This window comes from Bacillus rossius, chromosome 15 (genome assembly GCF_032445375.1).
Source record: "Bacillus rossius redtenbacheri isolate Brsri chromosome 15, Brsri_v3, whole genome shotgun sequence".
Taxonomy (NCBI): Eukaryota; Metazoa; Arthropoda; class Insecta; order Phasmatodea; family Bacillidae; genus Bacillus; species Bacillus rossius.
In genome coordinates this window covers 41,961,049-42,072,537 of record NC_086342.1, presented here as the reverse complement: position 1 = coordinate 42,072,537, position 111,489 = coordinate 41,961,049, and the positions used below count along the sequence as shown (strand labels likewise).

The window sequence follows — 111,489 nt, the reverse complement described above, 5'->3', positions numbered from 1 at the left end:
TACACAAAAGGTCCTTTCTTCACGACATACCTTCTCAGTGTGTCCATATCGCCAGCATTTCCTGCATTGGGGTGTCGAGATGAATTCCCTTACTTTGAAGCTTTCATATTCAATATATAAGCGTTCTTTATTCATCATTAATTTATACAGTCTCGGTGCTGTCTCGAAGATGATGTTTTTCCTGTTGTTTTTTGGTTTTGTCTCAAACACCTTTTTGCAGCTAACAGCAAATTCCTCTTCTGTAAAAAGATCTTCAAAGTTTTGTGTATATATTTTATGATATGTATCTTCTATTGACGTTGCTTCGGGTATGTCATACACAATTATTTTCGGATTTTTTTTATATATCAGTTTACATGTCATGTGTGGTTCTTTTTCTTTAATGATATCCTGTATTTTCTCTGCTTGGGTTATTGTAGGCACTTCCATTATAATTGCTTGTGTACTTGTTTTGAAAATTTTCTTAATTTGTATTTTATGTTCTGATGGTTTTATGTTTCCGAGGATTTTTGACTTGGTATATTCACTACTTCCATCTCTGATTTTTTCTTTCGGTTCTATAATTAGTTTAATAGATTCTTCTTTCTTTGGATAATTTGTAGTTACTTTGGTTGCTTCAGCATAACTGAGTTGAACAGGTTGGAGTGGTTTCCTAGATGTTATTATTTCAAGTTGGCCTCTCAACTTTACAATTTCCATTTCTTGCTCGATTATTATATCTCTCATATTATCGAACGTCTCAATTATTTTATTCCTGGTTGGATCTGTTAATTTTGTATCTTTTTTAATGTTCCCGAGAATTGTATATAATTGATCGATATGCTTTGTTAATCTCTCTTTAGTTTTTCCTATATTTTGTAATTTAACCTTTAGTTTCTTCTCCTCTTGAGTAATTTCTTCAGGACTGCTTGAGTATCTTGAAGTTCTTTTTCTCTTGTTTTCTTCAATATTTGTATCCATTTGTTCTTGTAATGGATTAGAAGAGTTGGATGCACTCCTGTCTCTTGTTCTTGGAGGTGTTCTGGGTGTTAGCTTACTCTTCTGAAAATGTTGATTCATCGTGGATTATATATAAATAAAGATCACGACAACAATAAAAAAAAAGAAAAGAAAAACTCCCTATCACACACCGGGCAAGACGCCAAAACTCTAATTCTCTATGGAATAACTCAAAGAATGTGCAAAAGCCAGGCTCCCTAATTTGGCACAATTAGCTCCCAATATTATAGATTTTTACATTTGATGTTAGTTTATTATTGTTCAATAGTTCTTAAATACTGAGATGATATTTATACTAATATTTGTACTAACCCCAGGCTTCAAATTTTTACCACTATCAATAATATATTATAATTAATAAATTAAACTTATATATGATTTGAAAATGGTATTAAATGATTTCCCTATATATAAATTATAATAATATTATACAGTTTCTAGTTTCTTGTATCTCGAAAAAAAAAAGTTTTTTATATGAAGTTATTATTTCTTAAAAACGTCCATAACAGCCAAAATATTGGTTTTAGAGCAAAATTAACGAAATTTTTCGTTTTATAAAGCAATGTTTATGTATATAAAGAATGTAATAGGATCATAAAATTATTAAATTATTATAAAAAAATTTCTTACCTTAGTAGGTGGATCGATCAATTTAGGTTCTTTGGAGGTGTTCTTCTTCTATTTACGTATTATCTTAGTTTAGTTATGTTGTAGTCCTGGGCTTATTTTAATGACAATACAACTAAAACCATTATTATTTTTAAAATTATTTTTATGCTAGGTGTATTCTTATATCCAAACAGGAAGCTTTATAAAAATCTTAATATATTTATTTCCTTATTGTTGTATTCTATATATCTTCATTGCTCATATCTCATTCCTATCTTGAGGTGGCCATATCTCCCAAGATATTGATTTTACAGCAAAAATAAATAAATTTACCGTCTAATAAACCCCTGTTTATACATATTTAGAACATGATAAAACCATAATAAAACGAAAAACATTATAAGGAAAAAAAAAAATTTCTTTTTTTCTCTTACCTTGAAAGTAGATTATTTGATATAATATTCTTCGTTATATTTTTCTTCTGAACTTGAATTATCTTGATTTAGTTATATGGCATTCCTAGGATTATTGTACTAGTATTATAATTTATATAGCTCGAAGTTTCTATATCACTCAGAATATTCAGTGCGAAACAAAATTTAGTTCTGATAAATGACAATATATTTTAATAATATGTATTACATCCACCAATGAGAAATTAGACGCTTATAATTATGGTACAAGTTATAGTACCAAAATATATTACATTAGTAATGTTACAATCTTCACAAACTGTATTTTTTTTTTTATTCTTGCAAAATATTTATTCACAGATACATTCAAGTTTAGTATAGATCATAAATAAATAAAATCATTAAGGATGTTATACTGCATTATTTGTTTATAAAGTATACAATCTTTTTTCAGAATTATCCTGGTTTAGTTGTATGGTATTTCTGGGATATACTGTAGTGATATTATAACTAATATTATCACTTCAGTGTTATTTCAAAATATATTTATATAAATAAATCTGTATTTAGGTTATTCTTATATTCAATAGAAAACTTTAAATTATCTTGATGTATTTATTAATTATATTATTCTAAATATAGTATATTGTCTGTTTACTTTAGACTATACATATTAATTTGCTTTATATAAGTTTTGGACCACTTTTAAATAGGTTCCCATATATTCAAAAGTTAGATCTCCAATATAATATGTATTTCAAGTCTATTCAGCAACTGTTTTAAATTCATTAAAGATATTACAATCTTCACAAACTGTAAATTTTCACTCTTTCTAAATTTTTTTCACAGATACATTACAGTTTAATATAAATCATAAATAAATAAAATCATTAAGAATGTTATACTGCATTATTTGTTTATAAAGTATGTTTCTTCAGAATTGTCCTGGTTTAGTTGTGTAGTATTCTGGGATATAGTGTAATGATATCATAACTGTAATAATTATCACATCAGTGTTATTTCAAAATATTTTAGTACTTAATGAACTGTAGATTTTCACTCTTGCAGAAAATTCATTTACAGATATATCAAAACTTCACATGCACCATAAAATAAATAAAAACCTTAAGAATATTATACTGCTTTATTTGTTTGTAAAGAATGCACGTCTTTCTTCAGAATTACCTTAATTTAGTTGTGTGGTATTTCTGGGATATGTTATATTGATATTATAACTATAAAATTATCACCTGAGTGTTATCTCAATATGAATTAATATCAATAATTCTATATTTAATTATTCTTATGATCAAATAAAAAACTTTGAATTATCTTGATGTATTTATTAGTTATATTGTTCTATAAATCCCAGCTATAGATAACAATATATGTTAATAATATATATTATAGGCAGCAACTCCATCAACCAATACGAGATTGAACGCTTATATTAATTTTGTAGTGAAAAGAAATAATTTCATATTTGCACCAATCCAGTATCTAACACTTCATAATTTATGGAACACGTTATGGTACCAATTATAGTAGTCTGTTTATTTTAGAATAAGTATATTAATTAACTTATATAAGTTTTGGACCACTTTTAAATAGGTTCCTATATATTTTAAAATTAGCACTTCAATATTAAATGTATTTCAAGTCTATTCAACAACTGTTTTAATTTCATTAAAGATATTACAATCTTCACAAACTGTAGATTTTCACTCTTTCAAAAATTTATTCACAGATGCATTACAGTTTAATATAAATCATAAATAGTTGTGTAGTATTTCTGGGATATAGTGTAATGATATCATAACTGTAATAATTATCACATCGGTGTTATTTCAAAATATTTTAGTACTTAATGAACTGTAGATTTTCACTCTTGCAGAGAATTCATTTACAGATATATCAAAACTTCACATGCACCATAAAATACGTAAAATCCTGCTAGGAGTCCCAGGCTGTCTCTTGTTGTGAAGTAGAGGTTATGTGTGGGTGTCTGTGATAAGGATGAAGCCGGGCTACTTCTGAGCTGTTGTTGAAACTTGTTTCTCGGCGGTATCGCGGGAGGGACTCGAACCCACGTGCTGCTGAGGACAATGCGAGGAATAAAGATAGGAGTTACTTATTTTCCTAGAGCCATCGTGGAGATGAGTGAGATGACACACTGCTCAGGAACACGGCCCCTGGGAGCCCTCCGCTCTCTCCAGGAGCCTGCACAGCCACGAGGTCGCGTCTCCGGGTACGAGAGAGAGCCGGCACCACTGTCGCGGTCAATGCCAGGGTCGTGCGACCTCGCCTGGAACTACAGGCTCGAGCCTGCCTGCCCCGCGCGCACTGCGTCCTCTGAGGGTTGCCTTTGTGGACCTCCTGTGGCCGCAGCGCGCACCGTCTTCACAGGCGTCTCCGCAGCTACTGCCACCGTCTTCACAGGCGTCTCCGCAGCTACTGCCACCGTCTTCACAGGCGTCTCCGCAGCTACTGCCACCGTCTTCACAGGCGTCTCCGCAGCTACTGCCACCGTCTTCACAGGCGTCTCCGCAGCTACTGCCACCGTCTTCACAGGCGTCTCCGCAGCTACTGCCACCGTCTTCACAGGCGTCTCCGCAGCTACTGCCACCGTCTTCACAGGCGTCTCCGCAGCTACTGCCACCGTCTTCACAGGCGTCTCCGCAGCTACTGCCACCGTCTTCACAGGCGTCTCCGCAGCTACTGCCACCGTCTTCACAGGCGTCTCCGCAGCTACTGCCACCGTCTTCACAGGCGTCTCCGCAGCTACTGCCACCGTCTTCACAGGCGTCTCCGCAGCTACTGCCACCGTCTTCACAGGCGTCTCCGCAGCTACTGCCACCGTCTTCACAGGCGTCTCCGCAGCTACTGCCACCGTCTTCACAGGCGTCTCCGCAGCTACTGCCACCGTCTTCACAGGCGTCTCCGCAGCTACTGCCACCGTCTTCACAGGCGTCTCCGCAGCTACTGCCACCGTCTTCACAGGCGTCTCCGCAGCTACTGCCACCGTCTTCACAGGCGTCTCCGCAGCTACTGCCACCGTCTTCACAGGCGTCTCCGCAGCTACTGCCACCGTCTTCACAGGCGTCTCCGCAGCTACTGCCACCGTCTTCACAGGCGTCTCCGGAGCTACTGCCGAACACTTTGTACCGGCACAGTGCAGTCGGGTTAATCTAAGCACTACCTTGCTTAAACTTGAAAGATTTTATTCTACCTAACATTTATTACAACCTGAAAATTAAGTGTTTATTATGGAATAAATACACGCAGTATACTTGTGTTTATCAACACTGTGTGAATTTTGTAAAAATTTTATGTTTGAATTTTTACTGACCATTGGATTGGTTTCCTCCTGAATTCTTTGAGAGAGGCGAGACAAAATCCAACATTTTACTAATATGCATAAGTTAAAAAAAAAAAAAAAAAAAAAAAAACGGAATATTCCCATTTCAGTGTAAAAACATTTATGATCAATATGTTACCCTGCTACATTGCAGTGCATGTAACCAGTTTCTCTGATTAACAAAGAGTAGCATAGAACATTTACCTCAGCCATTGCCATCTCTATAGACACACTTTTACTTACTTTTGAAAAGTGAGAAGCATTCAGATTAAATAAAAGAAGGGGGGAAATAAATTTAAATTCTTTTTAATTAAAAACACTCAATCAAATTTTTACACAAAAAAATAAAAAATAGAATATATCGTTCGTAATTATATAAATATAAATAAATTTATATAGCTACTAATCATCACATGGAATTAGAGCTTTTGGTAAATACTCATATCCGTTAAAAATAACTTTTGATATGCACTAGGTATTGTCATAGTTGCCAGTAATTACATAAATAACTTGTATTAATCCGTTGTAGTACTTTTTATTTGTTGGTAAATAATTATATCCAGTTTCAGCTTGTGGGTCAGACTGCATTGTTTCGACACTTGCTCGCTGTTTAAGATTGTGGTCACACTGCATTGTTTATACACTTGCTCGCTGTTTCAGCTTGTAGGTCACACTGCAAGGTTTGGACACTTGCTCGCTGTTTCAGATTGTGGGTCACACTGCATTGTTAGGACACTTGCTCGCTGTTTCAGCTTGTGGGACACACTGCATTGTTTGGACACTTTACGCTGTTTCAGCTTGTGGGTCACCACTGCATTGTTTGGACACTTTACGCTGTTTCAGCTTGTGGGTCACATTGCATTGTTTGGACACTTGCTCGCTGTTTCAGCTTGTGGGACACACTGCATTGTTTGGACACTTTACGCTGTTTCAGCTTGTGGGTCACCACAGCATTGTTAGGACACTTGCTCGCTGTTTCAGCTTGTGGGTCACACTGCATTGTTTGGACACTTTACGCTCTTTCAGCTGTGGGTCACACTGCAAGGTTTGGACACTTGCGCGCTGTTTCAGCTTGTGGGTAACACTGCATTGTTTGGGCACTTGCTCGCTGTTTCAGCTTGTGGGTCACACTGCATTGTTTGGAAACTTAACGCTGTTTCGGCTTGTGTGTCACACTACATGGTTTGGACACTTGCTCGCTGTTTAAGCTTGTGGGTCAACACTGCATTGTTTGGACACTATCTCGCTGTTTCAGCTCGTGGGTCACACTGCATTGTTTGACAACTTTACGCTCTTTCAGCTTGTGGGTCACACTGCAAGGTTTGGACACTTTCTCACTGTTTCAACTTGTGGGTCACACTGCATTGTTTGGACACTTGCTCGCTGTTTCAGCTTGTGGGTCACACTGCATTGTTTGGTCACTGGTCGCTGTTTCAGCTTGTGGGTCACACTGCATTGTTTGGTCACTGGTCGCTGTTTCAGCTTGTGGGTCACACTGCATTGTTTGGACACTGTCTCGCTGTTTAAGCTTGTGGGTCACCACTGCATTGTTTGGACACTGTCTCGCTGTTTCAGCTCGTGGGTCACACTGCATTGTTTGACAACTTTACGCTCTTTCAGCTTGTGGGTCACACTGCATTGTTTGGACAATTGCTCGCTGTTTCAGCTTGTGGGTCACACTGCATTGTTTGGTCACTGGTCGCTGTTTCAGCTTGTGGGTCACACTGTATTGTTTGGACACTTGCTCGCAGTTTCAGCTTGTGGGTCACACTTGCTCGCAGTTTCAGCTTGTGGGTCACACTGCATTGTTTGGACACTGTCTCGCTGTTTAAGCTTGTGGGTCACCACAGCATTGTTTGGACACTTGCTCGCTGTTTCTGCTTGTGGGTCACCACTGCATTGTTTGGACTCTGTCTCGCTGTTTCAGCTTGTGGGTCACACTGTATTGTTTGGACACTTGCTCGCTGTTTCAGCTTGTGGGTCACCACATCATTGTTTGGACACTTGCTCGCTGTTTCAGCTTGTGGGTCACACTGCATTGTTTGGACACTTAACGCTGTTTCAGCTTGTGGGTCACACTGCATTGTTTGGACACTTGCTCGCTGTTTCAGCTTGTGGGTCACCACAGCATTGTTTGGACACTTGCTCGCTGTTTCAGCTTTTGGGTCACACTGCATTGTTTGGACACTTAACGCTGTTTCAGCTTGTGGGTCACCACAGAATTGTTTGTACACTTACTCGCTGTTTCAGTTTGTGGGTCACCACAGCATTGTTTGGACACTTAACGCTGTTTCAGCTTGTGGGTCACACTGCATTGTTTGGACACTTAACGCTGTTTCAGCTTGTGGGTCACACTGCATTGTTTGGACACTTGCTCGCTGTTTCAGCTTGTGGGTCACCACAGCATTGTTTGGACACTTGCTCGCTTTTTCAGCTTTTGGGTCACACTGCATTGTTTGGACACTTAACGCTGTTTCAGCTTGTGGGTCACCACTGCATTGTTTGGACACTTGCTCACTGTTTCAGTTTGTGGGTCACACTGCATTGTTTGGACACTTTACGCTGTTTCAGCTTGTGGGTCACCACAACATTGTTTGTACACTTGCTCGCTGTTTCAGCTTGTGGGCCACACTGCATTGTTTCGACACTATACGCTGTTTCAGCTTGTGGGTCACATTTGCATTGTTTGGACACTTGCTCGCTGTTTCAGCTTGTGGGTCACACTGCATTGTTTGAACACTTTACGCTGTTTCAGCTTGTGGGTCACACTGCATTGTTTGGACACTTTATGCTCTTTCAGCTTGTGGGTCACACTGCAAGGTTTGGTCACTTGCTCGCTGTTTCAGAATGTAGGTCACCACTGCATTGTTTGGACACTTGCTCGTTGTTTCAGCTTGTGGGTCACCACTGCATTGTTTGGACACTGTCTCGCTGTTTCAGCTTGTGGGTCACACTGTTTTGTTTGGTCACTTGCTCGCTGTTTCAGCTTGTGGGTCACACTGCTTTGTTTGGACACTTGCTCTCTGTTTCAGCTTGTGGGTCACCACAGCATTGTTTGGACATTTGCTCGCTGTTTCAGCTTTTGGGTCACTATTACGTTGTTTTAGTTAGGTTTATGTTCTTGCTTTCAAGACCAGTAACGCTGATGTTATTGTTAAGTTCTTTTTGTGAAAATATATTTCATATGGTACACAAATATCTGATACATATATTTTTTCTTTAAAATTTACTTCCTACTGTAGTATTTTTGTTGGCATTAATTTATTCTGTATAACCGGAGAAAAAAACTTTTTTTACAATACTTTATCTTTATTTCCGCTGGTTTAGTTTGGAGAAATATTTAAAATGAAACCATATCAAAAACCTTTTACCCTCTTAAAGAAAAATTAGGGTATTAAGTATAGCCTTGTGTCAGTTTCCCAGCGATGTTATTTCCAAGAGTGTTTCATATTCATATAGTCACATATAGTTGGCAAATAACATTTAAAAAATTTGATCCATAATTAGAGATTTCGAAAATAAAATCTTAATTTTTTTAAAAATCATACTTTATAATTATTTAGAAATTAGAATTCTAACCTCAAAATATTTAAATTTTCTGAATTAAATAACATTTATGAAAAATGTATTGTGATTACATACACTAAATTTTAATATAAAGTATAAAAAAAAATGGCCACAAAAATGTTTGCGTTAGTAAGTATTTTTTACTTCTGCCAGCCAGTGAAATATCTTCTTGTTAATATATATATTTTTTTGGTCCATTAAATGCTGAAGGTTTTGGCAGCAATTGATCAATTGGTAATAGACTTACCTTCTCTATTGAACACAAACGTTCAAATTTATTTTTATGTTTATAAATGAATGTGTTTAACTGCCAGAGATTTTACTCATACATCTCAGTACGTATGCCCAATAAAGGATTAAAACGATACTTTATTTTGTTGCAAAATTCCAAACTTATTTAATTTTTTTTGTTCCCGAAAATAAATCATGTTCGCCAATTACTTGGAGGAAATTCCCAAAATAATATTTATGTTCTTAATAGCTTAATTCATCTTGTAACATTAAAAGATCTATCACCTTAAAACCCTATAAATTCATATTATAAAGGTTTGAGTGTGTTCACATAGATTGAAATATTAACTAACCATTATAACAAAAATAATTATTGTGTACATCCATACTTTACTTTCACTCTTGTATAGAAAATTAATAAAAATCACAAAATATTTCATAAAAATATTTTATTCATTAAAATCACATTATTGGCAATTACAATTTGGCTCAAATTTATCTCCATTGAATTTTTCCCTCTAATATTTTGCATGGCACAATGCAAATACGTAACTATAATATACATTGAGTGTGATATTTGGACGGAGTGAAAAATCACTTGCAATGTATATACAATAAATCTTTATAAAAATGATACATAAATTCAGTAAAGCATAATAACCTGTTTCGTGTAATTAATTCTAATTATTCAAAGCCAAAAAGAAAAACATTCAAAAATAACAATGGAGTTTGAAAAATTCATTTACCTTCATACTCTAACCTAGATATTTGTCTTTAGTGATGTCATAATTGGGCCTTTCTATTACTGCGGGTTTATTATTGATTCAAAGAAAACCAACTATTCGTAGCCAAGCAAAAAAAAAAAAAAAATACAAAATCCCACTGTCAACAAAAACTTTTTTCCCAATAAAATATTACATTAATTATGTTTACAAACCTGAAGCAAAAACCTTGCTCAGATTGATGTCATTTAACTGACAATTTTTTTTTAAAACGTTAAATTTATGTTACTTTTACTAATAAGATACCTAAAAATATCCTAAAACGTAACTCGCAAAGTTATGAAAACACTGCCAATAAAAGTTTTTTATTCTAAATAACTAATCAACTAAATAACAACAAAGAGGAACATACAACACAAAACTGATATAATATTAAGATCTCCAATAACACAATTAATTTATGTATAGACGTGAAATACATGTTAAAACTGCTATTACGCATACGGCATTCCCCGAAGGACAAACAAAAAATTGAATTATCGATTCAAAAAAATATATATCTGTTTCCCAGTTTATTAGATTAAACGATTTGACTATATTTACGAATGAGATAACAAGTTACAAATTTATATTTAAATGTATCATGTTGAAATTAGTTTTAAGAGTAGATAATTTATAATGCACATATAATTATGACGTCATTTAAATGGCTCACAAAGAATTCAAACACTTAGTGTGCATGGATAATTTTATTTTGGTAATGTGATTAATAAAAATCTTCTTAGCTCTATATTCTCACAAAAGTTTCTTAACAAATCACTGGTTCATCCCCGAGTCAGAATTGCACGAAATAAACGCCGACTAAAAACATTAAGATGCATATGCTCCCCTATAAAATGAGGAGACGAAACCGCAAAAGTAGTCTAGCCCCAAGTGCTTGGCGCAGCTGTCCACCCCATCAGCAGAGTGCCGGCAGAACAGCTAGGCCTGGTAGCGTACGAGGTAGCTGTGGGTCATGCGTCACTCGTCAGCAGACTGCTAGCACACGCCTGAGACTGCAGCAGTAAAAGGTGACTGTGCGTGATGCTCACTCGTCAACAGACTGTTGGCAATAACTCTGAGTCTGATAGTAAGAGGTAGCAGTGAGTGGTGCGTCACTCGTCAGCAGACTACTTGCACGATGTTTGGGACTGTAGCAGTAAGATGTGTCTTGAGTGATGTGTCACTCTTTAGCAGACTTTTGGTTCGAAGAATGGGACTGATTAGCAGTAAGAGGTTGCTGTGAGTGATGCATAATATCCAGCAGTATTCTGGCACGACGGCTACGACTGGTAGCAGTAAGTGGTGGCAGTGAGTCATACAATGTTTTCAATGAACCTGTTTATATATGTATTAATTTTAAAATAACAATTCATTAGTTTGTTTAGTTCCTTAAAATGACCATCAATCCTTAAAATCCATAAACATGTAACACCTACATATAGTATGAATAGACCACTTATACGGTTCTAAAGAGCCTCAAAAAATCTGCACAATACATGCCATTGGCTACAGGGCCTAATTATGTTTGTATTATCCGTAATTACTACATTTATTAATATATTTTAATATTTTAGAAGTAAAAATTTATTTTTCCGTACGAAATATTTTCTAAATACTATAATAAAAATAAGATAAACTACAATAATTATTGACATAGTAAGCCCATGTTCACAAATAACATTGTCTTTAGAGCATATAATATAATTGTAAATTATTATAAAACACATAGCATAAAATGATTGTAATTTTATATGTATGAACTAATATGACAAAATGTTCATCGCTCACTTCACCATAGTTCAGCCTTATTTTTACATCACATTTGTGTATAAAAATGTTTTTACTTACATTTATCTTCAAGTTAAACCTACAACACATAACAAACATACAATTCTGGTATTAGATTAGACTAAAAATATTTTTAAAATAAATAGTTTAAATACAAAATAATATCACGTGTATAAGTCATAACTGTCTGTAACGGCACTTTCAAGCCATTGGACGGGACCAACATTGTTTTTAACTAAGCTGTTTCAGACAGCACACAGTGTGTGGCATGCTCATGTTCTTTGTTTAAAAGTCACTTTTCGGCGTCACATGGCAACACATTTTCGTTGTATCTGTGGGAATCCGGCCACTTTTCGTTGAACACCGAAGCTCTCAGTTGGTAGTGATCCGGCACACATCAACCTAACAGGTACATACATGAACGAGATGACACAACCTCGGGGTGGACAAATGAAACCATGGCACAGTTTGTCTTTCAGAAGTTTCTAAAGGAATAAAACCACTTTGTCAAGTGCGTACTTTGGCATATTCTCTCCTAACATCTACAACATACATGCCTTACATAAAATGTGTGATTTTTGTGTTCAAGTCAAGTGTTTAAATGCAGTCTCGTTTTAACATACATGAAAATATTGACTCTATGTATGTGAAAGTTTCTTAACTTTTTTTCATATCAATTATAATCTGGAGAAAAATATGTTAGCCTACGACTTTTAACAGAAGTTTAGAATAAATATTTGGATTAAGTCACATAAGTTTCCTTATGTCTCAAATTCTTTTAAGAAAACCTGCATACATTTCCAGTTCTGTTATAAGTTTACACATCACTGTTTGTACTTAATGGTTATAATTTACTACCAAGAAAAATAAATTTTTAATTTACTTTTACAAATAGACGATTTAAACAATTCGTTGCAAATTTTTTTGTAATGTTTTCACTAAAATTTAGTACATATTTGTTGCATTGATACGAAAAAAACAATAAATTCTGTATTTTAGTAATAATAATTTTTTAGGATTACAATTGTTATTTCTTGTCACGACACAGCATTAATCAATTATAATATTAACAAAACAAGTAATTTGAACTTCAAAATATCATAATTTAATTCTAAAAAGAAATCTGCACCATAATGCCAAATGTGGTTTAAGTAAATTTCGCGGAAACTGATATAAAACTGAAAATACCTTCACTTCCATTGCGTAAAAGTATAAGAAAATCTTGCACTTTATTTTAAATATGTAGTATATTTTGTGACACAAAGGTAAAAAAAAACCATTGTAATACTGACTGTAAAATAAAAAAAAATCGGTAATGGCGAATGACTGAGCACAAGTCTCTCTCCTCGGGTGGAGTGACGGCCTGCAGTGGGCGGGGCTAGGCCTGCAGTGGGCGGGGCTAGAACTGCAGTGGGCGGGGCTAGGCCTGCAGTGGGCGGGGCTAGAACTGCAGTGGGCGGGGCTAGGCCTGCAGTGGGCGGGGAAAGGCCTGCAGTGGGCGCGGCTAGAACTGCAGGATCTGGTTGTCCTCCGCACAGCCGATGTTGCGAGTGACTGAGCACAAGTCTCTCTCCTCGGGTGGAGTGACGGCCTGCAGTGGGCGGGGCTAGGCCTGCAGTGGGCGGGGCTAGAACTGCAGTGGGCGGGGCTAGGCCTGCAGTGGGCGGGGAAAGGCCTGCAGTGGGCGCGGCTAGAACTGCAGGATCTGGTTGTCCTCCGCACAGCCGATGTTGCGAGTGACTGAGCACAAGTCTCTCTCCTCGGGTGGAGTGACGGCCTGCAGTGGGCGGGGCTAGGCCTGCAGTGGGCGGGGCTAGAACTGCAGGATCTGGTTGATCCAGTCGCGGAACTCGGAGATGCGCGTGTACACTCCAGGCTGGTTGTCCTCCGCACAGCCGATGTTGCGAGTGACTGAGCACAAGTCTCTCTCCTCGGGTGGAGTGATGGCCTGCAGTGGGCGGGGCTAGGCCTGCAGTGGGCGCGGCTAGGCCTGCAGTGGGCGCGGCTAGAACTGCAGGATCTGGTTGATCCAGTCGCGGAACTCGGAGATGCGCGTGTACACTCCAGGCTGATTGGCCTCCGCACAGCCGATGCCCCAGGAGATGACTCCAGCGAGCAACCAGCGCTTGTCCGCTTTCCGCTGGATCACCATAGGGCCTCCCGAGTCTCCCTGAAACAGCAGCCGCAGCAAACCACTCCAGTTGGTTTTAGATGTCTCGTACTTTACCAATTGTTAAAATTAATTCAAATTTAGCGCCATCCATTGTATCGATTTCCCGTTTATTTTTGTTTATATAAATTGACGGTTTTTATTTTGTGTTGATAGAAAGAAACTGTTATCGTTTTGTCTATGGAAATAACAAAAACATGTATGTGTATAAGCATAAAATAAAATTGTGATTAATTACGAAACGTTATCAGGTTATGGGCCCAGAGTGCTTTAAGATATAAATTTTTGATCCACTGAATGTAAAAGTTGTGCTTCGTGACAATTTATCAGACTTAATAAGTTTTTTAAGATGTCTTTGTCGTCGAGTCCGATTAAACCTCTCACAAAGGAAAACTACGATACTTGGGCGATTCAAATTGATGCTGTGATGGTTAAAAATGGAACATGGGTATACGTAAATGGAAGAAAGCCAAGACCAGAACCAGTTGAAGGTAAGGACGCTTCATTACGATACCTTGAAAAGTGGGAGGATTATGATGGTAAAGCAAAATCAGATATAATAATTGCAATAGATCCCAGTTTATTACGTATGGTGAAAGGTTTAAAAACTTCAAAACAAGTTTGGGATAAGTTAAAGTCAGAATATGCTTCCACAGGACCAGTAAAAAGAGCAAGTTTATTAAAACGCGTATCTTCGTACAAAATAAGGGAAAATGATGATTTCCACACACAACTGATGGAGTTTTTCGATATAATTGCAAAACTGTTAGCTATGGGCGTTGAGATGCACAATGATTTACAATCAACGTTACTTATAAACGCACTACCACCAAGTTTTGAAATGTTTAGACGTGCAATGGAGTCTAAAAACGAATTGCCAAAACCGGATATTCTTCGAGAAAAAAATATCGAAAGATATGAAGCTAAAAATCAACGAGATACAGACGATTCTGAGGTTATTTGGGTAAGGAAAAATCAGAAAAGTTTCAAGCAATATCGAGGAAGTCCACGTAGATACAATAGTGATTTTAATAGGCCTTTCAAATAAAACTGTTTTAAATGTAATAAAATAGGACATAAGGCAATTGATTGTCCCAGAAAATTAAGTGATGATGGTCAAGAATACTCGTCAAAAGTTTAATCTCAAGTTGAAGATGTGTTCAAAATCAAATAGAAAATTACCGAGGAATCTTTACATACGAAGATTACATCAAGCGATGATCGATGGTGTCTGGATAGTGGTTGCACGTCTCACATGTGTTGTAATGAAGCAGCGTTTCTAAATATGACATCAACAAATGGAAATGTTTTGTTAGCTAGCAGTGCGGAGACTGAAATTGTTGCAAAAGGAACTGCGAAAGTTACTACTACGGATGGGAAAGTAAACAGGTCAGTAAAACTAAATGATACACTGTTAGTAAAAGAATTTAGAACAAATCTGTTATCTGTTGCGAGAATCACGGATCACGAAGATACAGTCACTTTTCACAAAACTTGTGCAACAGTTTTCGGGAAAGATGGTAAGATAAAACTGTTAGCACAAAGAGTTGGAAATCTATACTATGTTTGCAGTAGTAGAGAACAAACAAATGTTGCAAATGATAATTCTGCTAGTTTGAAGTTATGGAATCATCGTCTTGGTCATTCGAATGAAGAAGACTTGTTAAAGATTCCGCGAAAAGGATTAGCTGTTGGAATAAAGCTAAATGGAGAAAAGCAGTTGGGAACATGCGAGGTATGTTAACGAGGAAAAATGGCCGCCTTGCCATTTCCCAAGAAATCTGAAAAATGTACAAACATATTGGAATTAATACATACCGACGTCTGGGGACCATCAAGAACAGAGTCATTAGGACACGCTAGGTATTTCGTCACATTCATTGACGACAGCACTCGTTGGTGTGAAGTTCGATTCATTAGAAATAAAACTGATGTTTTTCGAGTTTTTAAGGAATACAAAGTTCGTGTTGAAAAACAAACTGGTCGTAAAATAAAATGTTTGATGTCAGACAACGGTAAAGAATATTGCAATAAGGAATTTGATGATTTCTTAAAAAAAAATGGTATTCGTCGACGTCTTGACAGTTCCTTATACACCACAACAAAATGGAATGGCAGAACGAAAAAATAGAACATTAGTTGAAATGGCACGATGTCTTTTCATAAGTTCTGGATTAGGTCATGGATTTTGGGCTGAAGCAGTATCTACTTCAAATTATTTGAGAAACAGGTGCCCAACATCTAGTCTAGGCAGTCATTCTCCATTTGAAGCTTGGAACAAAGAAGTGCCGGACTTCAGTAACTTGAAAGTGTTTGGCGCAAAAACATTTGTTTTGGAAAAAGGATTAGGAAAATCAAAATTTGATTCACGATCACAAGACGGTGTGCTGGTAGGTTATTCTGAAGAATCGAAAGGCTACCGAGTATGGATTCCAGTCGAAAGGAAAGTTGTTGTAGCAAGAGATGTACGAATACTGGAAAACCAATTTTTGAATGAAGAAAAGCGAAGTAAAACCATTGAGAGAAATAAAGATGATTTTGAATGTGTACATATGCAAAATAAAATTCAGGAAGAAAATGAAGAAATAGGAAATGAGCAAATAAATAAAAAATAACAGGCACAAGATAAAATTTTGCAGCCAATTTTGCATAAAATGCCCGGAAGACCACGATTGGAGAGATTAGGTAAGCGAGGAAGACCGCGTAAAATTTATAACACTGGACCAACAGCAAAAGTAAATGAAGATCAAGAAGAATATGAAAATTATAACCATACTGGAACGCAAAGAGTTCTGAGTGATGATGAAATATTTGTTGATGGTGCAGAAAATGAAATTGACATAATCGAAGAAGCAAACTTGGTTAACATAACACTGAAAGAAGCTATGACTGAAACGAAGCAGCTGAATGGATGAAAGCTATCTCTGAAGAAATTCGAGGTTTGATAAAATACAATACTTGGGAAATAGTTGAACGTCCTAAACACAGAGCAGTTATCACAAGTAAAATTGTTCTTAAAAATAAGTTAAAGCCCGATGGAACACTTGAGCGAAGAAAAGCAACAGTTGTTGCTCTTGGTTTTACGCAGCGACAAGGGATTGATTTTACTGATACATTTGCTCTTGTAGAAAGATTAGATTCTGTTAGAGTTTTGATGGCACTGGCTGCTCGTGAAAAACTGCCAGTTTTTCAATTGGACATTGTCGCAGCTTATTTAAATGGAAGTTTAGAAGAAGAAATATTTATGGAACCCCCAGAGTACATTCAAGAAGCTTTACAAGAAATAATTAAAAATGATGGTATAAACAGCAAAATAGGAAAATAAGCTCAAAAAATGCTCCTGACACTAGCACAAGGACATAAAGTTTGTAAGTTAAGGAAAGCGTTATATGGTCTACGACAAGCTGGTCGTCAGTGGCATAAAAGATTAAGTGAATTGTTGCAAGGTATTGGACTTATTTCAGCCGCAAGCGAAACTTGCTTATATTACAACATGAGTGAAGGTTAGTATACGATTTTAGTTGTGTACGTTGACGAATTTTTTTACATATCAAAGAATGAAAAGAAGCTAAATGAAATTAAAACTGGTCTGGCAAAAGAATTCGAAGTAAAAGATTTAGGATTAGCACGACACTGTTTAGGAGTTGAAATTAATCAAGAAAATGGTGAAATTATATTGAATCAACAAAAATATATAAACGATCTTTTGAAAAAATTTAACATGGAAGCATGTAATCCTTTAAACACTCCCTGTGAACATCAAGCAAAGTTACCAGATGGAAATTCAAATCGAAAAGGGAGTGAAGAAAAACCATTCAGACAATTAATTGTATCATTGATGTATTTGGCAATCGCTACTCGTCCGGACATTACATTCATTGTAAACAGATTATCGCAGTTCAATGAAAAGTACCAAGATATTCATTGGTCAGCAGCTAAACGTGTATTACGTTATTTACGAGGTGCCCAAAATTATGGCCTAGCATTTAAGGAGAACTCGTATGGGATTCAAAGATATTCTGACGCAGATCACGCAAATGATATCTCCGATAGAATTTCATACACAGGATATGTATTTACATTAAGTGGAGCTGCAATATCATGGCGTTCGAATAAACAGAAATCAGTTGCGATTTCGTCCACTGAAGCTGAATATGTAGCCTTGTCAGAAACATCTCGCGAAGCTTTGTATTTACGAAATTTAATGTTGGAATTGAACTTGACTGATTTATCAAAAATAGATCTCGGAACAGACAACAGAGGTGCGAAATACATTGCATAAAATGCTATTTGTCACTCACGCACTAAACACATTGCTACAAGATACCATTTTGTGCGTCAATTGTTGAAAAATGATAAACTAAGTTTAAGATATATACCAACAGAACTAATGCCTGCTGATGCTCTCACAAAGCCGCTTCCAGGACTTGCGAATCAACGTCATGCAGAAGCAATGGGATTAAAAGTCTGTAGAGACGCAAAAATTTGAGAGGGGCGTGTTAAAATGAATTCAAATTTAGCGCCATCCATTGTATCGATTTCCCGTTTATGTTTGTTTATATAAATTGACGGTTTTTATTTTGTGTTGATAGAAAGAAACTGTTATCGTTTTGTCTATGGAAATAACAAGAACATGTATGTGTATAAGTATAAAATAAAATTGTGATTAATTACGAAAAGTTATCACCAATTCAATTGTATTGGTAATTTGTTAATATATATACTTCTGACAGGAAATATTAACTAGCTAGCAAAAGACGAAAAGGCGTTTTAAAAAACTTGCTAATATATGAACATTAGGTAACATTATTGTTTAAATTACTTGTTAAGGTATTTGATTGCTAGTCACACAGACAAAAGCTACAAACACAAACCGATTTCAGATTTTTTTTTAAAAGGGGCCCTGTGAAACATGTATGAAAAAATGAATGAGTGTTTGAGTAAATAAAGTACAGTGAGACAAGAACTACCTAGTGACCTTGAGGCAGTGTGCAAGTCAGTTGATTGCAGGTGTATCTTGAGGCATACAGCATACAGGTCAGTTGAGTGCAGGCGAGCGGTGAGGAAAGTTGTTAGTGAGGTTTGGTGGGCCAGCCGGTGTTAACGGTACAGCAGTGTATCCTTGTTGTCAAGACGTATGCACACCTCGGTTCTTGGCCACAATGTGCATATTGTTTACGAAAAATCTCCCGGTGAATGCAGTGGCAGGAAAGACCTCAACAAATTCAGTAATGAATAAAAAACTAGATGTAAAATTGACACACAGCATGAGTCGGCAGACAGAACTGGACGAGAAGACCACCGCTCACTGCAAGAGGCTGCCTTCACACCGTACCGGCCGCCACCCGACTGGGCACAGAGAGGCCTGAAGACTCCACTGGACTTGGCCGGCGTCGCCTGGTGACTACAAGGACTCGGCCCATCTCCGCGAGCACGAGTGCAGCAGGGGCGAGTGACTGTTAGTGCGAGTGACGTGTACAAGACGACAGTGCAGGACAACTTGGACTTTGAGAATCTTGACAACCAAGAAGCCAAGGAAACTGAAATAAGTTAGTAAGCGAACGAAGGTGATATATAACAAATGGGTTGCTACAGGACTCTGTTGGCAACAAGTCAAGTCTGGTTTATGTGAGCTTCAACTTGAATATCCACGTAGTTAACCATAAGATTTCAAAAAAAAAAAAAAAAAAAAAAAAAAATTTAAAAAAAACTTTAATTTATTAAATGACTTTCATCGAAGGCATGGTTTGGAGAGGCTCAAAGAAGTTTCAAAGTTCGCTAGGTTCTCAACACTGGCAAATCTGGCATTGATGAAAGTTCACCTTAATGCTGCAACACGTTTTTTTAAAAAGTATATTTACAATTATAATTTCTGAATAATTTAATTACCAATAACAATATGGAAGCATATAATTTTGTTATTCAAGTTCAAGCATATCACTATATAAAGTGAATAATTTTTATATAAGAAATATATTAAAATATTAAAATTTACTGCCACTAATGCATTTTTAATTTTTGCAAGTACTGAGAAGCCTTGGCCTAATGGTGATTGTAAACTAAAACAATACAAAATAATATATGCTGTTTAGTAAGAATTCATAAAACATATTAGAAGCAACTCCACTGTCCCCATGTAACAAGTAAGAAGGCTATCTACAAACAGGGACTTACTCAAAACAAAGCTTTAACTATTATTAAAAAATGTACACAAAGAGAGTATAAAGAGTACGATGTAACGGCTAAAGCTCACCTCGCAAGAGTCAAAACCACCCTTCTTCCAGCCGGCGCAAATGAATATCTCAGGAATGTGTTCGATGTAGCCGGCGCTACGGTACATGGTCTCGCACAGGGTGTTGTTGATTACAGGCACAGGAACCTCCTGTAGCACGCTTGGTAGCGGACCATCTGCAATAAGAGAGACATCTCGTGCACCACGCTTGGTAGGGATTACAGAGCACCAACAAACCTCCACAGCATGCTAGGTAGCGGACAATCATGACAGGATATAGAGCACCGGATCCTCATGCTTAAAACTGGGCAGAGTCTATGGACCATGAAACGAAAAATGTTATAAACATTTTTCGGAAGTCACTCCATGGTAACGGTTACAAAAAAAACAGTACCTATTCTTCGAAATATACTTAGTAAAAGGATTAATGAGTTAAGTGCATAGATAAAATATTTGTCAAACTAATATAATTATACAAGAAAGGATCAACGGGGGTGTCGTGAATCGCTCGGCGGATGACGGATGGGTGACGGGTGGATGCGACAGGCTACGATAAATCCGTCTACACACAAGCTGGTGGTTGGGTGTTTCAGACAAGTAGTATGTTTTGGCCGGTACTGGCACAGGCTTCAGGCTGAGGTGCCTGAGGTGCCGACCACCATATTGGATTGTGACGTCACGGCGGCCATATTAGATGAGTGTGACCTTGACCTTGACCCTGGAGGCCATTTTGGATCCACCATCTTGGATCCGCCATTTTGAATTATGATGTCACTGTTGCAATTATCGTTACGCCCGCCATATTTAAAATATTTATTTAATATCCGATTTTAATGAAAAAAATAAATAAAATTTATAAAAAATTCAATTAATAAAATATCAATAAAAATATTAAAACATACATTTACGACACTGAGTTCGGAGTCCTCAGTTGGAACCTGGTGAGGGCAGAAAAAAATTAAAATGGCGACAGGTCCTTTCCTCACAGTGGCTGCTGGCAGACTGACCCCCACCACTTTGTTAATAGCATATATATCGACAGGTAACATGACGTCATGTCCGCCATCTTGTCTTCGTTGCTGGAAGCCATCATCATTGTATCGTCGGCTAGAGTGCGCTGACGCCATGTTAGTCTAATTCTTACCCGCTAGAGTGCAGTAATCATTTATTATTACTGTGACACCCGCCATCTTGTCATTTCGACAACATATTGAAAATCCGTAATTTTAATGCTAGAGATGCGGGAAAAAGTTCAAAATTCATTAAATAAATTGGCAATAAATATACTGATTGATTCGACCGATTCCTGTCCTTCGTTCGATCCCTGAATGATGCAAAACATTTAATTTTATATAAAAAAATAATAATTTCAATAAATCATGATAAAAATCCTAAAAGAGGCATAAAATCAACTACTAACATCATTCTATAAGCCATTACGACTGCCATATTGGATATTTGTATATATAGACCCATAAATTTATAAAAAAATCAATCATTAATCTACCTATAGAATCGATACTTGTTTCAATCCCTGTGTGATACAAAACAATTTTAATTAAAAAAAATACCACAAAAGTGTTAGGTTTGAGAAAATAAACACACAAGTTCTTTTAAAAAAACAAATAATTGTATTACATAAATTCTACACTACTACAAGTACAAAATACACAAATTACTAAAGTCTTTTGGATTTCTCGATATCTGCATCAGCCACCCACGAATTAAAGCGAAGTGGAAAGCCCCACCACTTGATGCAGGACCGTCCTTTTCTTCGTTTTATAATCTTCTCCACCAAGTACGTATAGGGATACAACGTAGGCTGAATCTCTTCGGCATAGAAGCCGCCATGGATAGGTTTGTGGTCCAAATCTTCGAGGTAGTAGGTCCTAGGCTCTGATTCACGAACATGTGTCACACGGAAAAGTTCAGGACTCCAGTTCGCAGTGAAACCTTTCTCGAAGATACCTTTCTGCTTGGAGATTCGCACAATGTCACCGACGTTAGCTTTAAGCTTTCGTGGATCTTTCTTCTTTATGTTGTAAAACACTGTTCGAAGCAGGTGATTGTCCTTTACATACTTTGGCTTCATTTTCGTGGTAGAATGCACCGTGAATTATACTCGCTTATTAGTTTCGGCAAGATGTCAAGCCACTTGTAATTTACGTTAGCCGTGAACTGCCGCCACATCTTGGAATGCAAAGTTCTGTTAAACCTTTCGACAACGGAGGCTTTGACGTTACTAAATGTAGAGTAGTGTTTGATGCCATACTTCTTCATCAAAGCCTTGAATGTTGCATTGTAGAATTCTTTCCCGAGGTCCGTTTGCAGGTGCGACGGTATACGTCCATCCCGCAAAATATTGTTCATGGCCTTGGCTACTTCAGTTGCAGTATTTGATTTTACAGGTCTAGCCCAAGCGAACTTGCTATAAACATCGATGACTGTCAACATGTACTTGAAACCTTTATTCAATCGGGAATACGGTATCATCTCAACAAGGTCCGCCTGCAATAAATCATCAATTCCGCAAACTATGACTTTGCGACGAAGGTATTTCCGTCTAGCAGGAGCATGAAGTTCGCGAGCGATTCTGGTTCGACTCATTGTATGTAGCCGGCTTTCCTCAGTTCTTCAAGTATGGAGACTATTTCGTTGATGTGCGAAAAGTTTCCTACACTAAGCGAAGCATGTAGAATTCTAAGATGATCAACTAATTCATTGGGGTCGTCCCAATATACATAGTCAAATATCTGATCACTTTCTAGCTTTTTTAAAATTTCACCATGTATTGTTAGTTCACTGAAGAGATTAGCGAGAATGTAGATTTTTTCATGATCTTGGTCTTTATATACACCACTATCTGGATCGTTATCGTGAAAATGTGCATTGGTTAGCTCTAGAAGTTTTTTGTACTCTTGTAAGTCTTTGTGAGAATATCCTGTAAGCTCCCTGCGAAATAGCAATTCGTCCAGACCCGGAGTCCCGCGCGTTTTGAACTCTTCTACGCGCACGATATTTCCTGGTAGAAAGTATATTTCTTTAGCACCGAGGAACCACTTATTATGTTTTCTGTACACTCCGTAGGTCGTATCATTATTCCGGCTCGTAAACGATATCAGGTATGCCGGACCATTGCATTAACTTGATGTCCCTTTTTCGGTATTTTTTTCTTGTACATGGACTCTGTACTCTTTAAGTCCTCTTCTTCTCGATCTGGTTCATACTTTCTCTTTTTTACAGTCGGCATTTCATCTTCAAATTCTGTCTTCACATTGATGGCTGGTTCTTCCTTAAATATCTCCTCATTTTCCATCTCACGTGCAAGTCTGGTTTGTCTAGCTAGTATATATTTTTCACGAACAGACTGTATAGCTCGATGAAGGTTACTGGCCAGGTCCGACATTGTACTGGCTGAAAACATATTACAAGACCTCCTTTTATACTTTTTTATTCGTTCGCAGAAACTTCTTTCTTGTGTTTGGTTAGATCTGAATTTGTTGACAAGTGAGATAGTGATGCTTTCAGAATACTTTGAAAAGTCCTCAAATCGTCACGTCTTTGCGCATTTGAAACTTCGATCATGTCGCGAATTCGAGAATCCGAAGCTTCCACACGCTGGTCAATGGCAACGAGATACTCTAGTAATAACTCTTTCACACTTTCTAACTTTTGTGCCAGTAGTATAATGTATTTGCGGATATCGGAGTCGTGAGACTTGAGAGCAGTATGTAAGTCTCGACTGCTACGACCGAATTTCGAAATGCTATGACTCATGTTTGACGATAAACTGATCGAAACCTCGTCTGTACCTGCCCTTATATAGAGGCCAGTCTTTGACAATAACTAGGAATCCGTGTTCTTCTTTCCAACACAAGGAGCACATGTCTTTGAATTCTTGGAATGTCATGTCGGTGTTTACGTGATCGTCATAAGCGTGACGTAAATTAAGTTCGTCCATGTGAAAAAGCACTATGACATTCGCGTTGTCTCGTAGGAGATGTTTTGGAATACGACTGTACGTCTGACACAGGTAAACGCAGTCTACCTTGGCGTGTCTGCCCATGGAAAAGTACTCTTGTATTATGCCTTGCTTCTCGCACATTACATCGTCAAAAACAAACACGGAAATGGCTTTTGTTTCGTTTGGAGGTACCACATCCGCATTATCATTAAATGGAAAATACTCCAGACCATCCACCGAATGTAGAACCGTAGCTAGGCGCTGGTATTTTGGCTGTTGCAATGATTTGGAATAGAGGTAAACATTTTTGAACCTAAGACCGTTTGGCTCCTCTAATAAACTCAGTAGAACGCACGTTTTGCCGCAGTTGGACGGACCCGCCATTATGCATCATACGGCAGAAGGCAACAGTAAGCCATGCCGTGATTCACGTGCACTAAATACATCTTCTTGCGTAATGCGCGAGGTAAACACACTTCTTGCCTGACGACTTGCATTGTACTGACAAAAATATGTATAAAAGAAGCGTATTTATACTTTCTGGTCAGTTGTGCGCAATGACTCGAAGAGGTAAGAACAAAAAACACATCGGTGCAGGACTCGTGAACTCGCTGATAAACAATCTACCATTCGAGCTACACATTCCCGGATACAGATTCTGCGGCCCCGGCACTAAACTAGCGAAAAGGTTAGCTCGCGGTGACGTGGGCATTAATACTCTCGATGAAAAGTGCAAGCAGCACGATATCGCATATTCATTAAGCAAGGATCTGGAATCCAGGCACAGAGCAGATCAGATATTGGCACAGGAAGCCGAAGAAATAAGCAAATCTCCGGACGCAGGACTGGGAGAGAAAATCACGGCCTGGGGCGTTTCCAAAATCATTAAGGCAAAGACCAAATTATGGCTGGGTGCTCGTCGAGCCAGCTCCATCAAGCCAAAGACTAACTCACGCAAGACCAAACGCAAGACTGGTGCAGGCGTGCAAAAATCCAAGCAAAAATTACAGACACTCGACAAGAAGATTATAGGAGGATTTCTTCCTTTGCTTTTGCCTGCATTGGGTGATCTCGGCGGCCTCATCGGTGCAACGAGCGGTATAGCGCGGGCAGTCAAGACTTCGAAGAATGAGCGCAAGCAGTTAAAAGAAGCACAGCGACATAATTCATGCATGGAAGCCATTGCCATTGGTAAAAAAAAACGGCGCAGGACTGTACTTACGACATCACAAGGCTGGTCGAGGCATGAGAAAAAAACTAATGAAAAAATCCAAAGTTCTTTGCCGAAACGTCCGCTCACCAATATAGATTTGATCAAGTACGCTCGAAAACTGAAAATACCAAATTTCCGCGGCGTGTTTGTGCGAGACACTTTACCCAGCAAGCCAAAGACACGTGAGCGCGCCATAATTAATTTAGATACATCAGCTGGTCGTGGCACACACTGGGTGGCTTATGTAAAGACTGGAAAAATGGCCGAGTACTACGATAGTTTTGGAAATATACGTCTTCCGCCAGAACTTAGGCGGTACCTGGGCCGGACCACTACATTGTTCTACAATTACGAAACGGAACAGAAGCCTAATCAAACAAACTGCGGACACTTGTGTATTCGCTTTTTAACAAACAAAAATTAGCTGACTAAAATAATTTCTACTTAAAGGTTGTTCCGTGATGATAATTTATTAGTAATGTCGATAACAATTACCTTGAAAGGTCATGCATCTGAGCTGCGGGCGGTTCATTTCCCGCCTCTGGATTTAGATGGAGAATGGTGTATCGGGCTCGTAGATTTTCAAATGTATAATGCCATACCGAATATCGACGAAGAAAATTTCAAGATCTGCTTCCTGAAAGGCGATGGGACCGCTCATGAAATACAGTTACCGGTACCTGTTGGCTCTTACGAAATTGACGACATTGCAAATTACATCAGGGATATGTTACCACAGGATGTAGACTTTCAACTTAGTGGAAATCCAAACACTCAAAAAAGCATTCTAACATGCAGTGAAATTGTCGACTTTACAAAAGCTGTGACCATAGGTACGATGCTCGGATTCGAATCAAAGGTGTATGATACAGGAAGAACGTACCATCTACGCGCGCAGTAAACATTTTGCCTGTGAATGTCATAAGAATAAACTGTAATTTGGCAAGTGGAACGTATCTCAACGGAAGACTAAGCAACATGCTGCACGAGTTTTCGCCGATGGTCCCGCCACGTTATAAACTGGTCGAAATACCACAAAGTATCATTTACGTTCCAGTCGTCGTGAAGTGCGCACACGAAGTCGTCGTCAGAATCGTTGACCAGCGAGAACGATTGGTGAATTTCCAAGACGAAGAAATTACATTACGTCTGCACTTGAAGCGATGGGCATAAAGTTCGTAACACCGGACAGTTATAAAAGAAATCGTATTGGCGTGAATAAGAACAGTTCTCTACCAGACATCGGTGCATTAACACCTGACAGCATAAAGTATCTTCTCAGTATTGGACAAGTGTCGAATAAATATGGAAAACGAAATCCTCAACGTGGAAGATCTGGTCATTTTTGATGACAGCATTACGAAAATGGAATTGCACGAGTACCAGCCTTTCCTGCTCGGACCATACGCACTACCATCGGAAGTACGCATTGCTGTACAGCACCAAGATATTTGTACTTTACCTTCGCTGTCATTTCTACGTATAAGAGGCACGCTGAAAAAAACAGATGGTACGCACCCGACAACGACATAAATATCCTGCAATGGTATTCTTCACCTAATCGAGCGCATTAAATATGTCCTCAATGGTGTCGAGGTAGACCAGACAAGAGATGTAGGCATAACATCTGCTATGAAAAATTACCTTTCGCTCACGCCAAATGAACTGTCTGCTGCAAAGATGGCCGGTTGGGCTCTCGAGGATGAATATATGCTTCCGGTTTATGTCGAAGGGAAGTTCAAAGTTTGTGTTCCTCTGCCCATGCTTCTTGGATTCGCTGAGGACTACAAGCATAAAATCATTAATTCGTAACAAGAGCTCGTACTGCTTCTAGCCAACACGCACATTAATGCAATTATCGCCGCTACAGAAAACCCTCAAGATGTCTCGCTAACACTACAGTAAATCGAGTGGATGCTGCCCCACATCCAAGTGAGCACCATTGAACGAGTCAAGATGTTGAAGAACATAGAAAATGGCAAGAAATTCGATGTGCCATTTCGATCCTGGAGCCTGGAAACTTATCCTGGCTTGCCTCATAGTCAGCGTATCAATTGGATTGTAAAGTCCAGCTTCGCTACGGAAAAACCAAGATACATAATCGTCGGGCTTCAGACCAGAAGACAGCTCAATGCAGGAGTAAGTCGCTCCGTATTCGATAAATGTCAAATAAGTAATGTAAAAATATTTTTAAACAGCGAAAGTTACCCGTACGTTGACATGAACATGGACTTTAAAAGTGGAAGATTTCTTCTCGCATATCAAATGATTGCCAAGTTTCAGCAAGCTTACTATGGGCGGAGACAGTCACTGATACTGAGTCCCGACAGTTTCAAGAACAAGGCTCCGTTAATGGTGTTTGACGTTTCCAAACAGGATGATCGAATAAATTCTAACATCATCGACTGTAGGATCGAGATAACGACTAGCAGAAATATTCCACCAAACACCTATGCTTTTTGTCTGATACTTCACGATCGGCTTGCATCGCACAATTGTCGAGACAAACTTGTGAAAATTCTGACATAAATACTGTTTCGTTTTCGATGATAATTTAGTTACGACCGAGCATTGCTAGCGACAAGATGTACTGCAACCTGCAAGGTTTCCAGAGCCAAAATGGATTCGTGCTCAAGGAAATTAGCGTTACCTCCGGAGACAAGACTCGAACTCGCACTTTCCGACCTCCGTATCCTTGGAAACTACTAGACGTAAAAAGTAAACAGTCGAATGAATGGCTATGTAAATATTATCACGGACTAGAGTGGGACGAAGGAAAAACGTACCACCAAGTGAAAAACACTATTGAAGATTTACTAGTTCAAAACGAAATAATCTACATTGCTGGACCTAAACAGAAGAAATGGCTGAGCAAGTTGTGTGATGCACTTGTTGAAATTGTAGACCTACAGACCGACTACGGCTGTCCTTCCCTGCACAAGCTTAGTGCAATATACGACGTGCAGCCATGTGACAAGTTTGAACGTGTCTGTGCCTGTACAAACTCGCAGTTAATGCAGAAATGGCACAAACAGTGTTCGTAGGAGCCTGGATATATAAATGGTGTACATCCGTACGTGCCTTTAGTTGTCGTTCGACCTGCAAGAAAATGTTTACGTTTCATCCTGCTAATGTGTACGTGAGCATAAGACCTAGCTTCAGCAGTGTCGAGTACAGCTACTGGGATTCCGAGTATCTACGTACATATACAGAAACCTGTGATGGAGACGCTCAGCATTGGCGGTTTGCGCACTTTCCTATGTCCTACAAACCGATTCAGCAGCTGGTAGATTGTTGGGAACCTGGAAACTATGCCGTCTATCACATGACACCACACACAATCCTTCCTGCTAGCATCGCTGAGGTAGTCGCCTCGCCTGCATGTGCAACACCAAACATGGGCGAGTTGCAACCTGTTGCGACCTGTGATGCTTCTACGCAGACGTCCAAACGACGTGCGTCTCGTCGTCGAAGTTCAGGCAGTGAATCTGTCCCAACTAGCACTGAGCCAAAGCCCAGGCGTAGACGTGGTCACAGACGTCATCGACCATGTCTTTCCGGAGTTGACGACGTCGCAGAAGATGACCAGCTGGAAACCTGTGTTCCTGATCCCGTGACCTGCGAACCAGTTGGAACCAGATTCGCCGAAGAGGCAGTTGGAACCGGAGTCGCCGACGAGGCAGTTGGAACCGGAGTCGACGAGGCAGTGCATGCGGCATCAAAGACTTTGCTTGCGAAAATGCTTGATTCCTTAACCTAGTGTGTATTTGTGTAGTTTTTATAATTTGTAATTTTATCAAGTTTTTGTAAAACTTGAACTCGTGTGTTTTTTATTTCTACAATTTTTAGGTACCTAATAAAAATTATTTTTAATTACAGACAATATTTTGACTCATGTAGTATACCAGTAGACCGTGGGTATATAAGCGAGGTTCAGATGACCGGACCCTCAGTTCACCACTGGCCACGGTGCAGTACGGACCGGCTCTCTTCAGTAAGTTTCGTGAGATTTCGTTACTGTTCCAATGTAGACCGGAATAGACCGTTTACCGTCAGCAGCGGGGACCTCGATGACAGCATCGATGATAGAGTCGGAGATCCCGATACCGGCTGCAGAGGAGACCACGACAGCGAAGAGCTCAATGGCTGCGGTGTCTACAGCTGTGGAGATCCCGATACCGACTGCAGAGGAGACAACGATACGTGCTATTCCACCATCAGCTGAAGTTTCATCATCGCATCAATGCAGATACTGTGGCGCATCATTTACTATCACTTCAAGCGCGCGCAGACATGAAAGAAGCAGGTGTCCGAATAATTTACTGAAAAGAACAGAGTTTCAATGTAACAAGTGCAGTAAAATAATTTCACGTCTCGATAGCTTACATTGTCATTATAAAAAAATGCTCCTAGAAAGTCAAGTGCAAGTATATTGTACTTGGTTATTTTTTTGACTCATGCGGTGTACCAGTTAATGAGAATATATAAGTGAGACCCTGGTGATATGAACTTCAGTCCGTCTTTGGTTGCGGTGATGAACGGATCGGATAGTTAGACTTGTATAACATAATAGATCAGTATCTAGCTATTCTTGAGACCTCGATGACATCATTACCACTATTAATGCCAACCTGGATCGAAGGTCTTCCATCGACTACAGGTACCATGATGTCAGCGACGACGGTCGTGAAGCAGAGCCCGATGTCAACGTCGTCTACAGCTACACCTACTCTCTCAGCACAGCAGGAGATTTCGACGCGTGCAACATCTTAAGCAGAGCAGACCTCAAAGGCTTCAGAAGTTTACATTTCAGCAGTGTTACAATGGTTGTCAACAGTTCCAGTGACATTGATGAAGGAAGGAGCTTCCAACGGTGTTCCATCATCCAACTGTACGTACTGTGAGAAGATAAAAAACTTGAAATTACGGGATTATGTAATACAAAATTGTAATAATAACTCTGAACACATTAAATATCAGTGCAACAGGTGTTTAAGCAAGTTTATACACGATGGAAAATTAAAAAAAAAACACCTCAGGAATTGTGATAGACTGGCTGTACATTCATCAGAATCAAGCTGTATATTTTGTAACAAAACATTAGCAAATATTCGGAGTGAAAAACAACATGAAATATATCACCTTCCTTTTAATGAAGTCAATAATTCGTCTTCGTGTGAAAATTGTGGTGTACCAATATGTCGACCTGATAAACTTAATAGACATTTACGGACATGTAAAGGACTTACTTCGTCCATTAAGAAGACTGTTTGAATCGAGTAATCCAAAAGACTTTAGAAATTTGTCTGTGTTTTATTGTACTTGTAGTAGTGTAGAATTTATGTAATACAATTATTTGTTTTTTAAAAGAACTTGTGGTGTTTTTATTTTCTCAAACCTAACACTTTCGTGGTATTTTTTTTAATTAAAGTTGTTTTGTATCGCCCAGGGATCGAACCAAGTATCGATTCTATATGTAGATTAATGATTGATTTTTTATAAATTTATGGGTCAATAAATACTAATATCCAAGATGGCAGTCGTAATGGCTTATAGAATGATGGTAGTAGTTGATTTTAGGCCTCTTTTAGGATTTTGATCATGATTTATTGAAATTATTATTTTTTATATAAAATAAATGTTTTGCATCATCCAGGGATCGAACTAAGGACAGGAATCGATCGAATCAATCAGTATATTTATTGCCAATTTATTTAATGAATTTTGAACTTTTTCCCGCATCTCTAGCATTAAAATTACGGATTTTCAATATGGCGTCGAAATGACAAGATGGCGGGTGTCACAGTAATAATAAATGATTACTGCACTCTAGTGGGTAAGAATTAGACTAACATGGCGTCAGCGCACTCTAGCCGACGATACAATGATGATGGCTTCCAGCAACGAAGACAAGATGGCGCACATGACGTCATGTTACCTGACGATATATATGCTATTAACAAAGTGGTGGGGGTTAGTCTGCCAGCAGCCACTGTGAGGAAAGGACCTGTCGCCATTTATATTTTTTTTCTGCCCTCACCGGGTTCGAACCGAGAACTCCGAACTCTGTGTCGTAAATGTATGTTTTTTTATATTTTTATTGATATTTTATTAATTGATTTTTTTATAAATTTTAATTTTTTTCATTAAAATTGGATATTAAATAAGTATTTTAAAGATGGCGGGCGTAACGATAATTGCAATGGTGACTTAATAATTCAAAATGGCGGAAAACACAACGCTGGAATGTTCGAGAAACAAAATGACGTCATCCAAGATGGAGGATCCAAAATGCCCTCCAGGGTCAAGGTCAAAGGTCAAGGTCACACTCATCCAAGATGGCCGCCGTGACGTCACAATCCAATATGACGGTCAGCACTTCAGGCACCTCAGCCTTAAGCCTGTGCCAGGACCTACCAAAACATACTACTCAGACACAGTCCTCTGTGTTTGAGAGCTACGTCAGTGCGATTTGTGAGAATGTTGTGCAACTACTGGAAGATGACTCCCACAGCCCTTCAGCCTGCTGCCGTGCTTACTGTGGAGCTACGAGAAGCACAGTAAGCGCTGGGCCTCACCCTCGTAGAGCCGGCCCCAGCCCGTCACCCAGGCGCTGCGCCCCACGAAGCTGGTGTCGTCCTGCGGCACGCAGATGGGCACGATGTTGGGCTGGAACACCACCGGCTCGTAGAAGCGCAGCAGCGCCAGGTCGTACTCGAAGGTCCTGGGGTCGAACTGTGGGTGCGACGCCACGATCTGCACTCGGCGCTCCTGGAAGCCGTACGGCTCGTCGTCCGAGCTGAGGTCGTGCTCGCCGAGCCGCAGCAGCAGGTCACTCGGGGGCACGCTGCGAACAACCGCGCGGACACAGCCGTCACTGCCGTGTCACTGCTGTGTCACTGCCGTGTCACTGCTGCGTCACTGCTGCGGGCTTCGACCTACCGTGCGAGAGAGCGACGAGATGTTATATCACATCACACTTAAAAGATACGTGAATTTATAATTTAAGAATTAATATTACCTATTTTATTAAAGAAATGTTATGTATATGCCTTTATTAAGAACTTTATTTCTTAGAACCTTATTAACATCAATTTTTTCCAATAAATCATATTAACACTTAAAATTTTTTTTGATAACTTTTTTGAATCTTTTCTTCAACAACACCATTTCCTGTTTCTAATTAGATTAATAAAATATTATAAAATTTGTATTTTTTGAATTTATATTTTTAATTTAACTTAACATTTTTTTACATTTAATTAAATAGCCATTTTTAAGTGAAATATATTTGCATAAATAACTACATTAAAAAAAAATATTTTCAACGTTAATACTAAGTATTCCTTAAAACGGCATTATTTTAATTTGTTACTGGAATTTGATTTTAAAGTTATATATAATTCAGCCTAGCATTATTAGTACAATAAAAACAGACTTCAATCCGACATTTAATTTTATATTAAATACGTTTTTGAATTTTTAAAGTGTAAACAACTTTACATATATTAAAGTGTTGCGACAGGAAGGTTTGTAATAAAAAACACATAAAGATAGTGTTTTTATTTACAACTGAGTTTAAACAATTCACCCACTCGTACCAGATATTTTACAAAAGTGAAATTTTTTATTACAATTTTTTTTTCAAAAAGGTTCTACACATATTTATTCTTTAGTTAATGTATAAAGTATTATCATACTGGCATTATTTTAATAATTTACTTAACACATAGGTTACGGTGAAAATCTTTGTAGAATCAACCGCACTTGTCAATGATATTTTTGTAAATCTTGAAGGTGGGACGGTTACCTTGTTTTCGAAGCTCCATTACTTTTGCACTGTACAAGTGTGCTGCACAATAAATTTACATTTTACCTGAACTCCTCTTTAATTGTGCCTTCAGTAGCATAGCATACTGGGGGCTTACACCCTGGGGTATACCACCTTGCAGCCACGTGGCATCACACCACACGACTTGCTGCCCTAGGCCTAACCCACCACCTCGCCCCCTCACCCCCTCACCACCTCACCACCTCCCCACCTCACCACCTCACCACCTCGGCAAGGCGGCTAGATGCCCATGTTACCACCACACACCTCCATGTCCTCAGCATGAAGGTCAAACTGCTTTAAGAAACTAGCCACGGTTCACTTCAAATAGTATTTTGAGAACTGGAAATATTTCAAATACCTGATTATTAACGAAATTGTTTTCTAAGCATTTTTGACACATCATATCCTTATTCGTTGACCGAAATAAAACGTAAAAAAATAGCAAATAAGTTAAGAATAAATTAACTGGATTTAATTTAAATGATAGTAAATTGGTCTTGAAATTCCATGTTTCGAATTTGAAACTTATGCTTACAAATACCTATATTGCAGGAAAGAAATTTCCATAGTAAATTGATCGTATACATGAATAATTGTGTTATTTATTTATTTGATATTCAAGTATTGTTATTAAATGTTGTTATGGATATGTTTTATTCATTTTGAGCGCTACTTGCTTACCTCAAGAGCAATATAAACAGAGATATACAGAATATTTAAAGACTGGCGGTTCGTGTCCGGGATGTGGATGTGGCTGGGTGGCCAGTGAGGAACTCACTTCTCGACGCAGTGCGCCGCCGTCACCGCCCAGTTCTCGTTCAGAAGCGCGGCTCCGCACTTGTGCAGGTACGTGGAGGTGCGCCACTGCCGCAGCGACGCCTGGAACCAGTCACACCCTTGAGGCCCCGCCCACCCGGCACACGCGGTAACTACTCGAGATATCCGAGTGGGGGCTGCTTACGAAAAGCATTTAAGAGTTCGCCGAGGGTCGAAAAGTACTTCTCATTTCGGATTAAGTTTTTAAATTGTATTTATAGAGGAGTTAAAATGGCTAAAACTCATGTTTTCAGAGTAATTTTAAGGTGTAAAAAAACTGGTACAGATTCATGAAAGCACTTAAGGGACTTGCATTACACCTTTAGCTTCATTTCTTGGCCATATAATGTTACGGTCACCGCTCGTATGCACTGGGAGAAGACTGCGCGCCAGTCCAGAGGCGACACCGCGCTAGAAGCACCATCATCCCGCCTCACTAACACACATACACCCCTGACGAGGCGGGCCCCTTAACCGCTCTGCACCGACCTGCATGATCCTGCACCCCCTGTGCACTGTGCGAAACTTATGTGCATCTCATACGCTGTTTACACCGACCTGCATCACTAAGCACCGACCTGCATCACTAAGCACCGACCTGCATCACCCTGCATCACTGTGCATCACTTGCAACACCTTGCACTACTCTGCATTGGCCTGGTTCCCCTGCGCAGTCACCACTCAGCACTGCGTAGCACTGCAACACTCTGCCCGCCCCTGAATCATACACCACTCTTGAGTCACCATGAAACACTTAACTCCAAAAAACTGGCCATTTGCACCGCCCTTCATCACAACGAACTGCTCAGCACTGTCCTGCATTACCCTGCTATGCTCTGCGCATCCCTGCATAAACCCTGCACCGCCCTGGCTAGTATTCATAGTCGCGTCTTGAGAAACATATTGAAACCATCTTGTAAAAGATGGTCTTGCTCTTCAAGACAATGATTCTTAGCTCCATGTTTCATAATTCACACACAAGAGGAGCTTCATGAAGACTGTGTACTCAAACATGAGATTGTTTGACTTACTTCTGACTTAACGAAGCAGTTGCTTAAGATGACCGAAAAGACACGAACATGCACGAATCTAGCCGACTGGATTCCTTCATTGAAAATTCTACCACTTTTCACAATGAGCATCGAACAAACTCTCTTAATATAAATATGCTGAGTAATTACCTAGTCACTCACTTTGCAACAGCAAATAAATTTAATGGTTGGAATATTTTAATTGCAGCCTGCTTTCTATTGTTAAGTTTGCATTGGTCATCGCAATCCCAGTAAAAAGATAGGGTTGACATTTTTAAACAAAAAAGGAATATTTGGTCTACATGTTTTAATTGGTCACTGATTTATCAGTGCCACTTCAGTGGCTGGAATGCACATCACTTCAATGCCATGGTGGCAGGCACACGAGTGACAGATTACAGGTCACTCACCTGCCATGGCCACTGAGTGGCAGACATGCAGGTTACTCACATGCCACGGCTACATGGGTGGCATATTGCAGGTCACTCACATGACATGGCCATGTGAGTGGCAGACATGCAGGTTACTCACATGCCACGGCTACATGGGTGGCATATTGCAGGTCACTCACATGACATGGCCATGTGAGTGGCAGCCATGCAGGTTACTCACATGCCACGGCTACATGGGTGGCATATTGCAGGTCACTCACATGACATGGCCATGTGAGTGGCAGACATGCAGGTTACTCACATGCCACGGCTACATGGGTGGCATATTGCAGGTCACTCACATGACATGGCCATGTGAGTGGCAGACATGCAGGTTACTCACATGCCACGGCTACATGGGTGGCATATTGCAGGTCACTCACATGACATGGCCATGTGAGTGGCAGACATGCAGGTTACTCACATACCACGGCTACATTGGTGGCATATTGCAGGTCACTCACCTGCCATGGCCATGTGAGTGGCAGACATGCAGGTTACTCACATGCCACGGCTACATGGGTGGCATATTGCAGGTCACTCACCTGCCATGGCCATGTGAGTGGCAGACATGCAGGTTACTCACATGCCACGGCTACATGGGTGGCATATTGCAGGTCACTCACCTGCCATGGCCATGTGAGTGGCAGACATGCAGGTTACTCACATGCTACGGCTACATGGGTAGCATATTGCAGGTCACTCACCTGCCATGGCCATGTGACTGGCAGACATGCAGGTTACTCACATGCCACGGCTACATTGGTGGCATATTGCAGGTCACTCACATGACATGGCCATGTGAGTGGCCGACATGCAGGTTACTCACATGCCACGGCTACATTGGTGGCATATTGCAGGTCACTCACATGACATGGCCATGTGAGTGGCAGACATGCAGGTTACTCACATGCCACGGCTACATTGGTGGCATATTGCAGGTCACTCATATGCCATGGCCATGTGAGTGGCAGACATGCAGGTTACTCACATACCACGGCTACATGGGTGGCATATTGCAGGTCACTCACATGACATGGCCATGTGAGTGGCAGACATGCAGGTTACTCACATGCCACGGCTACATGGGTGGCATATTGCAGGTCACTCACCTGCCATGGCCATGTGAGTGGCAGACATGCAGGTTACTCACATACCACGGCTACATGGGTGGCATATTGCAGGTCACTCACATGACATGGCCATGTGAGTGGCAGACATGCAGGTTACTCACATGCCACGGCTACATGGGTGGCATATTGCAGGTCACTCACATGACATGGCCATGTGAGTGGCAGACATGCAGGTTACTCACATGCCACGGCTACATGGGTGGCATATTGCAGGTCACTCACCTGCCTTGGCCATGTGAGTGGCAGACATGCAGGTTACTCACATGCCACGGCTACATGGGTGGCATATTGCAGGTCACTCACCTGCCATGGCCATGTGAGTGGCAGACATGCAGGTTACTCACATGCCACGGCTACATGGGTGGCATATTGCAGGTCACTCACCTGCCATGGCCATGTGAGTGGCAGACATGCAGGTTACTCACATGCCACGGCTACATTGGTGGCATATTGCAGGTCACTCATATGCCATGGCCATGTGAGTGGCAGACATGCAGGTTACTCACATGCCACGGCTACATGGGTGGCATATTGCAGGTCACTCACCTGCCATGGCCATGTGAGTGGCAGTCATGCAGGTTACTCACATGCCACGGCTACATTGGTGGCATATTGCAGGTCACTCATATGCCATGGCCATGTGAGTGGCAGACATGCAGGTTACTCACATGCCACGGCTACATGGGTGGCATATTGCAGGTCACTCACATGACATGGCCATGTGAGTGGCAGACATGCAGGTTACTCACATACCACGGCTACATGGGTGGCATATTGCAGGTCACTCACATGACATGGCCATGTGAGTGGCAGACATGCAGGTTACTCACATGCCACGGCTACATGGGTGGCATATTGCAGGTCACTCACATGACATGGCCATGTGAGTGGCAGACATGCAGGTTACTCACATGCCACGGCTACATGGGTGGCATATTGCAGGTCACTCACATGACATGGCCATGTGATTGGCAGACATGCAGGTTACTCACATTCCACGGCTACATGGGTGGCATATTGCAGGTCACTCACCTGCCATGGCCATGTGAGTGGCAGACATGCAGGTTACTCACATGCCACGGCTACATGGGTGGCATATTGCAGGTCACTCACCTGCCATGGCCATGTGAGTGGCAGACATGCAGGTTACTCACATGCCACGGCTACATGGGTGGCATATTGCAGGTCACTCATATGCCATGGCCATGTGAGTGGCAGACATGCAGGTTACTCACATGCCACGGCTACATGGGTGGCATATTGCAGGTCACTCACATGACATGGCCATGTGAGTGGCAGACATGCAGGTTACTCACATGCCACGGCTACATGGGTGGCATATTGCAGGTCACTCATATGCCATGGCCATGTGAGTGGCAGACATGCAGGTTACTCACATGCCACGGCTACATGGGTGGCATATTGCAGGTCACTCACCTGCCATGGCCATGTGAGTGGCAGACATGCAGGTTACTCACATGCCACGGCTACATGGGTGGCATATTGCAGGTCACTCACATGACATGGCCATGTGAGTGGCAGACATGCAGGTTACTCACATGCCACGGCTACATGGGTGGCATATTGCAGGTCACTCACATGACATGGCCATGTGAGTGGCAGACATGCAGGTTACTCACATGCCACGGCTACATGGGTGGCATATTGCAGGTCACTCATATGCCATGGCCATGTGAGTGGCAGACATGCAGGTTACTCACATGCCACGGCTACATGGGTGGCATATTGCAGGTCACTCACCTGCCATGGCCATGTGAGTGGCAGACATGCAGGTTACTCACATGCCACGGCTACATGGGTGGCATATTGCAGGTCACTCATATGCCATGGCCATGTGAGTGGCAGACATGCAGGTTACTCACATGCCACGGCTACATGGGTGGCATATTGCAGGTCACTCACATGACATGGCCATGTGAGTGGCAGACATGCAGGTTACTCACATGCCACGGCTACATGGGTGGCATATTGCAGGTCACTCACCTGCCATGGCCATGTGAGTGGCAGACATGCAGGTTACTCACATGCCACGGCTACATGGGTGGCATATTGCAGGTCACTCACCTGCCATGGCCATGTGAGTGGCAGACATGCAGGTTACTCACATGCCACGGCTACATGGGTGGCATATTGCAGGTCACTCACCTGCCATGGCCACTTGCCGAAGGAGGCCGGCTCGCCCCCCACTATCCTGGACTCGGGGAACATGCGCCGCCCGCAGACTGCAAGCACAACAGGAGTCAACTCGGCCTGCTGCAGTGGCACAGTCTCGCGGCTCCGCGGTACATTCCAGAGTAGTCGCGATCCAGTGGTGGTCAAAAACCATCTCTTCACACTCACACATTTTGCGAACTAAAATCCTGTCGAGGTACGAAGTGAGCATCTATGTTTTTGACCTTCTTTAAGTTAAATTGGTACGATAAAGCAGTCTCCGGTATGGAATCATGCTAAATTTTTGGCATTTTTGTTTTGTTTTTGGTGTCAAAATCGCAGTGCGAATTTCGGTGTCTTCATTCAAAATACGAGATATTGTTAGGGTCGAACTCAGTGGTGACACCATTGTGTGTTTTTCGTATTCGTGCTTAAAGCTCAGTTTCGATTATTTTTTTTTTTTTACTTGCGGACTGCTTCATCCGTGATTCTCTCCATGGCTTCCAGAGATAACGCATATTTGATTGCTCGCAGTTTCCAGCGCTCTGCACTGATATGTTTTCAAAGACTGGCGCGCAGCAACTAAGTGTGGAACAACTGACGCGTGGCCGCCTCAGTTACTATATTTAATTTGACTTAGTTTTAGTTTCTCTTGAATTGTAACTAGTTTAGCTAAGAACTTATAACAAGTGGTGACTAAGTGGGCAAGGCAGAACACTACGCTCAGACCTGGTGGTGTGTTTCGTGCGACCGCCGAACCAGTCCGAAATTCTAGGTAAATAATTCCAGATCATTATTATGACGGCTAAAATGGTCGGCAATATGGTCGACAAAATGGCGTATCCTACGAGAGTCTAGTGTTTGACATTACTACACTCTAGAGAGTTAAAAATGCTAATATGGTGAAAGCTATCACTCGTAACAGACGAAAACAATATGGCGGATCTAAGATTAATGCCAAGACATCATAATGGTTGACGTAATATATATTTATTGATATAAGTGATCGGAGGTATTTCTGCCCGGTACATATGCTCTGGAGGTATGGAAAATATATTACAAGGTTATTTTTTTAAGTTCATTTGTAAAAATTCAAACCAAGAAACTCCGAAAATATTAAATTATTATTTCTATTAAGTAACTATTTTTAAAACAATATTTTAAGATTTAAAAAAATTGTACTTGCCATATTCAAACTGTGGACTTGTGAGGTCAATGATGTGTATTTTATCATTTTGAAATCGATTTTTTAAATCTTAATTAATTTCTTATTACTATTTTTAAAATACCATATGGTTGCAAGGGTCAGCAACAGAGCCATTTAATATGGTTGTCATGTATTCGGTATTTAAAAGTCGTTATACAATATCATGCGGCAGTGACCTATATGCGACGTGATGTGATTTAATGTTTTGGTCGATAATCCCAATCCAGAGCTATATATGTCGCGTGTGTGGTGTGTGTGTGGTGTGTGTGTGGTGTGTGTGTGGTGTGTGTGTGGTGTGAGTGTGGTTTGTGTGTGGTGTGTGTGAGTGACAAAAAGAGGGTGGGGAGCAACCTGCCACAGGCGTATGGCTATAGGGGAGCAGGATGTGCCGAAAAATTTTGTAGACTTCAAAAATTATGAAATAAAAAAGGCTAATAAAAAACGTTACAATAATATCGTATATTACCAATAATAATGTCCCAAGGAAGTTTTTTTTTTTACTTAGTGTCTAGTTATTTTTAATGTTTATGTCTTAGTTATGTAATTCTGCATTAATGTATTTTTGTCATAATTCTTTTATTGAAATTTGAATATGTTTAGGTAAAAAAAATACAGTACAAGCAAGTATAGTTCTTTAAATTCGTCAAACAAAATTTCAATTTTATGATTAAAAATTTAACGCTAATAAACTATGAATTATTTAATTTTTTGTATTTTTATTGAACCCTTAAAAATATATTATTGCTATGAATATAATATACAAATTAAAACTTACACTTAAAAATGGTAGGCACAGAGGGTCTAGTAAAATTTAACTAAAATTCTTCAAAATTTGTATTTGGATGCAAAACAAGTTTTGTTCGGTACGTTTCATGTCGTTGGGTTGCATACTTACCTTTCCCCCCTTGCCATGGGTTCTCCGGACGAAGGAAAGCCTAGCTCCGTCGCTGCCAATCCACGAACATTGCCTGTTCCAGCAATTTTATACTACTTTTTCGAAATATGTCCAAACAAAAAAGTTGCAGTTAGGAAAAAACCCAAAAGTTATGTCGGCTGAAGCCGAGCCTCAAGTTGCGAACCACGACAATTACCATCTCTGTAGTCCGATGTGTTGAGCGCAGGAACATCAACACCCGTGGTTGATGTTGTCGTCATCTCTGCGGAGTTGGTAGAACTCGGTGTGATTGACTCGGGTTTCTCTGTAGTGCCTGCTTCCCCCGCTAGAGTGGTCGAATCCTCGCTCGCATCTGGAGTGAACAATAATGGCTGATGTTGGTGGTTTTATGATAACAGAGTTGGAGTTAGTGGTAACTGTTCCCTTTACCACTTCTGCTTCCTTTATGTTATAATTAATATTTTTTTTTGTAATTTTTCATATATAATAATAAAGAAAGTAAACTTTAAATTATTTTTTTTCACAGCATTAAAGTATGTGTCAGTATTTATAAATCTATACTAATATTATAAAGATCAAGAGTTTGTTTGTTTGAACGCGCTAATCTCAGGAACCACTGGTCCGATTTGAAAAATTCTTTCAGTGTTGGATAGTACATTTATCGAGGAAGGCTATAGGCTATATTATATTATCAATAACATAAGGGATCCTTACTAAAAGTCCAATTTAGGATCAAATGCGTCGGAGGGGGTTAGATACAACATGCAGTACACGTACGAAGTGTGTGTTGACAATGCCGCAGGCGCTAGAAGTTTATTTCCTATTGCCTGTTGCTTTGTTGATGCTTCATTCGTCTCTATGGCAACGACTATTTCATTATTAGTGCAGTCCTCATCACCGTTGAAATTTTGCGTGTACTTTAAATATCAAAAATTGCCCTTTTTTTCAAGTATATATATTTTACAGACTTGAAACTTCACAGTAATGTTCCTTATGTTACGCAGGATGACTTTTTTGCGAAAATTAGATCCCATGGGTGGTTAAAACCAGGCAACAGTGGGTACTTTGTCTGCATGAGAACAGGATTTTGCATTGTTCATGCCTTCTGCGTCTCCATGGCAAAGGGCATCGCGCGGCAGTGGCGTACCCACAAGGAGGGGCATGTATAATGAGCGGCGCAAGAGTGATCTGCCTGTAGACTGCCGTAGCGAAGTACGGGTACATCAGTTGTACATTGCGTGCATGAGTCGGGAAACCATCGGTGCTATTCATATTCTCTCCGGTACATTATACAGCATTGTAATAAATTTTCACTGAATTTTTTTTATTTACCATTACTGTAAATGGGAGATGTGGCTTAATTTTTTTCCATTAGTATAGCCGTGCGAAGCCGGGTCGGGCAGCTAGTAAAGAGTGATAATAAAGTCCTCGAATCCTTCTGGAACTAGATACCGTGAGTTGTTTTATCTGAGGAATATTCAAGTTTATAAATTAATATTGTTAGTTTAATTTAGCGTACATATTCTCTAAGTAGACTTTATGATACTTGGTGTGTGCTAGTGTAAGAAGTCCAGCTGAGCTCAGTGCTACCTCTGAGCGCAGCGCGAGATTGGTAAACACTGCCTGCGGAAGAAGACAAACACTAACACAATGAGCGAATAAACCAAGCATGGTGTTGAATTAGACAGTGGGTGGTAGCAGACGGTGGTAACATACCTGGGCTTGAAATAAGAAAATAAATATAATTTACGTACTATGTACTCTATCGATATAATATTTATTTTTGTTTAACTTTTTAAATTTTTTTAAACGTTTATCTGAAAAAAAATATAACAAATTAATACTGCAAGGGGTGGAATAACAAGGGTAGAGTTACAAAAAAATTCCATTTTCTTTAAATAGATGTACTGTCAAATCCATTATAATATATTGTAAAACTCCTAATTTTTTTCTGAGTCTTTTGGCTCAAACAATTTTTGATTAAACAAACTATTACCGTAAAAAAGGGTTGAAAAAAAAAACATTAACTTTCTTAGTATCGAATTCGTAAGAATATATCAATAACCATCTTAATATTACCTTTAACCTTTGTCCCAGAAAAATGTATACGACAATGTATTGGTCCAAGGATTGAAAAATAGTGGTTGGGTGACAAAAATAATTGCATAACTATGTAGGTACCTTAGTAGGCATAATATTAAATTCGCTAAGACATTCAATGCTGGATTTAATAAATTAAAAAACATTTAAAATATTTTCGCTGCATGGAATATGAGAAAATGTTAACTCGATCTTTTTATTATTATTGGTGAACATGTAGGTTGCTATGTACATTAGGTTCTTAAAATGATCCAAGAGCTTATAGATGTTTTCAAAACATTTCCAGAAGAAAATTAGTTACTTTGAAATCCACCTACGCCTGTAGGCTGTGCGGAAAGGAATTTTTTTACTATTTTTTAAAAACATTGCTATTATTTAATCATTAAATACATATTTATTGAATTCTAATCATGTGCATCTTAATAATTTAAGAAATATTTCTTGAGAAAATTGCCGTTGAACAGATTTTTTTATTTTTAATAAAAAATAAACACTATCAGCTCCAAATATGCTAATCACAAACTTAGACATTCCAAACAAAAAGTAGAAACTTGTGCAAGAGTGGCCGAATGTTAGACCTAACTATGGACTGCCCAACTCCTTAATATTACTGAAAGTGGTGAACTGACCATTAGTTATAACATAAATAAAATAGGGCAGCACATAATAATAAAGTTATGATCCCAATTTGGCAATTATAATAAGTTTAAAGAAAGAAGCTGCCACGATGAATCTCCAAGCAGCAGCGGGGCGAAGATACTCACCTGAGACTTGGGTGACTGCGGGCTCCTGCGAAGGCGAAGGTACCTTCACCCAGTCCACGCCCTCTGAAACATGCCAACATCACTGTTACAACACATTCCTCTCATGAACCACGTACACAGCACTATTTACAAAGTCCACAGTCCTGCCTTCTGAAACATGCCAACATCACTGTTACAACACATTCCTCTCATGAACCACGTACACAGCACTATTTACAAAGTCCACAGTCCTGCCTTCTGAAACATGCCAACATCACTGTTACAACACATTCCTCTCATGAACCACGTACACAGCACTATTTACAAAGTCCACAGTCCTGCCTTCTGAAACATGCCAACATCACTGTTACAACACAGTCCTCTCATGAACCACGTACACAGCACTATTTACAAAGTCCACAGTCCACGCCCTCTGAAACATGCCAACATCACTGTTACAACACAGTCCTCTCATGAACCACGTACACAGCACTATTTACAAAGTCCACAGTCCTGCCTTCTGAAACATGCCAACATCACTGTTACAACACATTCCTCTCATGAACCACGTACACAGCACTATTTACAAAGTCCACAGTCCACGCCCTCTGAAACATGCCAACATCACTGTTACAACACAGTCCTCTCATGAACCACGTACACAGCACTATTTACAAAGTCCACAGTCCTGCCTTCTGAAACATGCCAACATCACTGTTACAACGCAGTCCTCTCATGAACCACGTACACAGCACTATTTACAAAGTCCACAGTCCACGCCCTCTGAAACATGCCAACATCACTGTTACAACACAGTCCTCTCATGAACCACGTACACAGCACTATTTACAAAGTCCACAGTCCTGCCTTCTGAAACATGCCAACATCACTGTTACAACACAGTCCTCTCATGATCCACGTACACAGCACTATTTACAAAGTCCACAGTCCACGCCCTCTGAAACATGCCAACATCACTGTTACAACACAGTCCTCTCATGAACCACGTACACAGCACTATTTACAAAGTCCACAGTCCTGCCTTCTGAAACATGCCAACATCACTGTTACAACACATTCCTCTCATGAACCACGTACACAGCACTATTTACAAAGTCCACAGTCAACGCCCTCTGAAACATGCCAACATCACTGTTACAACACAGTCCTCTCATGAACCACGTACACAGCACTATTTACAAAGTCCACAGTCCTGCCTTCTGAAACATGCCAACATCACTGTTACAACACAGTCCTCTCATGATCCACGTACACAGCACTATTTACAAAGTCCACAGTCCACGCCCTCTGAAACATGCCAACATCACTGTTACAACACAGTCCTCTCATGAACCACGTACACAGCACTATTTACAAAGTCCACAGTCCACGCCCTCTGAAACATGCCAACATCACTGTTACAACACAGTCCTCTCATGAACCACGTACACAGCACTATTTACAAAGTCCACAGTCCACGCCCTCTGAAACATGCCAACATCACTGTTACAACACATTCCTCTCATGAACCACGTACACAGCACTATTTACAAAGTCCACAGTCCTGCCTTCTGAAACATGCCAACATCACTGTTACAACACATTCCTCTCATGAACCACGTACACAGCACTATTTACAAAGTCCACAGTCCTGCCTTCTGAAACATGCCAACATCACTGTTACAACACAGTCCTCTCATGAACCACGTACACAGCACTATTTACAAAGTCCACAGTCCACGCCCTCTGAAACATGCCAACATCACTGTTACAACACAGTCCTCTCATGAACCACGTACACAGCACTATTTACAAAGTCCACAGTCCTGCCTTCTGAAACATGCCAACATCACTGTTACAACACATTCCTCTCATGAACCACGTACACAGCACTATTTACAAAGTCCACAGTCCTGCCTTCTGAAACATGCCAACATCACTGTTACAACACAGTCCTCTCATGATCCACGTACACAGCACTATATCGCTAGAACTATTTACAAAGTTCTACATAAACAGCACGCAGCCCTCTAATGACTTATTTATAAATCATAAAGTTGTTGCTAGGCCTTTTTATACAGCACTTATTACACATTGCAATCACTTACAGAGGCCACCGCTATCATTACCACTACTTATACAACACTCAAATCTCACAAGCCCTACTTTCACAGCACACATACCTCAATACATCAAATTCAAAAGGAAGACAAAACCGCTAAAACAACTAATACAAAATCTAAACATGGCTTGCCCTACTTATACATCACAAAGCTTTAGCTTACTCTAATTATTTATAAATATAGTATACAATTGTTCCTTCAATACAACGGGTATTTTCCCTCAAAACGGAAAATTTTCCTTAAAATAAGGATTTTTTTTTTCAAATTTTTTGGCTTAATTTTTTTCCCTAAAAACTTGAAATTTTGGCGGATTTTGGTGAATTCGGGGAAATTTTGATGGTCAAGGTCAAGTGTGAAGTTAAATTTCATTAATCAAAGGTCAAGTTAAAATTCAAAGGTCAAGGTTAATGTAATCCAATATGGCCGCCGTGACGGCACAATCCAATATGGCGGACTGAGTCTCCATCATCAGCCTGAAGGCGGACCACCCGGACCGCCATTTACACAGTACTATCTGTGTATGCAATGTTATGATTTGTATACAATCATCTCCTTGCACCAAGCCATACTGGCTCCCAGTTCTCCTGGGACTCTGCCCTCAGACGTCGTGTGCCACACGCCTTTAAGGCGCCCACGTTTAGAAAGTCGCATGAACATCATTAACACCTTACATATTTCGTCACATTGTACTTTATGTAGTTTACTTGTTTTTTGTTCTTGCCTCAATAAAATTCACTCGGTAACAAACGCCTGAATGGACAGCCTTCTTTTCTTGAGGTGAATAACATTTTAAAACCCACTCAAACAACCTTAAAAACAGAACCACAAGCATTAAAACCACTAAAGTAAACTGATAACATAATACGAGCCATGTCGTTTGGGAGATGAATATTTTCCAACGACTTTTGTAATAGATTGTTATGTGGAGCGGTGTTGCTAATGACTTAGGAACAACTGCCTCGTTAAGGGGATTGGTGCAGGTTAAAAAACAGCCATAAGTCATAAGCTAAAATAAGGTTTATCTGTTACATAACTGGTTGCTTATTAACAATATGTAGCCAGTCGGATCGTTTATCTAGCGGGTCTGAGTGGCGAGAGAGAGGTCCCTTGATGGGAGGGAGTTGTCTAGGGCAGTAGCTCTGAAGCGGGCATCGCACAGTTCCTTGGGAGCCTGCCCCCCCCTAGAGCGATGTCCTCGCAGTCCGCAGCCGGTAGCAGCCCGCGCAGGAAACGGAACAACTAAAAATGAACAACTTGTAAAAAAATTGTTTACACATTAATTTTTGCACTGCGGTAGAGTCTATTATACTTAATACACACCGAAATTTAACCGATGTAGACCTTGGGCTTTTCACCAAACACCCGCTGTTAAGTCCTAGGTGACAGCGACATACAGCAGTCCAATCAAATGCTTCCCATTTACGCAGTTTTTAACGTAGATTATTCATAAATTTATCAAAATAATCTAAAAATGTTATTTTACACATTTATGTAGAAAAATGTTCCAAGTATTAATATTAAAGGTAAAACTTAAATCGATTAAGTTATGAAATAATTTTTCTATCTCGGTCAAGGACATAAAAACCCGATTCACATAAATATATAGGGTTCGACCTAATAATCACCACAACAAAAATTGCTGCACATTTATTGATATTTAAAGAGACATATTTTTCAAGATGCTAGCGTAATTGATTGAATCGCTAGAGCTTTCCGAGCGTAGCAGTGTTGTGTTCGTACTGCGACAATACTAAAGCCGCACTGAAATTTAGTACAGTGGTAATATCAACATTTTCTAGTAACACGTGAAAATTTTACATTCTCAAACCTTGTATGTTACACTGAAAACAGATTCTTACAGTGCTCCACAATAATGCATTAAAAAAACTTAATTACTAAAGTAGAACTTCGGTACACCAAACAAGAATTAAAAAATAATTATTCTACAAAAAAAATTGAAAAATAATTCAATATGTTTTACTAAATATGCAAAATATTAAATTATATTAGGAAAAAAAAGATTTATTGGAATTAATTCACAGCGAATAAAAGCACAGATTACATAAACATGAAAGTCACGTGAAAATCACTTCTGCAAACTTTCTTACATATTTCTTAAGCTTTAAAATGGTGCATGTGTTAAGAGTGTACAATAGTCGCAGGAGCGGTCGTATCGTCGCAGTGTGTGCTGTACTGAGGACTATGCTACAGTCGTTTAAGTTGGGGCTTTTTAATCCCAGGGAACAAAGTATGACTAAATATATAAAAAACCGCTAATAAATTGTTTCAATTAGTAATTTAAGTAGACGTTAATATGTGTTGGGAAAGTTTTAAATGAAACATAACATGCAAGAGAGCTTTCGTAACAAATTTACATGAAAGGCCTTTAAATAACAACAATAACAAGAAAATAAAGTAACCAACATGGCGCAGAAACCAAGCCTTGGCGCTTCTGTTATCTGAGTTTATACTTTATTTAATTTCATAGCTTTCGAGAAGCCATGTCATATCTACCTATCTACCTATCATCCAGCCTAAAGACTTATAAAGAGGCTCATTTGCATAATAATATTAGCTTTGAGGTCAAATCTGTAAACATTTGAAGCTATCTTAGTCTCAAACCTTGACTTGAGTCACGCATGACAGGGACATTATTTTTAAATGAAGTTTTGTGATTTTCATAAGTATTAATTATGCTAACAATGTATGCACAGTCGGTTTATCTAGCGGTTCTTTACAGCGTTGTTTTCGACTATGCGACTGAGAGGTCTACGATCCCTGTTATGAAGGGACAAGGTGAGATTCACAAGAACAATTATGTGCTGCAGCATCTGTGATATCATTGTTCACAGATCACACACCTGTGAAAAATGTTTATTTCAAGCAAATGCTCGACTAAAAAAACTGTTAGCAATTACCTCTTAGAAATGCCCTGGTGAGAATGCGGTCATGGAGGCAACAGTTAAATGATTATAAATTTCTCAGGTTTTCTTTAAGATAATTTCGCACGGTTATTTTTTGATATAGGCTATCCAGAAATTTTCATATATAAAAATAATTTTAAAATCGAAGGAATATAGTTTATCAAATAAAATTTTCCATTGCATATATTGAGATTAGAATTATCTTGTATTTGATAGTGTTAACTTATTCGTGTTGTATTTTACTTTAGTTTTTTTTACACTAAGGGCAAGTTAAAATTTTAAGTTAAACTTTAAAAGTATATGTATTTTTTCTTTGCTGCCGTATTAGACTGACTTTTTGGTATGCACTGAAGTAACGTCATACCATATTGTTTTTATAATCATAATAAATACTATGAGTGTGTCATCATATAAATAAAGGTGGAATTCAGAAAGAAAAAAAATTAGAAACTTTATATACTTGTTCATTCTTAGTTTCTTACATTTTGATCAAGTAGATTTGCGATTTATGCATTATTTTTATTGAAACAAAACTTATCATTTTTTATTGCAGGGATGAAATCTCGCCCATTGATAATAAAAATTGTGATTTATTATTTGTATTATTGTTTCCTAATTTTTATGTCTTACTGAATAGTTTCATAATTACAATTTTTTTAAATAAATAAAATCTTACAAAATTTCTACCCCAATAAAGAACGAATTTCAATAAGTTGTAAATTTGGAAGTATGCTTTTTCCTTCCTTAAACTGTAACTACCCATTTTACTTCTCTTAGGGGATGAAATTCGCAAAATTAAAAAAAAAAATAATTTTTATATCTTGTATGTTTAGGTATTATTCCAACCCATGTTTTCAGCTCTTCTTTATTAGTTTCGGAGATACTTTTTCTTTAATTAAACAAATCCTAAGCCATTTTTTACTCTCTTTAGTAGTTAATTTACGACCTGTAGTTTTTGTAAATTGGGAATTACGCATTTTTCTTGTTAAAACCGAACCTACCCCCTTTTCATCCTTTAGGGTTTTAATTTCCAAAAATGTTACAAATTTCGTTGATCGGTTTAGTATGTATATTATTGGTATCAAACATTTTTTAGTGCTAGATTAGCATCTGAGATATGACAAAATATTTAAAAAGGGGGTTGTCCCTAAAGTCGGTTTACGGACGATAATATTACGTGATAACGTCATAAGAAAAATTGATGAAAAATTGCATACGTTTATGAATTGAATTGAATTGTTATCGCTAAATTATCATTATTTTGTATAATAAAAAGAATGAGTTAATTGAAAATTACAATTTTTTTCATTGAATACTAAATAAAAGCAGTTGACCTTTTATACGATCGTTTATATGAGATACTATTTTTTTAGTTTAAATTGTAACATAACCTATTATTACTGCACTCGCCGATCGATGCTCCTTTTTTTTAATAATCAAAGAACAAATATATGAGATTATATCGCTAATAAAATTCTTAAAATTCAAGAATTAATTACCTTTTTTGCAGCCATTGTTGTTGTAATGAACAATGGAAACCACATTAACTTTTCACTTCACTTTATAAACAGTTGACAAAACAGTTCACGTGCAGGTTGTGTGCTGCCGCTGTCTCTCTTCTACTCGGACGCATCGGCCGACGGAGTGGAAGAGAGATAGATGCGTCACAAGCCGATCGTGCCTCTCTATCGCTTGTTCCGCGCTCTCGCTTGCACGCTCGGCTCAGGCAGAACGTGACAATGAGTCTTGCTCTTTCGTGCGTCCAACCGGCGTTCATCGATTTATAAGACGTTATCACGTCAAAGCCACATTTACCACAGTTTTACCACCTTAAGAGTGATATCTTGAAATTAATTATAACCTTCTATTTACGTAAGCCATAAACCTTACCAACAAAACATTTCATGGAAATCCATTTAGTATTTTTTGAGCGATGCTGGGGAAAAAACACAGACAAACAGAAATCCACAAACATTTTAAATACCATATTTTTGGGATCTAAATTAGCAAATAGCAGTTTGCAATGTTTTTTTGTACATCTATGTTACGTACATACTTTTATTATAAGTATAGATAAAAGAGACTCGCCTGTGGAAGTGTGTGGGGAGCTGGTGCCCTGCTGCAGCAGGGTCCATGTCACAAGCGATGCGGAAGTGGAGGTGCTCATTGTGGTAGCACTGGTGGTGCCGGTGGCACTGGTGGTGCCGGGACTGCTGGTCGCCTGCTCCCCCGACGAAACTGTGCTGATTGCCACTGGCACAAAGTTCACTTCCTCAGTCGTAGTTTGCGGCTCCAATACAATCTTCTCCGTGGAAGTTTGTTGTGTTCCTGGCTTAGAGGTATTGTTAGGGAGATTCGCTGTAGGTTTTGGAGATGATGTCGTAAGTGTTGCTACTGGTTTTGGTATATGAGATGTGGGTTTTGTTTCTGGCTTCATTGTGGAAGATATTTGATTTGTTCCTGGTTTTGCAGAAGAAGTTACTGGTTTCGCAATAGAGACTGGTTTTGCAGTGGAATGTGGCTTTGTTGAGGGTTTCTTTGTAGACTGTGTGGGCTTTGAAACTGGTCTGAGTGTAGAGGTAAATGGTTTTGTTACTGGCTTGCTTGAATTGTAGGATGGTTTTATCAGTGGCTTGCTAGTGGATATTTGTGGTTTAACAAGTGGTTTGTTACTAGAACTGGGCTTGACTACTGGTTTAGTTACAGAAGGAGGTGGTTTAGTTGTAGGAGAAAGTGGTTTAGTTGTAGGAGGAAGTGGTTTATTTGTAGGAGCAAGTGGTTTATTTGTAGGAGCAAGTGGTTTATTTGTAGGAGCAAGTGGTTTATTTGTAGGAGCAAGTGGTTTATTTGTAGGAGCAAGTGGTTTATTTGTAGGAGCAAGTGGTTTATTTGTAGGAGCAAGTGGTTTATTTGTAGGAGCAAGTGGTTTATTTGTAGGAGCAAGTGGTTTATTTGTAGGAGCAAGTGGTTTATTTGTAGGAGCAAGTGGTTTATTTGTAGGAGCAAGTGGTTTATTCGTAGGAGCAAGTGGTTTATTTGTAGGAGCAAGTGGTTTATTTGTAGGAGCAAGTGGTTTATTTGTAGGAGCAAGTGGTTTATTTGTAGGAGCAAGTGGTTTATTTGTAGGTGCAAGAGGTTTATTTGTAGGAGCAAGTGGTTTAGTCGGAGTTGGCCTACTAGTGTAAGGATAATTCGATATTACTGGTTTAGTTGTTACGGCTGGTTTTGAGTTGGTTGGTTTGTGTGTGTTTGGCCTGGTGGTAGGTTTCTGCGGCATTCCAGAACTGGGTCTAGGTGGGGATGTGGGCGCCGAAGGGGGTCGGACAGAAATGTTAGGTCTTTTTGTGGAGGGTTTAGTGGGAGGCCTGACTGAGGTAAGTGGCTTTGTCGGTGGCCTGGCGGGCTTACTGGCCGGTCTCTCGGCAGTGGAGCCTGAAGGTCCTGGCCTGGGAGAAGTGGGCACGGGACTGACTCGCGTGTGAGGTGGTGTGGCGGCCAGCAGAGCAGTGGAGAGTGACGGCTCGCCCTCGATGGTGTTCTCGTGGACGGTCTGGAAGGTGGTGAGCAGGTACTGCGGCTGTGTGGGCGGCGGCCCGGGCGGGCCCGCAGAGGCCCCGGGACTCGAGGCAGGGGGCCGCGCGGAGGGCGGAGGGAACATGGGCAGGATGTGGTTGTCCTGCTGGTTGTGGTCCAGCAGCTGCAGCGGGTCCTCGCCCTCCAGGCGGCAGCAGCTGCCGAAGTAGAAGCGGTCTATGCAGGTGCCGAGGTGCGTGCCGTTGGCCTTCATGCACGCGTATGCGAACATGCAGGTGCCCGCCTCGCCCGTGCGCCGACTCAGGCACGGCAAGTGGCGGATGTTGCGCCCGTAGCCTGCGGAGCAAACACACACCACTGTGCAGTGATGTAGCTCTGGCATTTTTAACTTTTAATATTATAGCATATTCGATATCATGTGTATAGGATGTTCACCTGTTGCCGGGAATAAATAAATGCGTGAGGGAAAGCCAATAATATATTTAAATTAACGAACATATGTTTGGAAACGAAACCCTGCGAAGTAACGGGCTCGAACACCAGTGCAAATTTGAATTCGGTGAACTTCAGGGACTACACTGGCTGAAAGAACACAATCGCAGCGCAGTGACGTTAAAATGCAAGGCGCAGAGCCGGGCACAGATGCTCAGAGTTCGTCAAATGCACCAGCAACCATCAGTCTGGTTTGCAGCCAAGTCGATGGTTGAATGCGGTAGTTAAAACATTTGGCTTTGGGCAGTTAGTGTATTCATGACTGTTAGTGATTATGGTGCTGAGAATAAAGATTTTACCAAAATAAATAGTATGGCAGACTTTCAATATGCAAATATGGCCGATATTTTGCTGGTGTAAGCACAAGCGAAAAAAAAAATTCAGGAGGCGCAGTGCAAATTTACAAAGGATGTTTCATAACAGGCATGTTCTGAATAGGAAACCCTTCTAGGGCTCCACCAGGGACTTCCAGAAGCGGGGAGTCTCGTACCACGAAGGGAGATGTTCACCGCCGCACGTATGTGCCCGCCTGCTTCTTGCCGAGTGATGCGCCCGCGTGTCTCAGGCAGTGGAGTTCCTGCAGCCCGCTACTGTTAGTGACTGTACCTTCTAATTGCCGCTTTTACAGGCAGATATTTCTTTAAAAATATATATATTTATTTTTGTGGAATTCCCAGAAACATGTAAAATTTATGCCCTTAACTTTGCAAACAACCTGTTTATGTAGGAAGTCATTTAAATTTTGAGTAGTTGTTATGTTAAGTGCTTTCAATTTATTAAAAGTTGATTTTTATTACTGATTTTATTGCACGTGAGCACAATCCACTTATCGCAAAGCTTTTTCTCATGTTTCCGAGAAGTTATTAAATAATATATCCATAAAATTACAGTAGCAATTACATTTTTATATATTTTATGAGATTATTAAATATTTGTTTTGCTTTCTTTATTTAATTTATATCGTGTACCATATTTAAGAGGGTTTATGTGTAAGCATTAACATTAGGCAGCAATGTTTTTTTTTATTTATCGTACTTTCTCTATCTTAGTTTATTGGAAATTTCTTCCTTCTATCTTTGTTCACTCCTAAAGCCACATCAGTTTACAGATATTTCAGCATATTTTTAATGAGAAGTTTTTATATAGCCGGATGCAAAACACTAATTGTATGGTCAAATATAATATTAGCAAGATATGCAAGAACTTTGAATCTGACCAAAGCAAGCTGAGCGAAATAATTATCTGACAAGTTCTGAGGTAAATGAAAGCCTAAATTTGCTATATTCAAGACAGCCATATATTTTCAGATCTGTGTATCTTACATTTTACCAAATATTATTTTAAACAACTGACTTTACATGCAAGTTTGTGCGTATTTGAAACTTTGTTAATTATAGAGTGGTAACGGCTGTTGCTTTCGTCTTGGGTACAAATACGATGACTCTTAACTTTATTGTAGTGCGAAAACAATGAAATATTATGAAATGTGAGCCATTACTATAATATTTCTCATGCTTAATTACAGTACAGAGATAATGGCGCCCCTTTTGGTAGAGTTATAATACCCGGGTTATTAAAATTATTATTTTCTAACCATTGATGATTATAATACTTTTAATATTTTTATTTAATTTTATTATTTGCTGAAATGTCGTGGGAGTCCAGTGCAGTAGTTTTGCTAATTCTGGTCCAGTTAGTTTAAGTAACCTTACTGCTTCGACTTTCAACCTTCAGCTATTCTTCTCCACTCCGATGTTAGAGGGAAATGTTCGTAAGTATTTGTTGGCTTTCCTAAGTGAGGCCACTCGTGCTGTTAATCTACACTTGTTTGGTGACGCTGATTTCCTGAAGGCTATGTTAAGTAAGGGTGAAAGTGCTTACGTTCTGCTACTAATTGAGGCTGTAAAATGTAACTAGTCTTTCGTTCAATTCAAAAATAAATTCTTGAATATTGTTACGAACGCAGACAGGACTGCGACACTCGCCAGATTCGGAACTTGCTGGCGGGCCCGCACGGCCTCTGACGTCACGCACTGTCCACTGACGCAATGCGCGCCTGGCCGGATTAAAAGGGTCCTCGCCTCCCCCTTCCCCCTCCGTTCACCGTGCATCGTCCCGCCTCGTGCTATTATCACCTTTAGCGGCCTGGGAATTTCGGGCTTAGAGGCCGCCGCGTGGAGTGGCGTGAATATGTGTTTCCATTCGCGATGTTTCGGGTGTCGGGTCGGCCCGGGATGACGCGACTTGTCACAGCCGCTCTCGTCGGTTCTGGAGGACGACCCAACAGGTCTTGAGCAGCGAGCCGGCCTCCACGACGAGATCCACGAGAGTTCCGAGAGTTCCGCGAGTTCCGCGAGTGAAGGGAGGCGCGACATCGGCGAAGAGGGTGAGAGACTGTGTGTGGACAGGCGCGAGGTACAGTCGAGCCTAGCTCCAGTGAGGAGGGCGGACTGTGGTATTCCCAAGACCGCTCAGCGATAGATCACAGCGCCGAGGACTTGTGATCCGGCCAGGCGCGCGTGGCATGCCTCACGCCAGTGGCCGCCAGCCAGCTCCGAACCTGGCGTCGCGGTCTGGTCTCTCGCGGTCGTAACAATATATATATTTTAAAATGTATTTTCATGTTATAAACTTGTGTAATAAAACACTAATATAGTATTCTGACTTGAAGTATGTAACCAGGTAAAACATTAGCTACCATGCTGATGTGCGTACACCAGGTATATTTCCGACCACAGCGCTGATGTGAATGCATAATTTTGTTTATCACCATTTTTGGTACAATTATATTGCTTGTTGTTGGCGAAAATTGCATTTCGAATTTAATTCCCATTTGCTTAATACGTAATCAGTGGCTGATTTACCAGCAGGCTGAATAGGCTTGAGTCTAGGGCGGCAGATTTGGGGACCGATTTTTTTTTGCTTTTTGCTACCTCATAGAAATCAAAAAGATTTCTGCATGACGGTTTTCTGTTTTCTGATGTTTTACAGATAGACATCTGCAACAAATTTTGCCGATGACTTTCCCCTCTCCCTTGTCATTGTACGTTCCGTGAATTCGTGTAGCAACCTTCCATATTCTAGAGTAAAACAGCCGTGCAATTTCAACTAAATTGTTTATTTTAAAAATAATCTAGGACATGAAAATTGTAGAGGCAAAGGCGGCAAAAACTTTACAGCCTATACCTTGAAAATTTGTAAATCCGCCACTGTACGTTATATATTACAAATACATGTGTTAATTTTGGTACTTCCTGATCTCGCCAGCAATTGACAGTGATGAGTTAAGGAGCGTAAAAGTTCATTGTTGCATCAGATGCTGTTCATCCCTTATTAGTCCATTGAAATGTTACATTTTTTAGGCCTTACCTTGCGTTTTTTAGAGGACGCAATTTTATTTTTTTGATGTGTAGGGGGGGTCAGTGTAAAGATAAAACCAAGTTTGTGGGGTCGCCACCCTTGTCCCACGGCCGCCATCTTTAAAATAGGGGTTGAAATGGTTTTTACGATATATCTCTTACACTATTTATTTGATAAAAACATTTGTTAACATTTTTTGTTGCAAATTAAATTCTCTACAACTTTGGTCCAGTAACGTTTTGTCGTAGAACTATAAATAAAAAAGTTATAAGCGAAAATCTTCAGAAATTCGAGAAAAACATTTATATTTTTCGATATAACTTTTTTTTTATAATTTTACGAAAAAATGATATCTGACCATTTTTGTAGATCGTTTTTTGAGGAACAACGTTTATTCGCATCATTTTTTCATTAAGTCAATAGCTAAGGTTTTACAGCGCTCCGAAGTGAGTACTATTTTTCAGTACTCTTAAATATACCTATATTATACGTGTGTACTAATAATATGTCATCAGTTATTGTATTATTTTTTATTTTTTTAATTTTGTTATTATAACTTTTTTAATTACAAATTTTGAAATATTATTAATCATTAATTATTGACTCTTTTTCACTCCATAACAGGATTTAACAATTATTGATTTTTAAAATAATTTTAAATCTGATGGCCGTTACCGAGAATACTGTCCAGGTAGAAAATACCCAAGTGACCAAGGATATAACTACAAAATACGTCAAATATGTACGAGAACACTTCGGGCTCTCTGCAAGCATTGTGTTTGACGGTTACTCAGACGACCCTGATGTCGCAGGAACAAAGTCTTGGGAACGTTTGCACCGCACGAAAATACACCAGTCGACAGAAGTAAAATTTGACAAGAACACCATACCGACATTATCACAAGAGAAATTTCTTGGTAATGAGAAGAACAAATCTAACTTTATTATACTTCTTAAAACTGTATTCTCGGAAATGGGTTTCACTGTTGACCAAGCAGAATCAGACGCAGACGCTCTTATCGTTCGCACTGCTCTTGCTGCATCTCCATTATTTAATACCGTTACTATTGTAGCTGAAGATATTGACATACTGATATTGCTCACAGCACTTGGCAGAGAACAAGCAAATGTATTTTTTTTAAAACCATCAAAAGGACGAACAGCAGAATAATTATATTGTGCGTCAGGTTTTATGTACGGAAATGTCATTGCGGATAACTTGCTGTTTCTTCATGCTTTTTCCGGATGTGACACAACTTCAGCTCCTTACAATATCGGTAAAATAAAATTTGTGAAAAACCTGGAAAAACATTTAGAGTTTGCAAGTGGAACGGCTTTGTTTCTCAACAAGAGAGTTGACCCTGCTTTGCTCACTGTAATTGGTGAACGTTTTTTTATCTCTTTATACGGTGGTAATAAAGATGATAATTCTCTTGACAGGCTAAGATACAAACAATTCGCCAAGGCAGTGACAAAAAGTACATTTAACTTATCTTCACTTCCTCCAACACAAGACACAGCTCGCTTTCATACTTTCCGAGTCCACCATCAGGTCCAGTCGTGGCTTGGTAATTATAATGATCCTGAAGACTGGGGCTGGAAAAAATGTGGAAAATTATTGATGCCAGTGCAGAACTCTAAACCTCCAGCACCCCCTGAGCTTCTAAAATTGATCTTTTGCAAATGCAAAGGAAACTGTGGAGCGATGTGTGGATGTCGAAAAGCAGGGCTGAAATGTTCTGCAGTGTGCTTCCATTGTTCTGGAGAGACTTGCAGCAACTTAATGGAACTCTCAGAATTAATAAATGAAAATGACTTTGATGATGAACCGCCGACATTAACACCCCTTCCTTCTCCAGTTCTCCCACTGGTATTTAATTCAGAAAGCCGATCAGATGCTGAGCCGCAGCCTGGTCCATCGAAACGACTGAGGACGGAGTAGTTCTAATTTAGAAAATCACCGTGGATTATGCCTATTGGGGATACCACGTAAAAAAAAAACGCGCCTCTAGACTCTACCTCGTGGGTGGTGGGGAAAAGAGTCAATAATTAATGAATAATAATATAGCAAAATTTGTAATTTAAAAAAGTTATAATAACAAAATAAAAAATAAATAAAAAATAATACAATAACTGATGACATATTATTAGTACACACGTATAATATAGGTATATTTAAGAGTACTGAAAAATAGTACTCACTTCGGAGCGCTGTAAAACCTTAGCTATTGACTTAATGAAAAAATGATGCGAATAAACGTTGTTCCTCAAAAAACGATCTACAAAAATGGTCAGATATCATTTTTTCGTAAAATGATAAAAAAAAAGTTATATCGAAAAATATAAATTTTTTTCTCGAATTTCTGAAGATTTTCGCTTATAACTTTTTTATTTATAGCTCTACGACAAAACGTTACTGGACCAAAGTTGTAGAGAATTTAATTTGCAACAAAAAATGTTAACAAATGTTTTTATCAAATAAATAGTGTAAGAGATATATCGTAAAAACCATTTCAACCCCTATTTTAAAGATGGCGGCCGTGGGACAAGGGTGGCGACCCCACAAACTTGGTTTTAGCTTTACACTGACCCCCCCTACACATCAAAAAAATTAAATTGCGTCCTCTAAAAAACGCAACCCCAAATGTAACTTTTCAATGGACTATATTTAAACGTTTAACAAATAGGGCCTCAAAATCATAATGGTTATATTTTCTTTCAATTAAGTTGCAACGAAAATTGTAATAAACATTGTTACAGGGATTTATATATAAATAACACGGTGATATTAAATAGGCAACGATTTGAACTAAGCAACACCTCAAGGTAACACGCGGAAATAAGAGATACCCCAGGGTTCTTATTGGCAGCCTTACAAAGCTACAATTAAAACCAAACCAGGGCCCGCATGCGACATGTTCGCTTCGAAAACGAGTAGTAAACTCGTCTGCGGAAAATTATCTTTTCAGCCAAATAACGCTGCAGTGAATGTGTGTCGACTGCAAGTGCACCTCATGTCGAGTGTTTCAAACATAAAGCCCACCTGAGCATGCGCTAGTAGTGGTTGCGGTGGACTAGGACAGTGCTGCGGTGGCGTGTGGACTAGGACAGTGCTGCGGCGGCGTGTGGACTAGGACAGTGCTGTGGCGGCGTGTGGACTAGGACAGTGCTGCGGCGGCGTGTGGACTAGGACAGTGCTGTGGCAGCGTGTGGACTAGGACAGTGTTGCGGCGGCGTGTGGACTAGGACAGTGCTGCGGTGGCGTGTGGACTAGGACAGTGCTGCGGCGGCGTGTGGACTAGGACAGTGCTGCGGCGGCGTGTGGACTAGGACAGTGCTGTGGCGGCGTGTGGACTAGGACAGTGTTGCGGCGGCGTGTGGACTAGGACAGTGCTGCGGTGGCGTGTGGACTAGGACAGTGCTGCGGCGGCGTGTGGACTAGGACAGTGCTGTGGCGGCGTGTGGACTAGGACAGTGCTGCGGCGGCGTGTGGACTAGGACAGTGCTGTGGCGGCGTGTGGACTAGGACAGTGTTGCGGCGGCGTGTGGACTAGGACAGTGCTGCGGCGGCGTGTGGACTAGGACAGTGCTGCGGCGGCGTGTGGACTAGGACAGTGCTGCGGCGGCGTGTGGACTAGGACAGTGGACTGCGGACTGCGCGTGGCCGGCGAATAACGGGCAGTCGCGCAAGTAGGCCGCTAACGGACGGTTGACTGAGTCACAGCGAGGACTGCCTGCCTCGCCTCGCCTCGCCTCGCCTCGCCTCGCAGTAGACTGAGGTTCGGGGTGTCGGCGCGGGCACGAGGGTATAAGGCTTATCTTATATCTGGGCTGTAGGGGCACACTCCCCTTCCCAATCCCTACAACATCTGGATGAATTAATTAATTAATAATTTATTTACTCTCATTTTACACTTTGTTAACAATATTCACTTAATTAGTCAGGAAATTTAGCACTCACGAAAGCAAGCTTGTACGTGAGTGCATCTAGTCACTTCAAATTACATGCGGTTTTTTGACAAATTCAAACATTTATAACTGAGAAATAAATATATAAAATATAACCTAAGAATTCTTACATCAGTTTTATAAAGATGAAAGTTAAAAAAGCGATCTATTAAAATTCAATATAATATATATACAAAAACCGTATGAATTATAACATTATTACATGAATAAATGAAAATATAATTCAATAAAAATTAGTATTTAAAGAAAGTTCAAGTACAAAGTTATAGATAACAATATAAAAAACTTACTTAAATACTAAAGCCATTTCTTCATCAGTTAAATTATCTAGCCAAATATTAACATATTTTTTATTTGAAAATAATTTTTTTGTTTTTAGTTTTCCAGGAAGAATAACAATTTTTGGAAGTAAAAATTCTAAAGATCTCTGAGAAATTGTTTCCCACCTACAAAAGGAAATAAATTGAAAGCAAAACCGCATGGAAAATAGACCCCCCCCCCCCCCCAGCCTGTAACCTCCCTCGTTACCCTCTCTAACTGGACACTTGGTTTATACTTATTCGAAAATGTGCGGTAAGAGCTAAAACCAGGAAATACCATTATTTAACAAGAATAAAAAATGTAAACGATAATTTGTAAAAGTTGCTATTTTTATGAATCTTAAACTAATACATTGGTTGTAGGTGCTTTTTTACAGTACTTCTTTCAAAATTGCGTGTTAAATTTTTATTAATCATATAATAAATGTTTTTAATTTTCACTTTGTCATTTTTATGTTCCATAGTTTTTTCTATTATATATTAAAATTATCGCTCTAATTCTTAATTATTTATTGTGTAGCCTTAAAATTCACTTTAGTTTAATTGAATATGTCTAAGTAAAGTAAGATCGTCAAAAGTAAAAAACTTTACATTATGAGCCACTTCATGCTCTCTTATCCTTCACAAAAACTACTTTTAAAATCTTTATTTTCTTCCTTTTTTAAGTATTATTTTTTGTTCTTAAATCCCTCTTTTTCGTTCACAAAATCTAGCTTTTAAGTTTGCTTTCTGTGCGTCTAATACAAATTATCTTTTTTTTAATATCCTTATCATATATATTACTCAATTTCAGAATGAGAGTAATTACACCAAAAGTACTTTAGTCAGCAGGTTTATAAGCAATGAAAACATATTTTGCAATGTGTAGTTTCTTGGTTTTCAGAACCTGATCGGCCATTGTCTGAATTTAAAAAGAAAATTCGTAAGAATGTGTGGGAAAATAATTAAATGATTTTCTTACTAAAGCATCTGTAATTATTTTGTTAAAGTCACTAGGAACAAAGCCTTTTTGACATTCTTCCATTTGTCTGTCCAAGCAAGATAATAATATTGCTTGAGAGAAAGCCGTGGAGCCGCTGTAGAAGATGTTTGAAAAGCCCTATTGCCGGCATGACAGGGTAAGAAACACTAGCACGTATTTATTTCAGCATACGCAACTATCACTCCCTACGATTAATCTTTATTTATTGGGAACACTCTATTCAATACCGTTAAGATAAATGAAACAACTTCATTAACTCCACTTCCCGCAACATTTTTCCCAAACACACATATGTACGAATGGTTATTACAGCATACAGAGATGTAAAAGTTGTGCAAGAAAGCTGACGGCAATAACAAGTTTCGGAATGAGTATTGTTTCGACCGCGAGAGACCGGACCGCGATGCCAGGCTCGGAGCTGGCTGGCGGCCCCGCACGGCCACTGGCATCACGTGCCGTCCACTAAGTCGTGCCACGCGCGCCTGGCCGGATTACAAGGGTCGTCGCTAACCCTCTCCCCCTTCCCTTTCCGCGCATCGTCTTGCCGAACGGCCTTGGGACACTGCCCTTCTGGACTGTTCGGGCGTCGGGTTGGTCCGGGATGACGCGATTCGTCACAGCTGCCCTCGTCGGTTCTGGAAGGATGACCCACCAGCGACGCCAGTCTCCGCGGGGAGTGCCGCGAGAATTCCGAGAGTTCCAAGAGTTCTGAGAGTTCCGCGAGTGAAGGGAGGCGCGACATCGGCGAAGAGGGTGAGAGACCCCCTCGAGAGTGGCGCGACGCGGAGTGACGGGATCGAGAGAGTGCGACTGAGTGGCGCGAGACTGTGTGTGTGGACAGGTGCGAGGTACTGTCGAGCCTAGCTCCAGTGAGGAGTGCGGACTGCGGAACTTAGACATTGAGTGACTGGAGAGTAAACATTTATGTGCCAGTGATTTGTGATCGGTCATTTTTAAGTACAATTATTTATTATTAGTGTAAATATTTGTAAATAATAAAACTGTAATAGAAAAACCTGATTGCGCTATCCCTTACGATATCAGTTCTCCCTACATAGGTCGTAACAGTGTTTATCGGCTTGAATATAACTTATTGGTTAATCTCTTAAAATGTAGGTACCCTTTTTTTTTTTTTAATCTGGTAGCTGAGCAGCACACATATTCAGTTTGAAGTTAGTTTGTGCTTTTCTGTAATGTAGCGCTTTTTTTTGCACACTTGGATTTAAGTGGCCTATTTCCCAAGGAATGAATTTATGAATTTTTGGAGACAATGAATTCTATAAAAATGTATCATTCCCATTAAAAACAAAGAAATAAATTGAAAGCAAAAATGTTTACTAAAGGTTGAAGAGTCTCCAAACCTTTCAGTTTTCAGCTTTATGTTTACTATTGAATCTATGAACAACCTAAGAAACGGCCATTGGTACTACTAAGGATTGCAGGCAAAAGTCTAAGCATATAGCCACATATCATTGAGCCTATCAAACTAGCAAGTGAGTTCTTATCAGCTCAATAAAGCTGTGTACCCTACTGATCTCAATGAAGCAGTGTATCCTAATGAGCCAAAACAGCAAGTAAATCCCACCGAGCCAAAACAAGTGTATCATACTGTTTCCGACCAAGCAGTGAATCTAACTTATACCCACCAAGCAAGTGTATCATATTGGTCCCAACCAAATATGCTATCCTACTAAGCCCAACCAAGCAAGTGAATGTTACTGGTAACAGCTAAGCAATAATATTCTACTCAACACATCCAAGTGATATTATGTTTTAGAAGTATACCCGTACTGTTAGGAAAACTAGGATACATTGCTTTATAAATGATGAAAAATAAAATTGAGCATGAATTTTAACATAAAGAGTTACATAGTGTCTTTTTCGTATTTTCCGCCCCAATTTTTATGGCCAATGTAAAGAAATTGCGTACTCTGGTTTATAATAAAACAAATTATATCTGAAGCTAATCGAGTGATGATTACGAATAATTGACTATGTACTAAATTATTAGAAGGTATGGATGTTTGGATGTTGGTTCGTTAATTACATTTTTAATATTAAACCAAGTTTGATAAACTAATGGAATCAATGTTTACCAAATAATTAATCAAAACATTTATTATAATAATTCCATTAAACCTCGGTTCCTTAGGCAAAAGCAATTACATTCTATTAAAAATATAATCTAGGGTGGTATGGGTCCAAATAGCGAGCATGTAGGAAATTAGCATTAATTAAATTGTATAACTAGCCTACTGACTATGATTATGTTTAAATAAAAATGTCTAGCATTATTGTTTTGGTTAAATTTTGTATTAAAAAAGAACGTTCTGGATATATTTATCTCTGCCTGTCACTACACGGTGATGATAAAGTGTGATTGAGTTATTTTCACAGTGATATAGATATGTGCAGAGCTAAGTGCGTAAAAATGATTTGCGATAAAAAATAATCTTCTCCGACAGCGATGGGTGAAACGGCCAGTTCTGGGTTATTTGATTTGTTGATTCAATTCTTGTTGATGTCAAACCACAACCTTGTAAAAATGTTCCTCCGGACTGCAACAAGGGGGGGGAGACCCTTCTAGACGCACTATCCGTCACAGGACGAGCTGCGAACCACAGTGGCCTGGCGTCGATCCGAACAGACGCGCCCACCTGGCGGGCTGACCGCCTGCTTCGTAGCAGAAGGCATTTCCTTTCTGTGTTTATAATAAATGCAATAAAATATGTATGTTCTGAAAAGAGTAAAATCTGAAGGCAATGGCAGCGCACTCACCGCCCGAGAGGAACTGCGGCATCCACACCGGCGAGCTGGTACACAGCTCCGCCGCCACGAGCGCTGCCAGCAGCAAGCCGTGACTCGTCCACGCCATCTTGCTCTCTGCAATCAAACACCGTCTTGGCAAGTATTGCATCACGAAGGCTTACTAAATAAAACGATTTTGTCTAATTGTAGTCAGAAACACTCAGGAACGTAACTAAACTTTTTTTCCATCCGGGGTAAGAACTCATCTTAGCAGCCGCCCCCCCCCCACCCTTAATTTTTCCCCAAACCAACCAAAACAAAACCTCTTCCGGCAACACGTCATATCGGGGACGCACCACAACGCCGAAAAATTTCATTGCAGGACTGCCACAGAGGTTAGGTTAGGTTAGACTAGGTTAGGTTAGGCTAGGCTAGGATAGGCTAGGTTAAGTTAGGTTAGGTTATATTACGCTAGATTAGGTTAGGTAAGGTTAGGTTTGATTGTGGTATTTCAGCGTAAAGGTACATTTAAAAAACACACACAAATTCATTCAGTTGTTATTTCGGCGTTGTGGTACACAGCAGTTTTCTAGCTGTCGGCGTTGTGGTACTGGTACACAGCAGTTTTCTAGCTGTCGGCGTTGTGGTCAATTTTGACATTCGGCGTTATGGTATTTCGGCGTTGTGGTATTTCGGCGTTGTGGTAACAACCCGTCATATCACCACCACATACAAAAAAAATTAATATCTCTGTTCATAGGCACACCATCCAATTAGTTCAAAGTGTTTGTATATCTTATAATTTATCTAAAACTTGTCTGAAACAATTTTTGATATGACGAACTATTGCTGAAAAAGGTTGGAAAAAAGAGCTATAGAAATTTTTAAAAAATTATTAATTCCGTACCTTGAGCACTATTAAATCCATTCCTTTTTATTGTAATACCTTGAAGTATTATCTACCATTTCCGTCTGAAATAATTTTTTATATGACCAATTATTACTGCAAGAGGTGGAAAATAACAACTAGACAAAGACAAAAAAACCATAACTCCCTTAATATGCAAACATTTAAAATTCATTTTAATTAATTGTAAAACCTTGAATTATTATCTACAAATACCATGACTTCTAGGGGTGGAATAAACAGGGGTCGAAACAAAATATTCTTAATTCCCTTAGTAGGCACACTATCAATCCGTTCAAATTGTTAGTAAATCTTATAATTATTATCTAAAACATGTTTATGAAACAATTTTTGATAATACAAACCGTTATTGCAAGGGGTTTAACAAACGTGGGGTACTTTAGCTTTTCTTTTGAATTCTGCACCATACTTTTTTTGGCATGTTTTGTGATTAAAAAGGATTATCCAACACAACTGAAACAGTTGACGAGATTGTATAATCGCAAACATCCAAAGTGACTTAACTGACAGAACAGAAATGCTACAAACACGAAGAAACATTCCCGGGCAAATGACCCTCCTGGGTTGTTGAGACAGCGGAAGATAGTTCACTCTCACGGCGTCCGGCCTTACCCAAGAGGGGGGGGGGGGGGAGTTCCCTCCACGGTTCCCACAGGTCTCGGCAGTGTTGCCAGACTTACAACCTAGGAGGATGTCCCATAATTCAGTGGTAAGAACCACCGTATCATCGCAAGTTTGATGGTACGCAAAAATAGCATTTTTAAATAGCTGACACATTTATGTATCTTCCAATACAAATAATTCAGTTCAACTGCTCTCCGACATTGTTTTTTTTTTTTTTTTTGGTGTTCTAACACTAAGGTACATATTCAAGTAAATAAAGTGAACATCTATAGTAAAAATTACTCTGCCAGTTTGCCCCCCCCCCCCCTCCCCCCAGTTTCATCCCAGAAAACACATTAGATATGATGGTAATCTATGATCGTTATAAACACTTGCAGGCGAACATGTAAAATATTTTTTTCTGCCAGATTTTTTACAATAGGCGTAACATTTTAACGTGTTTTCAAATAAATTTGCAAGTTTCTTTAATTGTTGACGTTAAACTAGCATTATTTATTTTAGGTCCTATTTTTTAATTTATAATGAGATTTTATACCCTAACTGTTACAGTTCCCCCCCTCCCCCCCTGAGAACTGAGATCTTTAAAAATCTATAACAAGGATAATTTATTCTGTACAATATGAATTTTTCACAGAAACATGGCAATTTTGGTGATGTTAACATTGAGAAGGGCTTTGCTATTATGAAAATTACCCTTAGAATGAACTTCAAGCACCCTTTGACTGTGATGTGAGCCCTAGTCGTTGAAGGTACCTCAAGATAAAACAATGTCCTAGTAATAAGGAGCGGAAAAAGTGTTACTTATTAAACACACTAACGAAAAGTCGTCCACAGGATTGTATCATATTGAGTTGGGTCACAAAAATTAACTTTTATTTAGTTTCCAAAATTATTTCAACATTCCTTTAAACAATAAATAGAACGTAAAAATTTTCTCTGCTGTCTTCTGGTATTCTTAATTTTCTATTCACGTTTTTATTTTACATTAAAAATCTAAAGTGTTCTTCTCATTGAAATTTTGTATGTGATTAGAATGTTAGGTAAACTTACATTTTTTACAGCAAATTGTATTATCGTGCACAATTATATTTTAATTGCATAGGAAAGCAAAGACTCTGCCACAGAAGTCAGTTGTGTCCCTACGATGGTCCTGGCCAAAGACGTTGCTGGAGAGGGGGGGGGGGGCAGAGCGGGGTTCCTGCCGGCACCAGGTCGGCGCGCCCCAACAGAACACACCGAAATTATGGAATGAGTAAGTCTGGATGGCACACTCACGTGCGCACGATAGTGAAAATTACTGTACGCTAGTCCCTAAATGGTGGCACACCAACTACATAAAGTACTATAAATGTATTATTATTTTAAACAGAGAATTAATTCATTTTAAATTACAACATACTAAAGGTATAGGCCAGCGTGAAAATTACTAGGGGAAATATAAATATTTTAGAACACAAGCCTAGAGGCGTGCCAGGCGCCTCAAGAGTCACTTCCAGGTCAAATAAAGGAAATTTACAATTTTTAAATAATTTAATATGGTGACTATAACATTGCAAGTCCAAGACTGTGGCAGTTTCTCTTACCTTGATCATGAAAATCAGTTTCTGGACCCTCTATTTGCTATCTTTGTCTAATAACACTCGGTTAAGATTAATTGATACACAACCACCAGAAGATATAGACCAGCATGAAATGGGATACCAAAATATGATTGGTGTACATCATCGTATGTATTGACATAATCATTTTAAGGAACATATATTAAACTGTGTACTTCACTTGCGGGAACTAGGTATTGATCGAGGTAAAGATTACCAGTGTTTCAACAGCAAGCAGCTGGGTATGCTGGTCCCACCTCGCTTCGCCCGCATAGAGTTCTGCCCTGCTTTCTCCTGTGCAAGAGCTTAGCCCTTAGCCTCTCGATGTGGTGGGCGGGGTCAGGATGTTGTGATGGCATACAGAGGGAAATGGTAAGGTGTGTTGGGATACTGTGGGATACGGTGGTATATTATCAGAGGGATATAGTTGGATAAGATCGGATATGATTGCAGGGATATGGTGTAATACCATAAGATTAGGTGCGATATGGTGTAATACATTAGGATATGATTGGAGGGATATGGTGGGATACTGCGGCATTCGTTTGAATATGGTGTGAAACGAGTAGATATGGTGTGTTATGGTGAGATACAATATGATAATTTGAGAGGATAAGTAAAGATACGATGGGATGTGATGGAAAGTCATCTTTGTATAGTACTTGTAGTTGGAAATGTTTGTTACATGACTGTAATCTCGAGTTTGGTTTTTGGAATGTTTTTTTTTTGTATACAGTAAATGAATGCCGTGTGTCAGTTTTGCATTTATATTTCATGGTTGGTTGTGGACTAGTACAGAGTTGATGTCTGGAAGAAAATTATATATATATATATATATATATATATATGGTATTATTGAAGGGATCTAACTATGGCAATAACCAGCTAAATTGATGATTTATTATGAAGAATAGTTTTTGAGAAATATATCTAGCATTAAGTTCAGGGGACTTAGGTTATCTAAACCTCAATTTCCGACTTCAGCAAGGGTTCAGTTATTTAGCGTGCTCCCAGTATATGTTTTCTCTCAACTGTATCAGAGTGTTTAAACGTATGGTGGTTACTAGATTACTACGATTTTTAATATTATTTTTGTAGTATTTGAGCTAATGCATTGCAGTTTTCTTTTTCTGTAGGCATCTAACGAAATCGTTATTGGATGAGTGGACCTTACACTTGTTATATTATCTATGGTTGTACAGCAGAAAAATCATCTAAAACATCATTGACTAGTGACTTTTAAATATGTAAAATGCTCTGGTTACTGGGATGTACATATTGGCAGCTACGGGTGATAGGCAGCATGCGTCACTATGTAATCTCCAAATACATACGCAACATGAACACAAAACCACAATCACATTATGTGTCATGCATGTATTTGGAGTGAAGGGGGATGGAGTACATAATTTTTACATGCATGTATGTGTATATTTTAGAATCAAAGGCTTATTTCATAGTTACTACTTTTATGTTTGAAAGGAAACAGATTTTTTCATGTAATTTATGTTTTTAACTGTGAGAGCAGTGTTTAAATAAATGTGTCAATATGCCTACTTCCGAAAACCACAAAAAAAAAATATTTATTTATATTAATGTAAGTCATTGATGTTTTGACTCCCATATTATTATACCTACGACTTAGAATATATTTATGAGGACTCCCAGTTGCTTTGGTACAGTGTGGATCAACTCTCATTGCTTTTAGTTTCTGTTTGTAACTGTTCAATGTCGACCTCGATGGAAGCGGTGCAGTCATCAGCAGAGCCCCGTGTGACAGAAATACGAATGTGAATAAGGAACTTGATTCCAAGTGTAGCATCACTACCGGAGACCCGGGTGTCTGCGACAGCAATGACACAGAACTCGGTGGAAGGTGTACCATCGTTGGCGAAGACTCCGGGGGCAGCAATGTTAAATTACCATGGCCGGGCATTAGATAGTAAATAAAATTAAAAGTACTGGTGAAATTCTTTGGCTTATTGTTCCTTGGGCCGTGAAAACGATAATTCAGCTAATCCATTCACCCGTCTATTGCTACTATTGTACCAAGGCTATTTGCTACTGAAACTAACACGCGTCAGTAAACATCAGCTTGGCGAGTGTATAGCTTGCAGCGAGGGATGGCTGGGGGTCTGGAGTGTTGGTAGACCACGTGACCTTGAGGATGGGATATGGTAAGGGGTGGGGCGAGAACCAAACAACGCCAAACCACACAACTAAGAAACGTCGTGACTTAGAAAACCATAATTTAGAACTATTAAAACATAGAACTAAAATAACTTCGAAACATAACTTAGAAACACACAACTTACAATTATCACAAGTTAGAAACACTGAACTGAGAACTGTCATATCTTATAAACATGTAAATTAGAACCACAATGCCGAACGAAGATAGTTTGTAAGCTACGAGGCAACCCAGGCGGCGGCCCTGTGTCGCAGCCCTTGTGCGCCGGCTGAGCGACTCCGGCAGGTAGCCGCCAGGTAGACCGCCTGTTCGCAGGAAGGTAACGGTACCCGGGCCGCGGCTCGCCGCTACATTCCAGCTGCGACCTGCTCCACTCCCTCCGCCCACCGCAGCCCGTGCCATAGCGAGCCTGCAGGCCGGGTGTATTCCTGGCACTGTGACACTCAAACTGTGTTTCAGTGTTGCAGCGTGCTAATTAACTATATTTTAAAACATTTTATCCTTCTGGAAATACAGCTGCCTTAATTTATTTAAAACATGTGGTCCCTTAAAATGGCCTATAGCTTATACTTGAATTCGGCCAGAAAGTTTACACGCGGGAATGTTTATTGCTCTCCTGCATCTGTGACACAAATGGGGGAAGTTATCAACATGTATAAATAGCCTCCAATATCGCTGTCATAAATGCGTGCAGACTGCAGCCTATGAAAAGTTAGAATGCGATTGTAGCCTGTAAACACAAGATAATCTTTCTTCTCTCTTTTTTATTAATCTTTTTTCTTCCTTGATTTGAAAACGATCTGCGGGATTTCTACCCGATATCCGTGAGAAAACTCATCCAACCTGTCACGATTATTGTTGTTTCGTTTAAAACAGTGACTTCTCCGACTTCGCCAGATCAGGTCAAGCACAGTAGAAAAAGCTTGTGTGGTGTGCCTTTAAAATGTTAATATGAATGAGTGCTTCATTTGCAGTGGTCCGTTATTTTAGCGATGGATAGGTATGTATGTTTGATTTTTCTAGTTTAGATTAAACAAATATGTGTTTCTTAGTATTCAACTACTTAACAAAAATATGCACCCAAGAAAATCAATCATTAAAAAGTTCAATTAGTTTCATTCTTGTGTCGTGTGAGGATCATTTTAAAAAAGTACGAAATAATGCTAGAAAAGTATGTAATTTTCTACCAACCAGGTACATATCACAAACTTTTTTTGTAAGTGGTAAGAGAATAAGACTTCCACCAAGATGCTCCGAGTTCGATTTCTGGCGGAATCACTCCCAGCTTTTCGCACGTGATAGTAATCGCGCTAGGGTGATGTCACAAGTAGGCGTGTTTTCTCGGGGTTCTCCTGTCCCTCTCAAAAATTATTTATTTTAGTAGCAAAAACTGAATAGTTGTCAAAACTTAAAACTAAGATGAATCAGACTTCGTTGAAAATGGAAACAGTTTGATTTTTGTGCGTCGTTTTGTTATTACATAGTACATAACAATAGGTACAATATGACTTAAATCCCCCCCCCCCAATTATTTTGTAATGACGTAAGGGACATTCCTAATAATATATTTCTGTAAATCAGTGTTCGCCTGTAGCCTATACCTGTTTATCTGTAACCGGCCCCCATAGTGTAATCGTTTAGGCGCTGGTCTGCGGTGTGAGGGGTCCGGGCTTCAAATCCTAGCTTGGACATAGTGTCCTTCACTTAATATCACACTTATCGGCTCTTAAGATGTTCCTGTTAAAGGTAAAACACTCTCAACTAAACCCTCGATACATAATACACAATTAATTTAAAGGAGAAATGTACATCCTGGAATCTGTGATTCTTTATTTTGGCTTTCGTTACGTCTACTAAAACCCCACAGTCACATAATTATCTGATTTTCGATTTCCAAGATATTAGGCCTTTGAATATATATACTGTATAGAAGTCGCGAGTGGATAGGATTTACTCTACGTTTTTCAGAAGCGTATGATGAGCAGCTTGGGAACTTCACCGCTGCAATGCGCTGCCGTAACGCCCTGTATCGTCTTAGTTGTTATTTACACGTTAGAGCGCAGCACTGTCGCCCGCTGTCATTCCCCGCACCCCCCACCTATCATTCACTGCAGCTTGAGTTCGTTCAACGGGAGGGGGAAGGGGTGTTTGAAGAGTTGGACACTTGTCCGCTAGGGACCACCACAAGTCGATGCCCTAGAGATGGTGGCGATTGCGGCGGTGAATTAACCAACTACCTCAAAACCGTATTAGAAATTTTAACCTGGGCTGGCGACTTCTATACAGTATATATATTCAAAGATTAGGCTAAGGGAAGGCTAGCCACAACTTGTCCTTATGGCTGGGTGTAAACTTGAGGCGCGGTATGTATTATAACATCATACAAACCTTCGATATGACTGTACATAATTTTAATATTTTAATGCAGTCTGTAGTTACGTGCTGACTGTGTGTCCAATGACTGCGTGTGTGCTGTTTTTGTGCTAATTCAATTGTAGGTCTGCGCCAGCCTGATCTACAAAGCAGATTAAAGATGATTATATGTGCAAATTTTCATGGCCATGAGAGGCGAAGTCAAGCTGGCTACTAGCTGTGTCCGAATTCTATGCAATGAGCCCTTGTTCAAATAACGTAAATTAATGATTAAGCCACTAACATTAATGCATAACTTGTACGGTAGTATTTTACTTAAGGGCGCCGTCTGCCTCGCGCGCAAACGGTGTTGCAGAGTGTTATTTACAAAATTTAATTCACGTGCGTCCACGTCGTACGAAAAGAAATCACACATCAGGCTATGTCGGACTGTGGTGTTTTCAAGCTCCCGCGTTTTTTGCAAACACTCTTCCGAAGGCCTTCAAAATGGCCAAAAATGGCTTTTTTCAGACTACTATATCTTGAAATATTATAAGTATGTAAAAACCAGTGAAACCACCAGAGCGACATGCGCACCACTTAAAGTCCCATGGCAAAAGCGTGGTACGAAAACGCTGCAGGCAAGTTCGGTGCCTTGTATGTAGAGGCGCCACCGGGGCACTTGAAGCGTGTGTGTTGACCCTTATCGCTCCCCGACCTATGTGGCTCAAACGAGCATAATCCTCCAGCCAAACGGCGCTCTTAACATTAAAATATAGATTAGAACATATATTGAGAATAAACATTTAGTATTTACTTACACAATATGGTAAAATTCATTTGATCTCTTGAACGAATCTCCTTAATGAGCGTAAATAGAAAAAAAAATTAACTGTCAAGTGTTTGTAATCAATTGAATGCCCTACATACTCTCAAATTAATCTTAAACTCCCAACTTTCAGTAGTATTAATTTAAAGATATCAGAAATGTATTCTTGAGTTGTTTCGTGAAAGCCATCATCGTTTTCATAGGATATTTAAAAATGAAAAACCAAAATTTTTTCATTGGCTCAAAAAAAATTAATTTTTTTTTCTATAATTTTTACATAGTTTTCTCCGATTCACCCTTGCTCCATACCAAAATTCTAAGGCGTCACTAATGCTAATGGAATGCCTTCATCATGCGACAGCGACAGCCACTATGGTTCATAGCAATGATTATGTACAAGACACGCTTCTGAAGTGTCTGTCTGCAATGTCTATCATGATGTAGGTGCCTTGGTGGGCCAGGGGTCAGACCTCTCGCCTCCCATCAAGGTGATCCGGGTTCGATTCTTGGCGGGGTCTGACCTAGGATTTTTGCATGTGGGAATCGTGCCGGACGATGTCGTGGTCAGCGGGTTTTCTCGGGGTCTCCTGTTTTCCCCGCCCACTTCATTCCGCCGCTGCTCCATTGTAGGACTTCATTTAATATCATCCTCCAGGGCATGCACTTGCCTACGGGCGCCCAATAACAAGTCTGCGCTCGGGGTACGATGCCCTGCCTTCCGGTACACTCCCCATACGATATTTATTTTTTTATTATTTAACATGCTTGTCAGTTTTCATTTGTGCTGAAATGAAGAGTGTACATTTTTCATCATTGCTAACTATTATTTGTACTTTAGGTTTGTTATTCGGAAGACTGTGAATGATGGCTCATCATTACACAAAACTACAAAAGATTTGGACTCTGATATTACGAATGTGGGCACTGAATCCAGTAAATCTAATGCGAGAGTTGAAAACATATTGAGTGATGCATGTTGCAGTCTTGACAGTTCATGTAGATCATCACCATTACCATCGGATTACGACGGAAAAGATCTTGTAGAAAACAATGACCCAGCTCTGCCTCTTCCACTTCAGTGTTTGGAACGTCAAACAAGACTGGCCAGTGGGCCTTGTCAGCCTTCTATACAAAATTTTCCTCGCACTAAGTTCAGCAATCGTCTAAGGAGTTTTCAACAAACATGGTTTGGAAGGTTTACTTGGCTAGAATACAGTAAATCCAAGGATGCAGCATTTTGTTTCTACTGTCGTGCATTCTGTGCTAACAGTGCTTCATCTAAAGGCCATATTGATACTGCATTCCTCAACAAAGGCTTCAAAAATTGGAAGGATGCAATAGAGTGCTTCAAACTTCATGAAAAGTCTAAAAGTCACATTGAAAGTGTTTCAAATTGGAAATCATTTTCACATGCTACACCTGTTGATGCCTTGATTGACATTCAGAAAAGTAATGCCTTAAAAGAAAGTGAAAAAAAAATTAACAATAGGGAGATTATGAAACGTCTGATTGAAGTAACAATTTTGCTTGCGAAAGGAGGGAGACCATTTAGAAGCCACGATGAGAGTATTCACAGTGCAGATAAAGGACTCTTTTTGAAAATAAGAGATTTTCTTATAAAGTATGATTCTGTTATGATACAGCATTTGGAAGCAGGACCAAAGAATAGTACATATTTGAGCAACAAAATTCAAAATGACTCGATAAAATCCCTACACAATGTTATTTTACAGTCAATTTGCAAAACACTGAAGGATAAAACGATATCGCTTATGGCAGATGAAACAAGCGACTGTGGCCCTCATGAGCAAATGGCTGTTGTCATAAGATATTTTGACGATAGCAAAAATAGGGCTGTTGAAAGATTTGTGGGTCTTCGGTGATTACCTGTTACAGATGCGCACACCATTTTTGGTACACTTAAAAGAGTGATGGAAGAATTAGGTCTCAGCTGGAAGTCTGTGCTTGCTGTATGTTTTGATGGTGCCTCAGCAATGTCCGGTCAGATTAGTGGCGTTCAATCCAGATGCAAAGACTTTAATAACCAAATAATGTATGTTCATTGTTTTGCACATTGCTTGAATCTAGTACTAGTTGGTTCATGTTTAGCAAGATCTGAAAACAGTTTAATATTTGACTTTTTTGGAGTAGTTCAACTGCTGTACAACTTTATTGAAGGAAGCCCTACTCGCCATGCAATTTTTGAACAAATATCAAAAAATGTTGAAACAAAACTGAAAACACTTAAATCACTCTCAACAACAAGATGGGCTTGTAGAGCAGAAGCTGTTGCTGCAGTTCGTCAGAATTTCTCTGCTATCGTGAAATCTATTTCCCATGTTGTTGAAACTACCACCTTCCCTGATGAAAAAATTAAAGGGAAAGGACTACTCAAGCAACTCCTAAGTTTTGAGTTTTTTTTGTAGGTATTGAGTTCATGCACCCTGTACTTCAAATGATTGTTAAAGTCAGTAAGCTACTTCAAGATCCCAAGTTAGATATTTTGACTGCCATAGGAGAAGTGCACAACCTACGATCATCGTTGCAAGGTATGCGTTCAAACGAAATATATTTCAATGAAACATACACTACTGTTTTGAAAAGTTGTGAAGAAAATGCAGCAGACGTCCCTTACATCAAACGAAGAAAGGTTTCTCGGTATTTGGATGAAAATTGGCAAAATGAACATTTACCAGAAACGAAAAAAGAAAGTACGAAAGTTTTTTTCCCTATCCTGGATATTGTGATTCAAGGTATTGATCAACGGTTTAGTCAAGAAACAACTGCGATCGTCACAGCGGTAGGAAGTGTGTTTAAACTGGACATAAACAAAGACGAAATCACTATTCTGTCGAAGAAATTTGATCTTTCTCTAGATGAATTGGAATGAGAAATAAGACTACTTAAAGCACGTGGAAGTGACACAGACAAAGCCCTTTCTAAACAATGTTGTAATGAATGGCTAGACTGGTTGAAACATAATGGTTTAGGAAATGTATTTACACAATTCAAGAAAGTTTAGTTTAGTTTAGTGTCATTCCTGTAAGTAGTGCATCCTGTGAACGAACATATTCCAAATTAGTTCATGTGAAAAGCAAACTGAGGTCAACAATGAGCCAAGGACGACTGGACAAATTTATGCTTCCGTTCATTGAAAAACAAATTGCGACAGAGGTAGATATGGACCAAGTTATTGAAGAATTAAAAAAAAATTGTAATCTTTGAGCGTCGATTGTGTCTGTACAAGAACTTTGAGTAAACTTGTGCTTAAATTATCAGCAAGTATTGTCAGATAAATAAAAATGCTTGCCGGTTTGTTTAACTTACAATTGCCTGTATATCATTATATTTATGTTCATTGAAAAACAACTTAAAATTATGATATATAGTTCCAAGCTGTTGAGAGAAAGTTACCTTGACTTTTTTGCTTTTTTTAACTTGAACGTAATTAAATACAGTAGAATGTTTCTAAAAATTTATGTTTGTAATTAAAACTGTTCTCAATTTGTTGAGTCTATTAAATTTAGTAATTGATTGAAAAAAAGAGAATACATTGCAGTTTTTTAATATTTGTGTTTGTGATTGTAATCAGAACTTTGAGATAACATTTGCGTTAACGTAATTTTGTAGAATTTATTACTATGTAAATGAAATTTTTTTTGCAGGTTTGTTAAATGTGTGTTTTTAATAAGAACTTTATGTTAATTTGAACATAATTAAGTAGAATGTATTACCATGTAAATAAGAATATTTTGCAGGTTTTTTAAATTTTGTGTTGGTAATCAGTGCTTTGAGTTAACTTGAAAATACTTGAGTACAATATATCACCACATAAACCAAAATATTTTTTAATGTTTTTAAAATTTGATGGATTGAACAATCATTCATTGTAAAACAAGGTCAGAGGAAAATTCAAGCTGTCGTGGTTTAAAAAACATGTACCTTTTGAGTGTCGTCTGTGTCATCTAGAATTTTGATTTAGTTTTTTTTTAACGATGATGTAGGTATGTATTTCAAAGTAAAAAAAAAAGTATTTTAAGATGTTTGTTAAAGTTCTGTTGTCAGAATTGCTGTGTTTGCATTCACTAAAAAGAAGTTCATTTCAAGGTATATCTGGACCAAGCTATTGGAAAATTCGAGGGGGAAAAGTGTGTAAGTACCCTTTAAACATTGTCTATGGAAAAAAAAACAACATACTTTCAAGATTGTTAAAATGATACGGATATAAATATTAACTAGTAAACATATCTCGTTGATACTGCACAAAAATATAAATAATTGAATGAGTGAATGTATTTAGGCTATTTAACATTCTAAATTCAGCTTCTGATTTAAAAATTTAGCAGCCCCCCCGCCCCCTAATGGAAATGTCTGGGCACGCCTATGCCCGTGCCCGCCCGTGCCCGCCCGTGCCCGCCCGTGCCCGCCCGTGCCCGCCCGTGCCCGCCCGTGCCCGCCCGTGCCCGCCCGTGCCCACCCGTGCCCGCCCGTGCCCACCCGTGCCCGCCCGTGCCCACCCGTGCCCACCCGTGCCCACCGGGTCCTCCAACACTAACTCGCGGGCCGTCTTCCAGAACCAGGTGTTAGGGAACTGTGTCCTGGCGATGCCAGGAACATTTGACCGAGCACGCTACTCGACGAGTCTCTACCCAACTTCTGTTTGTTTACGTTAACATAAGAATAAAGTAGGACAACAAAAATCAGAAATCTGTTTTACACCTGAAGAATATATTTTTTTTTCTTATCTGAATTTTGTAACACGGTTTTCGTAACTGGAAAACATTTCAATTATATACACACATTAACTATGATTGATCTTGTGTTTATATGTTTCATATTTATATTAAAACTAAGGGCCATATGTCTACCTTACATAAAATAACCAAAGCAACGGAAGAGATCAGTATTAGATGTTACCATAGTAATTACTCAAATAAAATTACCTTTATTTAACAGGAACCATAGTGTACATATTGTTACGACCGTTGGGAGGCAAGGCCGCGACAAGCGACCTGACGACCCGCACGGCCTCTGACGTCACGCGCACATACCTTGGGGGATTAGGGCAGCCCTGCCTCACTTGCAAGCGCTTACTCCTTCCTCGGCACTGTCGCGTCTATCCCTTAGCGGCCTGGGAGTTGCGCGGCCTTATAGAGGCCGCCGCTGTTCTGGATACTTCGAGCGTCGGGTCGGCCCGAGATGACGCGACACGCCACCACCGCTCCGGTATGTTCGAGAAAGACGACCAGCGGGTATGGAAGCGGGGAAGCCGGCCTCCAGGCGAGGGGCGCGACGCGGTGCGAGGGACCACGCGTGTGGCCGAGTGGCGCGAGACTGTGTGTGTGGACAGGTGCGTGGTATGTTGAGCCTCGCTCTAGTGAGGAGTACAAACTGCGGACTGGACAGACACTTAGCGATTTGTGAACAGACATTAAGAGTGATATGATTAGTAATTTAAACATTAGTAGCAAATAAAACTGTATAAAATTAATTGGGCTATCCTTACAAACCGGTTTTACCCGAACATAATATTTTGTGTCAGATGTGAGAAAACTCTTATTAAAGGATTTAAGAAAAAATAATGGTAAATTAAAAGTTAAAAAATATAATTTAGTTTTTAAGATTAAAGTTAGTATTAGGAATTGTAGTTAGTTAAAGTGTATAAATTTAGTGTTGATTTTAAGTAGAATTTTAGGCAAGCTTTTAGGTGAAATTAAGACTGTAGATAGTGAAAGACTGGTAGTGTATGTGGACAAGGAAGATGGCTGCCGACCAACTTAAAGAGTGTAATGGTTTTCTTAGCCGAGATGAAAAATTATATGAAGGAAATGAAGATGAATAGTAACCAGGAGAAAATGGAGAGTAGTCAGGAAGAGATAAGTAACCTTGACGAAAGGAAATGGGATATAAAATTTAAATAATGACTGAGTTCAATTTATTATTAGCACTAAATAGGATCAAGCCAAGGACGGAAATCAATCGAAATAAAAATTTATTAAAACTTAATTTTTTAATGGGATTAAGGAAGGGGAAAATTCTCAGATTCAAGGAGCAGGAAGTTGCATATGGTGTTCTGCGTGCCAGGGGCAAGGACATGTTCAATGGAGATGCCCGTAACGGGAAAGTGCCCAGCGGAGCTGCCTGATGAAAAGGAATATGTCACGACATCAAGTGCAGGAGTGCGAGGTTTATAGTCATCGCCAAGCGAACCACTGGTCCCAAAGAGTTGGAGGACGACAGCGATATTACTTCTGCCAAGAAGTGGGCCATATCCTGTATAATTGCCGATGTAGCATGGAGAAAAACAGCGCAGTGTTACCTGTTTGGGACGAACAGGTTTCAGGAGGAGGCAAGGCCGCGACGCGCGCCAGTTACCGGAGCGGCCTGCGACCCCGCACGGCCACTGACGTCACTCGCGCATACCTTGTGGAATTAGGGTGGCCCCGGCTCAGCACCCTCCTGCCCCCACTTCCTCCTTCCTCGGCACTGTCGTCTATCCCTTAGCGGCCTGGGGCTTATAGAGGCCGCCGCTGTTCTGGATACTTCGAGCGTCGGGTCGGCCCGAGATGACGCGACATGCCACAACCACTCCAGCAAGTGCCAGAAAGACGGCCAACGGATATAAAAGTGGTGACGCCGGCCTCCGCGGGAGTTCCAACAGGCGAGTTGAGTGAAGTGCGAGTTCTACGAGTGGCGCGACGAGGAGTGACGGGACCGAGAGAGTGCGACTGAGTGGCGCGAGACTGTGTGTGAGGACAGGTGCGAGGTACTGTCGAGCCTAGCTCCAGTGAGGAGTGCGGACTGCGGAACTCGACAGACATTGAGTCACTTGTGAACTGACATTATATATTGGGATTTAATAGCAAATAAAACCGTATAAAAGTAATTTGGCTATCCTTACGAACCTGTTTTCCCCAATAGTAATAATATGTTTTATTATCAAGTATTTTATAAGTTAAGAATTTTCTTGATAAAACCTTTAAAGTATAAAAAAGTATTTTTAATAATTTAGCTATATTTAAGTTTAATGTAACGCACTAATATGCTTGTTACGTCCTCCGATGTTCACTAAAGTAAATATATACGAGTTGATGGCGTCATACACAGGTCCGCCATCTGGACGAATTCACTGAAAAAGTTAGCTCTGGGCATGCGAAGAAGTTTGGGCATCAGACACGTCACTGATAGGGAACCGAAATTCTTTCCCTAAAATTAAGGCCATGTCCTATCTAAGGATTTGGGAGCGATTAAGTGCACTAAGAATACAGTCAGGGTACAGGTGTAGCACATTCAATATCTAAACCCTTATTTGTGTGTCTTAGAATACCGGCCTCGGTGCAGCAACCCGGCTATGGGACTCGCTGAAATTATGTCTTCTTAAATATGAAACTAAATCCTTAAACTACGTAACTTCTTTATTCTGTTTGCCACGACCTCCTCTTAAAATGTTCAAACTTAACAACACATTTTAAGGAAATTAGCGAAGGTAAAGTTGGCCATGGCCTACAGTAAAGAACCATCCACATTTATCCTGGGAGCGACACTGCACTTTATAAAACTAGAACTAAACTTATCTTAACAATACTATTCTCTAAGCACTCTTTGTTAACGAAAGAAACATTAAGGCTAGAGATTTTAGGAGGTTATGTTAAGAGGACATAACTTTAGTATCAGTTATCAAATAATTGAGGAATTATTTTCTTTATTCCTGGGAACATTTCATTTTACGCATTTATGATTGATTCCTTTTTCTTAGCTCAATGAAAGTTTTTTTTTTTCATGATCTGGCAGACGAATAAACAAAAATTGAGAAATTCAGGGAAATATGTAACGTGTATTTGTTTTTTCTTTTGCAAAAAATTCAAAGTTATTATTTATGTAATATTTTATTAAGTTATGTTTTACATTTTTCTCCCTAGTTTTTTTCTTGTTCATAGATATAAGTAAGAACTAACTTTGTAAAAATATTTGCATAATTAAAATTTAGAAAATTGTGATACTTTAGCTACTCCAAAAATAAAAACCTAAAAATAATCGATATTTCAGTGAAATTTTCCATGATAATAATTAAAATGCTAATTCAGGTCTGCTAAAAAAATTAAATGTTATGATTTAGCATTCCATTTCCATATTAATAAAATTAGTTCTATTTTAACAATAAAGTATAATTTTAAAGTTCGCATAAGTGACATTTTCTTATCATTAATTATTATACGTTTGATTTCTACCTAATATTAGTTTATTAACTATACCATTGACCCAGCCATTAAGTTGACGACAGGATGCACAATAAAGTAACTTCAGAGCGTAGTGAATCACTCCGGAAATGTTAGTGAATAAACACCCTGGCATTACTCATGGCCAAACTAGGGTTCAAAATGTGTTCGTCTGGAATTCAGTTGTACTGTCACACAACTATGCCACCTTGTTCCGCCCGGAAACTACTTGTCAACTGCTAGCTCAATAACTCACTAGCTCACTAGCTCACACTGGCGTCTGATACAGTACACTTCTTAAATTAGTCTTTTTTATTTTATTTTTTGAAGTACTTGCTGTAACCAAAAATAATTTCATCAAGCATACCCTAAGTTTTATTTCTCGCGGGCTTGTTAGAAAGAAAACTCTGCATGAATATGTAAACTACCTAAAGCGTATCATACACATGAAAGAGCAAACACGGCCAGCTCGCAGGTACCATAGGCGCTGCAAGTCAGCCTTTTGTGTATTACTAGAGGAAAGTTAGACTGTACTAGTGGTAAGCGTTTGTTTACATTGCTTTAATTATTTTATTATACATTATCTCTATCGTGTATTACACTCTATTTTTGCGGCATGTTTCAAGCGATTAAGGTCGTTTTTAATTATTATTTATCCTGTCTAAATTGTTCCTGAACTTTTGAAAACATTTAGAACGTTTAAAATAACGTTGAAAAGATTTTACACTGCACTTACAAGTGGAGGGCATGACTTGGGAAATTCCCTTCGGTAAGTAGTTTACCTTCAGTTTATTGACCCCTTAAAATAATAAAGTCACTGGCCAGCCAATTCCGAGAAAAAGGTATTTGAATATTTAGGTACAGTTTAAATATTAGTTAAGGGCGCCGTCGTTCTTGCTCGAAGCTGGGAGGCAACTCTAGGAAGTACACTGTTGCTCTGCCGCGTTCTTCTCGTCTCCCTCCCCCTGCCCCTGCCCCTGCCCCTGACCCTAGCACCCCCCCCCCCCCCTCACAGACTGTACTGCCGGCCGCCGCCTCATCATGCGCCCCAATCGCTCTCTGCTTCTTTAGTTCAGTTTGCATAGCTGGCGCGCCAGTTGCTCACAACATTTGTGTTGCGATATTGCGAAATACTTATTTCAGTGGTTAATAGTAACGTGTTAACACTGTGAAGTATTGTGACAGCGTGCGTAAAAATAATTCTGTCGGAATCACTGTCTTAGAAACACGTGTCTGGACACTACTATACATAGACTGTTGATTTCAATGAGATTGTTTCTCGGTTATTCGTAAAACTATTTGTAAAACTCTAATGGTGCCTCCAATACAGCCGTGCTGTAAATGAGCATTTTAATTTACAAACTTTAAATACCAAAAATGTTTAACTATTGAAATTTTCATATTTTTTAATCTGTATATATATAAATATATATATTAAATTTTAATCGGTTACTAAATTTACAGCATTTCTGCACCTGTGGCGCGGGCACTTTTATTCAGTCGCAAGAGTGTCCACAATACAACATTGGCAAACTGGCAAGTTTCCATACTGAAGTCAGCAGTCGGGATATTCGGAATATAAATAATTTAACAAGCACATATTCGTCACTAACGGCTTTTACATTTGGGGATGAGATAATGGAATGTTTTACATATGAAACCAATTCAACCGAATGCTTTCCGAATGCTATATCTTTAAAGCGAAACATGTTTTCTTAATCGTTAAGTCTTCAAGTAACAAAATAAAAATGAACTTTACAGAAAAATAAAAAATTTCTTCGAGGCAGCTGAAAAAGAAATTTATGTCATTCAACTTTTTTCGTAAGCACTGAACAACACTGTTTGGTCAGTATTACAAATGGAGTAAAATAAATCAATCCCTCTCGGCACAGCCCACAGGCTTACATAAATTTCGAAGTACCTATTGCTTCTGGAAATGTTCTGGAAACTTCTATAAACGTTATAATAACTTAAGATCTATAACATCCTATACGTTCTCCAATATTCCAAATTGATCGACTAAACATTTTCTGATATTCCATGCAACAAAACTGTTTTAAGTGATTTTAGTTCAATGCATCCAGCACTGAATAACTTAGAATGAACTCCATGTTATGCCTACTAAATTATTTATGCATTTTTGACTTTCAAACACTATTTTTCATATCTTGCACTAATAATGGGTCACAATAAATGTAAGGTTTAAGATGAAGATGGTTAAAAGTAAATTTGAACGTAATTTATAGGAAGTTTTGAATTTTATATTCCAATCATTGTTTTTTGTTTTTCTCATAAAAAATTATTTCAGCCAAAGATTTTGGATATTGTTTAGAATTTTTGCAATAAATTACGTATTTGATGGTATATCTACAAAAAAATTATGATTATTTTTTGTCTTTCAACCATTGTTATTTCCATCCCTTGCAATAATAGCTGGTTATATAACAATTTGCTTTAGACAAACGTTTTTGACAGTATTTAGAAAGTTAAAAATAAGATCGACTTAGATAGTGTACATGGAGCGGAAGTTTTATTTTTGTCATTTCCACGAGGTTTTTTCAACCCATTGCAGTCTTAAAAAAAACCAAAGTTTTAGATAATTTTTAGATTTACAATTAATTGTTATATATATATTTTTGGTTTTATCACAAATAAAACGGATGTAAAATGGTACATGGTATGGAAACTGACTTTTTTATATTTATATATTTATATTTATTTTATATATTTATTTTCAACCCCTTGGGCAATCTTATCTTAAAAATTATCAAATTATTAAAAATAGTTTAGAACAAAAATTTTTGTTAAAAATTATAAGCTTTACAAACAATTCGATCGGATTTGATGATGTGCCTGCTAAAGAAGTTACGGTTTTTTTTCCCCTCCAAGTAATGTTTTTTTTCACCCCTTGCAGTTATGTTTGGTCGTATCAGAAAAAGGGTTTTGGTGTTACTCTTTAGAATGATAATACGCCCCGTACTTTCAAACGATGCGATATTTGTCATACTATGAGGGTTATAGCGACTTTTCGGTTTATCAAAAGACCGTCCCCATATTTAACCCTTTGGTGGAATTATGCCCATTAACGAACTCGATCGATATTTTTATTACTACTTTATGTATTAGCTTGGAAATGATTTGTGCAGAATTATGACAGTATCGTGACCATAAAAATATTGGTTGTCTGTAAAGTCGGTTTACGGACGATAGTTTAACGTGACAACGTCATAACAAAACATTGATGAAATGATTGCATACTTTTATGAATAAAATTGAATAATTTTGATTTAATTATTACTATCTTGTATGGATACACAGAAGGAATGAAATGAAACTAACAATTTAATTGATAAATTTACTTTTATTAGCATTCATTAATTCAAATATGTTTATTACTTTAACGAAGAGATTATTTTAACTATAACTTTTATACATGTTTGCTATTTAACTTCTTCCAATCTGTGTTATTCTGTTAAGGATAGGACGACGATAGGAAAAGTAGGAAACGAATGGGAGTGTTTCAAGTTTAATGTGCCTCGAAAAAGTCAAATCGATGGTTGTTCCAATCGAGTGGAAGAGAGATAGATGCGGCGCAAGCATACAAAGAGCATAACGGGACACAGCGTAACGGGACAATGTGCGTAACGGGACACTTTTTCGTGCGTGCAGCCGGTGTTCATCGATTTATTAGACGTTGTCACGTCAAAATGTTATATATGTTTATATAAACTTCTGAGTTAGTGATGGTTTCGTGGTCTATGGAAAATAAAACAAAATTATATATAAAATTTTCCTGAAGTCGCACAATAGCAACGGCTACAATAAGTAGTCGTACTTCGAAATATACCTAAGAATCTACAAATGAAACAAAATATAAGAAAAAAATTAATGCGTAGAGATAAACCCACAAAACAAAATTGTTTTTAAATATAGAACTGTGTTAAGGAAAAAGTAAATTACATTTAATGTACGTGTATACATACAATCACTCAGTTCGCGGGCACAGGTAGGTACTGAATGTTACACAGCGTATATTCGTGCTCTCCCACATGCGACCATTCGTGAGAAGAATCGCAATTGATACGTTTTTTTTCCTAACCTAAGTTAAAACTAAGTGTGTAAGGGAGGGGTCTAGGTAGGGAAGACTCTAAGTGCGTCTCAGGGCAAGCCCTGTACGCTCTAAACATGCGGGTTTTTAACCATGCAGAAAAGGTCACGTGCATCATGTGCTAGGAGGGGATTGGCCAGCCATGGAGAGATAAATGTCTAGTGTCTTTCTTCCAGCATCCAGACGCCACCCAAGTTTCGCTCTGGCCAATGCCGCAGCGGCCTCGGTGGTAACGTACTTGCTTGCCGCCTAGAAGCTCGGGTTTCGAGTCTCGCCGACATTCAGTTTTTATTAGTTTTTTAATAGACTAAAACAATTAATTTCTCCACTGTTTACAAATATTATACATTAAAAAATTATTTCTTATAATAATTAATACAATTATATTTAAATAAGAAATCGTGATCATATATTTTGTTTTATAAACATGAACCTAGATGATAATTATCATAAAAACATTGGAAACAAAAAAAAATTCCATCTTGCACAATTAATAAAATATTTTTGTTTACATGAACAATGTTGTTGAAGTAGACCTGTTGGGCAACATAATTCATTCAGGTATAAACTGACACGTTTGTTCATAATTTGCAGAGAAATAAGAAGGGGCAAAGTGTAGAAATTTTTTTATAAAATTGTGTGGTAAGTAAAGAAGTAAACCCTTAATTCTTTTTAAATAGAAATAAGAAACTAATAGAAAAGCAACTGATCAGGGCAGGTGAAAATTGGTTTCAACCAAATATTTTTGTAACTGTTTGGATATATTTTAAAATTTTTAATAGCAATTTAGGGACAAGCATAATTAGATATTTTTTTTACTTATATTTATCATTATACCCATTATTATTTTATATTTAAAAGAATGAATTATTAGCGTTATTTAAATACTGAGTTACATCTAATAAAAATAATAAATATAATAAAACTAATTATTTTGAAATAATACTTGTAAACAGTGGAGATATTGTTGTGTGAACATCTTTGCTCTTGGTATGAGTATTTTGTAGGAGTAATTACGTGAAAATGAAACAAAGTAGATGAATGGATAAGTGACACAAAGATGACGAACCCGCGTGTAGACACCAACGCGTAAAATGTCACTTTCGTAAACATTAGGGTGCATACCAAACGTATTGTGTCAAATGAAACTTTATGATAGTGAAACTACCATGGAATATATTTGGTAATCTTAAATATTCATAGTAAAAACTAAACCCAATTTTATATATACATAAAAAACTGGTATTACACTGTTGATAATACATAGTCTGTATCGTTAACCCCCATTGTCTCGATATTGTATGGGCGAGGCACATAGCGTCTCAACACGGACTTGTTACAAACTGCACACGTGACAGCTGACTTCACAGAACAATGACGAGGGTGGAAACAGCAGTTTCTCTCGGTAGCCATTTGGTGGGAGAAGTGTGTCAAACCGAACGTGATGAGGCTTTGCAAAAGTCTTGCATATCGACTGGCGGAAGAACGAAGAACTTGCACTTTTTACGAAGACATGCTGCACGCATTACAGCAAAAGACAAACCAATAAAAGCTGTTAGTTTTGTATAGTCAATAAATGCACAAACATCACATCACGTTACCCAATAGAAGCCTTTTTTGAGCAGCAAACAATGAGTTTATTTTCCATAGTTAAAGAGCAACAGCAAGTACTTCGTGCACCCACTAGCAGGATGCTGAACGCAAACGGAATAACAATGCACGTACAGCTCGAGGTAGTGACTGTACTGAGACAATACTTTACACAGCTGTATAAGAAACAAGAGAAACGACCAAATTTACTTCAAAAAGTGCTGCTAGAGTGTGTAAATAAATTCAGTGAAGATATTACGGAAGCAATGGAGGCAAAATGCTTGGACGTGGAAATAAAAAAAAAAAAATACAGCAATTGACAACAAATAGTTCGCCAAGCATTGATGGCATACCTTATGAATCCAACAAGGTCCTTTGGGAGAAAACTGACCACGATTTATTTGAAGTTGTTCGCGTATTCTTCCACGAGGGGAGCTATGGAAGTCCCATAAATCCTTATTATTCTAATTCCCAAAAAGCAACAAGCAGCGAAGCCCACAGACTATCAGCAACAACGCTTCTTTGTAGAGACTATGAAATAATAGCCAGGATATGCTCAAAAATGTTTAAAGTTAGGACTGAGAGATGTGATTGGTCTGGGGTAGACATGTATGGTTCCAGGAAGATCCATTATTCAGGGAGTATTCGCATTGCATTTTTCCTTAAACACAATTAAACTGGTTTAATAATCATCGGAATGGAAAAGGCCTTCGACCTGGTGATCTAATATGTTATTTCAAACAAACAGCACTTTGGGTCCCAGACACTACAATATTTTGGGTAAAAATTATGTGCACACGAATATCCTCTCTGCTGATTGTAAATGGTTCTCTTACGCACTCTATATCAATTGCGAGCTCAGTCAGACAAGGATTTCATTGTTTAATACAATTGCCATCAAACATTTATGTAGAATCTTAGACACCCAATTTCAAGGCTTTCCTTTAATCCAAATTTCATTCTAAATTAATACATATGCCAACGATATCACATGGATTATTAGATCAGATAGATGAACTCAAAACAAGCTGCAGATTGTCGAGAAATTTGACGTCGTGTATTAAATTTTCGAGTAAATTCTACAAATATGGAGGTATTGCAGCTGAGAGGCACAAAAGAGATTTTTGAAGATGTACGCCATTTTCGCTCCACGGATAAAATTAAAATACTAGATGTGCATTTTCAGGCAGCGATGGCCAGTACTGGGAAACTTAACTAGGAATAAGTGTAAAATAAAAAGCGCTCTAGTAAAACCAGCGTAAGTTACCGACAGCTGTATAATTATTTATATCTCTAACCCTTTATTGTTATTTATTTATATATCTATCTACTCTACATATGCATATTTATATTACTCTTAATCTATTTATATCACTCTCTACATCTATATATCTATATCTCTCTCCATCACACTGTATTTCTCTATCACTCTCTATCTCACTCCGTCACTCTCTGTGTCTGTTTCTTACTTTCGCTTTCTCTATATCTATCTCTATTTCTCTATCTCTCTGTCTCTCTCTCGACTCGCACGCTACCATTATTATTCGAACCATAGAAAAGAGGAACTGGCATAAAGTAGGTACTTACTGGTAATTATCCGATACTACTCGCGCGCCACCTTAGTTTTTGCTTTAAGGGTTAGTATTATCGAACTCTCACCTGGACAGTGACCTGTCTCGTGTTTTTAACATCGAGGTAAGAAGTAAGGGAGTTGGTGCATACAATCTTTGCCTTTTTAATTATTTAAGTCAAAATGAAAACGACCTCTACGCCCCCCCCCCCCCCTTTTTTTGGCTTCTCTATAGCAAAACAATATTTGATATAATGAAGTTAAACCGTAATTTAATTTATATGTGTTGGTATCATGCTTCTTTATCAATATTCACTACACGATGGCATATTTACGATTCTTCCTAACGAGTTCTTTTCAAGCTATTAAACAAATTTATAGCTTATTAGTCTTTTATACATCTAGTAAATCAGGTACTTCATAACAGACAACTGTTCCATAGACTAATATCTATATGATTTCAAAGGTAAAAATTACCAAAGCACAGTCATTCAAACCCTGCATATTTAAAAATAATAATTAAAAACTGAGAATGTTACAGTGTTACATGTTACAGTAAACATGTTAAATGTGACATGTATGTATTGTATAAGACATAAGGTTTCATAGAAGTTGAATTGACAATAGATTTGAAATTTATATCTATTCTCAGGGTAAACTGTTTCTTTCGAAACTCAACTGAGCCCGTCCCGCGGGGAATTCCCCCCCCCCCCCCCCCCCCCAAATACTAAACAACCTTCGCTTCCTCCTACCCCCTCCTTTATCATTTCCTTCCCCCCCCCCCCCACCAGTAACCCTCAACCCGAGTACTGCTGTTAGTGTATGAATACGCAAAGCTGAAACCATATCAAATTTTTTTAGAATGCTTAGTTAAACGTGTAGAAATGTCTCGTTACTCAGTATTCGCCGGATAAGCATTGTCTTCGGGAATATCGATGAAAGTGATGTCTTATAAAGCAAATATTTGGCAGGCAGTTTTGAGATCACGGAGGAGCGCTAGAGCTTACATATGAGTGGAGATATTTACAAAACAATTATTTATAACTGGACAACTGAAACAGTATAATAATCGCTATAGTCCTAGGTGCTAAACCGTTTAATTTCCTGTTAACCATATCTGTTAATTCCAAGTTGCGACGAACAAACATAGTTTCAATCGCGACTGACCGCTCTCCGCTACAACCGTCACAACTCGCTGCAGGCGGAGTGTGACCGCGCCGGAAGCTGAGAGTGGTTGCTCGCCTCGCGAGCGATTTTGCGCGAGAAACCACGACCTAGCAATGCACGCGCACATTCGCGCTACACGCTACATTTTCCCGTTCATTCTTAAGAATAAATAAGTGACCGTGTGGAACCCACTAGCTGGTCGATGGTGGGATGGTGAGACTGGAAGAGGGCCGGCCTACCTGCTGGCTGGAGGCTCGCTGGAGCTGGAGCTGGGTCGACCTCGCACCACGGCCACCAACAGCTGACTGCGGAGTGAATGACCCGCCAGCCCCGCCGCGGCTACCCCCTCCACTCCCGCGTCACAGTCGGCCGGCCGCACGCGGCTCTGCCCATTACACCGAGCCAAGCATAGAGCCAGCTCCTCGCAACAAACTGTCTTCTGCGGGGTTTCGACGGCGCATAAATGCTTCGCTAAACTTCAGCAGCGTGCGTTTTCCACTTCCGAAGTAAAAAAAAAATATATTGTCCCGTATTTGAACAGTGCTGATATCGAAAAATAATGTTGAAACTTGACGGACTAGGTTGCCGTGAATTTAAGGTACATTTCCGTAATTTTCCGTACTTGGAAGAAAGTACCAAATAGTGCCCAAAAACTCTATCGTTAAGAAATCAAAACTGTTTTCCATTCTTTTCACGTAATTTGCTAAATGTAATCAAACAACATTTTACCTGTGTTACACCTTACTGCCCAATATTTGGCTACAGATTTTTGTCTGTCAAAAAAAATTATTTTTAAAATGTGAGCAGTACTTAACAAGTGATAATAGCACAAGAGTCACAAAAATTCTTTAAAGATTGGCAAAACTATAGTGTTAAATTTGAAATAATCCAACATTATTTAAGATCTTATATAAAATGTATGCTGGGTTTCAAAGATACGGAAGAAAATTTTCAAGGTATGCAAGATTTTATTTAAATGAATCCCTACATTTACACACACGTGCGAGAAATAGTAATATTAAATTTAAAAAGAAACCTTTGTAGTTGTACGATGGGTTTTAAAATCGTAAGTTTGTAACAAATTGTTTTATATATATTAAAAAAAATTATGTGTTCAAAAATACTTCAGATTGATTTGACTATTTCAATTATTTTCTGAAAATATTTTGATTTGAAATTTTTTTTACTATATTGTTTAAATGTTTAAAAATCCTGATATTTAAATTTTTCTTGGTGATTAAATTTTAACATAATTATGTGTAGCTTTTTTTAAAAATACAATAGGGAACTATTTTAAAAACTGCCTTTAGCATTGGTCAGTAAACTGTTTAACTTTACCATACCAAAATATTTTTCTTTGAAATTTTTCTATGAGTCTAGCGAGGATGTGACTTAGTATTGCTTTAAGTTAGTATTAATAATGTAAATTAAAATCTTCGCTTTGTTCTTTCTAGTCCTTGAGAGCGCAAATTTTTTAAACATATACATATTTTTTTCAGATCTCATGACTTAACTGTTTTTCTACAAACAGTGGAAAATTGTTGTGTTATCTATAAATAAAATAGTTTCAGGTCAAACCATACACGTGGTATCAATGAAAATATTTTACATGCTGTGGTAATTATTAAAACAAAAAGAATTACAAACAGTTATGTCATACTAATAATTAATGGCTGCCATTTTTATATGAACAGCAAAAACATGCATTTTACTGTCAAATATTTTTTGAAATAATGAAAATCATATATTTTAATCATATATATTTTTAAAAATCCGTTTCGGCACAGCCTACAGGCGTAGATAGATTTCGAAGTACCTACTTATTCTGGTATTGTTCTGGAAACGTCAATAGACTTTTGGCACATTTTAAAACATAATTGTTTTGTTTTTAGATAACATTTTTAAAGTTTACAAACATTATGAATGTATTTGATATTTTATCTACTAAGGAAGTCATACATTTTTTTATTCAACCCTTATTTATCCATCGCTTGCGGTCATGACTAATCTTGTAATAATTATTTCAGTTGGAAGTTGAAGATAATATTTTAACGTTTTACAATAAATAAAAATAGTCTATATGGTACAGACTGTATATTTTCTTATTTCCATTTTTTTCAACTTCTTGCAGGAATGGTTAGTTTATCAAAAATTGTTTCAGACATAAGTTTTGGATTAAAATTATAATATTTACAAACAATTTGACCGGATTTGATAGTGTGCTTACTACGAAGTATTGTTTTTTTTTCTTTAACACCTGTTTATTCCACCCTGTGCAGTATTAGTTGGTAGTATAAAACATGTTTTTGGCAAAAATGTTTATTTTAATTTTAAGGTTTACATACAGTCTGAAAAGATTTAATAGCGTGCCTACTAAGGGAGTTAACAATTTTTTTTTGTGCTTCCATCTATTGTTTTTTTCCACCCCTTGCTATAGTTGTTGGTCGTATGAAAAATTATCTCGGCCGAAAGTTGTAGATAATATTTTTAATAAGAAATTATGATTTTGTTTTTAATTCCTCTCCTGTTTTACCCCTATTCAGCGATGGTTCGTTTTATCAAAAATAAATACAGACAAAAGTATTAGATAAAAATTAGATGATTTGCCAATAATATGAACGGATTGGACAGTGTGCCACTAAGAGAGTTATGCACTTTTTTTTCTTTTAACCCTTGGTTTTTTCCACCGCTTGCTATAATTATTGCTGTATAAAATGATTTCAAACGAATATTGTAGATAATATTTAAATGTTTTACAGTAAATAAAAACTGATTTAATAGTGTACATGGCACGGAAATGATTATTTTTTTATTTAACCCCGATTTTTTCACTCCCTTCGTTTTATAAAAAATTGTTTACGGAAAATTTTAGATAACTTTTTTACGATTTACAAACAATCTAAACAGATTAGATTTTGTGTTTACTAAGGGGGTTATAAATTTGTTTGTCCTTCAACCCTTTTTTCCCACCCCTTGCTATAATGGTTTTTTGTATAAAAAATTATTTCGAACGAAAGTTGTAGATAATAATTTAAAGTTTAACAATAAATAATAATGGATTTTATAGTGTACGTGGTCCGGAAATTATATATATATTTTTAAATTCTTCCTATATTTTTATCCCTTTTATGCAATGTTTCGCTATATCAAATATTGTCTCAAGCTAAAGTTATGTGTAAAAATTTTAAAATTTACAAATAATTTAACGGATTCGATAGTGTGCCTACTAAGGCATGTTGTTGCCACGTCCTGAATGTAGGCATAATCTCAGCCTTCCCTGAATAGACATTAACAATACAGTGTGAAGAAACTGGCACTGTTACCATGCCCTGTGAAAAAGCATCAGATTATAAATACACTGCGAAGAAAGGTACAAGTTTTCCTCCATAACCTGCTGCGAGACAACAGCCTTGCATTTGCCTCAATAAACAGACAAAAGAAAACCAGTGGGGGAAACTGGCACGTTGTCGGCCAAGCTCTGTGATGAGACATCAGCCCAGCATTTCCTCGAGTGACTGACACACACAGGGAATACAACCAGGGGAAAGTGGCACAGGTGCGTCTAACCCTGTTCTGAGGCATCACCAAGAATGTTCCTCAAGAGACAGACACAATAAATACAGTTTGGGGATTTTGGCATGTTGTCAGCCTCGCCATGGTGTAACAGCCAAGCACTTGCTTCAAGAAACAGACATGTGATGCGGAGAAACTTGCACGTTTGGCTGTGCCATGACGTGAGGCATCAGCCCAGCATTTTCCTGAAGAAACAAACACAAGCAATACAGTGAAGGAAAACTGGCACATTGTCGCCATTCCCTGTGATGAGACATGAGCGGAGACAGGCAATACAAAAGCGGAGAAACTGGCAAGAAGTGTAGAATAGTTCCTCCGAGCGGAGGGTTCCAGGTAAGGAGCCGGAGGATCCGACCACCATCTTGAATTCTGACGTCATGGCGGCCATCTTGTATTACCTGACCTTTGACCTTGACCTTCAAAATTTGTCCAAAATTCACTAAAATACGCCCAAATTTCCAAGTTTTTTGAAAGAAAAAAAAATTCCTCCAAAAAATCTAAAAAATTTGAAAAATTAAAAATCTCCCGATTTCGTGGGAAAAATTCCCATTTTAAGGGAAAATTTTCCGTTTTATTCCTTTGAAATGCCAACAGATTCGAAATTCCTAAAAACGGCTTAAATTCCTTAACGACTAGCTACTCTAAGCCGCACCTTCTCAATTAGGATGCCATTACCGCCATATTGTATTAAGATGTAACTGTTGTAATTTTCGTTACGGCCGCCATCTTGCAAATCTGTATTTTTATGCCATAAAATCAGGAAAAAATATAATATTTATAAAAAAATATTTAATTAAATTTTAATAAAAAATATTTAAAAACACCGTTGCACCTTTAGTTACGGTCGCCATCTTGGATTCTAGAAACGTTGCACATTTCGTTACGCCCGCCATCTTGGATGTGTATGACATAATCGTGGCACCATACTCTTTGGGATCTTTTAGCCCAGCATGGCCTGAAGAGATTTCGAAACACCATGGAAAAATGAAATGAGGATGGATGAACGGTGATTTAAAATTGTTTTGCTTAAAAATGTGTGACCAACCATTTACTGTTGCGGCAGACCATTTGGTAACAATAAACTGTACTTAAATCTTCTTACAAGTCAGTCCAGCACGTGGCTTTAATATATACAGAATGTTTACTTAATTAATTCTTATCACATTAGCTTCAGCCTGTTTTCATCGAGTCACTTTACACTAACGTTATTTCTCAATGCCGACTTAACGTCTTCTCTGTAGCGGGAGCCACGCGCCATTAACGAGTCCAAGGTCACGTCACAGGCAGTGTCTCTGTATCAACATTTTTACACTTAAGTCCCACAATAAGTGATAATAAGTGTTGCATGCCAGCTTACAGCATGCACTGCCAGAGGTTTTTTGTGGAATAATCCATGGCCTCTAAACCAAAAAAAGGAGGATGCTGGGGGAGGGGGGAGGGGGTAGCGACGACCCTTGTAACCCGGCCAGGCTAACGTGGCACGTGACATGCCTCCCGTCAGTGGACAGCGCGTGACGCCAGTGGCCGTGCGGGGCCGCCAGCCAGCTCCGTGTCGCGGTCCTGCCTGCTACAGTAACACTATTGATAAGTATATTGCAATTTAGGTACGCAATTATTATATTTTAAGTCTTCATGCACACAGCTATTTGTGAGTTTTCTAATGTAAGGAGACATCTATTCCAAAAACCTTTATATGAAAGGATTGCCCAAATGGGCTTCAGTATGCACAAAGCTTAACACGTATGATCCAATAATAAATGAAGTCCTCATTATTTGGAGACTCTTAGAGTGGTACAGTCATTACCATTAGTTTATGAAAGGCGAATTGCTCAGGTACAAATGGCATGTCAAAAATAGGAAACCTAATTACGACTCTTAACTAGTATATAATCAGTCCTAACTGAATGTGGGATTGGCGCAGCCACGGACAGTGTCCAGGGAGCAACGCAGCAACATCGCTTCCTGTTGCCTCGCCGGCTGTTGCCAGCACAATTACCCTTCCTTAATGACGGACCAGTCCTTGCGAGCAAGGTTGCGGTTCCTCACGGCTACAACAATTACTCCCAGCCTTCCGGCTGAGTCTCGCCAGAAGCACGCCGCATCCTTGGCATGGCCCTCACCGCACCGGCTCATCCGCAAGGCGACCACACGGCAGACCGAGCCGCAACATACTGGCTTGTGTCCTCCAGAGTTTTCCATGCGTCCCTTTGGAGATGCTTACAGGTTTCTTCTACATGAGGAACCATACTTAATGTTTTACTGTGTTGGACCCCGAATGGCGGTGCGAATGTAGGCTGAAGACTTACCCGCGCTTTTCGACAGTCAAATGATCCGACTAAAGTATGTTAGAAGGAAAAAAAATTAGGCCAGAACTTCTCGGAAAAAAATCTTGAGCTCGAAATAAAATAAAGAACACCTAAATAATTATGCGTTATTGTAAAAATAAGGGTTGTCATTTTGTCAGCAACTATATGTCAAAGTCCAGGAAATATATCGATTGTACCTCTAGATAAGGGACTTGACTGAGTATCTATGGACTTTATTGGCTAATTACTTATACAAGTAGGCTTAACCTACATTATCAATTGCACGGAGAAATTTCGTTTCCCAAATATTGCTCAATAAATTTCTAAATCTCTCCTTAGATGTCAAATAATAAGTATGTTCAAGGTATAAACTCTCCATGTCGCTTTCCGTTTAATACATCTAGCTGCTCTTGAGGACCTTGATAGAAACCTGCAAGTAAAGCAGGTAGTTGGACGCTAAATCAGGTGAAATGATTACGTTCATGACATAGCATGATTATGCTATTGATATTTAAGATGACGTAAAATTAAATTAAAGCATTATTTCTGTCTTCAGCTTTGCAGATTTGCGTTGGCAAACGATAATTATTATTTTAAAACTGAACCCAATTTCCATAATGTCCTACCATACTTTATAACTGACACTCTGATTACTACTAGAAGTTAATACCAGGCATGGCTCAATTAAAATATACGCGGAAGTCTTATTTCATCATAACTGAGAATCACGAATGTAATGCAAAAATTATACAATTAACATTTGTCTACTATCGCAACTTTAGTACATTACACATATATTCCCTATGCCAGCAAGGATGATAACACTGGTCAAACAAGACATGGATGATATCTTTTAAGAGGATTCTTGTATCGAGTGGTTGGAGAGAAAATGATCAGTTCACTACACAATGTAGGAACAGAGCTTATAGATAATGAGAAGAAAGCTTATTTACCTCCTATATTTATGCAATAAGATTATAGAGTCTTTATACAGGTAAAATAAAGTCAACTCTACATGTAATTGTTTTTTAAAATTAAAATAGAAAAATATAATACACGATCGCTACTTAATTTTTTAATACATTTATTTGAAAATAAGTGTCAGCAAAATGTTAGGCATTTCTAGTACAATTATATATTACATAAAAATAAGTAATTATTTACAGCGTATTTACTTATTTTACGGATAGTCTGCAAAACACCATTGAATAATTTTAACACGCATACATATATAATGAAGCAAACAAATGTTTCTCCATTAATAAATTTACTATTTACAATTAAAATAGAAAAATTGACAAAGAACAATCAAGAATAAGACATTACACAAGTTGTAGCCCCGCCATAGCCCACGCAGCTCTGCAACTGTTGACAATATGTCGTTACCACCACATCCGCGTGAAGAGGCGGAATGAACACAGATAGCGGAATAGGCTTGAATAAAGCTTTAATTAAGCTAGATATGACAAGCCAAAAAGCTTAAATAAATCTTGTCATGGATAGTGTGTTGGCTTGAATTGTGATTGATTCAAGATAACTGGATTTGACATGACAAGCTTGCATCAAATCAGATACGATAATCTGGCAACAATATTTCAATATCGTGATTGATTCAAGCTTGCAGCAGGCTAAACATGACAGGCTTGCGGGATACTAGTAGTGACAAGCTTTCTTCAGGCTTACCGTGACAAACTTGCAGCAGGCTTTCCGTGAAAATATTAGACAGACTTTCCTTGAAAAGTTTACAGCAGGCTTGCAGTGACTAGCTTGTACCAGTGAGGCCATTTGTGGCGGCCTCAGTCGTCTTGATTTTTATTATAACTTTTATGGTACGTAAAGGTTGTTTTAAGATCAGTAAATTGTTTTATAATATTATTTATAGTATTATATTAGTTAATGGTGTATGTAAATTATTTATTTGTTGTTTTGTTGTACGTTTATTATCCTTATTCGGTAGTGGCAACCGCTAGATTTAACCAGAACGATCGAGCGGAGTCAGGGGTGGCAGGACAGGAGGGGGGGTGACGTCACCTGACGAGAGAGGGGAGGCGCCGGCCAGCTGTTTTTGACGTTCGGACAGACTGTATGTGTTGAGCGCGGGCCGCGGAACTATGCGGGAGAGACGAGAATTGGCTTTTCAGCGATGAGCTACGAGTGCGACGTTACGTGATTAATATTGAAGATGACGGTAATGCCACGACACCCTCCGCGAAGTAACACCAGTCGGGGTGTATGAAAATGCGATATCGTGGGCCTAGTGCACTGGTCATCAATGTAGCGCGATGCTACAGGCGCTACAAGGTGAGCGGGGTTTACATCCGACCCCGGCGCACACCGACTACAGAGGTATGCCTCCAGAACAAGTAAGTGCAAGAACTGTATTTGTAACTTTTGGCTCCGCTGGTTTGACTTGCGAGCAACGTGTTTAAAACAGAGTGCGGCGATGGAAATTACTGGTAGAACTATCTAGACGTCACTATTTCGTTTTTCCACCCTCCCCTCCACCGTAATAGACTTTATGGGACTTTGGTTTATTTTAAGTATAGTGTAAGAGTGTTTGTATGCGAATGTCACCAACGAACATTAAATTTAATTATTGCAATTGAAATGGTATCACGAATTGGATTTATAGGTTGCTTTCCCTTTTTACCGTACTTAATGCTGGTCATTTTATTTCTGGTAATTCATTATATATATATGTTAACTATCACAATAAGTTTATCAGGGCTGTCGGTCAATTTAGTACGTTATTGATTGCTTTTGCGCACTGGTAAAATTTTAAGCCAGTCCATGCGCGTCTATTTAAGTTAATTTTACTACACTTTCATTTTCAATATGTCAATAGAGACGCGTATACGGGACTGGCGTGGCGGGTGCGGGCGTGTTCAACTACCCCGGTATAAGGGGGGTTGGCCACACCAGGCTTGCCGCGACCAATTGGCCAGAAAGTGTATTTTAGTAGAATAGTAAGCGACATACACCACAGGCATTGATGTCAGAGTAGAAACCAACCTAACTGTAAGGCAATGTTTAGAGCTATATTGCTTGTGATTTTTTTAATGTCATATTGCTAGGTTAACTTATACCAATGTTAATTGTTTAACTGTTTTGGTCCCTTTTAATCTGTTTTATGGCCAAGTTAAAAATTTAAATCATTTATTATTTTTGTTCATTTAGTTTGGAAAAGTGTTTAAGATGTGTTTGTGGTGCCTAACAATTTAAAAATTAATTTTTAATTACATTCACATTTTGGGGAAAAAATATTATGTTTAAATAACTCAACGACTACTTTTGATTGAGACTAGTGTATATTAACCATTGTAACGTAAAGATTTGTCCTACTGCTGTAATGATGTTAGTTGTTTACTTGTGACGTAACCGCCCGATAGAAGCGCGATGTAGGGTGCCGGCTGGGCCTGATTTGTGAGACAAGGGACGTGAACCAGAGATGGGACAAGGGACGTGAACCAGAGATGGGACAAGGGACGTGAACCAGAGATGGGACAGGGGACGTGAACCAGAGATGGGACAAGGGACGTGAACCAGTGATGGGACAAAAGACGTGAACCAGAGATGGAACAAGAGACGTGAACCAGAGATGGGACAAGGGACGTGAACCAGGGATGGGACAAGGGACGTGAACCAGAGATGGAACAAGAGACGTGAACCAGAGATGGGACAAGGGACGTGAACCAGGGATGGGACAAGGGACGTGAACCAGAGATGGGACAAGTGACGTGAACCAGTGATGGGACAAGGGACGTGAACCAAAGATGGGACAAGGGACGTGAACCATAGATGGGACAAGGGACGTGAACCAGAGATGGGTCAAGGGACGTGAACCAGAGATGGGACAAGGGACGTGAACCAGAGATGGAACAAGGGACGTGAACCAGAGATGGGACAAGGGACGTGATCCAGAGATGGGACAAGGGACGTGAACCAGTGATGGGACAAGGGACGTGAACCAGAGATGGAACAAGAGACGTGAACCAGAGATGGGACAAGGGACGTGAACCAGGGATGGGACAAGGGACGTGAACCAGAGATGGGACAAGGGACGTGAACCAGTGATGGGACAAGGGACGTGAACCAGAGATGGGACAAGGGACGTGAACCAGAGATGGAACAAGAGACGTGAACCAGAGATGGGACAAGGGACGTGAACCAGAGATGGGACAAGGGACGTGAACCAGAGATGGAACAAGGGACGTGAACCAGAGATGGGACAAGGGACGTGAACCAGAGATGGGACAAGGGACGTGAACCAGAGATGGCACAAGGGACGTGAACCAGAGATGGGACAAGGGACTTGAAACAGAGATGGGAAAAGGGACGTGAACCAGAGATGGAACAAGAGACGTGAACCAGAGATGGAACAGGGACGTGAACCAGAGATGGGACAAGGGACGTAAACCAAAGATGTGACAAGGGACGTGAACCAGAGATGGGACAAGGGACGCGAACCAGAGATGGGACAAGGGACGTGAACCAGAGATGGAACAAGAGACGTGAACCAGAGATGGGACAAGGGACGTGAACCAGAAATGGGACAAGGGACGTGAACCAGAGATGGAACAAGGGACGTGAACCAGAGATGGGACAAGGGACGTGAACCAGAGATGGGACAAGGGACGTGAACCAGAGATGGAACAAGAGACGTGAACCAGAAATGGGACAAGGGACGTGAACCAGAGATGGGAATGGGACGTGAACCAGAGATGGGACAAGGGACGTGAACCAGAGATGGCACAAAGGACGTTAACCAGAGATGGAACAAGGGACGTGAACCAGAGATTGAACAAGGGACGTGAACCAGAGATGGGACAAGGGACGTGAACCAGAGATGGGACAAGGGACGTGAACCAGAGATGGGACAAGGGACGTGAACCAGAGATGGGACAAGGGACGTGAACCAGAGATGGCTCAAGGGACATGAACCAGAGATGGAACAAGGGACGTGAACCAGAGATGGAACAAGGGACGTGAACCAGAGATGGGACAAGGGACGTGAACCAGAGATGGAACAAGCGACGTGAACCAGAGATGGGACAAGGGACGTGAACCAGAGATGGGACAAGGGACGTGAACCAGAGATGGGACAAGGGACGTGAACCAGAGATGGGACAAGGGACGTGAACCAGAGATGGGACAAGGGTTAGTGAACCAGAGATGGCACAAGGGACGTGAACCAGAGATGGAACAAGGGACGTGAACCAGAGATGGGACAAGGGACGTGAACCAGAGATGGGACAAGGGACGTGAACCAGAGATGGGACAAGGGACGTGAACCAGAGATGGAACAAGGGACATGAACCAGAGATGGAACAAGGGACGTGAACCAGAGATGGGACAAGGGACGTGAACCAGAGATGGGACAAGGGACGTGAACCAGAAATGGGACAAGGGACGTGAACCAGAGATGGAACAAGGGACGTGAACCAGACATGGGACAAGGGACGTGAACCAGAGATGGGACAAGGGACGTGAACCAGAGATGGGACAAGGGACGTGAACCAGAGATGGCACAAGGGACGTGAACCAGAGATGGAACAAGGGACGTGAACCAGAGATGGGACAAGGGACGTGAACCAGAGATGGGACAAGGGACGTGAACCAGAGATGGCACAAGTGACGTGAACCAGAGATGGGACAAGGGACGTGAACCAGAGATGGCTCAAGGGACATGAACCAGAGATGGAACAAGGGACGTGAACCAGAGATGGAACAAGGGACGTGAACCAGAGATGGGACAAGGGACGTGAACCAGAGATGGGACAAGGGACGTGAACCAGGGATGGGACAAGGGACGTGAACCAGAGATGGGACAAGGGACGTGAACCAGAGATGGGACAAGGGACGTGAACCAGAGATGGGACAAGGGACGTGAAATAGAGATGGAACAAGGGACGTGACCAGAGATGGGACAAGGGACGTGAACCAGAGATGGGACAAGGGACGTGAACCAGAGATGGGACAAGGGACGTGAACCAGAGATGGGACAAGGGACGTGAACCAGAGATGGGACAAGGGACGTGAACCAGGGATGGGACAAGGGACATGAACCAGGGATGGGACAAGGGACGTGAACCAAAGATGGGACAAGGGACGTGAACCAGAGATGGGACAAGGGACGTGAACCAGAGATGGAACATGGGACGTGAACCAGAGATGGGACAAGGGACGTGAACCAGAGATGGGACAAGGGACGTGAACCAGAGATGGGACAAGGGACGTGAACCAGAGATGGAACAAGGGACGTGAACCAGAGATGGGACAAGGGCCGTGAACCAGAGATGGGACAAGGGACAAGAACCAGAGATGGGACAAGGGACAAGAACCAGTGATGGGACAAGGGATGTGAACCAGAGATGGGACAAGGGACGTGAACCAGAGATGGGACAAGGGACGTGAACCAGAGATGGAACAAGGGACGTGAACCAGAGATGGGTCAAGGGACGTGAACCAGAGATGGGACAAGGGACGTGAACCAGAGATGGGAGAAGGGACGTGAACCAGAGATGGCACAAGGGACGTGAACCAGAGATGGGACAAGGGACGTGAACCAGCGATGGTTCAAGGGACGTGAACCAGAGATGGAACAAGGGATTTGAACCAGAGATGGAACAATAGACGTGAACCAGAGATGGGACAAGGGACGTGAACCAGAGATGGGACAAGGGACGTGAACCAGAGATGGGACAAGGGACGTGATCCAGAGATGGGACAAGGGACGTGAACCAGGGATGGAACAAGAGACGTGAACCAGAGATGGGACAAGGGACGTGAACCAGGGATGGGACAAGGGACGTGAACCAGAGATGGGACAAGGGACGTGAACCAGTGATGGGACAAGGGACGTGAACCAGAGATGGAACAAGGGACGTGAACCATAGATGGGACAAGGGACGTGAACCAGAGATGGGTCAAGGGACGTGAACCAGAGATGGGACAAGGGACGTGAACCAGAGATGGGACAAGGGACGTGAACCAGAGATGGGACAAGGGACGTGAACCAGAGATGGGACAAGGGACGTGAACCAGAGATGGGACAAGGGACGTGAACCAGAGATGGGACAAGGGACGTGAACCAGAGATGGAACAGGGACGTGAACCAGAGATGGGACAAGGGACGTGAACCAGAGATGGGACAAGGGACGTGAACCAGAGATGGAACAAGAGACGTGAACCAGAGATGGGACAAGGGACGTGAACCAGAGATGGGACAAGGGACGTGAACCAGAGATGGGACAAGGGACGTGAACCAGAGATGGAACAAGGGACGTGAACCAGAGATGGGACAAGGGACGTGAACCAGAGATGGGACAAGGGACGTGAACCAGAGATGGCACAAGGGACGTGAACCAGAGATGGGACAAGGGACTTGAACCAGAGATGGGAAAAGGGACGTGAACCAGAGATGGGACAAGAGACGTGAACCAGGGATGGGACAAGGGACGTGAACCAGAGATGGGACAAGGGACGTGAAACAGAGATGGAACAAGGGACGTGAACCAGAGATGGAACAAGGGACGTGAACCAGAGATGGAACAAGGGACGTGAACCAGAGATGGGACAAGGGACGTGAACCAGAGATGGGAGAAGGGACGTGAACCAGAGATGGGACAAGGGACGTGAACCAGAGATGGAACAAGGGACGTGAACCAGAGATGGGACAAGGGACGTGAACCAGTGATGGGACAAGGGACGTGAACCAGAGATGGGACAAGGGACGTGAACCAGAGATGGAACAAGGGACGTGAACCAGAGATGGGACAAGGGACGTGAACCAGAGATGGGACAAGGGACGTGAACCAGAGATGGGACAAGGGACGTGAACCAGAGATGGGAGAAGGGACGTGAACCAGAGATGGAACAAGGGACGTGAACCAGAGATGGGACAAGGGACGTGAACCAGCGATGGGTCAAGGGACGTGAACCAGAGATGGAACAAGGGACGTGAACCTTAGATGGAACAAGAGACGTGAACCAGAGATGGGACAAGGGACGTGAACCAGAGATGGGACAAGGGACGTGAACCAGAGATGGGACAAGGGACGTGAACCAGAGATGGGACAAGGGACGTGAACCAGAGATGGGACAAGGGACGTGAACAGAGATGGAACAAGGGACGTGAACCAGAGATGGAACAAGGGACGTGAACCAGAGATGGGACAAGGGACATGAACCAGAGATGGAACAAGGGACGTGAACCAGAGATGGAACAAGGGAACGTGAACCAGAGATGGAACAAGGGGACATGAACCAGAGATGGGACAAGGGACGTGAACCAGAGATGGAACAAGGGACGTGAACCAGAGATGGGACAAGGGACGTGAACCAGAGATGGGACAAGGGACGTGAACCAGAGATGGGACAAGGGACGTGAACCAGAGATGGGACAAGGGATGTGAACCAGGGATGGGACAAGGGACGTGAACCAGGGATGGGACAAGGGACGTGAACCAGAGATGGGACAAGGGACGTGAACCAGAGATGGGACAAGGGACGTGAACCAGAGATTGAACATGGGACGTGAACCAGAGATGGGACAAGGGACGTGAACCAGAGATGGGACTAGGGACGTGAACAAGAGATGGGACAAGGGACGTGAACCAGAGATGGAACAAGGGACGTGAACCAGAGATGGGACAAGGGACGTGAACCAGAGATGGGACAAGGGACAAGAACCAGTGATGGGACAAGGGACGTGAACCAGAGATGGGACAAGGGACGTGAACCAGAGATGGAACAAGGGACGTGAACCAGAGATGGGACAAGGGACGTGAACCAGAGATGGGACAAGGGACGTGAACCAGAGATGGGAGAAGGGACGTGAACCAGAGATGGCACAAGGGACGTGAACCAGAGATGGCACAAGGGACGTGAACCAGAGATGGGACAAGGGACGTGAACCAGCGATGGGTCAAGGGACGTGAACCAGAGATGGAACAAGGGACGTGAACCAGAGATGGAACAAGAGACGTGAACCAGAGATGGGACAAGGGACGTGAACCAGAGATGGGACAAGGGACGTGAACCAGGGATGGGACAAGGGACGTGATCCAGAGATGGGACAAGGGACGTGAACCAGGGATGGAACAAGAGACGTGAACCAGAGATGGGACAAGGGACGTGAACCAGGGATGGGACAAGGGACGTGAACCAGAGATGGGACAAGGGACGTGAACCAGTGATGGGACAAGGGACGTGAACCAGAGATGGAACAAGGGACGTGAACCAAAGATGGGACAAGGGACGTGAACCAGAGATGGGTCAAGGGACGTGAACCAGAGATGGGACAAGGGACGTGAACCAGAGATGGGACAAGGGACGTGAACCAGAGATGGGACAAGGGACGTGAACCAGAGATGGGACAAGGGACGTGAACCAGAGATGGGACAAGGGACGTGAACCAGAGATGGGACAAGGGACGTGAACCAGAGATGGAACAGGGACGTGAACCAGAGATGGGACAAGGGACGTGAACCTAAGATGGGACAAGGGACGTGAACCAGAGATGGGACAAGGGACGTGAACCAGAGATGGAACAAGCGACGTGAACCAGAGATGGGACAAGGGACGTGAACCAGAGATGGAACAAGGGACGTGAACCAGAGATGGGACAAGGGACGTGAACCAGAGATGGAACAAGGGAACGTGAACCAGAGATGGAACAAGGGACGTGAACCAGAGATGGGACAAGGGACGTGAACCAGAGATGGAACAAGGGACGTGAACCAGAGATGGGACAAGGGACGTGAACTAGAGATGGGACAAGGGACGTGAACTAGAGATGGGACAAGGGACGTGAACCAGAGATGGAACAAGGGACGTGAACCAGAGATGGGACAAGGGACGTGAACCAGAGATGGGACAAGGGACGTGAACCAGAGATGGGACAAGGGACGTGAACCAGAGATGGGACAAGGGACGTGAACCAGAGATGGAACGAGGGACGTGAACCAGAGATGGAACAAGGGACGTGAACCAGAGATGGGACAAGGGACGTGAACCAGAGATGGGACAAGGGACGTGAACCAGAGATGGGACAAGGGACGTGAACCAGAGATGGGACAAGGGACGTGAACCAGAGATGGAACAAGGGACGTGAACTAGAGATGGAACAAGGGACGTGAACCAGAGATGGGACAAGGGACGTGAACCAGAGATGGGACAAGGGACGTGAACCAGAGATGGGACAAGGGACGTGAACCAGAGATGGAACAAGGGACGTGAACCAGAGATGGAACAAGGGACGTGAACCAGAGATGGAACAAGGGACGTGAACCAGAGATGGGACAAGGGACGTGAACCAGAGATGGGACAAGGGACGTGATCCAGAGATGGGACAAGGGACGTGAACCAGAGATGGGACAAGGGACGTGAACCAGAGATGGGAGAAGGGACGTGAACCAGAGATGGGACAAGGGACGTGAACCAGAGATGGGACAAGGGACGTGAACCAGAGATGGAACAAGGTACGTGAACCAGAGATGGGACAAGGGACGTGAACCAGAGATGGGACAAGGACAAGAAGCAGAGATGGGACAAGGGACAAAAACCAGTGATGGGACAAGGGATGTGAACCAGAGATGGGACAAGGGACGTGAACCAGAGATGGGACAAGGGACGTGAACCAGAGATGGAACAAGGGACGTGAACCAGAGATGGGTCAAGGGACGTGAACCAGAGATGGGACAAGGGACGTGAACCAGAGATGGGAGAAGGGACGTGAACCAGAGATGGCACAAGGGACGTGAACCAGAGATGGGACAAGGGACGTGAACCAGCGATGGTTCAAGGGACGTGAACCAGAGATGGAACAAGGGACGTGAACCAGAGATGGAACAATAGACGTGAACCAGAGATGGGACAAGGGACGTGAACCAGAGATGGGACAAGGGACGTGAATGAGATGGGACAAGGGACGTGATCCAGAGATGGGACAAGGGACGTGAACCAGGGATGGAACAAGAGACGTGAACCAGAGATGGGACAAGGGACGTGAACCAGGGATGGGACAAGGGACGTGAACCAGAGATGGGACAAGGGACGTGAACCAGTGATGGGACAAGGGACGTGAACCAGAGATGGAACAAGGGACGTGAACCATAGATGGGACAAGGGACGTGAACCAGAGATGGGTCAAGGGACGTGAACCAGAGATGGGACAAGGGACGTGAACCAGAGATGGGACAAGGGACGTGAACCAGAGATGGGACAAGGGACGTGAACCAGAGATGGGACAAGGGACGTGAACCAGAGATGGGACAAGGGACGTGAACCAGAGATGGGACAAGGGACGTGAACCAGAGATGGAACAGGGACGTGAACCAAAGATGGGACAAGGGACGTGAACCAGAGATGGGACAAGGGACGTGAACCAGAGATGGGACAAGGGACGTGAACCAGAGATGGAACAAGAGACGTGAACCAGAGATGGGACAAGGGACGTGAACCAGAGATGGGACAAGGGACGTGAACCAGAGATGGGACAAGGGACGTGAACCAGAGATGGAACAAGGGACGTGAACCAGAGATGGGACAAGGGACGTGAACCAGAGATGGGACAAGGGACGTGAACCAGAGATGGCACAAGGGACGTGAACCAGAGATGGGACAAGGGACTTGAACCAGAGATGGGAAAAGGGACGTGAACCAGAGATGGGACAAGAGACGTGAACCAGGGATGGGACAAGGGACGTGAACCAGAGATGGGACAAGGGACGTGAAACAGAGATGGAACAAGGGACGTGAACCAGAGATGGAACAAGGGACGTGAACCAGAGATGGAACAAGGGACGTGAACCAGAGATGGGACAAGGGACGTGAACCAGAGATGGGAGAAGGGACGTGAACCAGAGATGGGACAAGGGACGTGAACCAGAGATGGAACAAGGGACGTGAACCAGAGATGGGACAAGGGACGTGAACCAGTGATGGGACAAGGGACGTGAACCAGAGATGGGACAAGGGACGTGAACCAGAGATGGAACAAGGGACGTGAACCAGAGATGGGACAAGGGACGTGAACCAGAGATGGGACAAGGGACGTGAACCAGAGATGGGACAAGGGACGTGAACCAGAGATGGGAGAAGGGACGTGAACCAGAGATGGAACAAGGGACGTGAACCAGAGATGGGACAAGGGACGTGAACCAGCGATGGGTCAAGGGACGTGAACCAGAGATGGAACAAGGGACGTGAACCTTAGATGGAACAAGAGACGTGAACCAGAGATGGGACAAGGGACGTGAACCAGAGATGGGACAAGGGACGTGAACCAGAGATGGGACAAGGGACGTGAACCAGAGATGGGACAAGGGACGTGAACAGAGATGGAACAAGGGACGTGAACCAGAGATGGAACAAGGGACGTGAACCAGAGATGGGACAAGGGACGTGAACCAGAGATGGAACAAGGGACGTGAACCAGAGATGGAACAAGGGAATGTGAACCAGAGATGGAACAAGGGGACATGAACCAGAGATGGGACAAGGGACGTGAACCAGAGATGGAACAAGGGACGTGAACCAGAGATGGGACAAGGGACGTGAACCAGAGATGGGACAAGGGACGTGAACCAGAGATGGGACAAGGGACGTGAACCAGAGATGGGACAAGGGACGTGAACCAGGGATGGGACAAGGGACGTGAACCAGGGATGGGACAAGGGACGTGAACCAGAGATGGGACAAGGGACGTGAACCAGAGATGGGACAAGGGACGTGAACCAGAGATTGAACATGGGACGTGTACCAGAGATGGGACAAGGGACGTGAACCAGAGATGGGACTAGGGACGTGAACCAGAGATGGGACAAGGGACGTGAACCAGAGATGGAACAAGGGACGTGAACCAGAGATGGGACAAGGGACGTGAACCAGAGATGGGACAAGGGACAAGAACCAGTGATGGGACAAGGGACGTGAACCAGAGATGGGACAAGGGACGTGAACCAGAGATGGAACAAGGGACGTGAACCAGAGATGGGACAAGGGACGTGAACCAGAGATGGGTCAAGGGACGTGAACCAGAGATGGGACAAGGGACGTGAACCAGAGATGGGACAAGGGACGTGAACCAGAGATGGGACAAGGGACGTGAACCAGAGATGGGACAAGGGACGTGAACCAGAGATGGGACAAGGGACGTGAACCAGAGATGGGACAAGGGACGTGAACCAGAGATGGAACAGGGACGTGAACCAAAGATGGGACAAGGGACGTGAACCAGAGATGGGACAAGGGACGTGAACCAGAGATGGGACAAGGGACGTGAACCAGAGATGGAACAAGAGACGTGAACCAGAGATGGGACAAGGGACGTGAACCAGAGATGGGACAAGGGACGTGAACCAGAGATGGGACAAGGGACGTGAACCAGAGATGGAACAAGGGACGTGAACCAGAGATGGGACAAGGGACGTGAACCAGAGATGGGACAAGGGACGTGAACCAGAGATGGCACAAGGGATGTGAACCAGAGATGGGACAAGGGACTTGAACCAGAGATGGGAAAAGGGACGTGAACCAGAGATGGGACAAGAGACGTGAACCAGGGATGGGACAAGGGACGTGAACCAGAGATGGGACAAGGGACGTGAAACAGAGATGGAACAAGGGACGTGAACCAGAGATGGAACAAGGGACGTGAACCAGAGATGGAACAAGGGACGTGAACCAGAGATGGGACAAGGGACGTGAACCAGAGATGGGAGAAGGGACGTGAACCAGAGATGGGACAAGGGACGTGAACCAGAGATGGAACAAGGGACGTGAACCAGAGATGGGACAAGGGACGTGAACCAGTGATGGGACAAGGGACGTGAACCAGAGATGGGACAAGGGACGTGAACCAGAGATGGAACAAGGGACGTGAACCAGAGATGGGACAAGGGACGTGAACCACAGATGGGACAAGGGACGTGAACCAGAGATGGGACAAGGGACGTGAACCAGAGATGGGAGAAGGGACGTGAACCAGAGATGGAACAAGGGACGTGAACCAGAGATGGGACAAGGGACGTGAACCAGCGATGGGTCAAGGGACGTGAACCAGAGATGGAACAAGGGACATGAACCTTAGATGGAACAAGAGACGTGAACCAGAGATGGGACAAGGGACGTGAACCAGAGATGGGACAAGGGACGTGAACCAGAGATGGGACAAGGGACGTGAACCAGAGATGGGACAAGGGACGTGAACAGAGATGGAACAAGGGACGTGAACCAGAGATGGAACAAGGGACGTGAACCAGAGATGGGACAAGGGACATGAACCAGAGATGGAACAAGGGACGTGAACCAGAGATGGAACAAGGGAACGTGAACCAGAGATGGAACAAGGGGACATGAACCAGAGATGGGACAAGGGACGTGAACCAGAGATGGAACAAGGGACGTGAACCAGAGATGGGACAAGGGACGTGAACCAGAGATGGGACAAGGGACGTGAACCAGAGATGGGACAAGGGACGTGAACCAGAGATGGGACAAGGTACGTGAACCAGGGATGGGACAAGGTACGTGAACCAGGGATGGGACAAGGGACGTGAACCAGGGATGGGACAAGGGACGTGAACCAGAGATGGGACAAGGGACGTGAACCAGAGATGGGACAAGGGACGTGAACCAGAGATTGAACATGGGACGTGAACCAGAGATGGGACAAGGGACGTGAACCAGAGATGGGACTAGGGACGTGAACCAGAGATGGGACAAGGGACGTGAACCAGAGATGGAACAAGGGACGTGAACCAGAGATGGGACAAGGGACGTGAACCAGAGATGGGACAAGGGACAAGAACCAGTGATGGGACAAGGGACGTGAACCAGAGATGGGACAAGGGACGTGAACCAGAGATGGAACAAGGGACGTGAACCAGAGATGGGACAAGGGACGTGAACCAGAGATGGGACAAGGGACGTGAAGCAGAGATGGGAGAAGGGACGTGAACCAGAGATGGCACAAGGGATGTGAACCAGAGATGGGACAAGGGACGTGAACCAGCGATGGGTCAAGGGACGTGAACCAGAGATGGAACAAGGGACGTGAACCAGAGATGGAACAAGAGACGTGAACCAGAGATGGGACAAGGGACGTGAACCAGAGATGGGACAAGGGACGTGAACCAGGGATGGGACAAGGGACGTGATCCAGAGATGGGACAAGGGACGTGAACCAGGGATGGAACAAGGGACGTGAACCAGGGATGGGACAAGGGACGTGAACCAGGGATGGGACAAGGGACGTGAACCAGAGATGGTATAAAGGGACGTGAACCAGTGATGGGACAAGGGACGTGAACCAGAGATGGAACAAGGGACGTGAACCATAGATGGGACAAGGGACGTGAACCAGAGATGGGTCAAGGGACGTGAACCAGAGATGGGACAAGGGACGTGAACCAGAGATGGGACAAGGGACGTGAACCAGAGATGGGACAAGGGACGTGAACCAGAGATGGGACAAGGGACGTGAACCAGAGATGGGACAAGGGACGTGAACCAGAGATGGGACAAGGGACGTGAACCAGAGATGGAACAGGGACGTGAACCAGAGATGGGACAAGGGACGTGAACCTAAGATGGGACAAGGGACGTGAACCAGAGATGGGACAAGGGACGTGAACCAGAGATGGAACAAGCGACGTGAACCAGAGATGGGACAAGGGACGTGAACCAGAGATGGAACAAGGGACGTGAACCAGAGATGGGACAAGGGACGTGAACCAGAGATGGAACAAGGGAACGTGAACCAGAGATGGAACAAGGGACGTGAACCAGAGATGGGACAAGGGACGTGAACCAGAGATGGAACAAGGGACGTGAACCAGAGATGGGACAAGGGACGTGAACCAGAGATGGGACAAGGGACGTGAACCAGAGATGGGACAAGGGACGTGAACCAGAGATGGAACAAGGGACGTGAACCAGAGATGGGACAAGGGACGTGAACCAGAGATGGGACAAGGGACGTGAACCAGAGATGGGACAAGGGACGTGAACCAGAGATGGGACAAGGGACGTGAACCAGAGATGGAACGAGGGACGTGAACCAGAGATGGAACAAGGGACGTGAACCAGAGATGGGACAAGGGACGTGAACCAGAGATGGGACAAGGGACGTGAACCAGAGATGGGACAAGGGACGTGAACCAGAGATGGAACAAGGGACGTGAACTAGAGATGGAACAAGGGACGTGAACCAGAGATGGGACAAGGGACGTGAACCAGAGATGGGACAAGGGACGTGAACCAGAGATGGGAGAAGGGACGTGAACCAGAGATGGGACAAGGGACGTGAACC

At 40.6% G+C, this 111,489-nt stretch overlaps 1 protein-coding gene across 1 annotated transcript; it reads right to left on the bottom strand.

Annotated features, from left to right (window-relative positions):
• Positions 1-9,611: 9,611 nt before the first annotated feature.
• Positions 9,612-89,756, bottom strand: LOC134539265 (serine proteinase stubble). The gene is made up of 10 exons (XM_063381089.1): positions 89,535-89,756; positions 64,153-64,257; positions 50,806-52,587; positions 43,692-43,754; positions 41,024-41,179; positions 38,720-38,796; positions 33,921-34,021; positions 31,887-32,155; positions 20,153-20,307; positions 9,612-13,899 (listed from the first exon to the last, which is right to left on the bottom strand). Exons 2-10 carry the CDS (start codon positions 64,247-64,249, stop codon positions 13,735-13,737), a joined length of 2,865 nt encoding a protein of 954 aa, XP_063237159.1. The 5' UTR covers positions 64,250-64,257; positions 89,535-89,756; the 3' UTR covers positions 9,612-13,734.
• Positions 89,757-111,489: the final 21,733 nt, after the last annotated feature.

What these genes read in the sequence shown, in the direction of transcription:
- LOC134539265 (XM_063381089.1), bottom strand. Translation starts at nt 64,249, where the DNA reads ATGGCGTGGACGAGTCACGGCTTGCTGCTGGCAGCGCTCGTGGCGGCG. An exon ending in TCGGCAAGTGGCCATGGCAG is followed by an intron (nt 34,022 to 38,719) that starts GTGAGTGACCTG and finishes GACTGGTTCCAG; the next exon opens with GCGTCGCTGCGGCAGTGGCG. An exon ending in CTGGGGCCGGCTCTACGAGG is followed by an intron (nt 20,308 to 31,886) that starts GTGAGGCCCAGC and finishes CTCTTATTGCAG; the next exon opens with ATGGTCCGCTACCAAGCGTG.